This window comes from Miniopterus natalensis, chromosome X (genome assembly GCF_054644295.1).
Source record: "Miniopterus natalensis isolate mMinNat1 chromosome X, mMinNat1.hap1, whole genome shotgun sequence".
Lineage (NCBI taxonomy): Eukaryota > Metazoa > Chordata > Mammalia > Chiroptera > Miniopteridae > Miniopterus > Miniopterus natalensis.
The window spans coordinates 25,511,105-25,634,807 of record NC_142103.1 but is presented as its reverse complement, the minus strand read 5'-3'; the positions used below and the strand labels follow the sequence as shown (position 1 = coordinate 25,634,807).

At 40.1% G+C, this 123,703-nt stretch overlaps 3 protein-coding genes across 5 annotated transcripts; 1 reads left to right on the top strand and 2 right to left on the bottom strand.

Moving 5' to 3' along the window:
* Positions 1–16,724: 16,724 nt before the first annotated feature.
* On the bottom strand, positions 16,725–19,394 carry RIPPLY1 (ripply transcriptional repressor 1). Its single transcript, XM_016206383.2, has 4 exons — positions 19,240–19,394; positions 18,228–18,303; positions 17,557–17,621; positions 16,725–16,995 (listed from the first exon to the last, which is right to left on the bottom strand). The coding sequence occupies exons 1-4, from the start codon at positions 19,392–19,394 to the stop codon at positions 16,725–16,727; spliced, it is 567 nt and encodes a 188-aa protein (XP_016061869.1).
* Positions 19,395–45,806: 26,412 nt separating this feature from the next.
* On the top strand, positions 45,807–46,499 carry CLDN2 (claudin 2). The gene has a single exon (XM_016206382.2). It carries the CDS (start codon positions 45,807–45,809, stop codon positions 46,497–46,499), a length of 693 nt encoding a protein of 230 aa, XP_016061868.1.
* A 14,098-nt stretch (positions 46,500–60,597) lies between these two features.
* On the bottom strand, positions 60,598–120,739 carry MORC4 (MORC family CW-type zinc finger 4). Of its 3 annotated transcripts, XM_087813508.1 has the most exons (18): positions 120,616–120,739; positions 120,425–120,497; positions 114,602–114,734; positions 109,333–109,550; positions 108,462–108,609; positions 102,899–103,031; positions 102,447–102,575; positions 99,017–99,136; positions 97,309–97,409; positions 85,399–85,497; positions 84,348–84,414; positions 81,791–81,921; positions 79,411–79,479; positions 78,951–79,002; positions 77,399–77,574; positions 61,704–62,397; positions 61,132–61,415; positions 60,598–60,815 (listed from the first exon to the last, which is right to left on the bottom strand). In XM_087813508.1, the coding sequence occupies exons 1-18, from the start codon at positions 120,715–120,717 to the stop codon at positions 60,662–60,664; spliced, it is 2,883 nt and encodes a 960-aa protein (XP_087669634.1). In that variant the 5' UTR covers positions 120,718–120,739; the 3' UTR covers positions 60,598–60,661. The 3 variants fall into 3 exon arrangements, with proteins under 3 accessions (XP_087669634.1, XP_087669633.1, XP_087669635.1); XM_087813507.1 differs by lacking the exon at positions 84,348–84,414 and having other exon boundaries at positions 81,791–81,919; positions 120,616–120,735; XM_087813509.1 differs by lacking the exon at positions 84,348–84,414 and having other exon boundaries at positions 60,653–60,815; positions 61,170–61,415; positions 81,791–81,919; positions 120,616–120,732.
* Between the last annotated feature and the right edge of the window lie 2,964 nt (positions 120,740–123,703).

Genomic DNA, 123,703 nt, shown 5'->3' with positions numbered 1-123,703 from the left:
TCATTTAGTTTGTATATGGGCCGTTCTTACATACTCTTTTTGTGGAGTGTTAAAATCTTTCACTAATTGTTTAAAAAAATTTTCAGTTTTATTGAGAAATAATTTACATATGTAACTATCTGTTTAAAGTGTACAGCATGATGGTTTGATTTATACATATTGTGAAATGATTACCACAATAGTTTTAGGTAACTTCCATCATCTCATATATGGTACAACTGAAAGAAAAAAATGTTCCTTTGTGATAACTCTTAGGATCTATTCTCTTAACTTCCCTATATATCATACAGCAGTGTTAACTAATCATTCGGTACATTACATCCCTAGTATTTATCTTACAACTGAATGTTTGTACCTTCTGACCATTTTCCTTTGACTTCCCCTTCCCCCCACCTCTGATAACCACAAATCTGATCTCTTTTTCTGTTAGTTTGTTTTGTTTTGTTTAGTTTAGATTGCACATACAAAGATCAGACAGTATTTGTTCTTCTCTGACTTATTTCACTTAATGTTAATTCTTCAAGGTCTATGCAAATGGTAGGATTTTCCTCTTATGTTGAATAATATCCGTGCACACGCGCGCGCGTGTGTGTGTGTGTGTGTGTGTGTGTGTGTATCACAGCTTCTTTAAAACATGAGGGTGCAGATATCTTTTTGAATTGTTTTTGCTTCCTTTGGATATATTCCCAGAAGTGAAGTTGCTGGATCATACAGTAGTTCTATTTATTAATTTTTTGAGGAACCTTCATACTGTTTTCTATAGTAGTTATAACAATTTACATTCCCACCAACAGTGCACATCCACACCAGTATTTGTTACTTCTTGTCTTTTTTATGATGGCCATTCTAACGGGTGTGAGGTGATATCTCATTGTGTTTTTAATTTGCATTCCCCTGATGACTAGTGATGTTGAGCATTTTTTCATGTATGTGTTGGCTATTTGTTTATCTTTGGAGAAGTGTCCATTCAGGTCCTTTGTGCATTTTTAAAATTACTATTTTTGCTATTGATTTGTATCAGCTCTTTATATATTTTGGATATTGACTCCTTATCAGACATGGTTTTCAAATACTTTTTCCCCATTCTTTGGTTGTCTTTTCACTTTGTTGATGGTTTCTTTTGCTGCACAGAAGCTTTTGGTTGGTGTAATCTCACTGGTTTATTTTTTATTTTGTTGCTTGTGCTTTAGATGTGACTTCCAAAAAATCATAAGGAGATGTTTTCCTATGTTTTCTTCTAGAATTGCCATGGTTTTAGGTCTTACATTTAAGTTTTTACTCCATTTTGAGTTCATTTTTGTTGGGTGGTATAAGTTTTATTCTTTTACATGTGAATATCCAATTTTCTTTTACTGTCTATATCAGTTTATCTTTTCTGGTCATTTCATATAAATGGAGTCATACAATATTTGGTGTTTGGCATTTGCCTACCAGTGTTGTTGAGGTTCACTCATGTGGTAGCTATCAGTAGTTCCTTTTCATTGTTGAGTAGTATTCCATTGTATGGATATATCATAATCTACATAAATTCAACAATTGGTGTACATTTGGATGGTTTCCCCCTTTTGGCTATTATCAGTAATACTAGTATGAGTATTTGTGGTATAAGTTTTTGTGTGGTTATATGTTTTCATTTCTCTTAAGTATATACCTAAGAGTAGAATTGCAGGGTCATATAATAACTCTATCTTTAACATTTTGAGGAACTGCCAAATTGTTTTACAAAGTGGCTGCACCATTTTACACTTTCACCTGCAGTGTGTGAGGGTTCCAGTATATCCACATTCTCGCCAACACTTGTTATTGTCTGTCTTTTTTTATTGTAGCTACCCTAATGGGTATGAAGTGGTATCCCATTGTGGTTTTGATTTGTATTTCCCTGATGTATAATGATATTGACCATATTTCTATGTTCTTATTAGCTGTTATAGACTGAGTTGTGTCCCCCAAAATTTCATGAGGTGGGATCTTGTCCAACTGAGACACAGCAGTCACCACAGGAATGGGATCTGCATGGCTCTGTGGCCAGAAAAGGTGGCTGAGCTTGTGTCCTTGAAGACCCTTTTTGGGCCCTCACAGCCCTTAATGGCCTTCTGTGGTATTTAGGTAGCCACGATCCTTCTCACCTTGCCACATAAGACAGTGCCTATGGTGCCTTGGCAAGAGCTTCCCTAAGGCCTGGCAGAGTTGGGCCTGAAGACCCTGAGGCCAGCCAGTCTGGCTTGGAGTGGCCACTACCACTACCATCAGATCATGGAGGTGGGTGTGGTTCACTGTTACTTCTGAGTCTGGGCCTAGCCATTAACAGCTGTGGAGAGGGCTCTGGGGCTCTGCAAGACAGGAGTTGCAGCCTGCCCCTGACCTCTATCCCCAGTTCACCTGCCTCCACTTCTCACTGCCCATTCTTCATACTACATCTTTGAAACCCAGTGTGTATTTTACACTTACAGAAAATCTCAACTCAGACTAGCCACATTTCAGTTACTCAGTCGTCACTTGTGGACATCGGCTTCTGTGTTGGACAGCACAGTTCTATAGCTTTGTCTGATCTGTCATTTACAGAAAGAGGTATGATAGAATTGTCCTATGGGTATGGATATATCAACTTTTGTTTCTATGAAGTTTTGCGTTAACATTTTTGAGTCTAGGATATTGGATACCTTAATTTTTTAAAATTTTTTATATATATATTTTTATTGATTTCAGAGAGAGGAATGGAGAGGGAGAGAGAAATAGAAACATCAATATTGAGAGTCATTGATTGGCCACCTCCTTCACGCCCCCCACTGGGGATCAAGACTGCAACCTAGAATGGGCCCTGACCAGGAATCGAAACGTGACCTCCTGGTTCATAGGTCAATGCTCAACTACTGAACCATACCGGCCGGGCAATTTTTTTTTTAAATTTATCTCTTCCTGGTGGCTGGAATCTGTTGTCATTACGAAATGATCCTTGTTATCTTTAGTTTATACTTCTTACATGAACCCTTTAACCTCATTTTTTCTCATTATTTGCTATTGTCGCTGTGTAATTTAACTCTCTGTACATTGTTGACTTTACGTGACATTATTATTGATTAATTCAGTCAATATTTACTTTGATTTACCAACAGATTTACTATTTTTGTTCTTCATTACTTCTTGCATCACTAAGCTGACATCTTGGGTCATTTGTATTTAATGTTTCTTTTAGTGGGAGTCTGCTGGTAACAGATTTTCTGTTTTTGTTTGTGAAAATATCTTTAGCTCACCTTTCTCTAAAATTTTTCTTATAACTTTAGATTCACATGCAGTTGTAAGAAATAATATAGAGAGATCCCATATACCTTTTACCAAGTTCCACCCAATGCTAACATCTTGTGTAAATATAGTACAATATTACAACCAAGAAATTGTCATTGATTCAGTACACTGACTTGAGATTTCTCCAGTTTTAATGGTATTTGTATGTTTTCTTCTATATAATTTTGTGTGGTCACCACATCCAAGAAACAGAGCAGTTTTATATTTCAAGGTACTCTGCTGCTGCCCTTTTACAGCCATATCCATCTCCCACCCACCCTAACTCCTGGAAACTACTAACCTAGTCTTTTAAAAATTTTTATTCTTTTGCCCGGCCGGGCGTTGCTCAGCGTTTGAGTGTCGACCTGGGATCCAGGCGATCAGGGTTCGGTTCCCGGTCAGGGCACATGCCCGGGTTGTGGGCTGCAGCCGATCAATGACTCTCTCATCATTGATGTTTCTAGCTCTCTCTCCCTCTCCTTTCCTCTCTCTGAAATCAATAAAGATATATTTTTTTTTAAAAAAATTATTCTTTCAGACATTTTTATAAATGGAATCATATGCTGTCTGACCTCAGGAGATTGGCTTTTTTCATTCATCACAATTCCTTAGAGGTTTATCTAGGTTATCATGTGTATCTTTTCATTGTTGAGTAGTATTCCATGGTGTGGATATGCCCCAGTCTCTTTAGCTATTCACCAATTGCAGTGCATCTGAACTCTCCAGTTACTGGGTATTATGAATAAAGCTGCTCTAAACACAAGTTTTTGTGTGAACATAAGTTTTCATTTGTCTGGGATAAATGACCAAGAATGCAGTTGCTAGGTTGTATGGTATGTGCATGTTTGTTTTGTGAAAAACTATACACGTTTTCCAGGGTGGCTGTACCATTTTACACTCCAGTATATAAGTGATCTGGTTTTTCTGCAACCTCTCTTGCATTAGGTGTTATCACTATTTTTATTTTAGCCAATATGATAGACATGTCATGATAGCTCATTGTGATATTAATTTACATTTCCATGGAGGTTAATGTTATGGCTGGCTTGAATTGTGTCTCCCCAAAATTTGTATGTTGAAGTCCCAACCCACAATACCTCAGAATGTAACTGTATTTGGAGATAAGGTCTTAGAGCAATGATTAAGTTGAAATGAAGCTCTTAGGGTAAGAACCTAATCCAATATGCCTGATATCTTTATGAGACGAGAAAGACACCAGGGGCATGTGTGCATAGAGGGATGACCATGTGAAGAAGCTTTAAGAGCAGCCTTCAGCAAGCCACAAGTGAGGCCTCAAAAGAAACCAGCCCCGCCAACACCTTGATCTTGGATTTTCAGCTCCAGAAGTATGGGAAAATAAATTTCTGTAGTTTTAGCCAAGTATTTTTTTTATGGCAGCCCTAGCAAACTAATATAGGTAATGATGTTGAACATCTTTTCATGTGGTTATTTACTAGGTGTTATATATCCTTTCCAGTGAAATGTCTGTTCATGTATTTTATCATTTTCTTTTTTTAATTGGATTTTTTTTACTGTTGAGTTTTGAGACTTTTTTGATATTTTAAATATGAGTCTTTTGCCAGCTATGTGATTTGCAAATATTTTCTCCCAGTATGTAGCTTGAATCGTCATGTAATTCGCATGATTTTGATGAGGTTCAATTTATCACTTTTTCCTTATAGTACAGTGATTTTGGAGTCAAGTCTAATAATTATTTAACTGCTTGTAGATCCCAAAGATGTACTGCTGTGATCTTGTACTAAACCTTTTATAATTTCATGTTTCACATTTTTTTGTTATCCATTTGGAGTTGATTTTTGTATAAGATGTGAGGTTTAGGTCAAGTTTCGTTTTTTGCCTCTTCATGTCCAGTTGTTCTAGCACCATTTTCCGAAAAGGCTCTTTCTCCATTGAATTGCTTTGGTACCTTGTCAAAAATCAATTGGACATATTTGTATGGGTGTATGCACTCTCATTTTCTAAAGATATTTTTACTGGATATCAAATTGTAGATTGCTTTATCAGTTTTATTTTTCCAGCAGTTTGATGATATCATTGCATTGTCTTTTGACTTCTGTTGTTTCTGTTGTCACTTTTAGTGTTGCCTTTTTGAAGTTAACCATTCTTTATTTCTTTTTTTTTTTAATTTTTAAATTGAATATATTGGGGTGACATTGGTTAACAAAATTATATAGGTTTCAGATGTACAATTCTATAATATATCATCTGTATATTGTATTGTGTGTTCACCACCCCAAGTCAAGTCTCCTTCCATCACCATTTATTCCCCCTTTACAACATCTTCTACCTCTTTCACCCCCCTTTCCCCTCTGGAAATTTCTCTCTTTTAAATCATACTCTCTTCTATCTGGTTTCAGTGTGGTGTGTCCAGCTGCATGTAATATTCTTGTATTTACAAAAATAGATGTAAGGAAGCCTTGAAAGCATCTATATTTATAATCTTACCTTCTATGCAATAGTAAGAGAAACATTTTCCTTTCTACTAACTCCTCATGGACCTATTTATGGTTTTGTGTATGTTTAAGGGGGAAGGATGCACAAAGTGTATAATATATAAAGACTAGTATCCTCACCCTTTCTTTTAAAAGTAAAAAGGAACTTTTACTATTAATAATTTTATTTCTATTCCCACAACTCTGCCTTCATTTGACTGTTTCAGCAAACACTTTGGTCAGTTGGAATTTCTCCTAACATTTTGAGTGTTGTTCTTGTGCCTGTGGTAATGCTTTTATGGATTATTTGTAAATTTTCCACTATTATACAGAATTTTCTTTAATTTGAGAGGATGTTTTATTAAAGCTGGGGACAGTGAAACAAGGAAGGGCCTAGGATAACAGGAGAAGGACTAGGTGGGGAAATGAGCCCAGGCTGGGCTGCTTTGGCTCACTAAGAAGTCAGAGAAAAGGGGGCCTTGGAGACAGATTCAGGGGGTTTGCCCATTGCTGCCCTGGTTGCAAGTCTTATGGGGTCTCAGCGTTTAGGTGAGATTTTTTTTTTTTAATTTCAGTATCTTTTTGGAATTTAAATAGAGTAAATCCTTAAAGTGATTTCTAGGAAGGAAAATCCATTTTCCTATCAGGCTGAATACATTTAGTGCCATAGTATGTTCATTGTACTCAACTATGCAGGCATCTATCTTTGGAGAAATAGCATGAACTGAAGAGTTTATAAGCCATTGCCAGTGGCACCTACCAAAAATCACCATTCCCTACAATTCAAGCAAAGCCGTTGTTCCCATATTTACAGTTTTGTATATACAGAGCCTCGTGGGCAGCTTTCCTATGTTGATTAGGAAATGGAGTATCCAGGAAATGTGGGCAGGCAGAAAAATTGAAGTATTTCAGTTACCTCTAGGAGTAAAGCCATGAGTATTAGCATTTCTAGTAATTTACCTGAATGGCTTTTAAAAAAAATAGGTTTAATCTTCATTGTTGAAAGTATTACAGTTGCCCCCCCCCCCACCATTGGCTCCCTCCACCCAGCTCCCACTCCCACCCCAGGCCTTCCCCAACCCCAAGACTTCCCCACACTCTCTTTTGTCCATCGGTTATGCATATATGCATATAAGTTCTTTGGTTAATTTCTTCCCGCACTCCCTTCCTTCCCTCTAAGATAAATCCATCTGTGGTCTGTTTCAGTGTCTCTAGATCTATTTTGTTCATTAGATTCCACATATAAGTGAGATCATGTGATACTTGTTTTTTTCTGACTGGCTTATTTTGCTTAGCATAATACTCTCCAGGTCCATCTATGCTGTCCCAAAGGTAAGAGATCCCTCTCTCTCACAGCTGCATAGTATTCCATGGTGAAGATGTACCACAGCTTTTTTATTCACTCAACTACTGATGGGCTCTTGGGCTATTTCTAGATCTAGATCTAAGCTATTATAAATTGTGCTGCTGTGAACATAGGGGTACATATGTTCTGGGTGTTTTGGGTTTCTTTCTGATTGGTGTTTTGGGTTTCTTAGGATATATTCCAAGGAGTGGGATCACTGAGTGAAATGGCAGTTCCATTTTTAATTTTTTGAGGAAACTCCATACTGCTTTCCATAGTGGCTGCACCAGTCTGCATTCCCACCAGCAGTGTACTAGGGTTCCTTTTTCTCCACATCCTTGCCAGCACTTGTCATTTGTTGATCTGTTGATGGTAGACATTCTTGCAGGTGTGAGGTGGTACTTCATTGTCGTTTTAATTTACATCTCTCTGATGATTAGTGACCTTGAGCATTTTATTCCAGATCTCCAAGGGTTTCTCCCAAAATTTTCTGGGGCTTGTGCCTACATTTGAAAGGCAGACTGTTATACTGATGTTATTTTCTCAGTGCTTATTAAAATTCCACAACACTGCCCTGTCCGGATATCTCAGCTGGTTAGAGCGCCATCCCAATACACTAAGGTTGCATGTTTGATTCCTAGTCAGGGCACATACAAGAATCAACCAATGAATGCATTAATAAGTGGAACAACAAATTGATGTTTCTCTCTCTGCTTTCCTCTCTAAAATCAATATTTTAAAAAAAATTCCACAACACTGCTCCCACCTCAGAAAATATTAAACAGCCATTAATAAATTCTAATTGTGCAAAGGATAGATTTTTATGTATTTATTTTTTAATCCTCACCAGAGGATATTTTTCCATTGCTTTTCAGAGGGAGTGGAGGGGAGAGGGGAGGGGAGGGGAGGGGAGGGGAGAGGAGAGGGGAGGGGAGGGGAGAGGAGAGGAGAGAGGAGAGAGGAGAGGAGAGAAAAACATCGATGTGAAAAAGACACCTCGATTGGTTGTCTCCCGGATGTGCCTTGACCAGGGCCAGGATCAAGCCTGCAACCAAGGTACATGCCCTTGGCCGAAATCGAACCCCGGACCCTTCAGTCCACAGTCTGATGCTCTAACCACTGAGCCAAACCAGCTAGGATAACTTGTATTTTAAACTTTTCTTACCTATGGAAATTGTCATTAGTTTTCCAAAAGTGTTTTGACAGGTTTCCATGGATTTGTTTAACATTTTCACTGTTAGCCAAAGGCAAAGCCCCTTCTCCCAGTCTACCAATTTTACTACATAGTCATGTCACTTCTGGGTGTCCATGAAAAAGCTACACACAACTAGAAGCTCTCAGTATGGAATTTGAATTTTAAATAAATTTCCTCCCCAGGTTCTCAGAGATCAGTGCAAGGTAAGGAAATTAAACAAGTACACCCTCCGCCCAGTGTAGACATGGGCTGGAACAAGACTCTGGGCAAATCTCCCTAGGTGTTGTGTGTTCAAGGAGTTTTCATGCTTGTATCCTACCATTCACCCTTTTCAAGATTTTCCACTCAGAGTACTATGCACACAAGGACGAATTAGTAGAACAGCAAGCAAAGCGTCATTTGTTAATAAAAGCTTGATTCAAGAATTCAGCATATGCTTAGTAACCCCTCTTCTCTTTCTGTCGTTCTGTTTCAGGGTTCTCTGATTTAAAAATTGGATTGTAGGCCCAGGTAGCTCAGTTGGTTAGCATTGTCCTGATATGCTAAGGTTGCGGGTTCGATCCCCAGTCAGGGCATATACAAGAATCAACCAATGAGTGCATAAATAAGTGGAACAACAAATTGATGTTTCTCTAAAAATCAATAAAAAATGGACTATAAAATGAAGCTTAATCTGCTTCCTCCCGTCTGAATCTGAGGAGCAATGGTCTTGAGAAAAAAAATGTCCTGACCTAATCATGTAGAGGAGGTGGAGCCGGCTACTGTGTATAGTCACAAATGCGTATTGCTTTTCATTGTGATGACCCTGTTCACTGGTGAAATGTAGTCTAATAATTGACCTCAGACCAATCATATTAGTAGCTCTGATGGAGGAAGATCTAAGAAAGAGGTATATCAAGCGCCTGGAATTATAGGTGAACATATTTGCTCTCCACCATGGACCAAGACTGAAGCATGGAGAGAAGGTTAAAAATGTTCCCCTTCCCTAATATTAGCGAGACTACACTTACTATTCCACATATGTCTGTTGGGAGAAGTTGATTTCAATGCTGGCTCCCTCTCTTTGGTTGCCATGGTGATGAGAGAGTGAAGAACAATTGACAACAGAAAAAGAAATTTAGTGCTACCAGGAGGAAGTAACAAGATTTCCCTCTCAGCAGAACCAAGCTTGCCAGTGCTTCAGTGCCACACAGGGACTAAGGAGGGGGTCTTTGGGATGAATGATTTGTTATCTCAGCAGTCTTTATGCTGTTGCCATTGTGTTAGTGCTCTGGTACCAGCCTCTGGTACTGACAGTCTAGCCTGCATTTTGTATCCCAGAGTCATGTCAAGGGACATTGAGAGCTTTTATCTTACTGCTTCCCTCAGTGCCTGCAAACAGGTGTTGCCATCAGGACCCATGCTGATGACACACATCAACACCTTATAATCTGTACTAAGGACAGAGTTGCCCTTTTGAGCACCTGACGGTTATGTTCAACATGAGATGAGTGGCTAAATCAAGTTGGCTGTGCATACAGGATAGTGGCTAATTTCTCAGTGCATGCAGCTTGGCTGGGGAGATCATGTTCATCTCTCCTCTAACTTGCCATCCAACATTTAATTTTATTCTTGGCATATGCTGGAGATGTGACTATCTTGGGTTTCCAGTCCTGATAACTTGCTGCCATTTCTTTTAGAAGAATCTTTATTTAGTAGTTTACTGAGGATAAAACGTTGGCCTCAGTAGAAGCAGGAAACTTGTCAGAGTGCAGTAATGTGGCCTCCAAACCATAAGCCAAGTCGTAGGTTTTAGATGCTTTACATTTAGCCAGAACTCAGGGCCCTGGACAATTGCAAGTGTTAAAGAAAAGCACTAGAATCAATGCAAGATTCTGGGGTCCAGTCTTGACTCCTGCAGTGACTTGCTGTGTAACCTTCAGCAAGTTACTTCCCTTCCCATCATCTTCAATTTCCTCATTGAAAGGTGGGAATATATCATGGGGAATATTAAAAGATTCAAATGAGGTCATGAATATAAAGCTGCTCTAAAATGCAGAAAAAGCCTAGCACCTGTGTAAAGCAAGCTGATTAATATTCACAGGATAGTGAAGGACAAAGATGTACAGTCCAAGATTCTTGTAAGTATATATGGAGAAAAGCAAGTGTCTTAGCTCAGGCCTTACCATGAACCTTAGTGAGTGTGTTGACATTGCTTCCCTTGGGGCAAGACAGTGGGTTGAGGGACACCAGGGACCTAATAGAGCTAGATAGGGAGAGTCAAAGATGTAACTACTGAAATAATAGCATGTGTCATAATAATGATTATATGTATACACACACATACTATGCACACACACATATGTATCTCACATCTATAATGTGCCAAGTACTCTGCTAAGTCATTTATATATAAAATTTTATTTAATCCTTATAGCAATCCTCTGCAATTAGTATGATTATCATCCCTATTTTATAGATGAAGAAACTGAGGCTCAGAGACTAATTTGCTATTTTTTTTCATGGTCACTTAGCTAGCAAGGAGGAGAACTAGTATTTAAACCCAGGCCTAGTGTGATTCCAGAGCCTGTCCCCATAACCACCAGGCTGGCCATAGAATCCTCTGGGTGGATGAGCCTCTGGATCCCTTCCCTAGTGCTGTAAGTCCAGGCTCAGTCTAGAGCTCAGCCACTAGAGGGTGCTGCCTCTCCTGCTGGTAATGGACACTAGTTGAATTGTGAGGGATTTGCAGCTGGTTCTTCTCTCCCAGACATGGAAGACTTCTCTAAGAATCCAGAGCCTGGTTCCATCTTGTTCTTGGGCTCTCACTCAACCTCTTTTAATTCACACTTGGCCTCAGGCTCCAAGTGTTTCCAGTGTTGATGATAGAAATGCCTTAGCATGACAGTTTGTGTGCTTCTGTTTCATGTAGGCCACAGGACGTCAGGCAAACTGCCTGCCCTAAAAAGACTCTCAGTGCCTCTTTGGAAAAATGAGTAGAAGGGTAGGAGGGACTTAGTAGTTAAAAGCCAGAACTCTGTACCGACACTGTCTGGGCTCTCACCCCAGCCTCCCCACTTCACCTCTCTGAGCTTGTTTTCTATCTGTAAACATAAGAATAACACAGCCCACCCTGCTTGGGGCTGGTGAATCTTGTTTGGGATACAACATGCAGAGCTTCATGCCTGGAGCACCATGGGAGAGCTCAGCAATTGGTAGTTCCTCACGCTGGGTCCAGACTCCGCAGATAGAAGGAAGCACCACACTCAGCCAGGGCCCATTATACTTGGAGGCCACAGAGTGGAACAGGAGAAGTCCCTCATTGGCCCCTCTCCTCTGGTAACCCTATACTGCAGCCTAGGTTCTGTGAGAGCCTGTTACTGCCCTGCAGGAGGCCCCCAAACATCCCTCCCTTGGTGACACCCTTCAGTGGCCCTTCAGCCTTTCCTGGCCCAGAATTATTCCTAATCTCTGACTCGCTTCCCTCCAGCCAGAACTGCAACATTTTCTCTCCTGTCCTCCAAGATACTTACTTCTTCACTAAGCCTTGTAGATTCTACTTCCTGAAATGAGTTGAACCTGAATCCTGTCCTGCTTTTTATCATTGGTGTAACCTAGAGCAAATGCTGGCATCTCTCAAATCATGGCTCAGCCATTTATGCATTGTGTGACCTAGAGCAGATTCCTTAACCTCCCTGAATCTCAGTTTTCTCCTATAAAATGAGGATAATACTAGTTCTTATGTCTCAAGGATTGTTGTAAGGATTAAATGAATACAGGTAGCCCTGGCCAGTGAGGCTCAGTTGGTTGGAGCACCCTCCTGTACATCAAAAGGTTGAGGGTTTGATTCCCAGTTGGGGCAAGTATGGAAGGCAACCAATCAATGTTTCTCTCTCACATCAATGTTTCTCTCTCCCTTCCCCTCTCTCTAAAAATCATCAATAAAAAAAATGAGGACTACAGGTAAAGTGCCTCACACTTAGAAGGTGATAGAGATGATCAGCTCTGTGATTTTTGGCATGGTTTTTGAAAACCCTCAAAATCTCAGTCTCCCTAACTGTAGCTATACCTGAGTTGTTATAGTAAATGAGTTAATCCATTTAAGGTTCCTAGTCATGCACCCAAATCTATAGTAAGAATTCGACAATTATCAGTTGTTATAACTCTTATCCTCCTAGCCACCACACTGCCTAGTCTCCTCTGGACTGGGAAAACCCCTTCTTCCACCTCAGTGGGTGTTATCAACTCCTACCCACCCACCCCTAACTGTGCCTGTGTGGTTATCCAATAGGCAGTTTGTCTTCTGTCTTCCCCAGTCCTTTGTTGTAAAATGGTAGCCCAAGTTCACTGTTCTGTCCTGTCATAAGCCTGGGGTTAGTTACTGTGTTTTTTGGTTTACCCCGCAGCTGGAAAGGCTTGTAGCAACCTCCATGCAACCACACAAACCCATGTACAAAAACCTTGCTAACTCTTATTTTTCTCATTCATAAATGGGCTTATCTTCTAGGATTGTTGTGACTTAAGTACCATAGAAGATCATCACTGTAACATGAGTAGCAAGTGCCTGGCAAAGAGTATTGTAGCTACCACTTATTAAGCACTCACTCTATGCCAGGTTTTTGTGTCTGGGTTTGTGTGCTTGCATGGAGGTTGCCACAAGTCTTGCCAACTGGGAGTAAACCAAAAACACAGTAACCAACACCAGGCCCCTGACAGGTGAAGACAGTGAACTCAGGCCACCTAGCAACCGTGTTTGGGAAGAGAATTGGCAAACATTTTACAACAAGGGCCTGGGGTGGAAGGGAGAGAAACTGCCCACTAGAAAACCACACAGGCACAGTTGGGGGTGGGAATGAGAGGTGGGACTGGTAATACCCACTGGGGTAGGTGAGGGGGCTTTCCTTGCCCAGAGACAGAGGAGAATAGGAACATTTAATGAGTATGTGCAGTGTGTGTGTGTGTGTGTGATAAGGGACTGCAGAGCTGGTAGTGAGAAGGTTGAGAGCAGAGAGCTGACCTTGACACCTGACCTGAGAGGAGCAGGCCCATGGATACAGCCAGCATGTGGCAGATACGGGATTTGAAGCCAGGTACTTCTGCCTCCAAAGCCCATGGTCTTAATTATTACAATATTAATCCCTGGCACAGGGTAGGTGCCCAATAAATATTTGTTTAATTAGAGATTTCATATTGCTGCTTCTTTCTGGGAAGTTTTCTCCCTCCATCTCTAGCTGGGTCCAGCCTTCAAGATCCAGCTCAAATGCAGCCTCATGCTCAACTGATGTGCCCTCTCTCTGTTACTATGGGGTGGGGGAAACAGGAGGCATCAGTGCTGGGGTATGAAGTATTGGTCACTAGGATGAGCCAGCTAGGGTGGAGCTGAAAGAAGGACTCTGGGTTTTGCACAGAGATTTTCCTCCTGGGTTTGCACACTGGTTTTGAAGTTGTTATAAGTAACTCACACTGGGCTCTGATTAGTCAGAACAGTGAATTCCAATTACTTAGCAACCATGTGTACAGAGGAGGACTGGAGCAATTTTTGAGCTATGAAATACTGGGAGCTTAGAACGCAAAGCAAGAATTTTAAACGGAACACTGAACATGTTAAAATACTAATCCCCATTAGACTTCAGGTCAATCTTATTTTAACCCTTGGAACAGTGGATTCCAAATAGTCTTCCCCACAATCTAGGAATCCCTGGCAGGTGCCTCACAGAAGGGGATGGAGAGACTTCGTTTACAAGGGAGAGGACACCATGGTGGGAGTTCTGTGCCCTCCATTGTAGTTTCCACCAGGACAGCTCCTATTTGGTTTGTATATGGAGCTTCTACATTCAATTCAAAAGAAGAGTGTTTCTGCTAAAGCACAAAAAATAAGTTTTGAATCCTCTGTCCCAGGAACCCACATTTGGCCTCTGTTTTGTGTTATCTTTTTTAATGAGGGACAAACACTGCAAAGATGCTTTGAATGGTCAGCCATCAAGTGGTGCCAGGGAGAGCAGGTGGAAATGACTGACAAATCAGTCATTAGTTGAGTAAAGCAGTCATTAGCTGACTTGAGCCTGTAAGCTCATTTCGGTTATAAAATTAATAAAACCACTACTACAACTATGATTACTATGACTACAACCACTTGCTGAGTGCTTTTACTATGTGCTAGGGGTTGTGCTAAGTACCCTACATATATTATTTCACTGAATCCCCACACCAACCCTGAGAGGAAGTATCATTTCCCCCATTTTACAGATGAGACGGGCTCAGGGTGGATTAGTAACTTGCCCCAGATCATACAGCTAGCATACGGTAGGTTCCACTTTACTTACAAGCACAAACAGAATGGACTAAAGGGATTATAGCAGTCAAAGGTCAACTGCCTGGCAGTATTAAGGAAAAGGTTAAATTTCCACCAATAGATGGCACCAGTGTATGAATTTGGTTGCCTACTCAAGGCTAGGTCCAATTCAGGGAAGCCTCAGCAGGGCTCAGAACTGAAGCAGCCTGTCACAACTTGATTGAAGAAGGAAGGAAAGATGGCCAGCATTTTATTCTTGAATCAGGTGACAATACTCTGTCCTGTTTGCAGCTAAGCAAAGAAATGGGAAACCAGCAAGTGAGGGGACATAGGTGGTTCTGTCAAGAACTGCTTTAAAAAGACCTTAGAATCTTTTTTTTTCAACATTTCCTGAGTGCCTGCTTCATGCTAGGCAGTGTGCTGTGCAATGAAGTCACATAGATATCTTACTTCATAAGAAGAGGGCAAATGCTATGGTAAGGGAGGCACTGAATGAATGGGGGCAGCCAACCTAAACTTGGGGGTCTGGGAGGCTTCTCACAGGAGAGGTATCTGAGCTAGTCTTATTGGTTGAATGGGAGTTTATCAGACATGTAAAAGTGGAAGAGCATTCCACACAGAGACTTAAAGCTACAGAGGTGATAGAAAGCAGGATATATTCAAAGACAGGCAACATACGCTTCAAGTGTTGAGAGATGAGTCTGAAGAGACAGGCAACTAAAGGAGAATAAGAGATACAAACCTCCAGTTATAAAATAAGTCACAGGTTATAGTGTACAGCATAGGGAAAATAGTTGATAATATCATGATAACTTTGGTGACAAATGGGTACTAGACTTATTGTGGTGATCACATACTAAGGAATATAAATGTCAAATCACCATTTTGTACACCTGAAACTAATATAATATTGTATGGCAACTATATTTTAATAAAAATAAATTTTTAAGAAAGAGAGACTGTTAACAACCAAACAATTGGGCAGCTTGGAATATCAAGTTAAGGGCTTGACTTTTGAATATATGAGTAGAGAATCCATAGATTCTCAAGAGAATCTGTGATTTTTTTTTTTAAAAGGATACGTCTTCAACTGTTAGTGTGGCAGTGAAGAGCCATAGTAGGGCTTTAAGCAGCAGCACAACATGATCTGATCTGGTGGCCACTGTGGAGGATGAATTTCAGAGGAACATGCTCAAGGCATGAAAATTAGTTGACAAGTATTTGGGGCAGGGGTAAGGCATGAGAGCCTGAACTGTGAAAGTAAAATTGATAGGACTGAGTAGTCCCCCAAGCTCTCCTCCTCGTATGCACACACTCATCTACAAGGCTGAACTAAGGCTGTATCTCTCACCCACCCCCCACCCCAACCCATTGCCCTACTCCCTATTTTCAGGTTACACTTTGGAGGCCTTTTTGTTCCTTTTCCATCTATCTTTGAAGTTTAGTCTAGCCTGATTTCACACGTTGACAGAGAGGGCCTGGCCCTGGCCCTACATCCTCATCTGTAAACTGACCTCAGGTAGAGCAATGAATTGGCCTTGAGCTGGTCTCTGACCCTGTGCCCATGGCCTCACAACATGAACAGAGTTCAGTTAAGAAATCAGCACAGTTACAGGAAAAAGGCAAACATCATTTAGTTTATTTTTCTCCTGATTCATCTTATGCCAACAGAGACCCCAGTGGATAACAGCCAAAATGAGGAGAAGTCCCCAAAGCAAGCTGATTGTCTAGATGCACCCTCCTCTTGCTGCAAGGCCCATCAGAAAAGCATTACAACTCTTCTTGGATCTGGTGTTGGTATTCCTGGAGGTGAAGCCCGAAGTCAGTTTTTCCATGAGGAGACAGAACTATGTGGCCACCCAGAAGGCCAGGGAGTCAAAGAGCCCTGAAGAGTGGCTATTCCCCTCTACATGGGCATGCTGTGTCCTGATCTGCTTCCTGGGGGCTTCAGAAAGCAGATCTTCCTTCCCCTAGAGCTGCTAATACCCTCCCATTGTCAAAACTGCAGCAACCCAGACAATGAGATGCCAGAGGCCTGGGCTCACAGCACAGGTGGGTATAGCCAGCCTAAACTGGTGACTGAGGACCCAACTTTCAATCCAGAGAGTTGTGCCTAGAGATTCCTGGTAATTGACCTGAGGCCTTGCCAGGCATACTGAACCCTAATCAGACTCTGGCTTAGCTTGGACAGGTCAGGGATGGGGAAGGAGGATGACTTGTGACTCTGTGTGGTGCTGACCTTAGTATCCTCAAACACCCTTCTGGCCCCTTTTTATCTGCCTCCTTTTTCTCCTGCTCTTCGTCCCCATCCTCTTCCTCACAGTTGTCCTCCTCTTCGCTGTCTGAGTCTTCATACAGATTGATGGTTGCCTGGACAGGGAAGTTCTGCAGTAAAATCTCCCCATAACTGTATAGGTAGTCAAAGGAGCGGGATTTGGGCCAGAAGAGCCTGTGGACAGAGAAGAAATATGGCCCCTAACTTAAACAGGTCTCATATGTGTAGAGGGGTCAGCAGGACCATGGAAGAAGCCAGACGCTAAACTCCTTGTCCTACCTACAATAATGGTGTGAGAGAGAAAGGAAGAAAGAGAGCTTTGTAAAAGAATTTTCTGAATTGTTACAAAATAGCCGCAGACAGGAAGGTAATATATGGTGGGCCTATAACTGTGGGGAGCCTCAACCCCAATATCTATCAATTCTGACACTGATCCCACCCCCACCTCAGAAGCCCTCTAGCCAATAATTCTGTAGATTTCTCCTCTGTTCTCCATCTCCTACTAAGGCTTCTTTCACTGACCTGTCCATAAGGACTCATTCTTAGGTGTCATTGACAATGCCACCAGGGAAGGCAACTTTGGCAAAATCCCTAACCTCTCTGGGCTTCAGTTTTCTGGTCTATGAGATAGTGGTCATAGCAATGCCTCCCTCCTCCTGCTACACAGGGCTCTTGTGAGGATTTAAAGAGCTAATGAACTTATGTCAAGTTCTGAGTTTGGTGCCAGAAGCTTACCTGATGGGGTGATGGAACTTGGAGTCAGCTTTGGTGACCTCGGCACTTGTAGCCCCACCAGTGGCCTGTTCAAAGCAAAAGCTAGCATGGGGCTCAAAGTACATGGCCAGATAACTGCCTCTTCTGTACCAGGGATCAGAAACCTGCAGGTAAGATGATCTAGAAAGAGACTTTAGACATCTCTGGGGTCCAGCCCCTACCCCTGCTCCCAACAAAAGGGTCTATCCTGGTTCTGGTTGAAAAACAAGTGGACAGAGTCCTGGGGGTTGTTAACTTTCCTGCCCCTGTTTTAATACTTGTTTGGAGACTGTCCAGGGGACAGGGTTCTACTGAAACAGTAAAGATTTGGGGGCAAGGGTGGGGGAAGAGCATTGGGGTTAGGTGCCAGGAGACCAGGATTTTAGCAGCAGCTCTACCATAGCCTAGCTTTGGGGCCTGCTCATACCGTCCCCTCCTTTAGACCTCAGTCTCTTTATTTTTAAACTGCACAGAAACCTCAGGTCTGCCCTCCTCCTAGAGCTGTTGTGAGAATCAAATGTGAACAAGGCTCCAAAGATGGTTTCCCAGATCTGCAAACCTTGACTGAGGTCAGGGGCTCTTTGGAAAGAGACCTGGTCAGTGTGAACACATGTGGCTGCATGTGAACATGTGTAACAGGAGCTCAAACTCACCAAATCCACAAGTTTCCTCACCTGCCTTGGGGGATCACTTGTAGAGCACAGCCAGGGCCTCCAAAGACAAGCCCCTCTAGGACGTAGAGGAGAGATCCATCAGTGGAGGAAGGAGACTTGAATGTGGACTCTCTGAGATAACAAAGAGGCCTCCAAAAACACTTGGCTTGGATGCCCTCTACTTCAGGAAGCCTTTCCTAAGGATCCTGAGCCCAGGTCAGGACAGATGCCCCTCCTCTCTGCTTCAACAATGTTATCATTGCTCTTATCACAGTTTTGTAATTGTCTGTTGTTTACTTGCCTTTGAGCTTCTTAAGGCAGATTTATGTTTGATCATATCTGGATCCCCAACACCTACCACAATGCTGGTACACAGTAGGCATTTCAGTAAATATTTATTGAACTCCTTAAATATTTGGAGGAATGAATGAGGGCTGGGTGGAGAATATCTTACTCCCTACCTCCTGCTCCAAGAAGCAGAGGTCAGAGTCCTTCCATTTTTCTGGGCTGGGGAAAAGGGCCAGAAGTATTCCTGGGCCAACTGCTTCCCCACTAGACTTCCAGAAGTAGGGGAAAAGCAAATGGAAATCTTATAGTGTGGTCAGAAAAGAGCCCTCCCCCCCCCAGTCAAAAGTCTCTTGGGACTTTAGCCCTCGTTCCCCACCTCTGCAGCCTAGGTCATGCTAAACTGAGGTTTCATGGCATTCTCATGTGTGCCTCTCAGTGGGCTGAGCAACTTTGCCCATGAGGGCCTGGCTGCTCAGCTTTCAGCTTTGGCAATGCCCACTGTCCCCAAATCCCCTCCTGTCACCCAGAGGGATTAGTGAGGTGAAAAGTCAGTTGAGATATTCCATCCCCAGATATAGAGGAGACAGTTTCTGAGAGCTATGAGGCCTTTGCCTTTTTTTTTCCTTCACAGAAAACAAGGACATCTTGAACATCTCATTTTCCTTCCTTCCCCAGGAAACCCACTAAGGCAGAGTTCAGGTTGCCAAAGATCAAGTTCACTTACCTTTCACTCCCATCAACTTCTTGTCCAGGGAAAGGAAGGGGCGATGGGCTTAATAGGCCAGGGAGTTCCAGGGGTCCCTGTGCTAGGGCTGGAGCAATGCTTAGGGCCAGGGTTGGTTCAGGGTCAGCAGCAGCAGTGGGAACAGAAGGATCCATTCTTAGGGTGTCAAGACCAGGCAGGCTGTGAGGGCTCCTATTTCTCAGAACCTGCTACACTCTTGGCCTTTCCTGGGAGACCCTTTATAAGACCTGCCTGGACTCATAAATTATTCAGAGAAGTACAGATGTGGGGGACTTGAGGCGGGTGAAGATTTAAGAAAGGCACTCAAGGAGGGAGAACTGGGTTCCTTGGTGTGAAATCTCTCCCAGTTGAATAAACAGAGAGTCAGTGGGGGATGAGAGGTTATCTTTACCTCCAAGTCAGAAAGGAAAACACAGAAGGGGCAAATCACACACCATTTGTGAGAATACCTCAGGCAGTAGCAAAGCAGGAGGGGGGAAAGGTGGGAAGCTCATTAGTACCTGAAACCACAGAAAGTTGTCAGGTACAGAGATCTGGACAGACAGGCCGTTGGCACAGCTTGTTCCAAAAAAGAAGGACAGTTAACTTGGCTAAGGAGAGTGAGGAAGTCGCCCGTTATTTCAGCTCAAACCCCAAATATATTTGCCAGGGGCACCTGATATAGGGTGACTGCCATTAAGCATACAACCTGGGTTAGGAAAAAAGGAGTTTCTGGGTGAAGCAGGTATAGTTGCCTATGGGCTAAATAAACTTCAAGTCTTCTTTCCACGCCCTCCCCTTTACTGGTCAATTCTTTTGCAAAAGTGCCAGAATCCCCTTTCCAGCCTTAGCAGTAAGTGATTCTGTAAATGAATGCAGGCAAGTATTGTCAGGGTTTCCAGGTCAGATTCCAAATCTTAAAGCTCAGCTTCTAGTCCAGGAGCCAGGGTGCTCGGGGAGGCAGAGTTTTCCCAGCTGCTAAGCTGCTGAAGGACTATCGCTGGCTCCACGGCTTTCACTTTCTTCACATGTGAGAGGAGGGTGTGAGCCCAGTGGTCCCAAAAGGCCCTGCAGCCTGAACACTCTGTGACGGGGGGCTGGGTAAATGGGTACTGACCCTGGGCAAGCCCAGAGGCTTGAGCACAGTCATCCTTGGCCTTAGCCAGTCTTCTGGGCTTTAGACAAAAAGCTTCGAACTACAACTACTGGCAAGCTCCTTATGCTTTAGAAGTCCTGAAAATATCCTTCCTGACCTCAGTGTCCAGCACCAGCACAAATTTAGCTTCTTGGATATTCATTACAGTAGGGTTTATAATGGGAAAAATTAGAAACAACCTGAAATGTCCAATCACAGGAAACTGGTTATATTAATTAGGATAAATCCTTGCCGTGGAATACTAAGTAGACATTCACAACCATGTTTTAGGAAGTATAATTATCCACAAAGTGGAAAAAAAGTCATATGCTAAAATTGGATGAATAATTTGGTTAGAGGGCTCTTCTTTTCTCCATTCACCTACCCCCCCCCCCACCTCACTTCAAATTACAGCCCCACTGTGTTCTTTACAGCAAAGGAAAATTGGAAACAAACTAAATGTCTCTCATATTAGAAAGTTGGTTAAATAAATCATTGAACAGTTATACAATTTTGTATTAAAATTGGCTTGGTAGGAGACTGGGGAAAAGTTAATGAATTGAAGAAAGGAAAAAAGAAGCCTCTACAGTATAACTTAGAGGAAGATCTCATTTTGGTAAGAAAAAAGTATAGAATATACAGTGTGCAGGAAAAAACACTGGTTAAAAGAAAGGAGAATGTAACAGTGCTTGGTTCTGGGAGTAAGATTATGGTAGATCTTTACTTCCTTCTTTATACTTTTCTGAATTTTCTGAAAAGTTCCACAAGACCTAATATTATTTGGGCCATAATAAGTAATGACATAAAAAGAAAAAGAAAAATGCTTATCCACAGAGGAAAGAAAACTCTTGGGGAAATGGCAGCCATTTTCAAATATCTGAGGATTAGACTGCAGTGGGATTATACTTGTTCTGTGTGACTTCAAAGGACAGGGCAGAGGCCCAGGGGTGGAAGCTACAGGGAGAGACATTTTGGCTCAATCAAAGGAAAACTTTCTAACAGCCCAGTCACCACCTAACTCAAAGGCTTGGCACTGTGCCGGCCCTTAATAAACAGAGGTTTATTATATGTGGTGAAATGGGATAAGCTCTCTGTCCCTAAACTGTGTAAGTGTAGACCTGATACCAGATCTGGAGAGGAAAATCTTTGGGGAGAAAATGAGGGCTAGTGGGAATCCCAAATTTCTATCATTCTTTGAGGGTTCTTGCTAAATTTACCTCCAGAAGATGAGAATTTGCTTAAACTGCATCATTGACTCAAATGAGGAGGGAGGCTGAGAGGCAAAGCCAGGTTGAAGAGATTGGGCTGGAAGGAGATGACAAGTGAGGGAGTAAGAAACAAACTTCCTGTCATACCCTCAGAACTTCCTGATCTCTGGATGGCCATGGTCTCTGCAAACAGGCAAGTGGGAAGAGGGAACAGGGAAAGGGGTTAACATTACTCCTGATCCCAGGGCTCATTCTCAGCCAGACTTAGCCATGCCACCTACCACCTAGAACTTGTGTTCGTTCAGCCATAATCCTTCATGATTGGAATTGTCCAGGCTCTACTCTCCTGAGTAGCAGGCCTCAGGGTTCCCCTCAAACCAGCTCCCAACATGCTTTCCTGGAGTCCAGATTGCCTTCAGGCCTGTCTCCAGGGCTCTTTGTTCTCCTTCCACAACTGCTCTGTCTTGTTACTTTCTAAGAATTGCCTCAGCCACATTCAACTTGTGGGAGATGAAGCCACTGGCCTTTCTTTTTGGCTTCTCCCCAGCCTAAAGGATTTAAGGCCTGCATATGTTGCTGGACAAAAGTGGGAGCTTGGCTGTTCTCCTTTGCACTCAGCACAGAACAGGAGGAAGGTGGCCAGCAGGGTGACAGGAAAGGTCTGTAACAACCAAAGTGAAGAACTTCCTGTCAGGGCAATTATGATCCTACCTCTGTTTCCCCTAACAGGGTTTCATCAGTGATTGCTTTGCCAAATCCTTCTGAGAGGGCTGGGTGCCTCCTCTGGGCCAGATGCTGTTGGACATTGCCTGGTGGGGGAATGGACTAGAAAGAGGGAAGTGCTTTAGACACTGCCTCAAGGGGATTACAGCCCAGGGAGGGAGACAAGACCCACACAAGGAAAAACAGACTCAATCAACCTCCACTGGGCCCCAATACCCCTCAGTCACTTGAACATGTTCTTTTGTCAAGTCCGCAGCTCCAGCAGTCACATTTCCCTGGGCCACATTACAAACTTTCTCCAGCTCCCAACCAGGTTTCTGCCCCTCCCCTCTCCCTGCATGGAACAACCTCTCCTCCCACTTCCTTGAGAAAACAGAGGCCTTCAAGCATGAATTACCTCAGTGCTCTGCCCCACCCCCCCAAAATTGGCCTGCCTTTCCAACTTCCTTCCCCTCCAGGGGACAAGGTGCTCCTCTCATTAAAGGCTAATCCCTTCCCCTTTGGCCTTGCCTTATCCACCCTCTTTCTCTGGGCTCTTCCTTCAGACATGGCCCTTCTCTTCAGAAAAATTCAGCTTCTTTGTACTAGCTCTTTCTCTTCTCATTATAAAATGCCTGTTTCTCTTATCTCCCAGAGCAAGCCCCCTCCCCCCTTGAATGTGTTCTCTTTCTCTCTCTGAATCTCTTTCTTCCCTCCCTCTCTCTCCTTCTCTCTATCTTTTCTTTCCTTTACCTTCAAATTTGTTGAAAGTAGAATCTAAATTCTAAACTGCCACTTTTCCCAACTTCCCATTCGCAGTTTAACCAACTGCAATTTGGCCCAACCCCATCCTTCTAGTGAAAGGGCACTACCAAAGGTCACCAATGATCTCCTAATTGCCAAATTCAGTGATCTCTTTGAACTCTGGGTGGCAAAAGACACTGTTGGCCAAGTCCTGATTTCTGAAATTCTTCTCTTGGCCTCCATGATCATGCTCTCCTGGTTTTCCTCCTACTTCTAGAACCATTCCTCTCAATCTCTTTTGCTGACCTCTCTTCCTCTGCCCATTTCTCAAATCTGTGGTTCTCAATTATAGTTAACAAATCAGGATGATACACAGTGATGTTTTCAATAGGTCACAGCAAAACGGGAAAAACATCAAATGTAGAGTTTTTCAATAATCTAAATGTATGCAATTATAAAAGACTGGACTTCATTCTAAGATTATGTCCTCCCTATTTTTTTGGTGGAAAAATATTTTCTTTTTTGAAAGAATGGCAATGATGGATGTTACTTTATTTCTATTTCTTTAATGTCAAAATAAAATGTTAGTTTCTCTATGTCTGTCTCATTGACATGTATTGTATGAAAGATTGAGAATTATGTTTCGAGCCTGAAATTCTCCCAATACATATATGAAACTCACTCCAAAATGGAACTATATTTCTCCCCCCACAAACCCCCTCTGTACCTGCCTTGGTAACCAGCATATTGGCCAAGTCATTCGAGCTAAAAACCTCAGACACTAAGCCCTAATGGTTGTAGTCTTCACCATTTCTCACATCTGTCAACTTTGTGCTCCCCACTCTCCCAGTTGTTTCTTCAATTATGGCCTCATCTGTCCTCTCTCACCTGGATGCCTGAACTAGCTCCCAGATATGTTGCCCTGTTCTTGACTTGGCCTTACCAATCCATCCTCACAGCCACCACAGATCTTTCTAAAAACTAAGTAAGGTCAACGTGTACAGTACTTAAAATTTTCCAGTGAGTCCTAATTGCCTATAGAAAATGTCCAAACTCCTTTGTGTGACAATTGTAGCCTTTTGCTGCCTAAGCACAGCTTGCCTCTCCAGTTTTTTGCCTCCACATACCTTCCGCTGCAGCCCCCCTTGACTTGACCTGCACTCTGCAAAAAGGCCATGGCCTTTCACCTGTAATCTTTTCATGATTTAAGGCCTCTGAAGGTCTTAAGCCCACCCTGTACAGGGGCTTATCACAGAGAACAGTGCAGGTCATAACTAATGGCAAGGCTTAAAGTCAATTTAGTGGGTTGCAACCAGCATTTAACAAAATGAATAAACAGCAAATAGAAGAGTGAATCACATGCAGTAAGGACATATATTGTTCTGTGAAACTTTTGTTTTAGTCATATATCTAGATCTAGATTTAGATTTAAAGATACACAAATGCATGTACTAGGACATGCTGTAAAATATATTTCTTACTGTGGGTTCCAGTTGCAAAATTTGACTGCCTTAGGGGCACTAGATGTTATGTTTTTATTCATTTAGTCAGTGCTGTTCATGTCACAGTCCTTGCTCTCAAAATGGGACTAGTTTCACTGGGGAGTGTAACAGAGCTTAGGAGAACAGGTAATGCCAGGCAGACCTCAAGGAGGTGGGTGATTGAGCTGAGCTGGGCTTAAGTAGGCAGTGAGAAGGGGAAATGTAATCCTGGCAAGGGAGAACTGGCACAGAAGCAGAAAGTGAGAGGAGAGAACATTTGTTAAACATTTATGTACCAGGCACTGTTCTAAGCATTTTGCATGGATTAATTTAAGTCTCACAAACAACCTCTGAGGAAGATCCTATAACAAGTCTCATTTTATAGATGAAATTAAGGTACTTGCCCAAGGTTACAGAGGTAAAAAGTGACAAGGCTGGGATTTTAACTCAGGTAGTCTCTGTGCTCTCAATCAATACACTGCTTTTCACTGCCACTGGAGACCAGTGAGGAGAGAGGGCTGTCCAGGGAACAGTGAGAGTCTAGGCCAGCAGGAAATAGATGGAGAAGGCTTTAGAATGCCAGGTTGAAAGCCCCAGAACAGGTTCTGCTCTCACCTTGAGAAAGGAGGTCTTACTCTTTCCCTCCAGCCTCTACCTTTTGAGCCAGAGGCCCTGTGGTTGGGGGCAGGAGGACTAAAAGGCCACTGTAGGGGCCAGGCAGAAGCAAGGCAAGTCAGGATCTGGTCTGAGAAAGGAAGAAAGGGGAAGATTCTTTCCCTCACCCAAGCCTGTCCCCAAAACAAAAATAGCAAATGGTGCTGGGGACCTCTGCCCTCAAGTCCAAATGTCCCAAATGTGCCAAGTCTTGAGCCCAGCCCTTTGGGTTCCTGGGATGGGGGGGTCTCCTCTGGAGAACAGTTTGTTTCTGGGTCAGCTCACTGCCTGCACCCTCTGACTCTTGGCCCGCCATTTGAGCCAGGGCTGTGGCCCATGTGGTGCAGGACTCTCTTTGCAGAGCCCCTCACAACTCCCCATTTGCTCCTCATTTGGACTGCAGGGGCCTAGAAAAACAGAGCTCTGAGAAAGCAGGAGGGGTGGGAGGTAGGGTGCCTGGGAAGGTCACTCCTAGCCAGGCTCCTCCCCTACCCCCATTTAATCCAGTCAGCCTCATCCCTGGCTCCTATAAGCAGCCTCTCCAGCCCCTTGGCTCTGACTGGGCCTCCTTTCTCAGCCTGGCCTGAAGCCATGGGAAGATGAAGTGATGCTGAGTTTTTAGCATATTCTCTTCTCTTTTCTTAAATTTATTTTTATTTTTGTTTGTTTTTTTAAAATTGATGAGATAGAGAGAGAGAGAGAAAGAAACATCAATTGGTTGTCTCCCATATGTGCCCCGACTGGGATCAGACTCACAACCTAGGTATTTGCCCTGACCAGGAGTTGAACCACCACCTCTTTGGTGTACAGGACAACATTCCAACTAACTGAGCCACCTGGCCAGGGCTATTCTCTTCTCTTTTTAGTTTTGGCATCCTGCTGATCCTACCTAAGTAAAAAAACAAATACTGATAATTAGTGGCAGCCATCTTCCTGGGAGGTAGATATTAACTAATAAGGATAACCACTACCACAACAGAAATAAGTAACATTAATTGAGTGCTTATAATGTGCTAGTCACTGAGCACTTTCTTACTTTATTATCTCATTTATTCCTTATGAACATCCCACAAGATAGGTACTATTATTATTCCCAATTAAAAATGAGCAGAAAACAGAGAAATTAAGTGATTTACCAAATAGCTAGTGAGGAAAAGATCTGATATTGAAATTCAGTGTTTTATTTCAACACTCTATGAGATTTTAGAATTCAGCTGTGTGGAGGTTATGGTCCATTTGGCAATTGCTCCAGGTGCCCCACTTAGGGGCCCATGTGCTGCTCTGGAGTTAGGTAGATTGCAGAAGGGGCCAACGGAAGTGGGTGACTGGTGCCACAACCTGAGCACATCTCTACCATAGCCATCACCAGTGCTCTAGGGTTGGGCCTGATCTGTCAATGGCACCACCTCCCAACTACAAAATGGAGCCAGCTGAAATTTCCGTCAGTGCTTCCTTCCTTCATGACAGTTCTTGACTTAACCCTCACTAGCTATTGCTATAGAGTAGTTTGGCTACCACTCTACCTCAGGTCTTTCTCATCAAATGTCTGTATTTCTGCAGTAGACCTTAAAGTGAAAAGGCTTGGGCTCTAGAAATAAACTTTGGTATTTATTCCAGCTTCAACACTTATCTGTGTGGCCTGGGGCAAATGACTTAACCTCTCATTTCTTAGTTTTCCCATTTGTGAAATGAAGTAATAATGGTCCATACCTCACAGGTTTGTAGTGAAGATTTAACGAAAGAGTTTGATAAAAAGATTGTTCAGCCCGACACATATTTAATACTAATGTGGCTGTTATCATTATTATAATTATTCTTTTTCCCCACTCCATCACGAACTATTCAGAGCAGAGGCTTTGGAAACAGGCTTGGGTTGCAGTCTCTCCTGGGTAGTTTACCATCCAGGTGACCTTGGGTAAATTACTCAATCTTTCTGAGCCTCAATTTTTGGGGAATGAACACAGTAGTACCCATATCATAGGGCTGAAGTGAAGATGAAATGAAATACTGTAGGTAAATTGTTATTAGTTATTTTTGTCCGACATGCTTTCAGGTGTTTTCATTATATATGGCCAGATTCGGTTTCTTAAAACACAGCTTTGCCCAGCTGCATGGCTCAGTGGTTGAGCACTGACCTATGATCCAGGAGATCGAGGTTCGATTCCCTGTCAGGGTGCATGCCTGGGTTGCAGGCTCAATCCACAGCAGGGGGCAGGCAGGAGGCAGCCAATCAAAAACTCTCATCATTGATGTTTCTATCTCTCTCCCTTTCTCTTCCTCTCTCCGAAATCAATAAAGATATTTAAAAAAAACCACAAAAAACATATCATAGCTTCCATCCTGCTCATACACCTGCATTGGTAAACCATGACTGACGAAATAAGTCAGACATTCACAATTTTCCCTATATCTTCAACTTTACCTCCAACTCCACCCAGCTCTCTCACTTCCAGCAGGCTTGTGACTACACTGGCCTTTCACAAAATCATCTCCATCCCCTGCCTAGGTCTAGAATGCCTTCTCTCTCCCTCATGTTTAAAATTCTACCTCTACTTCCCAGGTCCTCGTTAAACCCACATTTACTCCAAGATGTACTAATATCTGCCTTCTTCCACAGCTCTTTCAGCAGCTTCCTTTTCAGATGTAAAGTAAGCTTCTCTATTGAAGTGAATAGGGAAAGGACTGTGCCTTTATCATTCCTCCTCTTTCCCAACAGCACCTGACACAGGACTGAGTACATAGTAGGTGCTCATTCCATCTAGATAGAATGCCATTTGACACAGGGTAGTTAGTTCAAGAAGACTAACAAGATTCAGTCCGGCAGAGCCTTGGGGCTTAGAGCGACAAAAGTTCATGGACCAGTATGGAATTCTCTGTTAGTGTTTTGGACTTACAGGATAGAGCATCCAAGATCCTAGGATGGGGGAGATTTGGAGGGTAGTTGTTGATTGGCTGAGATAGCTCAGGAGCAAGGCAAGTCAGAAATAGGAAGGGGCACAGCAGGGGTCCTTGGAGGAAGGGATGTAGAAATTCTCTCCTCCTCCTCATTCTCAGCTGCCTCCTCTATTGACAGGACATTTCTAAGCATGATTAAATTTTCATCTCCACCTTTCCACACTCCTCCCCTTTCGGCCTAGACCAGCAGCCTTAAAAGTATGCTCCAAAGACCCCTGGGAACCTCTAAGAGTCATTTAGAGGGTTCAGTCAAAACTACTTTTATGATAATGCTAAGACATTATATGCCATTTTCACTGTGTTAGTACTTGCACTGATGGAGCAAAAGCAATAATGGGTAAAAGTGCTGTCAACTTAGCATGGATCAAGACAGTGCCTCAAACTATATTCATGTTATTTCTTCATCAGCAATGTTTTCCCTGTAGAAAAAATGGTAGTTTTATTTAAGAATATCTTGATGAAATAGTACAGGTTATTAATTTATTTAAGATCAACTCTTTTAATACATGTCTTTTTATAGTCTATGTGATAAAATAGGAAGGATGTATAAAGCACTTCTGCATACCAAAGTACTGAATTGCAAGCTAAACTAACAATTTTTTTAATGGAATACTCTGTTTTTAATTGAAAGAACAAATAACAGACAAACTATTGTTATTCAGATTTGGGTATTTGGTTAGCAGTTTGTTGAAAATGAATAAAGTGATCCTGTTATCTCAAGGAAAATGACTGATAATATTGGTTGTCAATGATAAAATTTAAGCTTTCAAGTAAGAAAATAAAATTTTTGAAAACCTGCACCTGCCACTGTGAGCTTGAGAGTTTCTCAACACCCTAAAGACATTTCTGATAAGATTAGTAGTGATATTATTAATGAATGCAGTTTTTTATATTGTATAATCATGAAATGAGTCAACAACTGGAAGATCTATATAACTGGTTGTGCCAATATTTTCCAAATGACTAATGCATGATGTTACAAAATCATGCATGGATAATAGATCCATTCAAAGTGCAATATAGACCAATGGATTTCAGTGTCACAGAATACAAAAGGTTCATTGACATGGCTTCAGATTCAACATTGCAAATAAACATTAAGAAACTACCACTTCTGGAGTTTAGGTGTGGTACCGAAGAAGAATACCCACAATGTATTAGTTTTCTATTGCTGCCATAAAAAAAATTATCACAAACTTAACAACTTTAGCACAACACTCGTTTATTATTTCACAGTTCTGTAGGTCAGAAGTCCAGGTGGGTTCACCTGAGTTCTCTGCTTAGGGCCTCAAAAGGCTGAAGTCACATTTTTGGCTAGACTGGGCTTTTATCTGGAGACTCTGGAGGCAAAATCTGCTTCTAAGCTCAGTCAGAATGTTAAAAAAAATCCAAACCTTCAAGTTGTAGGTCTGAGGTCCCCATTGCCTTGCTGGCTGCCATCCAAAGGCCACCCTTTGCTCCTAGAGGCTACTCAAATTCTTTCTCATGTGGCCCCTTCTATTTTCAAACCATCAATGGCAAGTCAAGTACTTTTCACACTTCGAATCTCTCGGACTTCCTTTTCTGCCACTAGACAGAGAAAGTATTCTGCTTTGAAAGGGCTCACATAATTAGATTAGGCCCACCTAGATAATTTCTTTTAGTCAAGTAACTAATATAATCATGGGAATGATAAACATCATAAACTCTCACTCTCAAAGGAGAGAAAATTTATATCCAGGTCAGGGTCATTTGTGAGTCATTCTTAGATTTCTGCCTAAAAAGCTATAAAATAACCCCCTTCTTTAACTACACTTCTTTATGAGGCTGAATTATCTTCATATACTTTAACCAAAACAATGTATTGCAACAGATTGAATGCAAGAGGAGATATGAGAATCCAGCTGCCTTTATTCAGCCAGATATTAGAGATTTGCAAAAATGTAATACAATGCCACTTTTCTTGCTAATTTTATTTTGTTTTGGAAAATAGTTATTTTTTCAAAAATGTATTATTTATTTTAACATACAATGGGTTTTTATTGTGATTTTAAATAAAAATAGTTTTAAAATGTATCAGTTTTTATTTCTATGTTAAATATCAATAGATACAACCTGTAAAAATTAAAGCTCGTTGGAATATTCAATTATTTTATTTTTTTAAGTTTTTAATTAATACCTTTTATTGATTTTTAAGTATACATACATGTCATTTTAATATTCTGTGTGACAAAATGTGGAAGGACACAGAAAATTAATTCTTATACATAGTTATGTAACAACTATTACAGTTTCAACACCCAGAATAATTCCCTGTTTCATGCCATTGTACACAACCCCTTCCTCCATCCCCAAACCCTGGCAACCACTAAATTGTTCTCCATCCCTATAGTCTTGACATTTCAAGGATGTCATATAAATGGAATCATAGAGTAATCAGCCATTTGAATCTGGCTTCACTCAGCATAATACATTTGAGCTTTATCCATGTAGTTGTATCGATAGTACATTCCTTTTTTAATTTTTTAAAAATATACCTTTATTGATTTCAGAGAGAAGATGGGAGAGAGAGAGAGAGAAATATCAATGATGAGAGAGTCATTGATCTGCTGCCTCCTGCACGCCCCCTACTGGGGATCAAGCCCGAAACCTGAGCATGTGCCCTGACCGAAAATTGAACCTCGGTCTCCTGAATCATAGTCAATGCTCAACCACTGAGCCACGCTGGCCAGGGAGTACATTCCTTTTTATTGGTAAGTAGTATTCCATTGTAAAGATGTGCCACAGTTTGTTTATTCATCCACTAGTATAAAGACTTTGGGCTGTTTCCTAAATAATTTTTTTTCTTAGTAAGATACCCTTTTTATTCATTGAACACAAAATGAAAATGTGCAAACAAAGGGAAAAAAGAAGCCCTAAGTGTTATGCCACAGAAATCTACTTTTGTTATCCACAGGCAATTTTCACAGCTTTCTTGAACCTCAAACTTTTTACATTTGTACTTCTAAAATAATTTTATCCCCTATTGTAAGGCCAAGACTTTTTAAAAAAAATCTAAGATAAGAAATGTTATAATATTCTTGAGAACTCCCACCTTGGGCAAGCCACTTTGCCACACATGAATATAATGCCTAGATGTCTCTTTGTTAGTTAAACAAATTGTGGCCAGAACTGTGGAATGTGTGTGCTGGCCCAAGTGCACCTGTTTGCACACATGATCATCAACTAAATCAATCTTTTCACAGGCAATGTAAAGAAGGTGGAGGAAGGGTTCAGAATCCCAAGGATCTGAATCCTGACAAGGTCACTTCTTAGCTGGATGAACTTGGGCAAGTTATTTAACCTTTGTCTGTTTCCTCAAGTCCAAATAATTTTTAAAAGTGTAAAGTGTTCCTAAGACCACAAATTTTGAGAGATGATAGTAATGGAGGTATCATTTTTACATGGGAAACCACTACATGAATGAAAGAGCTATATTTTGGAGGTAGGATTGCAAGGATTTACACTTCAGATGAGATGGGGTGCAGAGGGTAAGAGAAAGAGAAAACAGTGACATTAAGTCTAACGCAGAGGTTTCTGGCTTTAACAACTGCTTTGGTAAATGGAAGATTTGCTTTAGTTCCAAGGAAACCAAGGACATAATTTTGGACATGTTGATTTTGAGATATTTTTGAACTATCCAAATGGAAATGTCAGTATATAGGGGTCTGAATTTCAGAGAAGTCTGGGCTGAAAATGATGATTTTGAAGTTATTAGAGTATACAGGGTAATTGAAACCATGAGAGGTAAATGAGACTTCCAAGAGTGGGAATGCAGAGTGAGAAAGGAAGAAGACCTAGATCAGGCTCCTGAGAAACACCTATATTTAAGGATTTGGCAGAGGAGGAGGAGTCAATGAAGAAATAGCAGGAGAAATAGGAGAAATACGACAAGAGAGTTGTATTACAGAGGCCAAAAGAAAACATTTCAAGAAGGGCAAAGTTAAGGACATTGAATGTTGCAATAGAGACCAAGGAAGTTAAGGACTGACAAGTGGCCATTGGATTTGGTGACATGGGGTCATTTTTTTAAAAACATATCTTTATTGATTTCAGAGAGAGGAAGGGAGAGTTGAAACATCAATGATGAGTCATTGATAGGCTGCCTCCTGCACGCCCCCTGCTGGGGATCAAGCCCGAAACCCCGGCGTGTGCCCTGACTGGGAATTGAACCTCCATCTCCTGGATCATAGGTTGGTGCTCAACCGCTGAGCCACGCCAGGCTGGGTGACATGGGGTCATTTTTAACCTTGACGAAAACTTCTTGGTTTGGTGGAATAGTGGGGATTGAATGTCACGAATCCTTTCTCTGCCTTAGATCCTAACTCTTTCTCCCATAGCCCTCTCACCCCTGCCTCTTTGCCCCTAGAATCTCTTATTTCTCCTTCTAGACTCCTCTTTTCATAGCACCATTTACTCCTTCTCTCTTAAGACCTTGCTTTATATACACTTCTCTTAGATTTTCTTCCTCAAAGACCCTTTTCCTACCTTTTCTCCTGCTCTCTTCCTTAACCTATTTCTACCCAGACCCCCATTCTCCTTCCTTTATTCTCTCACTGCTCACTCATCTCCTTAACCAGACACTGCTTCTCTTCTCTCAGACCCCTCTCCATTCCCTTATCTATCTAAGCTTTCGGGATCTCAGCAGGGGTCCCAGAAGATTACTAAGGAGCCTCCCAGGTTGAACACTGAAGAGTCAGTCTTTGGCATGATTCCACCAGGATCTGGCAGTGCCAACCCATAGGAAACACAGTGTTAGAACCTAGTTCTTGAATGATTGCCAGTCTGGTAGCCACATCCTGCCAACACAATACCCTCATCCGCCCTGGCATCTGCCCTTAAGATTCTGCCTTTTCCTATTCTCTTTTTATTTATTTATTTATTTATTTATTTATTTATTTATTTATTTATTTATTATTATTATCATTATTATTATCATTATTATTTTGCCTTTTCCTATTCTCAGTTGCACTGTCATGGTAAGCTGATAAGGCATCCTTCTACTACAAATTCTTTCTTGCACTCAACTAGCATTCTTTATTTGTCAAAATGCTTTCATATTCATTAGCCCAGTCTTTTGGAAGTCAGCTGGGTGAAGCCTAGAGAAAGAAGATATGAAGACTTGCTTCAGGTCACACAAATTGATTAGTGGATTAACCTACTATCCCTTTGGTCTTCTATCCCTTTGGGGTCTACTATCCTCATTTTCATGCCCCAAAAATCCCCAGGCCTGAGCTTGGGAATGGCTTCCTTTTGAGCTTGTCCCAGCCTGCCAAAGGGTAGCACCCTGGGAGTACAGCCAGGGGTCAGTACCCCATTTGTACTTGCAAGACAGTTACATGCCACCTTGGGAAGGACAATGATTTCTGATTTGCTTCACTGAATTTACACTAGGTAACAGATCTGACTGATTTCTTTGCTGTTACTTCAGAAACAGAGTAGAGAATAATTAAGAGCCAAGCTCCAGAGTTGGTCAGATTTGGTGCCCAGGCCTGATTCTGCAGTGGCTCAGTGAGACAATATATAGAAAGCCCTCATCACAGTGCCTGACACCTAGAAAGTGTCCAATGAATAGTGGCCATTAGTCTTCTCTGTTTTACATAGGAATACTTGGGAGGGAGTCAGTGTGGTACACTGGAAAGTTTATTGAACCAGACATTTAGAAACCTAGATCATAGGTGTAACTATTGCTGCTCAACAAGGGATGATGGGTAACTCATTCATTTCATCTCATGGGACCTAGGCTTTCTTATCTGGAAATAGTAATAGCTGCACTACTTTTGTATTATGTTGTTTTAGCCTTTAAAGCATGCATCCTCTTTGCCCTAGCTATTCTATTCCTAAGAATTTGTCAGTATTATGTGCAAAGATTCTAGGTTGTAATAGTGAAAATGGAAATAACAAAATGTCTAATAGTTAATTGTTAAATAAATTATATATCTATATAATAGAATGCAATGCAGCCATAAGAAAATGATCCAGATCCTATTTTTTAATTGACATAGAAATAGTGTGGTAGGCAGTTAGACAGACATGAGCAGAGCAAGGTCAGAAGGCCAGGGCTTTCTGCCCTGGATGCCTAACAAAGGACAATTGTACAGTGGGACCTTGCCCCCAGGGTGATCTTTCTTCCCCTAGCATATAGCTGGTCATGTGGTTTGGACCCTCTGACCTTTCCTCCTTAGAGGTAACATCTAGGCCTCAGTTGTATTTCAGCCCCAGGCCCAGAAAAGCAACAAAACCAGTCAAGGCTGACCCCAGGACCAGCTGCATTAAATAATGACTGCCCCCCACCCCACCCTGGCACTTACCAATTAATCAGTGGAGACGTAGATCCTGAAAGGACACACCTGGAAAGCTGCTGAATATACTATTGAGACCTTCCCCTGGGACCTCCCCTAAAATCTCCACCCTTAAAACCATTAGGACAAAGGACCCAGTGCTCTTCCTCCCAGGAGCATGCCTGTGCCTTTCCCTCCCCCCACCCCCTACAAGTGTGTTACCATTTCCTTCCTCACTCCCAAGCTCCAAGGGCCTTTCCTTTACCTTTATAAATTGTTTCCTACACTCATTTTTTTTCCTACAAATTACTTCTGCCTCTGTGATTTTCCAAATAAATATTCCCTTACAGTTTGAGTCTTGGCTCTGAATTCTTTCCTAGCCAGAACCCAAGCTGAAGCCAGATATGGCCTGACCCCACCTGTCTAACATGCAGTTCCGTTCCCACTGCCTACAACATTAGGACCATGTCAATGTCTTATCATTACATTATTTAGAAATGATAGGTTACAAAATTACAGTGTATAATGTGATTTAATATTGTAAAAAAATATTTCTATTCATGTCTTTTACAGTACATCAAAATGTTAACAATGATTAACATTATACCTATTGCTGGTGGTATTAACAAGACCTCTATTTTCTATTTCATACTTTATTTTCTGAATTCCTTGCAAAAGAATCTAGTATATTTTTTTTAATCAGAAAAAAACAGAAAAGCTTTTTTTCCCGTTTGGAGAGGAAACCCAGTCTCTGCACTCCACTCCACAGACTTTGTGGGAGACTGAAATGGTATAGAATATGGTACTCTTGTGTGTAGTATAAAGGGGAGGCCCGTGGTTATCATAGCCACCTCTGTCTTACCTTGTAAGGACCTGCTCTTTGAACCTACCTGCAGTACACGTGTTTGCTCTTGCACTTTGGGGTCAACCTTAAGAGTGGAGTAGGGCTGGTGGCTTCCTGTAGAACAGATCTGTGTGGAAAAGTCTGCGGGGCTATAGGCAGCACAGGGTTGCTTGGGCACTAGCTCACTGGACTGTGTTATGAGGCTTACTCCCTGCTGAGCTGTAAGGCCACTAGCCAGGAACACCTAATGGGCATAAAAGAACACCCTCCTCTCCTTACTCCCAAAGCTGAAATGTTCCGAATTCCTCCTTGGGTCAAACTGCTCTCCCCCAAAGCCTCTCCTGGGCTCAAAGAGGTCACCACACAAAAGCCCAGCTGGAGTTTTTGACAGGAAAAACACAAAACTCACCAAACTTTTTTTAAGTACCTCAATCTTCTACAGCCTCCAGGGGTTTAATTCTGATCTGAAATAAGTCTCTGGCCCAAGGCTGAGATTTGCAGATGGATTTTGCAAAGCTGCTGCTAACAATTAGAAATCCTTTATCACCTCAGCCTGGGGCCCCTTGCACCTTGCTCCTCTCCCTCAGGATCCCTTCAGGATTCTCTCCAGGGCCGTACGTCTCCTCCCAGGCTCTGCAAAAGAACTGCTTCGTAAGTGTCTCAATTCTGATTTATTTCCTGTCTTTTAAGCTCACTTAGGTGGTCTCTTGCTTCTTAGTTGCTACCAACTTGGCTCATAGTGATATCAGGCTGGGCCACCTTGGGTTTCTGAGGGAAGAGTGCAGGAGGGAAAATTCCATTGTACAGGAGTTGGTAGTGTTTGTTTCCTCAAGGCTACCACAAAGTTAGCAGTCTTTGAACCTACAGGGCTAGAGGAAGCACTCTGCAAATCAATAATTTCTGAATGCAGCTTTTGAAGGCAAAAGGACTGAGATAAGGCGATGGGGGGAAAGGAGCTACTGTTTGCATCTTCGTCTAACTTGAGGGGTGACTAAGGAGGATTGGAAAGGGTACTCCCTTACAGCCAGGACCAATGCCTTCCTCAGCATGAAAGTTCAGGGAGTCAGCAGAAGGTAGAATTTGAGCGAAGTCATAAAGTCTCCCCTCCAAGCCCTTAAATAACTCTCCCCCACTGGTCTGCAAGTCTGTCATTAGAAATTCCTTTTTTGAAGGAAATCTTGCCATTTGGGACAGTATGGATGGACCTTGAAGCATTATACCAACTGAAATAAGCCAGACAGAGATAAACACTGTATGATCTCACTTATATGTGAAATCTAAGAAAAAATAATAATCTGAGCTCATAGATACAGAGAATGGATTGGTGGTTGCCAGAGGCAGGGGTGGGTGGGAGTGTGTGGGTGATACAGGTGAAGGCGGTCAAAAGGTACAAACTTCCAGTTATAAGATAAATAAGTCCTGGGGATGTAATGTATAGCAATGGTGATTATAGTTGACAATACTGTATTGTATATTTGAAAGTTGCCAAGATAGTGGATCTTAAAAGTTCTCATCAGAAGAAAAAAGAAAAAAATATAACTATGTGGTGATGGATGCTAACTAAACTTACTGTGGTGATCGTTTTGCAATGTATACATATATTATATCATTATATTGTACGCTTAAAACTAATACAATGTTATATGTCAATTATATCTCAATAAAAACAAAAGAAATCCCTTCTTTGGATGGGGACATTATTCTCTTCAAGTATTCTCTTTGAAAACAGTTTCAACCAAAACATTAACAGCATTTTAGCTGTGGACATTTTAGGTGATGTCTGTTGTCTAAATTCTGCTTTCTGCACTTTCTACCTTTGTAAAATGAGAGTGCTTTACTTTAATGATCAGGACAAAGATAAACTTAATTTTAAAGTGTTTAGAAAATCTCTCAATCCACTTGTAGTTCCCTGAACTGTCATCAACCAATTGATACAGAAGGAAAGATGTACTGGTCCAAGGACAAACATTCCAGAAAGTAGGGCTTCAAAGGAATGGCTTTGCCACTTACTAGAGCCCTTGGCAGCTGGGGGTGAGGCACAGAGAGGAGAGCAAGTGTCTCAGATTCCTGTGAGGGGCTGTGAGATCAAGGGATGGAGAAATGAGGCTGATGGGAAGAAGAGGGTTGTGGTGGCCTCCATCACCCCCAAAATGCCACATGAGGTCCTTCCTTGAGTGTGAGAACCTTACCTGTCCCACTCAGTCTTTTGAGGGTGCTCCCAAAGAAGGGGTATCAGTCACAAAACTCTTGAGCAAGATATGCGGGGACTAGTGGAGCAAGTATCCAGGAAAGAAGTGGTTAATTCAGAAACTGCTGTCAGTCTTGATACCCCTAATCCTCTCCTGCACTTCCAGTCCTTCCCTTAAGGAAGATTAAGGTAAGGATCCTAAATGAAGCCTTCTTGTCCAGCCCTTGGGCCATGGAGTGTGTTGGTCCCATGCCCAGAAAACAAATTCAGCTGGCAAGGCCTAGAATTCTCTGGTATTCCAGAGTAACCAGGGCTTGACTTCTAGGAGGATCCCTCATAGAGAGGAGTTTCTTTTAGAGCTGCCTGCTTCTAATAACAGCCGTTTAGTCTTCTATATTTGTCAAAGTAGCTTCCTGTCCCTATTACCTTACTTGAGACTCAAAATCTTAGACACCAGAAAATTAGGGCCTGAAGAAGTTAGGGAACTTCCTGAACAGGTTCCAGGGAGAACCAAGACACAAACATTTTGGTGTGACTTTGACACTACCCTTTAGGTCACCAATATGCTTAGAATACAGTTAACTATTTGTTGAAGACCTACACTGAGAGGCAGGTGTCATTCCCATTTTACACATGAGGAAACTAAAGTGTAAAGAATTGAAGTGACTCTCCCAAGGCTACACAGCTAGAGAGTGCAGAGGCAAAACAAAATCCATGTCTGACTCCAAACCCCAGTTTCTTTTTTTTATAATGTTTTTAATATGTTTTCAGAGAGGGGAAGGGAGAGGGAGAGAGAGATAGAAACATCATTGAGAGAGAAACATGGATCAGCTGCCTCCTGCACACGCCCTACTGGGGACTGAGCCTGAAACCCAGGCATGTGACCAGGAATTGAAACACGAACCTCCTGGTGCATGGGACAATGCTCAACCAACTGAGCCATACTGGCCTGACCAAAGCCCAGTTTCTTTTCCTGCCACACCATACTGCCTATCTTGAAAATGCTTAGTCTCAACTTCTTTCTTTTGATAAGAAAATACTAAAGCCAGGTCGTACTAATAAGAATTTCCAAGGTCTTTTGATTCTCAGGCCAAGACTCTTTCTCTAAACCCTCTACTGCTCATCACAAAAAACAAAACCAGAATCTGGCCTGGACCACCACCCAACCACTTGCTATTTTGTCCACCCTTGACTTCCTGACCATGGCTGAAAGCTGACCCATATTGGACCATTTCTCCCATTTGCATAAGCTTCAACAACTTGTCCTTCCTCCTGCCAAGCTTTGCTAAGTCAGACTCTAGAGATTTCAAACCTCAGCGATGGCATTTTTGACTCTCCCTCCCCTTCCCCCGCCCACGCCAAACTACTTTCCTACTTACTCCTACTGAGTCAAGACTGAGTCTGGGGAGAGGATATCTTCTTGGGGACACTGTTGAATTCCATGGGAAACTCAAGTTGGGCTCTTCTGCCACCATCCCAGAAAGGCTAAAGCAGAAACTGGGAGGCAGGAGGTCTTTTCCCCCTCAAATTCAAGGTAGTTCACCAATGTTCAGTGAAAGCCCAGATATAGATAGAAAGTAAAAAGGAAAAGTATTTAACCCAGCCTGGGTAGAAAGAGGGGTCCAAGGAAGGTTTCAAGGAGAGGATAAGTTCTGAAGGATGGCTAGCAATTAGTCAGGCAAATGGTGGATATTAGAATAGTATGCTTAAGGGCTTGGAAACAGAGGAAATTCAGAGAAGTACATGAGTTCAGGTATGTCTGGAGCACGCACATGTGTGTGTGTGTGTGTGTGTGTGTGTGTGTGTGTGTGTGTGGTTTCAAGGTAGGGTGGCACTTATGATTTCATTTCCATTTTAGAAAGATCCTTGACTATGGGATGAATAATTGATTACAAGAGCAGGGCAGAAGTGGAACTAAAAAAAACAATTTGAGGTGTCTATGAGATTTCCAAGTGGACAAAAGATAATAGTTGCATCATTTCAACTGAAGTTTAGACTATGGAGATGGGGGAAAGTGGATTTATTCAGAATATATTTTGACAGTAGATCTGATAGGACTTCATAAATGTCTATATGTCAAAAAGAGGTGAGGGAGGAATCAAGGATGACTGGCTTGAGTTATTGAATGGGCGATGGTCCCATTGAAATAAATAACATTATGTAAAGGTTTGACGTAGAGAGAGAAGAGGACAGCTGATTTCAGCTTTGCAAATGCTGAGTTTAAGATGACATTAAAACATTCAGATGGGGTCATTCCAAATGCAGATCAATATACAAATCTTGAGTTCGGGAGAGAGATCTGCCCTAGAGGTCTAGACTTAGGAGTCATTACCAAAGGGACAGAGTGGATGATATCACTCACAGAGAATGTGGGAAGGGGATGGGTGGAGGTGGAAGAGGGCATAGAGGGGATACATGGTGATGGAAAAAATAAAAACAAAAAAAAGTAAGTTCAGAAAGTCAATCCATTAACAATTCCCCTTTCAAAAGGAGGCCCAATAAAAACATGGACTATTGTGAATAAATAAAAAAAAAGTCTAGAAGTCTATATAAAACCCTCAGTGGAATAGTCAGATTTATAGAGGGGCAGAAGAAGAAGAACTTATAAAGGAGACCTAGGAGAATAATTTTGAGGGGCAGGGAAAACTGGGAGTGGTGTTATACAAAACAAGGGAGAAGACAGTTTTATGAAGGCAAGGGACAAGGTGAGATGACAGAAATATGACCATTAAATTTTGAGACAAGGAAATAATTGCTAATCTTAGTGAGAATATTTTCAGTGGAGGGCTAATGGCAGAAGCAAGACTGCAGAAGGTTGAGCAGTGAGTGGGAAAGGAAAGAAGTAGAGACATCAATATTAAATGGCTTGTTTAAGAATCTTGGCTGCAAAGAGAATGCTGTGGATAGGCTAATAGCTGGAAAGAGTAGAAGGAGGGTGGCTCAAATAAAAAAAAAATTTAAAAGAAAAAAAAAAAAAAAAGGAGTGATAAGTATTTGAAGTAGTCACCTGGAGCTGTTCACCAGGGAAATGGAGAAAAACTTCGAAGCAGCACTGAAGGTCCAGTGGGATGCACAGTCATGATCAGGAATTGTGCCCCATTTAGCAATAAGAAGGCCAATGCCTGGAAAAGACTTGCACAGGGTCATGGCTGGAAAGTGACAGCTGAGATTCAAACTAGATTTACCTCCCCACCTCCTATCAAATGTTTATTGGTCCCTGCTTTGCATCAACATTGGAATTGTCATGACCATCATGGATGAATACTATTAACTATCAACCATGTGCCCAATGCAGCAGAGGCACAACAGAAGTTTAATATATGGTTTCCTCCCTCAAATTGTTTAGAGATTGGTTGAAGAGACAAGGTATTCAACAAATGTATATACATATAAAATGGTAAAGAAAATGTAGGGAGCAAAATATCAGACCTCTCACATAGCAGTATCTTCACAGATACATTGCCTAGGGTAAGAGGAACAAAGGGAAAAGATATGCAAATGGAACTACATCAAAATAAAAAGCTTCTGCACAGTGAAGGAAACCAGCATCAAAATAAAAAGGAAGCCCACTGTATGGGAGAACATATTTACCAATGATACATCTGATAAGGGGTTACTATACAAAATATATAAAGTATGTCTACAACTCAAGAAAAGGAAGACATACAATCCAATTAAAAAATGGAGCCCTACCTGGTTTGGCTCAGTGGTTAGAGTATCAGCCCACGGGCTGAAGGGCCCTGGGTTTGATTCCAGCCAAGGGCCCCTTCCGGGGTGTGTGTGGGAGGCAGCCAATCGGTGTCTCTCACATCGCTGTTTCTCTCTTTCTCTCTCTCCCTCTCTCTCTCCCAATCCCTTCCACTCTCTCTGAAAATTAATGGAAAAAATATCCTTGGGTGAGGATTAAAAAAAGGAGGGGGGCAGATACGCACGGAGAGGTTCAAATCTGGGTCAGGGCACATGCCCAGGTTGTGGGCTTGACCCCCAGTAGGGGGCCTGCAGGAGGCAGCGGATCGATGTGCTCTTATATCGATGTTTCTTCTCCCTTCCTCTATCTCTAAAAGCCAATAAATATTCTTTAAAAAAAATGGCAGAAGACCTGAATAGACACTTTTCCAAAAGAAGACATACAAATGGCCAAGAGACATATGAAAAAATGCTCAGCGTCACTAATCATCAGAGAGATGCAAATTAAAATGACAATGAAGTACCTGCTAGAATGGCTATCACCAATAAATCAACAAATGACAAGTGTTGGCAAGGATGTAGAGAAAAGGGAACCCTAGTACACTGCTGGTGGGAATGCAGACTGCTGTAGCCACTATGGAAAACAGTGTGGAGGTTCCTCAAAAAATTAAAAATAGATGCCCGACCGAGCATGGCTCAGCGGTTGAGCGTCAACCTAGGATCCAGGAGATTGCGGTTCGATTCCTGGTCAGGGCACATGCCCGGGTTGCGGGTTCGATCCCCAGTGGGGGACCTGCAAGAGGCAGCTGATCAATGGCTCTCATCATTATTTCTCTTTCTCTCTCCATCTCCCTTCCTCTCTCTGAAATCAATAAAGATATATTTTTTTAAAAAATTAAAAATAGAACTGTTGTTTGACCCAGTGATCCCCCTTCTAGGAATAGATCCTAAGAAGCCTGAAACACCAATCAAAAAGAATATATGCACCCTTATGTTCATAGCAGCACAATTTACAATAGCTAAGATCTGGAAACAGCCCAAGTGCCCATCAGTAGATGAGTGGATAAAAAAGCTGTGGTACATTCACACCATGGAATACTATGTAGCTATAAAAAATAAGGATCTCTTATCCTTTGGGACAGCATGGAGGGACCTGGAGAGTATTATGCTAAGTGAAATAAGCCAGTCAGAGAAAGACAAATATCACATGATCTCACTCCTATGTGGAATCTAATGAACGCAATAGACCCAGAGACATTGAAACATGCAACAGATGGACATATTTCAGAGGGAGGGGTGGAGGGGAAGAGTTTAACCAAAGAACTTATATGCATGTATGCATAACCCATGGACACAGACAATAGTGCAGTGAAGGCTGGGGAGGGGGCAAGAGGGGGTCATTGGGGGGAAAAGGAGGACATCTGTAAACTTTCAAAGGTAAATATAAATTTTAAAAATACACAAAAATAAAAAAATAAGTGGTGAGTCCGGCTGGTGTGGCTCAGTGTTTGAGTGTCAACCTATGAACCAGGAGGTGAGGGTTCGATTTCTGGTCAGGGCACACGCCTGGGGTTGTGGGCTTGATCTCCAGTAGGGGGCATGCAGGAGGCAGTGGATCAATGAATCTCATCATTGATGTTGCTATCTCTCTCTCCCTCTCCTTTCTTCTCTCTGAAATAAAAAAACCCAAAAACATAAAATGGTGAAACTTTGTTTTTCTCTGTCTCTCTTTTTCTCTGTACCTCTCTCTTTGTCTGTCTGTCACCACTCTGGGTGTTCAAATGCACTGAGTAAGGCACTTGAGATACAGAGATGAATAAGATACAGTCTTTGGCTTCAAATAGTTCACAGACTAGTGGGGAAGAATAAGGATTTCAACAGGAAATTTAAAGTTTCCTCATCTGTACAATAGGGATTTGGGTACCATAAAGCATTATTGTGATATTAAATGAGTTAACATTTTTGAAGTGCTTATAACGGTCACACAGGAAACACTACATAAGTGTTACTATTATTATTATTACTGTAATGGAGGTAAACACAAGATATTGTTAAGAACGTAGATGAGGGGCACATGATCCTGGCTAAAGTGAGAGATTCTTGAGTTCTGTCCTAAAGCATGAGAAGGTGCTAAACACAGGGAGAATAATGCAAGGCATTCTGCATAGAAGGAAAGCCTGTGTTCAGGTTTGTAAGCAAAAGACAACATGATCTGATTGAGGAACTGAAAGTTCAGCCAGACCATAGAGTGTATGGAGGGGAATGGCAAGAGATGAAGTTTGCGAGGTCATAGAATACAAACAAGTTTGGATTTTATTCTTTAGCTGGTGGGGAGCCACTGGAATGTTTTATGTAGAGCAGTGACTTGATCAGATTGTGTTGAAAGATCACCTTAGCAACAGCGTGCAGAATGAATTGGAGGAGGGAAGATTGGAAGTAAGACCAGTTAGGAAGTCATTACTATAGTCCAGGGGAGAGAGAGTGAAGAAGCCCTGAGCTAGGGAAGTAGCAGTGGGGATGGAGAGATGGGTACCATTAATTTGAGTTATAGTCAAGAGGTAGAATTGGTGAGACAGTGACCATAGAGAGTGAGGGATAAGTGCGAGAGAGATGTAAAGAATAGCTAAGATCTGGAAACAGCACAAGTGCCCATCAGTAGAAGAGTGGATAAAAAAGCTGTGGGACATTTACACCACGGAATACTATGCAGCTGTAAAGGAGAAGAATCTTGTACCCTTTGGGACAGTATGGATGGAGCTGGAGAAAGTTACGCTAAGTGAAATAAGCCAGGCAGCAAAAGACAAACATCACATGATCTCGCTTATACATGGAATCTAAAGAACTTAATAAACTGTTGAACAAATAGATTCAATGACATGGAAGCATAGATGAGACTGACAAATGTCAGAGGGATGGAGGAGGGCGGGTGGGTGGAGGGGGAGAGAGTAACCAAAGAATTTATATGCATATATGCACAACCCAAGGACACGGACAATAGTGAGGAGAGGGACTGGGGAGAGGGATGGGACGGGGTGGAAAGGGTCATTGGGGAGAAAAAGGGACATCTGTAATATTTTAAACAAAAATAAAATAAAAATAAAAAAGAATTACTCCCAGGATTTTGGTCTGGCACAAGAGGATGGATAGAGATATCATTCAGTGTCCATTAGGGAACCCAGGGAAGAACTGTTTGGGGGAGGAGTGTGGTGGGAAAAGTGACAATTTCTCTTTTAAACACATTGAATTTTAGCTGCCTATAAGATTTTCAAGTAGACATTTTAAATGGGTAATTGTTTTGGCAATCTTGAGGCTCCAGAGGAAGGTTTGTCCTGGAAATACAGATTTTGGAATGCCAGTGCATGGGTGTGAGATTAAATCATGAGGGTGCATAAGTGTGTTCAGGTACAGAGTGTTGATTGAGAAAAAGGATGGCCTTCTAAAGAAAACTCACATTTAAGAGATGGGTAGGGTAAGAGAAATTTTGAGGAAGGCTAAAATGGAATAGCCAGATTACGGTGGGTTGGAAAGTTAGTGAGCTGGAGGATCTTGTAGAGGATGGGAGGAAGGATGTGTCCTTGACCCTTAGTGTCTTGAACCTTGGCAAGATTAGGGGCTCCTTCAACACTGCAAAATCCTGGACAGCTCTGAGATTCCAAAGGATTGGCTTAGATGTTTTCCCTTACAAAGCCCTCTATTCAACTTCCCTTTCCTCTGTTCATCTTAACAGAGAGCCCAGGGAATTTCAGGGCTCCATCCGGGCCCTGAAATAACCTTTGCTCCAGAGTCCCCCCACATTATCTGAGAGGTCTGGGGCTGATGTGGCCATCTATTAGGAGAGCAGATGGAAAATGTCTGGGTGTATTACATATGCAGAAGGCTTTAGGCTAGCCTATGGAGGGGGATTTGGGCAGGTCCTGGAGGACCTGAACTCTCAGAGTATAGATGGAAGACTTTGTTTCCTGCCCCAACCTGCTCTGGAGTAGATTTTCACCATGGGCAGGAAGACCCAGAGCTAAACCACTGCTTTCTAGGCCCTTGAAGATTCAAGAGGCCTCTAATAACTTGGAGACCAAGGCTATATCTTAGGACCTGTTACTCCTGCCCAGTCTCCTGGAGTTTGGCCTCAGTCTGCATTTGAGGGGCTTTGTGTCACTGTTGCTGGGTACTGTGTTAAACAGAAGGCCTTGGAGATGGAATCATGCCAACCAACAGCTTAACGTGAAGTTAACACGGCTACCACAACTGCCATTGACATTGCCACCTTCTCTTAAAGCAGCTACCTGTCTGGCCCCTAATTTTGTCTGGCTGCCAACTTAAGGCATGTGCCTACGCAGGAGATGATGACATTTTGGCTCCACTTTCAAAGTTTTTTTTTTTCCTTTCTCATGTGTTATTTCTAAAGATAACAAAGGTCAAAAGGCACCAGCATTTTCTGGTTTCTCATAAGCTTCTGGTCAATATTTAATCTGGTTTATGGATTTTTTTTAGGTCTTCTAGATGCCTTCTTGAACCTGCTTGTGGCCACCCACAGACACTTGTAAGGAGGAGAGAAGTCAGCATAGCAGAGACACTCTGAAATGAGGAAATAGAGGCTGGGATCCAAGGATCAAGAGCTGCAGCCAGAACACAAGAAAGCAAGCCTTGAAGACACTTCTACTGAGAGGTCTGCCATGGCCTCTCTTGGCGTCCAACTTATAGGCTATATCCTGGGCCTTCTGGGGCTGCTGGGCACATTGGTGGCCATGCTGCTCCCCAGCTGGCGAACAAGTTCTTATGTTGGTGCTAGCATTGTGACAGCAGTCGGCTTCTCCAAGGGCCTCTGGATGGAGTGTGCCACACACAGCACAGGCATCACCCAATGTGACATCTACAGCACCCTTCTAGGCCTGCCTCCCGACATCCAGGCTGCCCAGGCTATGATGGTGACGTCCAGTGCAATCTCCTCGTTGGCCTGCATTATCTCTGTGGTGGGCATGAGATGCACAGTCTTCTGCCAGGATTCCCGAGCCAAGGACAGAGTGGCGATAGTGGGCGGAGTCTTCTTCATCCTTGGAGGCCTCCTGAGCTTCATCCCTGTTGCCTGGAATCTTCATGGGATCTTGCGGGACTTCTACTCCCCACTGGTGCCTGACAGCATGAAATTTGAAATCGGAGAGGCTCTTTACTTGGGCATTATTTCCTCCCTGTTCTCTCTGGTAGCTGGAGTCATCCTCTGTTTTTCCTGCTTACGCCAGGGAAATCACTCCAACTACTATGATGCCTACCAGGCCCAGCCCCTCGCCACTAGGAGTTCTCCAAGACCTGGTCAACCACCCAAAGTCAAGAATGAGTTTAACTCCTACAGCCTGACAGGGTATGTGTGAAGAACCAGGGTCCACAGCTAGGGGTGGTGGTGGCTGGGTCTGTAAAAACCAGTGGACAGCCCCCCCCCCCCCGGGCCATAGGTGAGGGACATTGCTACTGGATCATGTCAGAAGATGCTGCTGAGGATAGACTGACTTTGGCCATGGGACCAAGAGAAGGCAAAAATGGGTGCTGGTGTGACAGTATGCAAGTTGAACTGTCAATATGCTTACCAAGCCAGCCTTTCTGTTTCCTTCACCTTGGTTCCCAACCTCACACCCTGAGTCCCTCAACCCCCAACTCCAAACCCACCCTCTACTCTAGACCAGATTCCACAGGCTTCAATCTGCCCGTTGGTTTACCTGACAATCCATCCATAAACCCACTAATCCATCCCACGGACTGATCCTTTCTGTGATCAAAGACCCTCTCTCTGGCTGAGGTTGGCTCTCAGCTCATTGCCGGGGGTTGGGGGAAGGAGGAGTGGTGGCTTTTATGAATATGGCTCAAATCCTGCTTCTCAAGCTTCCCTCCAAATAAACTGATTGGCCACTAATGGGCCCTGGAGTGTCCATCCCACTCTTGTTATGATTCCACAGTGTTCAGACTGATTTGTGCATGAACAGAAATAGAGCCATCACACTGTACAGAGGGAACAGAGAGCAACTGGATGCAGGATGACAGGGAAGGAAGGTAGCTGAGGATCCAAAAAGACCGGAACCACTACCCAGAGAAATTCTCAGAATTTGCTCACACTTGTGGGTTAAGGATATAGTCCACAGCTAGAGGAAAGGACAAGGAAAGAAGATATGATGGAAAGCTCCACTCCAGGTAGCAGCAGACTCTTACTCCACTGAGGAACTGCCTCAGAACCTGCATCCCCAACTTTCACTGAAGTTCCTGCTTCCCTCTGAGGCACCTGACCTGGCCTCCTGCTAAACAACAAGGCTAAGGGCCCTACACAATAGTTTCCTTAGGAATGGGAAACTAGTTTTTCTAGAGATGGCCCTTGGCTGGGAGATGAGAGTGTGGGAGTTGTCGGGGACTTCGAAAGATATCACTCCTTGATGCTGGTGCCCAAGAAAGAATAAGAATTTTGGTATCTAAGAAGCTAGGTGGATATGTGTGGTGCTACAGTAGGTGTTTCTGTTGGGCCAGAGAGAGTCAGTCCCCCAAAGAGTCTTCAAGTCTAATAGAAAATCAGCTCAAAGGCTGAGAACAGGCTCCCAGGAGTCTACCCACAGAGCACACTACAGAGACTGAAAGACCACAGCACAAGGTGGGCCTCTTGTCACCCTTCATATTCCCCACTACCATCCTTCACCAGACATTCCAGAGTTGCTACAAGACATTCAAGGGCTTCAGCATGGAATAACCAAGGTGCTATGGCCCTGATCTGAGTGATAGCTGAGCTGCTGCCTGGAATTTCAGGTGAGGTGAGAAAGTAGAGAATGATTCCCAAGCAGACAGGTCCAGCTCCAAGACCTGAAAATGCTCCATTTCCCCTGGGGTAGGGGTGGAGGTGGGAATCATAAACAAACCAAGGGCATTTTTACTCACCAGCCTAAGTATGACCAACTTCTGAACTCCAGAACACCTCCCCAAACCTCAGTGCCAGCAAAAGGGGCCCACTCATTGTCTCTAGCATACCTTGCATGTTTTCCACTTCCTTGCCTATGTTTAAGCTGTTCTTCCAAACTGGAAAGTCCTATCCCTTTTCCCAAGTTTTCCTCATGCTTGAACAATTTGCTCAGCACCACCTCCTTTACTGAGCCTCCTCTGACCACTCCGTCCCTCTCCTACACCCCCCCAATGTACAAATTGCTTTTTGATGCTTATCATTCACAATTTTGATGCATAGTCATATTTTCATGTGTGTATATCTGACTTCACAAGTACATTGTAAAATTTGGAGGGTAGGGGCCATATCTTAGGCATCTATGTATCCTCCAGACTTACAGATAAAGAGTGCTTGTAAGAGTGCTTGGCAAATAGTAGATAATCAATAAACATGTGTTGATTGAATAACTGTTTTATTCTGTCAAAGTGGCCCATACAGGGCAGGTGTGATGGAGAGAATTGGGTTAAAGGGAGGGTAAGATGGAAAATGGCCTTTATTCCCACTGGGCGGATAGAAAATTCTAGACTTTTCTGAAGAAGTAAGACACTCCTCCTCTCCAGGAAAACTTTAATCTTTTCATCTTGCCCAGGGATCTTCCTTTTCACAATAATTGTTTCATTTTTATTTTCTAAATTTGCTATGTGTTTATTCCTTTCATTCTCTGAATCACCACTGTGAGGAAGGTTAAATAGATCGGATAATCTCCACTTGGCAGATGGGGAAACTAAGGCCCACATAAGAAAAGAGATTTCCCCAGGGTCACACAGATGGTGCTAGTGCCCTAGTTTCCTGACTCCCAAAATAGGATTCTGCAGATCCAACAACATTCACAGACAATAGGAAGAGCCTGACAGAGGTTCCCAAACTGCCCGAGGAAAACAGCTTATGGTCAGCAAAGTAATATTGGAGACACATAGGCTTTCCTAGTCTCCTGTGAGGAGGATCTGGGAGAGCAGGACAAATTCACTGAGTATACCACCTGGAATTGCCCCTCCTGCCATGCTGGCCAGCCAGCCAGCCTGGGCACAGCTAACTGTCCCATCAGGGGAAATGCCAGGCTTACATTTGAATAAGTCACAATACCTCAGTTCCAATTACCCTAACTCTGGAGGTGTGAGATTTGGGGAGGCCAATGATTTGTCCCTATTTCAACCTCTTTTGGAAGTAACAAAGCCTAATTCATGAAGATATTAACTGTGGCAACATTGGCCATAATGGGACCCTATAAGATTCAGCTTACCCAATCCCTGGACCTTGTAGGCCTCAGCACACAGAAGCCTGTTATAACAGGCACTACTATCATTGTACTCTTGAAGTGGGCCTTCTTTGGTGCAGAGGCTAGGACCCTAGCATCCAAGCCCATTTAGAAGGAATGGAGGCAGGCAGGAATAAGGGTGGAGAGAGAGGGCTTGATGAACAGAAGTTTAATAAGTGGTAATGTCTCTGGTCTGGTACCAGGAACCCAAGTGCCCTTGACTGGGGCCACTGGAGGTTGGAAGATGGGGTTGTCTTGCTGACTCTGCTATGCTAAGTGGGTACCAATCTGGTATGGGCTCTGATGCCCCACCACCTGGCAAACAAAACACTTTCAGATCCACCAATTTCATTGCATGCTCTAAATACCCCAACAAAACAGATCTTTTGCAGGAAACAAAATGGAGGCCGAGAGAGGTAAGTTCCCTAAAATCACAGAGTGTCAGAGTCTGAACATAAGCTTGGAAACCCTTCCCATAGGGTCTGAGATTGTGCTCAGAAGGTATAAGAGCACCTGTTGCTCTTTAGACTCCTGCCTTTGCTCTTGGAATCTAAGGGCCTTTGAAGGAAACTGAGCACGATCTTCCCTTCATCTTAGGATAAGGCTGACCTGGGAAGTCCTTCTTCCTTTTTTTTTTTTTAAATAAGAGTTTATTTGCTCTAAACTGATGACGTATGCTGGGGAATAAGATCTCAAGTGCTCTTCTTGCTTCCTTTTAATCTGGGAAGATTCTATGAAAGGAATTAGAAATTCATTCTCAACTAGAGAAATCAGGGAAGACCCAACAAAGAGCAATTTGTTGAGCAAGAAAAGCCTTTGACTGTTTTTTTCTTTGGCTTGTTGAGCAAGAAAAGCCTTGATCTAAATAATTTCCTAGAAATCTCCTTGAGTCTGGGTCCATGTTGAACAGCTTTCAGCTAACCCCATTGCTTTCCATCATAAAGTAATTTAGATTAGCCAAAGACCAAGGGGATAGTGAAGGCCATTGTGTTTATGCTTCAGCCTCATGGTGTTGACCCTTGCACAAGGAGAGCTGTTTCTGCCCTCCCTTATTCCTCTGATAATAGGATGACTCATGTTTTCCCCCCTTTGGGGCCCTGGTGACCCACTGCTATGTGATCATTAATGGGGAGGTGGAGGCTAAAACTAGCTTCTTGGTGAGACCTTTACCCAGTTAAACAACCATTCAACCAACTCTCCAGCCAGCCAGCCCACACTAACTGCACTCTTAGTCTGTGTCAGGCAATGTGTGCTTTGAGGGCTATAAGGGTGAATAAGGGTAGTCTGTGGCTTATAGGAGCTGACAGCTCATCTGGGGAAGATAAGATATGCACACCAAAATGTGGTCTAAGGCACAATATAGTCTGCCCTGTGGGAAGGGGAAAGTGCCATAAATTGGGATGTCAGGGGCTAGTTTAAAAGGTATGTAAGTCCCTTCAAATCCCAATTCATATGAAATGAGGCTCTGGCACTACTTGAGCTTCTGGGGGAAGGATGATCAAAAGAAACGGTTTCTCTAGCTGAAGGACCATGGGAAATAGAAAAATAAGGTGGAGAGCAGTACTAAGGAGGAAACAGGGAGACACCACTCAGCTAACCCAGGACATCTTTGAATTTACCTCACAAGACCCTCAAATGGCTCTAATGGAGAGAGTGACCCTGATGCTCATCCTCTTCTCCCTCATTTCCTTCTCTTGGGCAGGTCTATGGAAATTGCTGGGGGCAGCAGAGATGATGACCATCCAAGTAACCTGAGACCTTTGGCTCTGGACCAGAGGAGAAACATAGGTGTGGGAAAAGGGGCACAGTTATAAAGGAAGGCAAATGAGGCCTTGCAGAGTCAACAGTTCCCTTCTACTCAGCCCAGGGCCATGGACAGGTGATTCTTTTGTGCCTTCAGCTGCCCACTCTGGGACATAGAGGCCCTAGGCTGGGAAGTGCCTGTGCTCCTCCTCAGCTGGCTGAAGCTTGCCCTTCACCCAACCTTGTCTCCCTGCCCAGGCAGCTCCTAGCTTTGATGAGAAATTCTGCTATCTTAATAGGGGGCAGGGGAGCCTCAAACAGGAAGTCCAGCAAATTACCTCTCTCTTTTGCCCAAAATATTAACAGGCTGTTATCAGGCACAGCAATACAGAAGCTGTAATCTGACCACCCCCCTCCACCTCACACAACCTACCACTTTCCTGGAAATTGAAGCTCAGGAATTCCTTCTTAACTTTTGCCTATAATTTCCTGCTCTGGGCCTAATTTCTCCACAAAACAAGTCTTAGGGCTTCACAAAGCAGAAAGTCCCCACACCAGGGCAAATCATCAGGTTCTACTTTCCTGTCACCCATGAATTCCCATGGCACCCTTACTACTTCACAAGTCACTTCCTTGGAGGGCTTTGAAGAACTTCCTATTTGCAAACATGGTCTTGTGGAAATAACATTGAGAAAATTCACATGTTTTCAAACAGATATTAGAAAGTATAACGGGATGTGAGATTAGATGCCAAATGAGTATAAGCACTGTGCCAGGCAACCCAGCATTTCAGTGGTAACTCCTTTCCTCCAATAGCACTTTCATAGTCTGTGATATTTGACAAAGTTCTGTTGGGTTGCTCAGGAGAAAAACCAGTCACACCAAAAGTACAGAGAGAAGATGCTCCTTGCAGCCTTTCACTTGAATTTATTTCTGGAATTACCAAATGGAATGCAAGAGGGTGGATCAGCATCCCCCACAAAGGATATCTGATGATACTGTGAAGACTTCACTCCCTTAGGATAAAGGCACTGAATGCCTCAGTTAAAAAGCAAGTATATTTTATGGAAAGAGAAATGCATTCAGCCAAAGATTAGCCATCAACACCAGAATTTGCACTAGTTTCTCAGTTTAGCCTTAAAAGAAGCCAGAATGAGAAGATGAGACCAATGAGTTTAAGATATATAACAGTAATTCAGAGACAGTAGACACTGGAATAATTTGGGAGAGAGGGTAACATATGCACCCTTCAACTATATGATTCAACAGCTTCAGGAATGGAGACAAAGTAAAGCCCGGCCGGGAGTGGCTCAGTGGTTGAGCATCGACCTAGGATCCAGGTGATCGGGGTTCGATTCCCGGTCAGGGCACATGCCCGGGTTGCGGGGCTCCATCCCCAGTTGGGAGCGTGCAGGAGGCAGCCAATCAATGACTCTCTCATCATTGATGTTTCTATCTCCCTCCCTCTCCTTTCCTGTCTCTGAAATCAATAAAGATACATTAAAAAAAAAAAAAGGAATGGAGACAAAGTAAAAACTAAGAAATAGGCAGACAAGATGAGAAAGGTGGTTCCATCTCCCCCTTGGCAATTCCAGAGGCAGCTCATGTGGTTAATTTTACGCATCTGTGTGTAATAATAAACCAGTATGTTCTCAAGTGTCATTCCCCAAGAGACTTGCTCAACTCAGCACTCTTGGGGTGGGGGTGGTGGGGAAGGGTGGTGGTGCAAAGGAGCCAGTGAGAACACTAGAAGGCAGAGGCCAACAAGTCCAAGACCTCCTGGAGTGTAAGAATAGGGTCTTGATGGCTGTTTTGATATCAGGAAAGCTGCCAAGTGACAGCTCTGGGTGAAAAACCCAGTCAAGAGGAAATGAATTTCTATGTTGTTTGGAGGGATATTCGTTACATAAGTGAACAATTTCCTGATCATGAGGGCAGTTAAACATTGTGTGGGATTGTAGAACTTTCTTCCTTGGAAATTCTTATTAGTGTGAGCTGGCTTTAGCATTTTCTTATCAAAAGGAAGAAGTTGAGACTAATTTTCAAGATCGGCAGTATGGTGTGGCAGGAAAAGAAACTGGGTTTTGGCCAGGCCAGTATGGCTCAGTTGGTTGAGCATTGTCCCATGTACCAGGAAGGAGGTTGCTGGTTCGATTTCTGGTCAGGGCACATGCCCTGAGCTTCAGGCTCGATCCCCAGTAGAGGTGTGCATGTTTCTCTCTCAATGTTGTTTCTATCTCTCTCTCCCTCTCCCTTCCCCTCTCTGAAAACATATTAAAAACATTATAAAAAAAGAAACTGGGGTTTGGAGTCAGACAAGGATTTGGTTTCACCTCTGCACCCTCTAGCTGTGTGGCCTTGGGAGAGTCACTTCAATTCTTTACACTTTTTCTTTACACTTTAGTTTCCTCATGTGTGAAATGAGAATGACACCTGCCTCTCAGTGTGGTCATGGCAGATAGTAGGTCCTCAACAAATAGTTAACTGTATTCTAAGCATATTGGTGACCTAAAAGGCAGTGTCAAAGTCACACCAAAATGTGTGTGTGTTTGGGGAATGGGGGGCAGGTGACAAAGTATATTTTATACCATAGATCTGAATCTACATTAGCAAGGGGATAGTCTTAGGCCAAAATTTCTCAATATTGTTCCCAAAAGTCTGAATACTTTGAAGACCTTGAATAGGCTTCTGTTCATCAGATTCCAGGGGAAAGCCGACTCCAGAAGCTGGAGAGAAAAGGGGTGGGCATGGCTCTTTGACCTTCATCCAGATCTATGAAAATCTGAGGTGAAAAAGAACCATGATCAATCAGGTCCCACTATAGTAAACCCTCAGTTTTACAGCCTTGATTTAATGGACTAAATTTCTGGTCCATATGTCATATGTGAAAATTAACACCCTGTTAATTTAAAAATGCTTTTAGCCAAGATTTGCTTATAATTAACAAGTTATTTTTTGTTATTAATTCACTGTTATTTGGTGGTGGTTGTTATTAATCCTCACCTGAGGATATTTTTTCCATTGATTTTTAGAGAGTGGAAGGGGGGGAGAGAGAGATCGAGATCAATGTGAGAGAGACACATCGATTGGTTGCTTCCCATACATGCCTCAACTGGGGCTGGGGAATCGAACCTGCAACCCAGGTGCATGCCCTTGACTGGAAATTGAACCCACAACCCTTCTGTGCGTGGGCTGACACTCTAACCACTGACCCACAACGGCCAGGGCTAATTCACTGCTATTTTAAACAAATTTTAGTGAATAGGCCATATGTTGGAAAAAACACTGTAGTAATTTCGCCAACATAAATAAATATTACATATATACAACCATAGCCTATATATTTAAATCTAAGTCACTGCTCATAAACAATGTTCTGCAAATGATTAGCACGTGATCACACTGCATTGCACACGGTAATTGGTTCTCTTGTCGAGTGGCACGATTTTATTCAGTAGTTTTAACGCTTGCCTGGCGATGTTCCTACCTGTGCTCAGCCATGCCCCAGCCCCAGCTGTGGGCATTTGTTTACTCTTGGTGACTGGTGAACGAACGTATTTACTAGATCTATTCAGTATAAATTTAAAATTACAGTAATATATATATAGAAAACTTTTCTGTGAAATTAAACTTTTCTTAATTTTAATTACACAAACATGTCTACATAAGTAAAAACAGGTCAACTAATTTGTCAATTTTTTAACATACACAATTGGAAAACCTACTTTATTATATAATGGACTTTCGGCTTTACTGGACATGCCCTTACCCGAATTAGTCCATTATATCGAGGTTTTACTGTATTAGAGAAAAGCTTAGTCAAGGAAACTGCAAACTGGGGTTAGTTTCCCAAACTCTGGGACAACTGGAGAGTTTTCAACAGCCACTTCCTAATTCATAGTCTACACAGCAACCTTGGTGAGCAGATTTAGCATAGCCACCCTCTTGCTGGCATTCCCAAGTTCTTGGTCTGTTCTGTTCCTTTTGCTCCAAATTAAATTATTCACTATTCCTTATACCTCCTCCAACTAGTCTTGTGACTTTCCTTATATTATTGCCTACACTTGGAAAACTCTCCCCACATACCTTTACCTTTCCAGTCCTTACAAGTTTCCATAGCCCAACTGGAAGATCAGGCCTTTTGGAAACACTGACCCTCTGCCTAAAGTCATTTTGCCTGCCCCTGAGGACTCAATGGGCAGATGAATGTATCTTGGCACACAGAAGGCACCCAAAACATCTGAACTGTTCTTATATAAAAAGTGGGTTGGGGATTTCTGGTGATTCACATAAAAACTTTGGGCTTGGGGATGGAGGCAAGTAACAAAACACATTTCTTCTGCAGATTTTATTTTCCATCAGAATGTGAATGCTACTTATGTTTAATTAATGACTAAAAGATTAATATACCCCAAACTATTTAAGTCAGTTCAAATTATCTAATTTATTAACTAATCATGTGCCCTTTTTTATTTATTGATTTGAGAGAGATGAATGAGAGAGAGAGAGAGAAACATCGATTTGTTGTTCCACTTATTTATGCATTCATTGGTTGCTTCTTGTATGTGCCCTGACTGGGAATCAAACCCACAACCTTGGCTATCAGGATGATACTCTAACCAACTAAGCTACCAGGCAGGGCATGCCCTAACTTTTGATTAAGAAAGTATGGTTCCTGAATGTCCTCTCTGCCTAAGATAAGTCCTGAATTAGGAATGTCCTTGTCACCAAGCATAAGTTATTCTTTTGGGGAAATTACTATTGACTTAACCTGAGCTTACCCCCTGAAGCTTTCCTGAGCATACCTCCATACTTCACTCTTAACAGTGTACTAAAGAAAGAGGTTTTAATTCATAGCACAGAACTCTGAAACACATTCTATCTGGACATGGCCCTTGGAAACAGAGCCAGACAAGTCTCTGCCTCCAATTATTACCCCAATTATTTGCAATCACTGGACATAGGCAAGCAAATCTTCCTGTCCCCTGGGTCCACAAAGTCTCTGACCTAGTCTTCTGCTAGGTGCCAATTTGTTCATCCAACAAGCTTGTATTGCCTTCCTCACATGTGCCAGGAACTTACTTCCGTGAAGCTTGTTCTGTCCTTTGCTTATGGATAGTTCCTTTTCTTTTGAAACAAACTGTTGCTGCTCTTGGAAAAAGTGCACAAAAGACTCCCCAGAATTTTTTTTCCCTCTTTTTACTTCTTACTCTCAAGATCTGGTCTCAATAGACTTCTCCTGATTATATTCTGTAATTATCAGTATTTCAAAATTGCATGCTAAGGAGCTTCCTTTTGATAATATTCAGAATGCCTGTGAGAACATCCATATTCCCTTTCTCCTTTGGTAGCCTTTCTAATTATTCAAATTGAAGATCAGCTAAAGAGAAACACTAGGCCACTCCAGCTCACACTGACTGTCCCCAATAACTTGTACCATTTTTTGTCTCAGTCTTTCATTTTCAGAGTTTACTGTCCAGGATTGCAATCTACCTCACTGATACTGTATGTATCCAACCTCTTCGGTGAATGAGGCACTATTTAAGGCTCTTGAGAGAGAGGGAGATATGGACAAAAAACAGTCCCCACCACTACAATTATTTATTGATTACCTACTATATACCAGGTACTACGATAAGCTTGAGGATACAGTGATTGGCAAAAACAGGCATGACCCTTCCCTTCGTGGAACTTATTAGTGAAAGTGGCAGACAGAGACCAAGTGTGTTCTGTTCACCACTGAATATCAAACAGCACATAACATATACCCAATAAATATTTGTTGAATGAGTGAAAGTAAACAACCAAATATATAACTGCAAATTGTGAAAAGTGCTATGAACTAAACACAATAGAAAACAGTGATAGAATAGGGTAGAGAAAAATGGTTGCTAGGAAGACCTGTCTGAGAAAGTTGACACACTAAGACCTGAAGGGTGAGGAATAGCTAGCCATGCCAAGACTGGAGATATAAGCATTGAAGCAGAGGGAACAGTATGGATAAAGACTCTGACGTTAAGTCATAGACTGACATGTTTCAGTGGTAAGACCACAGTGAGCAGGGGAAAGTGAGATATGATCAAGAGTTGCAAGAGAAAAACTAGAAGCAGGGAGGGGGTCTTGTAGCACCTTGTAAAGAATATAGCTTTTATTCTAATACAATGAGAAGTCATTGAAGGGCTTTAAGCAGGGAGTTATGTGATTTGATTTGTGAGTGTGCATGTGCGTGTGTGTGTTTAAATCACTCTGGCTATAGTGATAGGACAATTGTGGGAACAAAAATGAAAGCAAGGACACCAGTTAGGAGTTTCAATTATCTATGGGAGATGATAGTAGTTTGGACTAAGGTAGCTGTAGTAAAAGTGAGTGAAGTCAAGCTAATACTTTGGAGTTAGAACTGACACACTTTCTGATAGACTGGATGTGGAAGACTAGAGAAAAGAAAAATTACAATGACTTCCAGGTTTCTAGCTGTGACTAGATGGGCGGAGGTACCAATTTTTAAATGAGGAAAACTGAGGGAAGGAACAGTCCTGGGGGAGGGTGTGTCACTGTTTATTTATAACATGTTTTATTTGAAGTACCTGTGAGACATGTAAATGTAAATGTCAAGTAGGCGGCTGAATATTTTAATCTGGAGTTCTCTAACAGGGAAGACAGGACAAGGAAGTCTGTGATAAGAGCCTTATTAGTGACACAAAACTTACATGTTTAAAGGAAATGTCATCTGGCTGGGTTAATCAGAGGAATTTTCAGGAAAAAAAGTTGACATTTGAGCCAAAGGAAAGCTGATAAGGGAGAACATTCCAGGCAAAGAGAATGGAATAGCAAAGGTAGAAATGGCAAAAATATTAAAGCAGGTTCAGAAGCCCAGAAATAGTTCATTTTGGATGGAATATGGTTTGTTTGAAATGTTGGAAGATGAGTCTAGAGAGCATGGTGTAAGCCAGATGGGAATTTGTATTGCAGTTGGTGGGCAGCTGGGAGCACTTGCAAGTCTTTGAGCAGAGGCATAACGTGATATCATTAAAAGCAATTTTGTGATAGTGAATATGGTGGATTGAAGGAGTGAGAACAGGAGGCAAGGGAGGCCAGTTAAGGATCTATTGTAATGATCAAGACGTGAGATAATAAGAACCTAACTGTTGACTATGGAAATGGAAAGTTAAGGGGCAAATGTGAGAGACGTTTGAAAGGAGAACTATGATTATGTTAACCTAATAAGATAGACAGGGGGCAGCACTCACTTTTTTCTCCTGAATGTCTTTTGCTTCCACACTGTTTCATAAGCTCTTGTAAGGCTGAGTGACACTTTTCGATCTCTCCACTGTGGCATTTAGTATTGGTTAAAGGGACCTTATCTGGTAGGATTTCATTGTAAATAGGAAAAAAAGAGGTAGCTCTGGTATTGTAGTAAATAGAATCACACAGTTAACTGTTGCTGGAAGAAGCAATATGGGGTTGGGACTAGGAAATGGGCTGAAAGTAAGCATAGTAAAGATGAGTTAAAATTTTCCATTTTTTTAAAAAGCCCAATGGCCTATACGCCTCCCTATTCTGTCCCTTCACTCACCCATACATCTCTTTTCTTTCTCTTTCACACACACACACTGAACCTTCAACTCAATTCTCTGATTGTTTTTTTTCCTACATCACCCTCTGATCCATGTTGTCTATATCTGTGCAAAGCCCCACCTTCTCACAGCCCCCATCTGAAGAACAAGTATCACTGATAGAATGGCTGAATGTGCTCTCCCCTTCTCTGAGTAATATTTAGACAACTGGGGCCCTCAACATCATAGTCCAAATGTCTGACATGAGAAATAATCACGTGGCAGGCTAGAGCTGCAGTGAGTTGAAGGTAAGGGGGAAGGGGATATTTTAAGTACTTATTCTAATGGTGAAGCCTGGCTCTGGCCTCCCCCTATTCCTTGCAGTCTCACTGGAATATCTATGATGGGCTTCCTTTCAAAGGAGATAAAATAAGTTTGGGAGAAACTTCTGAAGTAATTCTGCAGAGGAGAAACAACAGATATCCAAAACATTCCTCTGGACTAGTGAATCCATTTGTGATTGCTTGATTCCCACCTCCCTTTTATTATTTCTCCTTTATAGTTTTCACTGTTGCTATGTTTTTTATGTGTTCAATGTTCAACATCTTTTGAAGAGTACCTTGAACTCTTTGGAGAGCATGTACTATATAAATACAATAAAGCAAGGAATAAACAATATGTCTACTTTTACAAGAGTATAAGTTTTACTATTTCTGATAATATGAGATTTACCCTTCATTCAGCAGTAGCCTGAAGAGTAGGAAGGTGGTGTATTCTGAGGACTATCAAATAGATCTCCCTGCTCTAAAATAGCTCCCTCACTACCTGAATCCCACAGATTGATGATACATATTTTTTTAATTTGGACCTTGAAGATTTCTTTTCCAAGAATTCCTTATTAAAATGCAAACAACACAGAGGGAGGTGGGTAGATGGGTCACAATTTAACCTTAGTTCCCTTTACATTAACCCACCATTCCTACTAAACACATTTTTCACATTCTAGCTTTTTCCGTGCCTTTGTTCATGCTATTCTTCCAGAGGTAATGTGAGATACAACATAAATTATAAATATAAAATTAACTTATAGTTTCACAAGTCTCTCATTTGATATCTAAATCCAAGCCTACTCATTCTTTTAAAAAATGATTTATTTTTTCCAATGTAAGAATAACAGATTTATTATAGAAAATTTGAAAAAGGCAGGAAGATAGCAAGAAGAAAAAATTATCAATCATAGTCCTACCACCTAAAGAACAACAGTTGTTAAGTGTGATCATGCTTGTTCTTTAAACAAACCTTAGTTTATGTCCCATTTCTGATGCCTTCCTTGAACTTCCTCCTCCAGACTTTCCCTATCATGCTTGTACTACTATCTTGTACGTTAGTTAACTTGGTGTTTCTCTTGTGTTTCCAACTAGATTGTTAGATCTTTGAAGGCTGAATCCATGAGTTATACATCTTAATTTACTCCAAAACTCCTAGTACATTGGACCCAATATTTGTTGACTGATTTAACCTAAATGAATACAAACCATTTCAGAAAGGATATAAAATAGGTCAAGTACCTAAGTCATGAAAGTTAAAGCTTTCAGATCACTTGGTTTGGTGACTACTGCTTTTCTGTTCCTGGAACTCTTGAAAGACTATTGAACTAGCCTCTTTTCTCACACCAAACTGAATAAGAAGAAGACTGATTAAGAGCAAGGATTTACTCAAAGATTCTCTAAATAAGGCATAAAGGTGAGAGAATGAGAGAGAAGTGGGGAAGGGAGGGAGAAAAGGAGAGAGAAGATAAGGGAAAGGAAGAGGAGAGGAGAGGAGAGGAGAGGAGAGGAGAGGAGAGGAGAGGAGAGGAGAGGAGAGGAGAGGAGAGGAGAGGAGAGGAGAGGAGAGGAGAGGAGAGGAGAGGAGAGGAGAGGAGAGGAGAGGAGAGGAGAGGAGAGGAGAGGAGAGGAGAGGAGAGGAGAGGAGAGGAGAGGAGGGGAGATAGAGTGTATAGTCTAGTGTTCAATCCAGTATGTGATTTGCCTCCAGCACCGTATACAGGATCCCATCCACTTGTTCTGAGTCAAACCCGATCTCACGAAGCTCCAAGTGAGGGAGGACAGAAGTAAGGAGATAGCTGACGTGGATACGCAGCCGCGTAAGCTTTGCCAAAGCCCTGTATGATGGAGTGAGGGGGCAGGAGAAGAGATGACATGAAGTCATTAGCCAACAGAACAAAATGAAGCGCCTTAAAAATGGGCCTACATTTCTCAACAATTATGTTTCCATTAGCTACAAAGAAAGAAGAAAGCACAATGCCACCAAGCACAGGGAGACTGGCTGCAGCTCTCTAAGAAGTAATTCCTCAATCCTTGGTGGCCTTGGTATGAATTGATTCAGACTTCCTCCCTTATCTATGACCAGTAACTGGGGTCCTAAGGGATGCTTCCCATTAGCACTCACAAGCTGATAACTAAACCCTAGTAATTAACCTTTCTAGGTCATCTCCCTCTGGGGTCCGGTAGGAGACCTGAGCCTTCTGCAGCACTTCCAGGTGCATCTCTGTCTCCTTCAGTTTCTCTTTTAGTTCTTGCTTTTCCTCTTTGGTTCTTTCCAGCTCAGCTTTCAGAATCTGGAATTCAGCTTGGCGATAGCCCATGTGTTTCTTGCTCCAATACAAGCCTTCCGTTTCCTGGGTACTGTAGGTCACCAATTCATGTTGGACTTTCTTGAATTCAGAATGCCAGTGATTCCTCTCCTGTTCCAGCTCCTCCACCTGCAGTCCAAGAATAGAAATTCAATGACCCCACATGCTACGAGAGTATAAAAGTTGTCCCTAATATATTCACTCAGTGATTCCTCTGTACATATTCCTCTACTTATGGACCTTTTCAATCCCCAAATATAGGAGGGAAACCCATTAGGGTTCACCCAATCTGAGACATACCACAGAGCAATTCAATGACCTATTTTATTTAAAGGCCTCAGAACGTGAATTCATCAGACTCTCTGATCCCTTGGTTTCAGTGATCTCTTATTCCCAGTGGTAAGGCGCTGCCCTAACCTTTTGCTGGAACAAATTCCTTTCCGCCAGAACACGTTCCAATTTTTCTGTGGTTCTTTTCAGTTCTTCCAGCTCTCTTTGGTTCTTCATCTTTGGCATATTATGACTTCCACTCTCCTCATAGCCTCTCCCTTTCTCCCCAGTGGCTGCGGCAGGGATTGAAGCAGAGGCCACAGAAGAATAAGGCACTGGGTTCCAGGATTCAATTGCTTTTCTTCTCTCAGCAAGCTCCTCTCGGTTAAAAGGGATCAGCTGAATGGGAGCTCCTGAATCTCGAACACCTTTTGCAACACCAACAACAGCTACAAAAGGTCCCTTGTTTACTTCTTCCTTGTTTATGTTTGTGCTGCCTCTGTTAGATTCTTCTGCTACCAATCTTGGCATCTGATCTTCTAATTCTTCAGGGAGCAGGGACCCCTGATGTTGTTCTTGGGCCCCTGAATACAGAACTGAAACCTCCCTACTTTGACTGGTACTCTTGCTTGCTTCTGGGTATTCTGGGGAAAGGTATGGTGGTGTGCTTCTCTCAGAACTGGATTTATCATGGCTGTTTTCCCCTTCTGGGTAAGCAACAGCTGCCTCTACCCTCCTGTAAGAGTTAGGCATGGAATAATCTAGTGGAGGTGTTGTCATCTCATTCTGGAGCCTTCTTCGTTTCTCCACAGGTTCCTCACCCAGGATCCATTTGTATTTACTGTAAGAAGGAGAGGAAATGAAATTTTAATCTGTCAAAACATAGGCCAAATATTTCCTTATCCTATAGAGCCCCTCTTCAAATTTCCCATATTAAAACTGATTCTAGTTGTTATCCACAGCTCATTTCAGGTTAGGAATGCAGGTTACCTCCAACCCCCCACCTCTGCACTTATGCAGTTTGCTGATATAACAATTGGTCTTAAGAGAGATATGAAATCAAAAGGTATGAAGAGTCAGCATCTGGATACAACAGGACCAGGTTGACCTTGGTAAGAATTCTGAAAAAGGGATTAAAACCAGCCTGACTTAGAAGTTTCAGAAATGCAAGTCAAGGAAGGAAAACAAAAAATACACACACAAAATCCCCTAATACGAGAATGGAAAAAAAAAAAGGCCATAAAAAGCCTAGTGGAATATGTGGAGGAGAACTGAGCAAGCTCGTTAATTTTAAAGTGTCACAAAAACCTTCCAGTATCAAAGACTTATGCACAAAGACTAATGCTTTTTTTTTTTTTTTTTTTTTTTATTGTAACGAACACCATGCAATTCCTTTACCAGCCAACTGGATTGTGGCTATTGCCCATTATTCACTTGTAAAAGTTAATTAAAACACAGGGCCCTGGTCATAAACAAAGAAACTGAAACAAACAATTCAAGTCATTTCCCCCTATAGCAAAAGAATCCCCTCTGTTGGGGTAAACAGGCACTCCCAGGATGGTGACCTCAATCACCTTCCATTTCTGGCTGCTATATGCACTAAAGGTTGAAGGAACAAACAAAACAATTGGTGCCAGTGAAATCCATAGGCAATTTTATATCATATGGCAGGATGGGACCCTCATTTTTATCCTTATAACTATTCTGCCACTTCTGCAGAAAACCAAGACATTTCAAGGTAAAGATTGACTTTCAAATTTTCAATGAGAAAGAGTCAGGCATGTTCTTGGGCAAGTCATAGTATTTTGAGGCTGCTCATATTTCTCTGCAATTTCTGAGAATATCTATAAGACATCTCAAATCTTAGCTTATTATAACATCCTGAATTTTCTTCAAAACTAGTGTTCACTCAGAACTAAAACTGGTCTGCCATCTTAATAGATCTTGTTGTGTCAGCCTTAGTGGGAAAGCAAAAGGATTTAGGGGCTATGTAAGAACAAATGTATCCATTATTAAATGCGTGTAAGGGCCACTACAGATGGTCCATTTAGCTCTGGTACTGAGGAAGATAGTAAAACAATCAGTTTCCAAGTATAAAGAGAGGGTAAATGATACTAGATAGCAACAACAAAGTTTTGTGAAAGGAAATGAATGTCAAATTTTCTGCCTTCTCTTCATTTTCCAGTATAAGGGTTCTGCCCTTAATTGTATTCTCTACCTACAATTTTTTTCCTTTGGTAATCTCATACAACCTCTTGGTTATATAACCTCTGGGCAGTAACTTCCAAGTCATTCCCCCAGCCCCGATCTCCAGTACTGAATTTCCAACTGCCTGTTACACATTTCTTCCTGGAAGTCCCACTGATATCTCACTCAGTATTTATGAAATTGACCTTTCATTTTTACCTTCAAACCTAGCTCCCTCTCCTGTTTCCTATATGTGTTAAGACACCAATAAACTCTCAGTACTTTTACATAGTTCTACCACTATCAATACTCAAGTTCAAGCTCTCATTACCTCTCCTGGACTATCGCAGTGGCTTCCTCCAGTCTCTCTTCTCTCATCCCCAGATCACCCACTGCCAAGTTAATCTTCCTAAGTAAGGCACTACTCTAATTATGCCACTCCCCTATTTGAAATCTTTATTTATTGCTCCCATGTCTAAGTCCAGCTCAAATCTCACTTCTGAATTCCTAGAGCATGTCTAAGTCCAGCTCAAATGGTACTTATGAGTTACTATAGCACTTTAGCCTTGTCATATATGTATCACTTTCTACCATGTATGCATGTGTGTATGTGTGTATCGCAGGTTCCCTACTAAAGTATGAGCTCCTTGAGAGAAGGGCACTTAACTAACTGTGCTAGATGGGGATGAGGGAACAAAAACTTTGCACATAAGAGCCAATCAAAAAGAAATAATTATGTGGAGATAAAAGTAAATGAATTTTACTTATTGGTTCTATAAATACTTATTAGTTTTATAAGTAAAGTTCTGGTTCTTCCATCTAAGAATCAATTCTTATTCCAAACCTGTATTCACTCATTTAGTAAAGATTAATTTAGAGTTTACATACTAGGAATTATTTTCCAACTACATAGTTTCTTAGCATTTTCTCTCTTCTTTTTGTCACCTTCCTCCATTGCTTGTTTGCAGGGAAGCTAGCTGATATTTTGATAAGAGACTATATTCAATCTGTAGCTCAATTTGGGGAGTATTGCCATCTTAACAGCATTAAATCTTCTAATCCACAAACATGAAATGTCTCTCCATTTATTTAGGTCATCATTAACCTCATTCAACAATATTTTGTAGTTTTCAGTACACAAAATCTTGCTTGCACTTTTGTTACATTTATTCTTAAATATTTTATTTTTCAAACTACTGTAAATGAAACTGTTTTCTTAATTTCTGTTGTTCTTTTCAAAGCTCTGTTAGCTAGTTAGATTTTCACCCTTTACCACTAGATGTATGTGTGTCCTAGAGACTCTAGATGTATGTCCTAGAGACTGCTATCACAGTTAAATAAATTTATGTTTCTACCTCACATTCATCCAGGTAGTAGTTATTTCAATTTTCCCTCTCCAATCACTGCTGAGAAGGCACAGCCTTGAACTTGCACACAGTCTTTCAGACTACCAAGGGTATGTGTAATTTTACTTTTAGCCTGGCTTCCTAGGAGTTGCCCCTGGGTCAGAATACCTTATTGTTCAGTCAGTGGTTGGTTAGAGGTTGTGCTTAAGGCCTTAGTGTCATTGAGGCTTCTGCTCTTTATTGTTTGATCAGTGTGAGGCTTGGGGACTGCTTTCAAGTCCATTTTATGTCCTGGATTGCTCCTAAGATAGTGTAGCCTTGTGCTTATGCATAGCCTTCTTAACCCAGGATTGACTGTGACCCCCAAGAAAGCTCTTCCTGACTATCTTTTTTCCTTGGTTCTCTCTGTTAAAAAACATCTGATTGCTCAGCTATTTTGCTTGTTGTAACTTGTATTGTAGAGCTATGAGTACCATCTCAATTGTTCTCCACCATGATTTCCTTTATTTTTGACAATGCCCTTAAAAATGGAATTCTCCATAATTTGTTCCACATAAAGTCAGTTCTTTCAGGTAGAGTTAAGGAGCTCTTTATATTTAAGGCCTGTCTTTCTCCCTAAAGAAGAGGTGGTTTCACTCTTGGAGAGTGAAACTTTTTTTATTAATGGTGCTGGGATGGTTTTTTGTTTCCTTCTTCTGGCATAAACCTCTGTCCTACAAGCAAGCTGGAACTGGAGCAACAGGAGTCCAGTATTGTCATCATGCCTTCCCTAGGGCAGTGCTTTCACCATGAATTAGAGCTGGATAGGGGAAGAGAAAGCTAGCTAGGAGAAGAAAGACCCAGTCCTTCTTGGGTCTGTCTGGAATAGAGCTTCTGCAAGACAGAACTGGGGGAGATGAGAAATGTCAGAGGCCTGACCCTCTCAGGTGAAACCATAGCTCTAGACTAGGAGCTAGGAGAAGATAGAGACCCCAACTTCTTGACCACATCCACCTGGATTTGCACTCCCAGAGTAGTTTTCATAAAACACAGCTTGGAGGAGGATGGGAGCAGGGTAAATGACAAAGACTCTTGTTCTTTCTGAGATCTAATAAATTACCTGAATAAATGTTTCTCCATTTTCTGTATACCCCTAGGGCAATTTCCAGGAACTCAGAATGACTGTTTTGTTTTGGTTTAATAACTTTTTCCAGTTAAATGGTTATTTGTTGGTGAAAGTGCCCACTACACTCCTCATTTCTCCATTCTGTAAGTTTCTCACAAAGAATGTATTTTAAAATGTTAATACTGGCCTCTGAATCAACTTATTCATTAGAAAAATTGTTCTTTTATTTCTACCTCATATTTGTTGTTTCAAATATTCCTTTAAACATACTAGAATGTCTCTCCTTCCATCATTACAATGTAATTTGGATTTTTTTTGGTTATCTTCTTAAACATGAACTAATTTGTCTTTGACATATAACTTACTCATAGGCTTTATAAATATCTAAATAAATTACAGCCACTAATGCTCTCCTTTGTATCTATGTTTATGACTACTTTGGACCTTAATCTGTACCCCACATGAAATCTAGCATGTATTGGGAATACTTACATATAAAACTTTGATACCATAAGCTCCTTCGTCTTTGATTCAAGCACTGCCTTAGAACACTGTCTTTCATTCAGTAAGCACTCACATATATGTAGAATGAGTGAACAGAAAAGGCTCATTTCTATTAAAAGAAATAAGCTGTCTTTCTCTAAAAGGTTATGCCTGTCTCATACTGGCTGAACATATTTTCTATTTCAGGTGCTCCCCTGCTCTTGTTAGATTTGTGAGACTCATAAAACTGTTTCTGATGACAACTCAGGAGGTCTTAATAAGTCACATAACTTACCCAACTAGGAATTTTTAAAACTTTCTTTTATAGTGAAGGCTTTGTTTTATCTAGAGTTAGAGAGTTGTACTACCTGAACTAACGATCCTCATTACCTTAAGGTTTTGATAATTACAAAGGAGACCTTTGTAACTCTTGACTAAATCGATAATTCCATTAACATCATTTTATCAGAAAATCTTGTATATTTCACTGAACTCTTGAACACCTTCATTTTCCTTTATAAAAAGGCAGACCCCTTCCAATCAATCTGAATCCTCCTATACATATAGCTTGAAATGACATAGTCATCATTTACTGACCTTACATAAAACATATGACATCAGTAACACCATCAATTATCATGTATCTTTCCCTTGAAATAATATTATTCTCAAATTAAAACTACACATGAAGAATCAGAGTACTTTACCTGTCCTCTATAGCCAAAACCCAACTCTGGGAACAGCAGCTTCAGACTCATACAAAAATCTCAATAAAGACTGATAAAGTGTGCCACCTAATGGATGTACTGACATACTACATGCATAAAATACACATACATAGGTTAGCATTTGCAACCTCCTTCAGGTTACCAAAAGTCAATAGAGAGGAATGAAAGAAACACTGACAAAAAATAGAAACTGGTCACATCAGGGAAAGTATAGCCTTTAAGAGCAATGACATCTTAATACTCCAGTGGCAATTCTGATACATGACCATCTCAAGGAGACTGAGGTAGAGAGGTAATATCTTGCTTCAAAAACACACAGCAGTAGGAGGGAAGATGGCGGCACCCTGACAAGAAGCAGAACGCCCTTGCTTCTAGCCATGGACTGGATTTAGGGCTAAAATACTGCATAGTCAGCTTGGAAAAACAAGAGAAATATACCTGGGTGGACATATTTCGAGTAAGGAGCACTGAAGAAACACCATGGAGTCTAGTAAGGGGGGGGGGTATAGAAAGGGGAAGTCCTCCCTGAAGCCAGTGCTCGGCTGCGAGGCCGAAGGTTTAGAGGCTGCAAAGCTCCCTCCCCTTGGGAGTGTGGACTGGCATCCAAAAACCTGGGATCTCAAACACGGTGCAGAGGAGAAAGGAAGGAGAGCCAGTGCACGGTGGGCAGAGGGAGATGGGAATAGTGTGCCTGCAAGAAGGGGACCACACCTTCTACGTGAAACAAGGCACCTAGTGGCAGCAGCTGGGACAGGAGAATTTCACCCCAGGTGCTGACCATAGGAAAGGCTGTGGCTTACAAATAGAAAGGGGCCAGAGGACTGCACTCAGCAGGGACCTACAGGGACCCTCTGCTTTCCTGTAAGGCACTGTGTAGAACCCCAAAAAGCATTTGAACTGTGTGGCGCAGGGAAGGGGAAGAGAGCACTCCCACCACCAGCGAGAGGATCAAGCAGCGACAGGGAGGATCGGGACTCCAGCCACCAAAGCTGCTGGTGGGGCGGATTGGAGATTCTTGACCTGCCCTGAGGGGAGTTGGGATAGTGCCCAAGGAGCTGCCACAGCTTTGCTGAGATCAGCTGTGCAGGAGACCTAAGTGGGGCTCACTTTGTAACCCCTCATGCTTGGTTCCAAAGTATGGGGTCACTGGGACTTCAAAAGGCGGGTTCTCTGCCTGTTAGTTGCATTGTACGTTTTTGATTGCTCAATGGGCATCCACCTTCCTGGCTTGCATTGAGGAGACAGACATGCGAAAGCTGGGATTTGTACCTGCATTATGGAGTTTGAACTGAGCACACTGTGAGATCAGCCAACCAGATCTGGGAAAGTAGAGATGGAGCACGTCTACCTCTACCGCAGGCTAAGAGCACCACCCCCAACAGGAAAGGGGCTGGTTCAGCTCACTGAAGCCCTAAATATCACCCCGCAGGGCACAGTCCTGAGGGGGGGGTGGAGAACAGCTCATAGGGTGACAAAACAAGAGTAAGACTCTCAGGGACTATTGTTTGGGAACTGGAGGAAAAGCTTAAAACCCCTTCTGGGGGCTGGGTAGGCAACTTGCTCACAGGAGTCTTTTTTAATCAAACCAACTGAGCCGGGGCTGCTGAAACTGCCCATACAGAAAAGGCAACAAACTGAATTCAATCTGAACCTGCAGCAATCTACTGTATGGGGAACTAGAATTGTAGGATAGGGTAGAGACTGAGGAGTTGGCTTTGAAGCAGAGACTAACTTCCCCACAGTGAGTGCTTGACAGTGAAACCTCTAAGTAAGGGGAGCAATACCCCAAGCTACACTAGCCACCCTGCACCCTAAAGACTCTCTTCAGAAGACTCTGGTGTAAAACCAGGCAACCACAAGGGGGGGCACAATAGCTGAAAGGGGGAGGTGGTCCACAGAGAGCCTCAGACCAGCCACTACCTAAGGAAACCAGAGCCAAACTTAGACAGCTCCTGACATTGGCTGACACACAAGTGCCTCCCAGGAGACCTGAAATCGGCATACAAAACACTGAGGCTCAGACAACATAAGCTGCCCAGACAAAACTCACCTGATTGACTTTTCTTTTCTTCAAAGATTTTAAAAAAATATATCTTTATTGATTTCAGAGAGAGGAAAGGAGAGGGAGAGAGAGAGACAGAAACATCAATGATGAGAGAGTCACTGATCGAGCCCGCAACCCAGGCATGTGCCCTGACAGGGAATCGAACCCCGATTGCCTGGATCCCAGGTCGATGCTCAACCGCTGAGCCACACCCTGCCCGGCTTTTTTTTTTTTTTTTTTAGAAAAAAGAGGGAAAAGAGGAAAGAGGAAAAAACTTTTCCTTTTAAATTTTTAATTACTTTTTTTAAAAAAATTGTTTTATCTTGCTTTTTTTTTTTTTTTTTGCTTTATTTTGTTTTGTTTTTTGTTCTATTATCAAGATTTTCTTGATATTCTTGGTTTTATTGCTGGGATATTATCATTATAACCAATAAGTTTACTGCTTTTCTCTATTGTGTCCTACATATCTCTTATTGGCTTCCTTCCTTGCCCTTGCTTTACCTCTCTCTCTCTTCTTGTTTCATTGGCATAAATTTCTTTTTTTTTCTTCTTTTCTTTTCCCCCCGTTTTGTTCTCTGTCTTCCTGTATTTTTGTTTGTTTGTTTGGGTTTGTCTCTTTAGTTTATTTTTATTTTTTATTTTTCAACCACTTTCCTATTCCTACTCTCTACCTTTATTATTTTGCTAGCCTTTCTTTCCTTTCAGAATCTTTTCTCTGCCCATTTTATCAATCAGTAGCTTCTTTATTTTTAGTTTTTACTTTATCTTATTATTAAATTTATTTATTTTTTACCATTAGCAATAATATCCTTTTCTTTCTCTTGTTCGCTCTCTCCTTTTTTGCATTAGCATTTGTGTTCTCGCTTTGCTCTCCCAGTTCTACTTTCTCTTGGGTTGTTTTCATTGTGATTGTTAGGATATTTTGTAAGTTACTGTTTGTTTCCTGGTAGTTTGGTTGTGTTCTGTTTTGACCTGTCAGCACCTGTACGACAGCTCACACATCGTGGTTGTGGTTGAGCCTCACAGTTAGCCAACTGGAGAAGGGCATCCTCCCAAGAATGAGTCAACAACAATATAGACTCAATCACAACAGGAGGCCCCAAAGAACCCCCAAAAGGAGACCCACAAAAGAGACACACTTAGAACACATAGCTCAGAAGTATAAGGAAAACAAACCTTTGGGTCCCACTTGACATACACTATAAAATACCACCCCACAAGACTGGGAGAGAGCAAATATGTCTAATATATAGATACAAACACTAAGAGTCACTAAAATGGGGAGACAAAGAAACAATCCCCAAACTAAAGAAAAGAAAAAATCACCAGGAAAAGACCTTGATGAGATGGAATTAAGCAAGTTATCAGAAATAGAGTTCAGAGTAATGGTTATAAAGATGCTCAAGGAAATTAATGAGAACCACAAGGCATGTAATGGGAAGGTCCAGGAACTTCCTGAAAGCATGAAAAAACAACTAGATATGATAAGTAAGAACCAGGCAGAAATGAAGAATAGTATACCTGATATCAAGAATACACTGGAAGAAATTAAAAGCAGGCTCAATGAAGCAGAGGACAGAATAAGTGAATTAGAAGATAAGTTAGAAAAAAAAACACTCAATCAGAGCAACAGAAAGAAAAAACACTTAAAAAGCATGAGGACAGTTTAAGGGAATTTTGGGAGAACAGGAAGTGAAACATTTGCATAACAGGGGTGTCAGAGGGGGAGGAAAGTCAGCAAGGGATAGACAACTTGGTGGAGGAAATAATGATAGAAAACTTTCCTAAGCTGATGAGAGAGAAAGTCACACAAGTTCAGGAAGCACAGAGGGTTTCAAACAAGAGGAACTGAAAGAGACCCACTTCAAGGCACGTCATAATTAAAATGGCAAATGGTAAGGACAAAGAGAGAATATTAAGGGCTGCAAGAAAGAGACAGGCAGTGACCTACAAGGGAACCCCCATAAGGCTGACAGTATATTTCTCAACAGAAACACTTCAGGCCAGAAGGGATTAACATGAGTTTCTCAAAGCAATGAAAAGTAAGAAACTTCGACCAAGAATGCTTTATCCAGCAAAGCAATTATTTAAAATTGAAGATAAAATAAGGAGTTTCCCAGACAAAAGAAGGCTAAAGGAGTTCAGTTCCACCAAACCAGCATTGCAAGAAATGCTAAAAATCGGATTATTGAGAGAAAGGTACGTCAACAGAAAGGGAAAAATGGTATTAAATTAGTATATATAAATAATAACCTTAAATGTAAGGCTCCAATCAAAAGACATAGGGTAGCTGAATGGAAAAGAGGACCCATATATATGCTGTCTACAAGAGACCCAACTGAGAGCAAAAGATTCACACAGGATGAATGTGAAGGGATTGAAAAAACATTCCATACAACTGGAAATGAAAAAAACAGCTGGAGTAGAAATACTTATTTCTGACAAAATAGACATGAAAATAAAGACTATAACAAGAGGCAAAGAAGGTCACTACATAATAGTCAAGGGATCAATCCAACAGGAGGAAATAACCCTTATAAATATATATGCACCCAATATAGGAGCACCTAAATATATTTTTAAAAAAAATTTTGGTGGATTTTAAGGGGGAGATCGACAGCAACACAATCATAGTAGGGGACTTTAACATCCCACTGTCATCATTGGACAGATCATCAAGACAAAAAATCAACAGGGAAGCACAGACCTTAAATGACACACTAGATCTAGTGGATTTAATTGACATTTACAGAACATTTCATCCCAAAGCAGCAGAATCACATTCTTCTCAAGTGCACATGGAACATTCTCAAAAATAGACCACAAGTAAGTCTTTACAAGTTCAGGAAGATTGAAATCATATCTAGCATCTTCTCAGATCACAATGGCATGAAACTAGAAGTCAACTACTATTAAAAAAACCTAAAAAATATTCAAACACATGGAGGCTAAATAGCATGTTATTAAACAATGAATGGGTTACCAATGAGATCAAGGATGAAATAAAACACTTCCTGGAAAAAAAGGAAGATGACCAGACAACAACCCCATATCTATGGGACACAGCAAAAGCAGTCCTGAGAGAAAAGTTTATAGTATTACAGGCATACTTCAAGAAACAAGAAAAAGCTCTAATAAACCATCTAACACAATAACTAAAAGAATTAGAAATAGAACAGCAATAAAAGCCCCGAGGAAGTAGAAGTAAGGAAATAATAAAGATCAGAGTAGAAATTAATGACATAGAGACTAAAAAAACAACACAAAAGATTAACAAAACCAAGAGCTGGTTCTCTGAGAAGATAAACAAGATTGATGAACCTTTAGCCAGTCCCACCAAGGAACAAAGAAAGAGGACCCAAATAAATAAAATCAGAAATGAAAGAGGAGATATAACTGACCCAACAGAAATACAAAGGATTGTAAGAAAATACTATTAGCAACTATATGCCAACAAACGGTACAACCTGGGCCAAATGGATAAATTACTAGAAGCATACAATCTTCCAAAGCTGAATCAGGAAGAATTAGATAACCTGAATAAACTGATAACAACTAATGAAATTGAAGCAGTAATCAAAAAACTTCCAGCAAACGAAAGTCCTGGAACAGATGGATTTACAGGAAAGTTTTACCAAACATTTAAAGAATTAACATTTATCCTCCTCAAACTATTACAGAAAATTCAAGATGAGGGAAAACTCCCAAGCTCTACTTTTGAAGCTAGCATCATCGTAATCCCAAAACCAGATAAAGACACTACACAGAAAGAATTACAGGCCAATATCCCTGATGAACACAGAAACTAAAATCCTCAACAAAATACTAGCAAACCGGATCCAGCAATACATTAAAAAGATCATACACCATGACCAAGTGGGATTTATTCTAAGAATGCAAGGCTGGTATAATATCCACAAATCAATAAATGCGATACATCACATAAACAAAATGAAGGACAAAAATCATATGATCATATCAATAGATGCAGAAAAAGCATTCGACAAAATCCAGCACCCATTTTTGATAAAAACTCTCAGCAAAGTGGGAATAGAGGGAACATATGTTAACATGATAAAGGCCATATACGATAAACCTATAACCAATGACATACTAAATGGTCAAAAACTAAAACCATTTCCTTTAATAACAGTAGAAAGACAGGGTTGTTCGCTTTCACCACTCTTATTCAATATACTAATGGAAGTCCTTGCCATGGCCATCATACAGGAAGAAAACATAAAAGGTATACAAATTGGAAAGGAGGAAGTAAAACTGTCATTATTCTCAGATGACATGATACTGTACATAGAAAACCCTAAAGACTCCACCAAAGTACTACAAGATTTGATAAGTGAATTTGCAAGGTAGCTGCATACAAAATTAACATCTGGAAATCAACAGCATTTTTATACACCAACAATGAACTCTCAGAAAAAGAAACTAAAAAAACAATACATTTACCATTGCAACTAAAAAATAAGATATCTAGAAATAAACAATCAAGAATGTAAAAGACCTGTACTTGGAAAACTACAGGACACTGAAAAAAGAAGTAGAGGAAAATATAAACAAGTGGAAGAATATACCATGTTCATGGATTAGAAGAAATAGTATCATTAAAATGTCCATACTACCCAAAGCAGACTATAGATTCAATGCCATTCCTATTAAAATATCAACAGCGTATTTCACAGAGCTAGAACATGTATTCCAAAAATTTATATGGAACCAAGGAAGATCCCAAATAGCCACAGCCATCTTGAGAAAGAAGAACGAGTGGGAGGGATCACTTTACCGGATATCAAACTATACTACAAAGCCACTGTAATCAAAACAGCCTGGTATTGGAACAGACATATAGATCAATGGAACAGAAAAGAAATCCCAGAAATAGACCCAAGCCTATTGGGTCAGTTACTGTTTAACAAAGGAGGCTAGAGCATCCAGTGGAGTAAAGACAGTCTCTTCAATAAAAGGTGCTGGGAAAATTGGACAGATACATGCAAACAAATGAAACTAGATCACCAACTTACTCCATACACAAGAATAAATTCAAAATGGATAAAAGACTTAAATGTAAGTCACGAAATCATAAAAATCCTGGAAGAACACATAGGCAGTAAAAGCCACAGACATCTCATGCAGTGGAATTTTCACTGATACATGTCCTAAGGCAAGAGATACTAAAGAAAAAAATAAACAAATGGGACTATATCAAACTAAAAATCTTCTGCACAGCAAAAGAAATCATCCCCCAAATACAAAGGAACTCCACAGTATGGGAGAACATATTTCCCAAGTATGCATCTAATAAGGGGCTAATTTCCAAAAGGTACAAAGAACTCATACAACTCAACAAGAGGAAGACAAACAATCCAATTAAATAATTGGCAAAGGACCTGAATAGAGAATTCTCCAAAGAGGACATATAAATGGCCAAGAGACATATGAAAAAATGCTCAACATTGTTAATCATCAGAGAGATGCAAATTAAAACAACAATGAGATATCACCTCACACCTGTCAGAATGGCTACCATCAACAAATCAACAAATGACAGGTGCTGGTGAGGATGTGGAGAAAGGGGAGCCCTGGTACAATGCTGGTGGGAATGCAGACTGGTGCAGCCACTATGGAAAACAGTATGGAGGTTCCTCAAAATATTAAAAATGGAACTGCCTTTTGACCCAGTGATCCCACTTCTCAGAATATATCCTAAGAATCCCAAGACACTGATCAGAAAGAATATATGCACCCCTATGTTCAAAGCAGTGCAATTTACAATAGCTAAGATCTGGAAACAGCCCTAGAACTTATCAGTAGATGAGTGGATAAAAAAGCTGTGGGACATTTACACCATGGAATACTATGCAGCTGTAAAGAAGAAGGATCTCTTGCCCTTTGGGACAGTATGGATGGACCTGGAGAATATTATGCTAAGCAAAATAAGCCAGGCAGAGAAAGACAAATATCACATGGTCTCACTTTTATGTGGAATCTAAAGAACATAATAAACTGATGAACAAAATAGATCCAGTAGCATGGAAGCATGGACCAGACTGGTGAATCTCAGAGGGAACATGGGTGTGGGTGGGTAGCTGGGGAGAGATTAACCAAAGAATTTATAGGCATATATGCATAACCCATGGACACAGACAATAGCGTGGTGAAGGCCTGGGGAGGGGAGTGGGGGCACAGTGGAAAGGGTTGATGGGGAAAGAAGGGGACATCTGTAATATTTTGAACAATAAAAAAAAACCCAAAAAACAAAAAAACCCAAAACATACAGCACTTCACTGTACAACCTTCCCAACCTACAATGGAAGCTAGAAAACTACAGATGGGAACAGAGGAGAATTACACTCAAGCTTCTGGTATGGACTAGACTATATTTCTTACCCCTTTGCTCTATAGTTCAATCTTAGAAATTGCTCCTTTGATATTACTCAAATTTAATCATTAGTTATTGAGTACCTCTAAATTCTTTCATACAAGTTCTCACTTATTTCCTTTAGAGTTTTATTAGTTTTGTTCCTAATTGCTTACTTCCTCTTGAGACTTTTTGTTCATGTTCAGGGGGGTCATGAGGTTCTTCCAATATCTACAGGGCTTAATTGTGGAAGAATCACTGAATAGGGGACTTGCACACAGGTAGAGATGTTTGTCTAGATGAGAAGCTGAAAAGACCCACCTAAGAAGCAAGAAACAAGGAAAATATCAGTAACAATGGGGGAAAAACAGGAGTCACTTTTTTTTTAAAAAAATCATTACCTGAGGATATTTTTTCCATTGCTTTTCAGAGAGAGTGTGGGGGGGTGCATATCGACATGAGAGAGACCCATCTATTGGTTGTCTCCCGCACTTGCCTGGACCAGGGCCGGGGATGGAGCCTGCAACTGAGGTATGTGCCTGTGTCCAGAATCAAACCCAGGATCCTCAGAAACACAAGACCCTCAGTCTGGGGGTCAACACTCTAACCACTGAGCCAAACCAGATAGGACCAGGAGTCATTTTTACTGTATCATGTATTCCACTGCATCTATCCTAAGTTAAGAAGATATCCAAAGTAAAGAGGGTCAATTGAAAGTTCACAGCCCACTACATAATAGTCACATTATTGATGACTGTAGAAGTTTCTACTATTAGAGAACAACTCTACCTGCCCTATGGCTTGGCTCTGCCAGAAGTGAGAAGCATAACAGAGAGGAGAAAGCAAGTTTTAATCACAGTCCTGAGTTCCAGTCTCATGGCATTATAGGAGCAGTCATATCTTTCAGTGCTTCAAATACTCCTGATATTTAAGAAACAGAAAAGGTGTGCTCCTTCCTGTTATAAAGACTAACAAAATAATATTGATGAGGAGCTAGAAGATGAACAAGTAAAGCTGAAAACTAAACTTATACTAATAATTTACTCTAGGAAACAATGAACTAGAAGGCTTACCTAATGGTACAAACTTCTAATGGTTATTTTTATATGTGGCCAACATGTGCTAGGCCTATGGAGACCCATAGGACTAATATTAGTTTAATATTAATATTAATAAGCTTAATATTCCTAAACTTAAGGAAAGAAACAATGCTTATCTATGTAATTTTAGCTTACATTTGTATAGTACGCTATGCTTTTCAAAGAGTTTTCATGTCTATTATTTTACAAACACAATTCTCAACATAATGTGAATATACAATACATAAAAGAGCATTTGTCAGATGATCACCTCAAGAAATAAATAAAAGGATAGACAGGTTTAACATAACAGTTGTAATGTTTAATAAGTGGGGGTACATGCAACACAGAATTCTATCAACCCAAAATGATGTTTATCGTTCTGAATTCCATGTTAGGCCTAAGGGAAAACATAAATATGATAACCATACCAACTTACATTACAGGAAACAAACCCTGAGGCTTACTGTTGAAGAGAGACTATGTATTTTACCCACCTGGAAAACTGAAAAACACTGGAATCCAGAGGCTTAAGTTGAAGAGAAGGTGTTTTGCTTTCTTCTCCAACAGATGGAAGCCGGCTAGGGCTATCAATTTCCTCATATCCAAATGTTTTACTATTTAATTCATCCATATCTTGAATAGTAGGGATCTTCAATGGATTAGTGAATACCTAGCAAAGAAAACAAAAAGATGCATAAAAATCCCAATTTCAAACTAAATACCAAAGGATGAGTCAATCCTTCTGATGCTAGGAAAGAACACTTAGCCAAATAAAAAGAAACTGTTTCCTACAACAGAACAAACAGCGCACAGTAATGTACACTAGAACACTGAACCCAGGCACATTCACTTATAACCTAATCAGCTGGATGCCAACAGACCTCCCGACTCACTTATTGGCTCCTAGAATCATCCCACCCACAACATAAACCCAGGCCCCCTAGTCAGTGTCTAATTCTCTCTTTTGACCCAATTTAAGGCTGGACTTTCACTCCTCTGAGATCTGTGATGAGGGTAGGGACGGAGGGAATAAGCATTGCAGCATGTATTGGTGCTGGTCTTGGAGAAATGCATGCGAGACATTAACACGTATTCACAGTGCACACACACAGAGACATGCATCTGGGATCTTGTGGCAGAGCCAGCTTATGAAAATAGTATGAATGATGGTGAAGGAATATAAAGGGGAGGTAAACTGAATGAGGACAGGGCAGTCCCAGGAAATCTCCCAATCTCTAGATCAGCCTATTAAGCCAAGTCAGTAGGGCATGAAACCTGAATATTCATATAACTGGGTCTTGGTAGACTGTCAGAAGAAGAATTAGTATTAAATTGCCTCTATCCTCACCAGTCTGACCTACCCTGATTGAGTGGGTGAAAGGTGAATCTAACATGCGACTAGTAGATATCTCTGGGAAAGAGGATCAACAGGAAAATCATGCAGAAAGGCAAGGTTGGGGGGGGGGGATAGATGGGTGCTATGGTGGCTGTCAGGAAAAGAGTGTCCCTGAAAGGACGGCCAACCTTATTGCACCCTTCAGCGTCCGGAGCTGGGCAACCATGTCCGAGAGACAGTGCTCCTGAAAATCCAAAACAGCAGAGTCTTTATAAAGCCAGCCAGCCTGAAAGCAGGGATGGGAGAGGGGCACAAAGAACCACCCTTCTTCCCAAAAGGAAGGAGGAAGAATCACCCCTGAATCCTGGAAGAAAGGAGACAGGAAAACCAGACACTCAACAGGAGCAACCTGTATGAGGATGGAACATAACCCTGAAAATTCTGTGACACAGAAAGTGACATATACACTGTCTAGAATCAATGCTGAATCCAAATCTGGAAAATGAATGATTTGGCTCTTCTATTTTTGGTGATCTGAACATCAGTAACAGCAGATCAAAGCAAAATCAAAAGATCCAATGAATAAAAGACCACCAGAAGAAATGGCTCATTATTTCTATGCAGCTTTCAAGATTGCTGCTTCCTTCAACCTATGTCCTCTGTTGGGGAAAATTATGTTGAGAAAAGGAAGAGGGTGGACTGTCTCTCACCTGGTGGTTCTCATTTTCCAATGGTACCTTCTTCTTCTCAACAGTTTGATCTCTAGGAGAAGATAAAAGTGCTATTTAGTTCACTCATGAAATTTCTCAGTCTAAAATGGATTACCAATTGTAGATTTAGGTTTTAATGATCCTTCCAAGTTAGAAATAGTGTGGGCTTCATTGAGTTTCTAAGGATGTCTTCCTGAACTCTGCTACTGAAGAGAAATTTCAGATGCCCCATCATAAGAGTGAGGGGGAGGGGAGGGAGACTAAAGACAATCACTAGTTGAGAAACTCAGGAGATGATAAGAAGGAATAAAAAACTGGGAGAACAAAGAGGCGAGGAGGGAAATCATTAAAAACCAAAAAAGGGGGGAAAAAGCATCCCTCTTTTCAAAACTCTCATTTTATTAGGAAAGGTCAGCTTCCTCTACTGTATAATACAGATACTACCTTAGGTATACTCAACTGTTTCTTAGCTTTGCTCAAGTACAGGTCTTCATCAATGAGTTCTTGTTCCTCTGGAACAGAGCATCTCCTGCAGTATAGAGAAGAAATCATCTTTTGGAAACAAAATGTGTCCTTCACTTTTACCCTTTCCTTTCCTCACAATTATGACAAGGCAGCTTAAAACCCTCTAACCTTAGAAAGCTCAGGTTCCACCCACATTACAAAACCTGTGTGCAGGTTAATGTGTAGTAATTCTTATTTCAAGGCATATGATCATCTAATTACTTTTGGCACACATATCACCTTTCTCCCAATACATTCAAAGTACTTGACAGCTATAAAATACATATTATGATGGACAGCACAAAGTATAACCTCTATTCTTACACAGTGAAGTTCAAGCACATGAGAGACTTGCTTGAGGTTTCATACAAAGAGAATATTGCTGAAATTAGAACCTAGGTCTTTTGCCTCTCACTTACTAAGAAATTCCCAAGATGCAGTATAGAAGAAGCATGAGAATCCCTAAACTTGGTGATAAAGTCTGAAGAAGAAAATGAAGGGCTATGATAGAAAGCAGCAATAAGGAACTAGGAGCTTACATCATAAAAATAATAGAACAGAGACTACCAAAGAGAAGAAAAAGGAGGATTCTGTAAATGAAAAGATATACATTTATTTGCTATATGTAAAGCATGAGGAAGAGAATTTTAGAGGAGTAAAAACTGAAGACAGTACTAGAAAAAGCATTCAGTGGTCAAAAGTCATCCTAGAAACAAATAAAAATTAATAATAATTGGAAACCCTATGCTATATCCATTTTATAAGGGGGCAAAGTATCTTGGGAGGCTATATCTCCTGGACTACGTGTAAACTGACAGGAGATACAAGATTAAAAAATGAGAGTTCTATGCACTCAGTCCCATATTCCAATCATAATCTCAGTTACTCTTCATGGAGAGGTGCTTAGGCACAGCTGGAAACTATGAAAGAATGCTTACTCATTATAGACCTATACTTCATTTCTTTGATTTCCTCCCTTTTAAACATTTTTTTTTCTTTCTAAAAGGCATACCATTTTTCTTTCCTTTTTTTCTTTTTAATTTTGAGAGGATGTTTATTAAAGCTGGGGACAGTGAAACAAGGGCAGGCTTAGGATAGAAGCAGCAACAGGAGAGAGCTTAGGTGGGGTTGTTTTGGCTCACTGGGAAGTCAGAAAAAAGGAGGCCTTGGAGACAGGATAAGGGGGTTAGCCTGGAATGATCTGTTGCTGCCCATTGCTCCTCTGGTTGCAAGTCTCATGAGGACCTTTAGAGTTTAGGAGATGCACACCTGAGAGGGAAGAAAGGTATGGGCGTGCTCCAGGGAGGGATAGCGCCTAGTGCCTTTTTTTCTATCAGAATTTATCCTGAGGGGGGAAAATTACATTACAGCCTAAATGAAGCAAACTGACTTATTATCATACATCTATGTGACTACTGAATCAAATAAAAAATATTTGTTAAACTGAAATGAATGTGCATGGATATGCCAGGCACTATGTAGATGTTAGATGCTACATGGAACATACAGTGTATTAAAAAGACAAACATGTAAACAAAGAGCACTGAATGTACGGTAGGTACTACAACAGATTCAGGTACAGGAGGCATATGAAGAAAACCATCATCTCGAGCTGAAATGTAAAGCCCTTGTTCTCAAATAGCTTACAATCTCTTGAAGAAAAACATCCCAAAAATACAAAATGAGCCTGGCTGGCATGGCTCAGTCATTGAGCATCAACCTATGATCCCAGAGATTGCAGTTCAATTCCCGGTCAGGGCACCTGCTTGGGTTGCGGGCTCGGTCCCCAGTGAGGGGCATGCAGGAGGCAGCCGATCAATGACTCTCTTATCATTGATGTTTCTCTCTCTCTCTCTCCCTCTCCCTTCCTTTCTCTGAAATCAATAAAGACATATTTAAAAAAATTCCAAAAAATACAAAATGATATGTGAACAAATGTCAAGAATTAAATACCACAGGAAGCCAGAGTAAAATCACTGTAAACTATTGTCAACAGGAGAAGTATCACACAAAATACTTAAGCATCCCAGATATATATGATTTGAATAGGCAAATGGAATGCATAAAGTCACTATAAGCAAGTGGAATGGCACTTTCAAGTCATGGAGGAGAGAAATAAGCATGGCATGTGTGGGGAATAGTGAAGCCACAGGTCTAACTAACGCATAGGGTTTGTGTTCGGATACAATGAAAAATAAGGATGGATAGGTAAGGTGGGATCAGCTGGCACAGAGGCAGGAATGCCAGGCTGAAGAGTGTGGACTTGAGATGAAAAGTGTTTTAGAATATAGAAACAAATCAGGAGTTATCTCTGGCATATTGAGTCCTAAGCTTACCTGTATTTTGGATGAGAATTATAGTAACAAAACCATCTTGCAGGTAATGTAGATGGATCAACCTTGCCAGGAAGCTTCCTCCATTTAAGACATTCATCACACTGTACCCATGTCTGGTCAGGAATCTTCCTGAATGAAGGAAAACAGAAGTATAACTGTCTATATCCTAGCTCTGCACAGTGTCTTACATTAGAAAGGCACACCCTAAAAGTGAAACAACATAATTTTATATATGAAATGTGTTATAACTGTTATAGTCTAGGTGTCTAAAATATATATCTTGAACTTCACAGAAAAAAATGATAGAACTATGCCATATATGAATATGAAAAATAGTAACAAATATTAACATGGTGAGCTACCATTATTTATGGAGGTCAATATTATTTATCCTGGAATCTCTTGTTCTAAGCAAGCAAGAGGAAAATTTTAACTCCAAAATTAATTGATAGGAAAAATTTATATATATTTATAATATTACCAAGAAATAAAACCCACAGAATCATTTTATTTGGTTTTACCCAATCTTGTGACAAGTTAAAAATGGGGGAAGGGGAAGTGGGAACAGATTAACCAAAGAACTTATATGCATATATGCATAGTCCATGCAGTAGTGTGGAGAAGGCCTGGGGTGGGGTGGAAGCTGGGTGGAGGGGGGCAAAGAGGGTTGTGAAACGGGGTATATCTGTAATACCCTCAACAATACAAATAAATTTTTTAAAATGCATTTGTGGGAGTCACTGAAGAATCGTCACCAAAAACTCTCCATTTCCCTACAGACTTCCTACTCCTACTTTTTTCCTTTCAAAAACTGTCTTTGTTTATACTTTAATCAAAAATTTATTAGGTTGATATTCCCAAAGTTAATCTTAAAAAGTAATATAAATTTGATTAAATTTCATAACTAGAAATGGTGGCTCCAGTCCAACAATTGGGTTAAATTATTAAGATAAATTCTTCCAGAGTTCTACTCTTAATACACATACTCTCCTGTCCCCTTGCCCCCAGGAAACATATTCAGTCATCTTCACCTTAAAGTGAATTTGTTTCTCTGTGAAAGGAGGTGGTTCATATACAATAGAGACAGTCAGCACCTAAGGTGTGAAAGGAGTGGGAAGGGGGAAGGCTGGAGAAAAGACAGAAAGAGGATAGAGGGGCAGGTAGGACCAATTTGAAAAACACATAATTTAGCCTAGGGTGAGTTTTGTGTTATCCTTATATTGCTCTTATACTAGATATTTCAATAGAGTGATTTTTTTATGTCTTAGTTCAATATTTTTCTTATCTTTGTAAATAGTGTTTTCTAGTTATACTACCAGCTCATTATAGAAAAAACTTGAAATACAGAAAGATATAAAAAGAAAATAAAAGACACTCATAATTCCACCTCTCAAATACAATGTCCTCTTCTTGTTTTAAGTTTTGTTTTAAAAAGGAGAATTCATACAGATTTTTGGATATATAGCCTCCTATCTCCTAGCTCCAGGCTGCTCCAACCTTGCAACTTCTAAGCTCTGAGCTCAGGCCTGACCTCTTGTGTTTAGATATTTCCATACAGCCACTGTTCTATTTAGAGCCAGAGCAGCAAAAAGCAGTTTCAACAGTAGTGGGAGGGGAGAGGAAAGGTCATATTAGCTTTGGTTTTATGTGCACATGCACAGAAGAGTCTCTTGTAGAAGCATGTCAACATTATTCTCTTGGGGACAAGCATTAAAGACAGCAACTCCATGCCTAAGCTTACATGTGGACCATGGTAGATACTTCTATCCAGACAGACAGAAAAGGTTTTTAGCTTGTGCTTGCAATAAATAGGTAGTTGAAGGGGTTATACCACATTATCCTCGTTGCATCCTTCCAGAAGAGTGTCATGTTTAAGAACTTGTGTTTTGGAGCCCAAGGACCTATATTTGAACCTTAGATATACCATTTTCTACCTGTTTAATCTTGAGCAAGTTGCTTAAGTTCTCAGTGTATTAGTGTCTACGTTTGTAAAGAAGAAATAATATTATCTATCTCATAGGGTTGTTGTGATCAATAAATACACATAAATACAAGTGAAAATTTTAGACCAGTGCCTGGAATATAAGTAAGTACTCAATAAATAATCATTATTACAATTCTGCTTCCAGAAAGATTATGTCACACACACACACACACACACACACACTCCAGCAATATATGAATATTTGTTTCATTGCATTAATCATTGCTTATTTGAAAGACTGAAAATGGCATCTCATCTTAATTTTCATTTCTTTGAAAACCATGGAGGTTGGACATAGCAAGATATTTAGAATAAGATAGTGATATTTATATATCAATCAGGTTGCATTTGAAACAAAATTTTATATCATGTATTTTCATGATGATTCCCATTAAAAAAAACCACAGGTGGCTGCCTACCTCAAAATGAACTTTTAATACTCTAATCCTTGTCTTGATGGTGGTTTAACTGACTGTGTATGTGTTGTTACACATTCTATCATCTTTATTATGCTCCTCTCCTGGCCTATGGAAGTATTTCATCCTGATCCATAGTTCAATAAATTCTACCTTTTTTTTCTGATATGCTGGGTTCTCTACTTCTGTTGTCAAATTCCTTGGTACAGTTCCAACAATGTTCACTAGGAATAAAGAGAAGGAAAGTTTGCTAACATTTCTGAATATCTACTATATGTCAGGCACTGTGCTAAAAATGTTATATTATCTAATTTATTATATTCAGAGAGGTGAAGTGACTTACTTACACAAGCTCATCTAACTATTAAGAAGTAGATTCAGATTTTCAGTCCTGGAGTATCTGATTTAAATCTCCATCATCTCCCACTATATCATACTGCCTATGGGGTAAACTGAACATACTAAACTCTTCATATTTATGATCCAAACCACACAAGTGTTAAACCAGAATGAAGAGGTCTGGCTAATGATAAAATTAGTACTGGTGACTTCCCAGTTTTTTGTTTTGTTTTGTTTTGTTTTTTAAATATATCTTTATTGATTTCAGAGAGAGGAAAGGAGAAGGAGAGAGAGATAGAAACTCAATGATGAGAGAGTCATTGATCGGCTGCAGCCCGCAACCCGGGCATGTGCCCTGACCGGGAATTGAACCCTGATCGCCTGGATCCTAGGTCGACACTTAACCACTGAACCACGCCCAGCCGGGCGACTTCCCAGTTTTAGTTCATTAAACTTCCTTATGTGAAAAGCACCATCTTATTCTTGTTCCTTCCACTGCTCTACAGACATGAACCACAGTACTTTTATTTTTATTATTTTATTTTATTTTTTAAAATATATGATGGGGATTTTATTTCTTATTAATTTTTTTTTTAATCCTCACCGGAGGATATTTTTTCCATTGCTTTTCAGAGAGAGTGGAAGGGGGGGATAGAGAGAGAGAGTAACATTGATGTGAGAGAGACACATCGACTAGTTGCCTCCGGCACGTGCTCCAACTGGGGCTGGGGATTGAGCCTGTAACCGAGGTATGTGCCCTTGACTAGAATTGAACCCGGGACCCTTCAGTCCACAGGCTGATGCTCTAACCACTGAGAAAAACCGGCTAGGGCCCCCCAATACTTTTATATTCTATATTTACTACTCACGGTATTGTCCTGGCTATGGCTGAGGTTTCAAAATTCTCTTGGGAAGTCTTTTCCTTCCAATAAGCATTGAGCTTCTGTGCAAGGGCATTTATTGTCAACCTAAAAGAAGAAGCATGTCAATGTTGAGAATTTGTTGAATATCTTTGTGACCTATGAGATGCTCCCATCTAACAGAAGCCAACAATTTAGAATATTCAGCATAGGTTTGAACATCTACACTTACAGGAACTAGGATGGGAATTCACTACCTTGCAAATTACATGTCAAAATGACAGTTGGAATCCTGAATAGTCACTTTGACTGAAAGGTAAAATGGTTATAAGTCCTAAAAAGTACTGTGTTCTCCAAATTTTCAGGGATTTCAGATTCATGGGGGGTGGGGAATTGATATTAGAGAAATAACAGAGGACTAAATTTCAGAGCTAGGACAGACCCAAATATAATAACTTATTTGGTTGTCAGATGACTACAGGTAAACAATTCAGGACCAAGTTGAAAGTCAAAGGATCATAGGCTGTATCCTACTTATTACAAGTCAATCAAATACTAACTTTAAAATGTCCATACAGTTCCTCTTCATGCAAATGATGCTCAGAGCAGTTATAGCACCAATGGACAACAAAGTCCCTTTTGATCTACTACATAGCTGTTAGTGGAAGTTATATCCCAGTTCTGGCCTTTGTTCTTTCTCCTTTTTTTTTTTTTTTTAATTTTATTATTGTTTAAAATATTACAGATGTCCCTTTTTCTCCCCAATGACCTGTTCCACCCCGTTCCTTCCCCCTCCCCAGTCCCTCTCCCCACCATTGTCCATGTCCGTGGGTGTTCTTTCTCCTTTATCTCTCTTCCCAAATTAACAACAGTAGACCCAGGGTCAAAAAACGTAATGTGTATAAGTCAAAATGGGAATTTTACTTTTAAAAACCACCACTTTCTAACGGCTAATTCCTATTTAATTCTATAACCCAGGATTACAACTTCATGTACAACTGTACACACCTGAAGTGCTACAGAATTAGTATGTTTAAAATCCCTTGACTCCCTGGATCGTTCCCCAAGGGTTTTATAGACTTCTTCTCTCCTTAAGAGGAATTTTTCCTTACCTCCACCTTATTCATATTAAATTAGATCCTGAATACACAGAGAATATTAAAGTAATCATATATGAGGTCTCCTTCCCGCCTCCAAACCCACCAATGTTCCTACCTCTATGTTTATATCCTTCCCTCAAGTAACAGATGAAGAACTCTTCCTTGTTTTCTCTTAAAATTCTACTTTAAATCTACTTTAAAAAGAAGTAAATTAGACAGGATTCTGGGACGATGGTGAAGTAGAAAGCACCAAGAATCTTACTCCCCACCTAGACAACAATTGCACTGGCAGAATCTGTATGGTGAAACTTTTTGGAACTCTGGGGTCTATTGGAGACTTGCAACTTCCAAGGGAAGGCTTAGATGGTAAATTGGCAAATTTCAGCTCTTAGCACCATAGTAGCTACCATCCCCTACCCCAGCCCAGTGACAGGCAGATGTGCACACATCCTAAGAGTAGCTTGCAGGACCCAGGGTGGAAAAAAATAACTCTGTCCTTCAAGTATCAGGACTCTGAGCTCTGATAGCTTTTTGCTGCTCCTGATCACAGGATCATGTAATCCCCATGGTAACCACAAAGAAAACAACTATAAAATATGCACAAAAGAAAATGAGAAGATTTAAACGTTTCACTAGGAAAACTCAACTAAACATAAAAGAAGATAGTAATGCAGGAAACAAGAGTCACAAAATCTGTAAAGCATATAGAAAACAAATAGCAAAATGATAGAAGTCCCTCCTTATTGTTGATGTCCCCCTTTTGTCCCCCCATTGCCCCCTCCACCTGGATCCTGCCCTGCCCAGGCCTTCCCCACCCTATTGTCTATATCTATGGGTAATGCATATATGCATATAAGTTCTTTGGTTAATCTCTTCCTGCCTTCCCTTCCCCCTTCCCTCTAAGATTTGTCAGTCTATTACATGTTTCCATGCCTCTAGTTCTATTTTATTCATCTGTTTATTTACAGGGAATCAACAGTAGAGGACACTAAATATCAAATCAGCAATTTGGAATATGAGGAAGCAAAAAATACCCAATCAGAAGAGCAAGAAGAAAAAAGAATCCAGAAATATGAAGATAATATAAGGAGTCTCTGGGACAACTTCAAGTGGCTCAACATTCACATTATAGGGATGCCAGAAGGAGAAGAGAGCAAGAAATTGAAAACCTATTTGAAAAAATAATTACAGAAAACTTCCCTTACCTGGTGAAATAAATAGACTTACAAGTCCAGGAAGCACAGAGAGTCCCAAACAAGAGGAACTCAAAGAGGTACACACCAAGACACATCATAATTAAAATGCCAAAGGTTAAAGACAAAGAGAGAATCTTAAAAGCAGCAAGAAAAAGCAGTTAGTTACCTACAAGGGAGCACCCATACGACTGTCAGCTGATTTCTCAACAGAAACTTTACAGACCAGAAGAGAGTGGCAAGAAATATTCAAAATGATGAAAAACCAGGACCTACAACCAAGATTACTCTACCCAGCAAAGCTGTCGTTTAGAATTGAAGATCAGATAAAGAGCTTCACAGTTAAGAAAAAGCTAAAAGAGTTCATCACCACCAAACCAGTATTACGTGAAATGTTGAAGGGTCTTCTTTAAGAAGAAGCTAATGAACAAAAGAGACTAACAAACAAAATAGACCTAGAGACACTGAAGCATGCAACAGACTGTTGTATTTCAGAGGGAAGAGGGAAGGGGGGTGGGAGTGGAGGGGAAGGGATTAGCTAAAGAACTTATATGCGTATATGCATAACCCATAGACATAGACAATAATGGAGTGAAGGCCTGGGGAGGGCGTGGGAGTGGAGTGGAGGGGGTCAATGGGGGGAAAAATGGGACACCTGTAATACTTTAAAAAATAAAGATAAATTTAAAAAAATAGATTAAACCCCCAATCAAAAGGCAGAGATTGGTAGAATGGGTAAAAACAAAACAAAATCATGATCCAAATATATGCTGTCTACAAGGAGACTAAATTTAGACAGAAACACACAAGTAGGTAGAAAGTGAAAAGATGAAAAAGGATATTCCTTATAAATAGTAACCTAAAGAGAGCAAGAATGGCTATGCTAATTAGACAAAATAAAGTAGTCCTCCCTCCTTATCTGCAGTTTTATTTTTTGCAGTTTTAGTTACCCCCGGTAAACTATGGCCCAAAAATATTAAATGAAAAATTCCAGAAATAAACAATTCATAAGTTCTAAATTGCGCACTCTTCTAAGTAGCAGGATGAAATCTTTCACTGTCCTGCTCCATCTCACCCAGGATGGGAATCATCCCTTTGTCTAGCATATTCATACCATATATAGAGTACAAGAAAATATTTTGAGACCACATCCACATAACTTTTATTATAGTATAGTTATAATTTTTCTATTTTATCATTGTTGTTGTTAATCTCTTTCTGTGCCTAATTTATAATTAAACTTTACCAAAGGTATGTATGTATAGGAAAAAAGTAGTATATCTAGGGTTCAGTACTATCCATGGTTTTGGGCATGCACTGGGGGTCTTAGAACATATCCCTTGTGGATAAGGGGGGACCATTCTAGACTATAAGTCACAATTGCTAAAACATGGAAGCAACCCAAATGTCCATTAATGGTTGAATGGGAAAGCAAAATGTAGTATATACATACAGTGGAATATTATTTAGCCTTAAAAAGGGAAGGAAATTCTGATACATGCTATAACATGGATGAAGCTTGAGCACATTACGCTCAGTGAAATAAGCCAGTCACAAAAGGACAAATGTTGTATGATTTAACTTATGTGAGGTACTTAGATTAGTCAAAATCATACAGACAAAGTGGAGTGGTGGTTGCCAGGGGTTGGTGAGGGGTCATGGGGAATTATTGTTTAATGGGTATAGAGTTTCACTTTGCAAAATGAAAAGTTTTGGAGATGGATGGTGGTCATGGTCACTTAACAATATGAATGTACTCAATACCACTGAACTGTACATTTAAGAATGGTTAAGATGGTTATTATATATATTTTGCCACAATAAAAAATGTGAAAAATGGAAGTAGATATGTGGTTGACAGAGGTTGAAGACAAAGAGAAATGTGGAATGACTGCTAATGAACAAAGGGTTTCTTTTGGGGGTTATGAAAGTGTTTTGGAGCTAGACAGTAGATGATGGTTGCACAATTTTGTGAATATACTAAAAACCACTGAATTGTACAGTTTAAATTGGTGACCTTAAGGTATGTGAGTTTTATCTCAATTAAAAATAAAAATAAACATCTGTTCTCACGTGCTCAGTTAAAATTTATTGAGATAAAATTTACATAAAGGAAAATTCATCTTTTTAAGTGTGTAGTTCTATCACTTTTGACAATTGTATGCAGTCATGTAACTACCACTTCAATTAAGGTATTGTTCTCATGTATTTTGAAACCCCATTTCTTCTGACAAAAACCATGGCCTTACTATTCTATGAATTTCCTTCCTTTTACTTCCCTAATCCTGGGATATGTGGTTTATATCTACTACTTCTTTATTCTCCTGTCTTAATCCTGTGCAATCTAGTTTCTTCCATTGTCACTCTATGAAAATGTTCCTTTTCCGAACCTCATTCTATCAATGATCTTACTTACTAAATTTGAGAATTTGAAGTGATCTTTGATTCTTCCTTCTCCTTTATTTCCCATACCCCATTATCAATATATCACCAAATTCTTTTGATCTTATTTCTCTTTTCTTTTTCTTTTTAAATATGCTTTTTGCCCGGCTTGGTATGGCTCAGAGGTTGATGGTCAACCTATGAACCAGGAGGTCATGGTTCAGATTCCCGGCCAGGGCACATGACCAGGTTGGGGACTCGATCCCCAGTAGGGGGTATGCAGGAGGCAGCTGATCAATGACTCTCATCATTCATGTTTCTATCTCTCTCTCCCTCTCCCTTACTCTTTCTGAGATCAATAAAGATATATTTTAAAAAATAAAGAATAAAACATATTAAAATATGCTTTTTATTGATTTCAGAGAGAGAGGAAGGGAGAGGGAGAGAGAGAAACATCAATGATGAGAGAGTCTTCATTGATCGGCTCCCTCCTGCACGGCCCCTACTGGGGATTGAGCCCCCAGCCTGGGCATGTGCCCTGGCTGGGAATCTGAACCATGACCTCCTGGTTCATAGGTTGACAATCAACCACTGAGCCACACCAAGCCAGGCTGATCTTTTTTCATAGAATCTGTTATATACTTCCTTTTACACAGCTACTCTTATTTTAGCCCTTCACTTCATACGTATATTACTCCAATAGCCTTTAATCCTTCCTTTAATCCATCTTATACCCTGTTGCCAGATGTATCGACTGATATGATTCATGTAAAGTACCTTATAAACCATAAAGCTGTGTATAAGTATAATGTACAATTGACCCTTGAACAATGTGGGTTTTGTGTGGATCCACTTATAAACAGACATAAAAGAAATTTAATTTTGCCCTGGCCAGGTGGGTCAGTTGGTTGGAGCATTACCTCATATACCACAAGGTTTTGGGTTTGATTCCCCTCCATGGCACATACCTAGGTTGTGGGTTCGATCCTTGGTCAGGGCACTTATGGGAGGCAATCGATTGACGTGTCTCTCTCACATCAATGTTTCTCTCTCTCTCTTTCTCCCCTCTCTCTCTTTCCCTTCCTTCCTCCCTTCCACTCTCTAAAAATCAATGGAAAAAATATCCTGGAGTGAAGATTAACAAACAACAAAATTTTAAATCCACATATAAGTGGACTTGCGCAGTTCAGACCCACATTGTTCAAAATCCATACATAAGCAGACCTGCAAAGTTCAAACCTGCACTGTTCAAGGGTCAACGGTAATTTTGATTTGCAGTGGGGAGTTTGTATATCCAGAGAGCTGGCTTAAATTGTATATAGGTTTTTGACTGCATGGGTGGTCTGAGCCTCTAATCCTCTCATTGTTCAAGGGTCAACTTGCACTATATTCTTTTTTTTTTCTTTTTTAAATTTTTTTTCTTGTGCTATATTCTTAAGATAGTGTTTCAATTCACTTCCCTAATCAAGCACACACAATTAATTCTCATATCCTAAGCACAAGGGCAGAGAACCTTTTTTCTGCAAGGGGTCATTTGGATATTTATAAAATCATTCAAGGGTCATACAAAATTATCAACTTAAAAATTAGGCTGTTATATTTGGTCAAACATTTAATTAACTCACCCCTAATGTGATGGCTGGAACGGCTTCTCTTTGGTGGGGCTTTGGCAGGGCCAAACCAAATGATTTCGCGGGTATGGCTCCCGGGCAGGACATTCCCCACACCTGGCTAAGGCATCAACTCACTCTACCCAATATCCCTCTAAGACAGAAGTTCTCAAACCTTCCTGTTTATGGCACCCTTAGTATCTCAAATTTTTCATGGCACCCTTAAGTCAAAATAAATATGTACCAGTTCTACTTATTAAATAGTTAGGTATAAAGAACTTAGTAAGTACTTATGAACTAAAATTTAGAATCCATTTGAAAAAAATAATATATATAAGTTAAAAAAAAATTTCTATTTCATTCTTAAATAACCACAATTATTTACTAATGGGATGTATATGTCTACTGGGTACTGTACTTCTCGAACCGTGGAATCAAATTGGACACAGATTTCCTCATTTCTTAGTCAACACTGATTTTCATGTTTTACTTGTTTTGTATCACAGCAACCACTGAAAGCCCAGGTACACAAAGATATGCTGTAATCAAAAGGAATGCAGCAGGTTTTGGTACATGGAAGTGGGGTGCTGCTATAACAAATACTTAAAAATGTGGAGGTTGCTTTAGAATTGGGTACTGGGCAGAGGGTGGAAGAATTTGAGGAGGACAACAGAAATAGCCTAGATTGCCTTGAACAGACTGTCAGTACAAATATGGATGTTAAACACCCCACTGGTGAGGGCTCTGAAGGAAGTGAGGAGCATGGTAGAGAAAAAAAAACAAATTCCCTTATATAATACCAAAATTATCGTGAACAGACTGTTTGTTAGTAGAATTATGGATGTTAAAGGTGTTGCTTGTAAAGGCTCAGAAGGAAATGAGGACCATGTTATTGGAAAACTTGACAGAAGGTGATCCTTGTTATTCAGTGGCAGAAAGCTTAGCAGAATTGTGTCTTACAGTTATGTGGAAAGCAGAACTTGTAAGTGATAAGACATTTAGCTGAGATTTCCAAGCGAAGTGCTGAAAGTGTGGCCTGGTGTCTTCTTGCTGCTTATGTAAAATGTGAGAGGAAAGAGATAAACTGAGGGAAGAACTCTTCAACAAAAAGAAACAGGACTTAATGATTTTGGAAATCCTCAGCCTATCCAGATTGTGAAAGATAACTAAAATTTTGAGATTCGCTGTCAGGAAAGCATGCTTTAGAGAAAAAGCCAAGGTCGTGACTGGACAACCTTTTGCTAGTATCTCAGAAAGATCAAAAGGTCAGAGTGTTCAGTCACAAAAAGCTCTTTAAAAAGATTAAACATGTGACTCAGACCTCCACAGCCATTTCAGCAGAAGCTAATAATAGAAATAGAGTTATCTACGGAAGGCCTGTCTGGAGCCTCTTGTCTGATGGAGTGAATATCCACAACATACATGTGAGACCCACAACGTTTTTGAGAATGGTATACTAGCACAAAAACAGATTTGACTGAAAGGGATGAAGAGAGAATAAAATGAAAGAAGGCTGTTAGAACTCCAAAACTCTATAGTCAAGAAACAGGCTGATGAAAATCTCAGCTGCAAATACATGCTACCTTTCATGAAAAATGAAAGATGATGCTGAGGGTGGAGCCATGAGGCCAGAAAACAGCACCTTAAATCCAGGGGATGTAGCTGCAAGCCCCTGAAGATTATTCCCAGGCCTTGAATTTAGTGGAGTTAGCTTGGCTAGATTTTGAAATTGATTAGGACCAGAGACTCCTTGTTCCTTCAATTTTCTCCCCATTTGAACTGAAATATCTATAACTGGTATCCTATGCCTGTTCCACCATTGTATTTTCTGAGCAAAATATGAAAATAAAATAGACACATCTATAGATGGAAAAGAATTTTACCCCAAGATGCATCAGACTCAGAGAATCACCCATACCTGATTTAGATGATGAGATTTTGAGCTGATGACATTAAGATGAGAGTTTAGACTTTGAGTTGCTGTAATAGTTGATACTTTGAGGGATGTTGGTATGGGTTAGTTGTATCTTGCATGTGAGATGTAAGTGGATATCAGGGGGCCAGAGGGCATAATGTGATAGGCAGAATAATGGTCCTTCAAAGACATCTATGTCCTAGTCCCTGATACCTATGAATATATTAGGTTACATAGAAAGGGAGAATTAAGGTTGCTGATGAAATTAAGGTTTCATCAGCTGACCTTAAAATAGAGAGATTATCTTGGATTATCCAATGTAATCACAAGGGTCCTTAAAAGTGGAAGATGTAGCAAAATAGAATCAGAGATGTGATGATAGAAGCAAGGTACTGGAGTGATGTGATGTAAAAAGGACTCAACCTACCATCACTAGCTTTGAAGATGGAGGAAGAGAGCCACAGGCCAAGGAATGCTGGCAGCCTCAAGAAGCTGAAAAAGGCAAGGAAATACATTCTCCCCTAAAGCCTCCAGAAAGGAAAGCAGCCTTGCCAAAACCTTGATTTTAGCCCAATGAGATCCATGTTGGACTTCTAACCTACAGAACTCTAAGATAATAAATTAGTGTTGTCTTAAGCCATTAAGTTTGTGGTAATTTCTTATGACAGCAATAGAAAACAATTTCTATTGTTTATAAACAGAAGTCTAGTATCACTGCATTTCTCTCAAAAATTTAAAATATCTTATAGTTTCCCTGTGAGTTCATTATGTGCAACTAGGCACATAGTTTGGAAACTGTGGCTCTAAGACAGGGGTCGACAAACTACAGCCTGTGGGCCCAATCCAGGTCACTGACTGTTTTTGTTTATGGATGCTTTCATACTACAGCAGAATTGAGCAGTTGTGACCATATAGAGACCATATAGCCCACAAAGCCTAAAATATTTACCTCCTGGACCTTCACAGGAAGTTTGTCAACCCGTGCTCTAGAATATGGCCCTACTCTATCCATCTCACTCTATTTCCCTCACTCTAGTTACTTCCCTTTACCCTTACTCCCCATATTTTTACCATTCTGAGTTCCTGTCACTACCTTAGCTCATGCTATAATTTCCTTCCTGGAATTCCCTCCCTTCTCTTTTCTAAATCTTGTATCCTTCAAGGCAAATCTTTAAGTCATACTTTCTACCAAAAACCTTCCCTATCTGTTCTCTCAGGGCATTTTTCCTATACCATACCACTTAGGTTTTGATTGATCAAACAGCCATCTTATTAATCTCTAAATTGTTTTATGTATGTGACAACCTGATATTACAGACTATAAGCTCTTCAAAGACAGAAACCATATCTTGAATTTCTCTAGAAAATTCCACAAAGCCTAGCCACTGTACCATGCAATAGTGGGGTGCTCAGTTAGTATGTGTTGATTGCACTTCTTAAGCTGCAATTTACTCTAATAATGCTGTAAGTTTGAGCCCTGATAGTTGCAGCTGAAATCTGATATCTACAACTATTTAAAATGATATTACACATAATTTATTTGAAAACATTCCAGCAGTATGAAGGCTGTTATCTCTTTTATCATTTTCAGTTTTGATATCTATAATACTCTTAGGAGTTTGTGATAGCAAACAACTTTCTCTAATACCACTCTCTAATTCCCTTTTTTAAAAAATGGAACACTTTTTCATTTTATATAAAATAAATTGAGTAAAAATGAAAATGATGCCATAACTGGGACAAGAGTTTTGCAAATTTTTATCCTCAAAGGCTCTGTATGCAGGATAATATACTGGTTTTCTATTTTTAATAAGATGTGTAGCAGGTTATTAAGCAACTTAAGTCAGAAATCCTACATGTTTAACTGAATAAACCTACTGGTGATGGAATATATCTGGATCCCCTGCAGTTACCTCAAACTCATCATACTAAAACTAAAATCACAAACCAAGGATCTAATACCTCTAAAATTTAAAAGGTAGATGAGGATTTGGCAAAGATAATATAAGAAAGATGTTAAGTAATTTTTAATATCTAACATTTGGAGTTCACAAATCACAATTATTTGCTTAATCACCAGAAAGTCACTATTCCTTTTACTCAAGAGAAACAGAATGACTTGGCTTTGAGACTTCTGTCAAACTGATGTCATTTCGAAACTTTAACTCTTAAGAGTCAAGTCCTAGTCAAAGATCTCCATAATGAGCCTGACTCATATTTAAAAGACCGTTTTACTTAAAACTGAGGGCAGGTAGTTACCATAACCAATGAGTAGCCCTAGTGACCAAGAACCAATTACCCTGAAATTAATTTGGGGTTGCCATCCAAAAAGTTGTCTCTGTCAAGCCCTAATTGTAAAATTCTTATGGTTCCAGATAAATTAAGGTACAGCATTTAACTAATTTTTTTACATTTTGGGGCACACACATACACAAAGGAGATTTGGGAAATTACTTCCTGCACTCTAAAAAAATTACTACTGAGACTTCAAGGAAAATGAAAATGTCCTTATACCTTCTTTCTCCATCCTCCCAGAACACTACTTGCCCTTTTATGTCCTTGCATATACTTCCCTCTGAGTAGAATGCCCTTCCCCTATTTGTCCACTTAGCAAACTCCAATTTTCCCCTCAAGTTTTAGTTCAAATATAATCTGCTTTGTGAATCCTTCCTCTACTCCTTTAGGCATATTAAAGGTTCTTCCCATTTTGCATATGTCCCCCATTAAAGCAATTACATTATAGGTATTTAACGTATTTGCATATACCTCATCCTATTTGTTCATAGACATCAAGGATTCTTTCATTATTATGCCCCTAGTATGTGGTACATAGGAGATCTCTCATAATATTTGATGAAAGAAGAAAATGAGTGATTCATTCCTTCCCCAAAGTTTAAAAACAATCTATTACATACTGGCTTTAACAACTCCTTTCTTGGTCTCCTAAAAATATCCTTGCTGGTTTGGCCTCAATGCCCAGTTACTTTCTGATTCTTACTTGTGTTACTTATTAAATCTAGATATTTCCATCAAAACACACATGCCTTTCCTGCTGCTCCAATAGTTTCCTCTCGATCTGTTCACTGGCTTCAAGAAACTGTTTTGGAACAAGCTTCAAACTGCTGCTTTCCTCCCAAAATATTCAATAATTTCAGATCCACTCATCTCTTTTCATTAAAATCTAATGAACAAAATTAACAAACAAAATAGAGATAGACTCATAGGTACAAAGAACAGACTGACAGCTGTCAGAGAGGAAGGGGGTTAAAGGGCTGGGATTAAGCAAAAGAAAAAAAACCCCTCATAAACATAGACAACAGTATGGTGCTTACCAGAGGAAAGGGAGTGGGGGAGGTAAAAGAGGGTGATGGAAGGACAGTTGACTTTGGGTGGTCAACACACAATACAATATACAGATGATGTATTTTAAAAAAAGACAATTCGAAGGCTTTTTGTTTCACCAGAAGTATTTTGCTGAATGATTCCTATGCTCTTTACATAATTTTTAAATGTAAGGTTTATCTCAACTGAGCTTCATGTATCATGTATTAGTAAGCTTTTATTTAAAAATCAAATCATTTTTCATCTTAGAAAATAGATTTGAAGGAATTCTCAGTTAATTTATCTGCCTGGTTTTTAAAGATGCTTTTAGATGTTTCATAGAACAGAATCATATCTGAAGAAACTATCAGAAACACTTCAGGTTGGGAGTGACTCACCGGTACTCCTTGGTGTACTCAAAGTCTTGTTTGTTGTAGGCAGGTTTTAAGAAATTGCACTCAATGACTCCAATTACTCCCACTCCTTCTCCATGAGTTGGCTTAGAAAAAAAATTAATTTCAACATTCACATTACTGTTGACTGCCTGGAGGCATTTCCTTTTGATTCCAAACAATAATAGAAAGGTTACATAACGATCATGCGCAAGGAAAGGCCAGCGAGATCTAGAGAAACACTCAGAATATACTTCAGTAGACTGCAAATATTACATTGAATTGGAACCTCTAGCAAATACTAGGACAAAATTTCCAAACTATGATCTATAGATCTTCTAGGATTTTCCAAGGATTAATAACCATCTCTACTTCTCCCATACTACCTCCATTTTCAACTGTTTTATATTCTGAAATTGCCATAAGATTTCCTTTGAACAAAAAATGACACTGCTAAAAAAATCAAAGTTATATACTACTGTTTTAAGGAACTGAAACCAAACTTCATCTGAAAAAAATTTAAGAATGCTATGCAATCATCACACTCTGTTAAAATAAACAATTGGGCCACTAATCAACTACTAACGTGAGTCAGACTTGCAGTAGTTATTAATTACAAATTGATACAAGGTATTTTTGGATTGAAAATCTTTTTTTTTTCTTTTTAAAAAATATGTCTTTATTGATTTCAGAGAAAGGAAGGGAGAGGGAAAGAGAGAGATAGAAACATCAATGATGAGAGAGTCACTGATTGACTGACTCCTGCACACCTCACACGAGATCGAGTCTGCAACCCGGGCATGTGCCCTGACTGGGAATTGAACCGCAATCTCCTGGATCATAGGTCGATGCTCACCCACTTAGCCATGCAGCCGGGCTCTTTTTTATTGTTTAATGGAAGGAATTGAGTCAAGGTGTAGTTAGACTAGCACACAAACCTGAGTTGTATAAAGATGATATAACAAGGAAAATCAACATAGGCTGAAAACTAGCTATCCTGGGTCTAATATAAGTTTGCCCTACTGTGTAATATAAAGCAGTTTATCATTCTTTGTGCTTTAGCAATCTTATCTGTAAAATAGGAATGAATGGAATACTTGTGGATATTTGTACTTTAAATTGTCATTAAGACATTAAAGGTGATGGTAATATTTGTATAGTTTGGTTTATAAAGCATTTTCACATAATTTATCCCATTTAAATGTCTCAACCTTGTAAGCTATAAGGTAGGCAGAGCAGGTAAAATTATTGTGGTTCCCATTCTGCAGGTAAGAAACTGAGCCTCAGAGAAATTAAGTGACTAGGTTGCACAGCTTGTAAGTGGAAAAGCCAGTACTCAAATCCTGTCCATCAACCACTAAATTTTATGTACCTTCCATTATGCCTTATTGTCTCCCCAAGAATATATAAAAAGCTACCTCCAACTCTAGTAGGCTTATATACATGGCAGAGTTGCTGGTGTTCTGATTCTACCTCTTATTAATAGTTACCTAGAAATGCATTCAGTAGTTTCCATGTTAACATCTATGAAGATTGAGAAATAGAGTTTTTCAACACAAGATGGCTCACTGGCAACATAGAATTCCAGGATAAGATTTAACAATCATCATAAGATGGGAGTAAAAGCCATTAATGACTTAATTCCCTTTGCAAATTTTAAATCCTCTTCCTACTCTTTTTAGTCTTGTGTGACAAAGAAACATTAATCACTCACCTTCACCTGGCATCCCACCTTCTCAAAGGACTTTATGAGTCGGTTGTTGTGATACATCATTATTCCATACTGGTTATTATTCTTGCAAGAGAACCCAAAAGTTATTTTCACCTGCTTATTCTGAGGAGAAAATCATTAAGGAGACAAACACTCAGAACTTAGGCAGAAAAAAGTCTTGCACTCTATTATAGCAAACTTTGGATATAAATTGGTAAAACCTTTCTAAGAGGGCATTTAAAAAACCTGTATTAGTGGCTTTACAAATATTCTTTTTTTTTTAATCCTCATCTGAGGATATTTTTTTTTGTTGCTTTTCAGAAGGAGTGGAAGAGAGAGAGAGGGAGAGAGAGAGACATCAATTGGTTGCCTCCCGCATGCGCCCCAACTGGGGCCAGGGATCAAGCCTGCAACTGAGGTATGTGCCCTTGGCTGGAATCGAACCCGGGACCCTTCAGTCCACAGGCCTCTAACCACTGAGCCAAACTGGCTAGGGCTTTACAAATATTCTTTACCTTGACAGAGTAGTTCTTTTTCTAGGAATTTATCCTACAGAAAAGGAAGCCCATAAAGGTTTGTTACAGAGATTTATCAATTAGTGATAATGGCAGAAAAACATAAATAATTTAAATGTTTGACATTAAGAGAATAATTAAATAAATGTTGGTATATCCACATGGTCTATCATGTAGCTTTAAAATTATGTCCTTGAAAAATATTTCATAATATTAGGAAATATTCAGAACATAATAACAAGCATTATCTAAAAATAATTATATACAAATATATACATAGAATAGACTAAGGATATATACCAAAATGCCATAAGTGATTTAGAAAATTTATAAATAATCAAAATGTTTCTTAACCCACGATAGTTGCTCAATTTTCTGCTTGTTCTCCCAGGTTCTGATAAGAGCTGTAAACGGTACAATAAAAATCTACACAATTATAAGCAATAATATAAGTCCTGCTAATCATATGAGACAATGACAACAAAAATGTGAAAAACCAAATCACTTTTAAACGTAAAGGACATGAATAGTCCTGTTGTAACACATTTCATGGGACGAAGTTAAGAAGCTTGGATAGATGAAATAAAAAGAGCTAACTACTATACATAAAACATGAACAATGATGAGTTTTTAACAAGTCCGATTTGATTTAAAAACTAAGGTAAGAGAGTGAAAAAGATAAAGGGCAGAAAGAGTAACTGAGATTTTCATTAAAACAAATACTAAGAAATCTTCATGTCCAAATTAGTTAAGTAAAAATTTATTTTTGCTACTTATTTTAAAAATGATATCAATATCCCTCTCTAAATAACAAGCTATTGCATCAACTCAAGTGACAAATGGGCCAGGTATGATAGAACACAGTAATGTTTGGTTCAGAACATATAATGTTCTGGGCTCCAGAAGCTCCAATCAAATCACAAGTAAGGCCCTATTCAAATGCAAAACCAAAACAGGACAAAACTCGCCCAAAGAAACACACTAAAACTCTACACCATAAAATTAACATTTTAAAGATAAAGATTGTCAAATACATTCTTTCTATGGTATACTTTTAAAATTCCAAATTATGGGGAAGGAGTACACTGGGGTAGGAGGTTCCTCAAATTAGTATAAGGAGAGAGGACAAGAAGGAAGAGGCATGAGATAACTGAGGAATAAATAAATCAGCATCAGTGATCTTGCCCCTCAGTGACCTTGGAGGAAATATTATTAGGAGTTTCATTTTACTCATGTCTATAGTGAATTTGTTTAGCCAAAATCTATTAGAGAAGGTAACTAGTTTAATGAGAACAGTGGGTAAGAAGAGTTAAGGTACAAATAGAATGTATTCATAGGAGTCACCCTGATAAAAACCCATAAAAGACAGAAGCTGGTGCAGAAATGTGGCATATATTTAAAAAGTAGTTGAAAAACAATTCTTTATACTGGCTTTGTTAAACCGATGGCACCGATATCCTAGCCTACATACAGAGATATAGCTCATTTACCTACAGATGCTAACAGTGCTACCTCTGGCTTTGTTAAGTTGGGTTTGTTTAGGGCTTTAAAAAAACCACTTTCCTAATAAACAACATATTTCCAAAACAGAGAAAATCAATCTGCTTAGAGTAACAACTACACAGCTTTTAAAAAAGGAATCAATTTCTAATTTTTGGTCAGAGGAAGAAAGACAAAGCAAGATAAATAACACCTTTGATAAAGTAAACAGTGTGTGTTTCTTTGTCCAAGAGCTGTTCTTAGTTACTAGAAAACAAATCACAAGAGTAATCTTCATAATTTCTTATAAGTTCTCAACCTTTCAAAGACTTTTTTTTTTTTTGTGCCCCAAAAGCCATCAACAAAGATGGACCTAATTTCTATAATCTTAAGATTTTCTCAAGTGTCTGAAATCCATTCTTAGTGCAACGGGGGTGGTGGTAAGAAGTAAAAATGAGTAATTATTTCTCTGAGCGGCTGCCATTATCAGAAATACAAGGAAATCCAAGTCAAACATGTTGAAGATTTATCTTACCCCAGAAAATCAACCTTAAATTTCCACTCTCCTAACTTCCATCAACATAAGTCTGAACTTGTCATGACAAAAATCATGCTATGTCCAAAAGGTTAACAAGTTCTGGTCAACATTTTGCTTATTTCAATCAATGTAATACATAACAAAATTCCAATACAAACAAAATGGTGTGGACCTTAAAGCAGAGTTTCAAACCTGGCTACTTATTAGAATCAGCTGAGAATTTAAAAATAATATTTGTTAAAAAAAGAAATTTCAGAATCTACTGAACCATTCTAGTCTCAGGATTTTGTATTATAATCATTTTCAGGTGATTTCTAAAAAACAACAACAAACACATAAAAAAAACAAACCAGAAACTCAGAGGGAAGGCAGGGATGGGTGGGTGGGTGGGTAGAAATTAACCAAAGAATTTATATGCATAATCCCTGGACACATACAATGGTGTGGTGAAGGCCTGGGGTGGGGGTGGGTGCAAGATAAAAGGTAAAAAAGGTCAATGGGGAAAAAAGGGGACAACTGTAATACTTTCAACAATAAAGATAATTTTAAAAAATTTATCTTTATTGATTTCAGAGAGAGGAAAGGAGAGGGAGAGAGAGAGATAGAAGCATCAATGATGAGAGTCATTGATCAAGCCCACAACCCGGGCATGTGCCCTGACCGGGAATCAAACCCCGATAGACTGGATCCTAGGTTGATGCTCAACCACTGAGCCATGCCTGGTTGGGCAAGATAAATTTTTTAAAAAGTGTATAGATTGACATTTAAGAAACACAGAGTATACTGTAATAGGATTTGTACTATAACACATATTTTTGAATTAGAAAATGAAAGGATTTTGTTTTTCTATGAAATCTAATCCTGAAATGAAGAGATAAAATTCATGTAGTTGTAAGGATACTGTGAAGGTAGGTTTATATATATCGTATGCTACATTGCCAAGGCTCTTGGCAATCATCTGGGTAGTCACCTTCTTTTGACGCAGAAAAATTTTCATTCTTGGCTTCATATACAGAATACCACAAAATGCCTATGGAACAGTGAAGGGAAAGTTATTATATGATATTGCCAATTCTACTAAAACCCCCCTTAAAATACTGCTAGCAACTGAGGTCTATTCTGGGCAAAGATTTGGCTCAGTTTCCATACCATATTATACTATGTCAACTACCATACTAAAGTAATATTGAATCTATTCACTAAACTCTTTTGGTGGAGACAGTGAAAAGGAATCCTAACACAGGGCTAAAAGGCTGTCATCTTTATATAACTAAAGTGAGATATTGTTATATAGATTTTCGTGTTAGAGGAAATCTTACCTCTCGTTGTTGAAGAAAAACCATTCTTACTCACCCGTAATGAATACTCTGTTTCTGGCAGTTCAGAGGTAACCCCACCAGCCTCTTTTTCTTCTGTGCCAAAGTCTGATACCAGGATGTCATATTGATCTGTATCAAAGTCCAACTCAGACTTTCCATCTTTATTTCTGGGTAAAAGAGACAAGTACCAATCTAACAAAAACTGGTTCCAAAGGACAAAAATGCACTAGGAACCCAAGAGAAAAGAAACAATATGAGCCCAAACTCAGGTACCTATTTCTTTCCCTGACTACCAGTACCGAACTACAAATTACTCAGTTTGAAGACCACACAATATTTAGGGTATTTTCAGTCTGAACAAATCTACTATGTTTCATAAAGGTGGTAATGCCAAGTACAGAAGGAAAGAAAAAAAAAAAGGAAGGTGTGTACATATGTGATAAATCAATTGGATGTCAGTTATCCTCAAAGAAGGACCTTATAATAAGATCCCAACCTTCTGGGTATTGTTGCATAGGTGATTCAACATCATTTTCCCTAACTGAATAAATAGATGAATCAAAACCTATTTCTTCTAATTTCAGCAATTGTGTAAGGACTAATGAGATACTGAGATTTTCACAGATCTTATTTCTTAGAAGGTAAAAAAGGTTATTATAGAAACAGCATATATTCTCTAGAATATCATTTATGAAATTATCATTTAAATGTAATAGTACTCATATTCCTTTCATAAAGATCTTTCTTCTTCTCATAATCATTTTGGGTCACTTAGTTGTGATCCATTCCAAGACTCTGGCTTATATCACTAACAACTGCCAGGGAAAAAAGCCAAGACCCATCTTTGCTCCTGGTGGGTTATGGAGAAAACATATAAATCAGAACGGTAGTTTCAAAAATTTGTTCTGTGCAACAGTAGTACCCCAAAATTCTCTTAAATAGAAAGAGAGAGAGAGGGAAGGAAGGTAGGTTGGTCACATGAGTGAACAAATACAATTGAAAACAATTCCTGGCCCTCAGAGACATCCCTACATTCTAGCGATAACTCTCATACTTCAGGCTTTGCAAGCTCAGAGGTTCTGTGGTGAAAATGTAGCTCCTTCTTCAAGGCTGGACCAGGGCCATTATGGTATGTAGCTTTTATAAAGCCCATGTCACTATAATAGTATATTGTGGATTTTCCAGGGCAATCCTGATTCTTGCTACCCGACTCCACTTTAACACATACTCTGAGGAGGTTCCCTGGCCTTGCCCCTCACCATTCACCATCCAAAGAAAATAGGTCTGGAGAAACATTTTTTGAAATTGGGTAATGCTGCTTACTATATTACTCTTACATATTTTCAAAGCAAATTAAAATAACATTAGCATATTAAAGCCTCTGAGATGTCCTGCAATAAATCAGCATGGTAAACTTCAAGCCAGCTTTTCCTGAAGTTATGTGACCATGGAATCCTGTATTTACATAACACCTACTACTATATAATTGAGAAACGATGTACAAAGAAAAAAGTCTGCTTAATGTGTTTAAATCACTGGAAATACCTCAGGAAAATGATCCTTTATAATATAAATTATATTATTTGAGGTTTCCCCAGTAGGACAAAGGAAGATGTAATTTACCAATGTGTGAAAACATCCTTACTTTTTTCTTTTTAGTTGAAAGTACTTTCTATATAAACCAGCATGTTTTTAAATTTATTTTCTATTTATTGATTTTAGAGAGAGAGAGGAGGGGAGATGGAGAGAGAAAAACATCAATTTGTTGTTCCACTTATTTATGCATTCATTGGTTGCTTCTTGTATGTGCCCTGAGTGGGGATAGAACTCGCAGCCTTGGTGTATGATGATGCTCTAACAACTGAGCTACCTGGCCAGGGCAGCATAGTTTTAAATAAATTTAATCCAGCTAAGAAAGAAGGTGAAGCCGGGCCGGCTTGGCTTAGTGGTTGAGCATCGACCTTTGATCCAGGAGATCTGGGTTTGATTCCCAGTCAGGGCACATGCCTGGGTTATGGGCTCAATCCCTAGTAGGGGGCGTGCAGGAGGCAGCTGATCAATGACTCTCTCATCACTGATGTTTCTCTCTCTCCCTCTCCCTTCCTCTCTCTGAAATCAATAAAAATATATTTTAAAAAAAGGAAGGAGGTGAAATACCTGAATTTAGGAGAAAAGGAATAAACATACTTCATACTTTGTTCTATTAAACATAAAAATAACATCTCTATTTTATAATAAAGATTTTTAGGTTTTAGTGGACACTGTTAAATGTATTCCATTTGACATAACTAGATTAAACAAATGATATATTCTAGAGTATTTCTAGATTGTTTTATTAACTCTCAACACATAACCTGAAGCCAGCCTCATTAGAGTTCAAATTTATCTGTTTCAAAGTTTTTTCTACTTCTAATTCAGCTTCTCTAAAGCACTAATGCAGAGGTCTTTATTATTATTTTTTTAATATATCTTTATTGATTTCAGAGAGAGGAAGGGAGAGGGAGAGAAATAGAAACATCAATGATGAGAGAGTCATTGATCAGCTGCCTCCTGCACATCCCCCTCTGGGGATTGAGACCACAACTCGGGCATGTGCCCTGACTGGGAATCGAACCTCAACTTCCTGGATCATGGGTTGATGCTCAACTGCTGAGCCATGCCGGCCGGGAATGAGGTCCTTATTTTTAAAGAGTGTGTTGTACTTTGTTACCCTAATGTCTCTTTATCTTTTTTTCCCTTTTTACTGAATTTATTGGATTACACTGGTTAACAAAATTATACAGGTATCAGGTGCACAATTATACAACACATCATCTATACACTGTATTGTGTGTCCAGCACCATTTATCCCCCCTATACCCTCCTCCAACTCCCCCCTCCTCTAGCAATCACCACACTGTTGTCCATGTCCATGAGTTTTCTCTCTTTTTCTCTTTTTTGCTCAATCTCTTCATCCCCCAAACCAGCTTCCCAACCACCCTCACCGCCGGACAGCTGTCAGCGTGCTCCCTATCCATGAGTTTGTCTCTATTTTGCTTGTTAGTTCATTTTGTTCATTAGATTCCACATATGAGTGAAATCATATGGTACTTGTCTTTCTCTGACTGGCTTATTTAACTTAGCATAATGCTCTCCAGGTCCATCCATGCTGTCACAAAGGATAAGATTTCCTTCTTTTTACGGCTGAGCAGTATTCCATGGTGTAAATGTCCCACAGCTTTTTAATCTACTCATCTACTGATGGGCACTTGGGCTGCTTCCAAATCCTGGCTATTGTAAATTGGGATGCCATGAACATAGGAGTGAATATATTCTTTCCATTTGGTGTGTTGGATTTCTTGGGATAAAATCCCAAGAGTGGAATCGCTGGGTCATAAAGCAGTTCCATTTTTAATTTTTTGAGGTAACTTCATATTGCTTTTCACTGTGGCTGCATCAGTCTGCATTCCCACCAACAATCCACGAGGGTTCCCTTTTCACCACATCCTCGAGAACACTTGTGGTTTGATGATTTATTGGTGATAACCATTCTGACAGGTGTGAGGTTATATCTCATTGTGGTTTTAATTTGCATTTCTCTGATGATTAGTAACACTGAGCATCTTTTCATATGTCTATTGGTCATCTGTATGTTCTCTTTGGAAAAGTGTCTATTCAGGTTCCTGTGCCCATTTTTTAATTGGATTGTTTATTTTTTTGGTGTTGAGTTTTATAAGTTCTTCATAAATTTTGGATATTAACCCCTTATCAGATGTATATGTTCTCTTTCAGTGGGTTCTCTTTTCATTTTGTTGATGGTTTCCTTTGCTGTGCAAAAACTTTAGTTTGATGTAGTCACATTTGTTTATTTTTTCTTGTTTCCCTTTCCTGAGGAGATAACAGAAAAAATATTGCTACAAGAAATGTTTGAGATTTTACTGCCTATGCTTTCTTCTAGGATTTTTATGGTTTCACAATTTACATTTAAGTCTTTTATTCATTTTGCGTTTATTCTTTTTTTTTTAATCCTCACTTGAGGATATCTTTTCCATTGCTTTTCAGAGAGAGTGGGAGGAAGAGAGAGGGAGGGAGGGAGAGAGAAACATCGATGTGAGAGACACATTGATTGGTTGCCTCCCAAATGTACCCCGACTGGGGCTAGGGATTGAGCCTGAAACCAAGGTATGTGCCCTTGCCAGAATCGAACCCAGGACCCTTCAGTCCTCAGGCCAATGCTCTAGCCAGAATCGAACCTGGGACCCTTCAGTCCTCAGGCCAATGCTCTAACCACTGGGCAAAACTGGTTAGGGCGAGTTTATTCTTGTGTATGGTATAAAAAAGTGGTCTAGTTTCATTTTTTTTTTTTTCATATCTGTACAATTTTCCCAACACTATTTATTGAATAGACTATCTTTACACCATTGTAAGTTTTGCCTCCTTTGTCAAATATTAGTTGACTATAAAGATGTGGGTTTATTTCTGGGCTCTCTTTTTTGTTCCATTGATCTATATGTCTGTTTTTATGCTAGCATCATGTTGTTTTGATTATTATAGCCTTGTAGTATAGTTTGATATCAGGTAGCATGATTCCTCCAAATTTGTTCTTCTTTCTCAAGACTGCTGTGGATATTCAGGGTCTTTTGTGGTTCCATATACACTTTTGGAATATTTGTTCTAGATCTGTGAAATATGTCATTGGTATTTTAATAAGAATTTTGTTGAATCTAAAAAATTTCTCTGGGTATTATGGACATTTAATGATGTTAATTCTTCCAATCCATTAACATGATATACGCTTCCACTTATTTCTATCTTCTTCCATTTCTTTCTTCAGAGTCTTATAATTTTCTGAGTACAAGTCTTTTTACCTCCTTGGTTAAATTTATTCCTAGGTATTTTATTCTTCTGAAGTAGTTGTAAATGGGATTGTTTTCTTAGTTTCCCTTTCTTATAGTTCATTAATGGTGTATAAAAATGTAATTGATTTCTGGATATTTATTTTGTATCCTGCTACTTTACTGAATTCACTTATCAGTTCTAGTAGTTTTTTGGTGGAATCTTTAGGGTTCTTTCTATATACAGTGTCATATAATCTGCAAGTAAGGATAGTTTTACTTCTTCCTTTCCAATTTGGATGCCTTTTATTTGGATGTCTGATTGCTGTGGCTAGGAGTTCCAGGAGTATGTTGAATAAGCATGGTGAAGACATACATCCCTGTCTTGTTCCCGATCTTAAGGAAAATGCTTGTTAATGTCTCTTTTTCATTGTCAAATAAGTTATATAACTTTCATTTACCTGTCTCAAAACAGTGTCCATGAATATAAAATAGATATTTATAATGGATTCTAAATATTTTAGAATAACATTGAACTGTCTTGATTATTTGTGGCAATAGCCTCAGGATATGCATGTCTATATTATCAAGTTCCCCATTTTACTAATAAGAACCACTTTCTCTAACAGAACTGTGGTTGTAAAAAAACGTTAAGAAAAAGTATGCAATAAGATACAAATATCTATCAAAATTTATCTACTCTGCTTCTCTTGAAATTTGTTAGGATGTACTTCATCATACTACCTTTGCTTATTAGAATCTATCACCCTTGGTATACTATACCTGCGGATGTTCCAAATGAGAACACGAGTGCCTTTTTTGCCTGGGATGGCATCAAACTGGGACAGCAGATCATTTTCGCTGTTGAAAATTGAATAGTTCAAGATGGCTTCTAGGCTGGGCAAGGAATCCTCAGTAATAATCATTTTTTGTAAAACCAAATGCAGTCAAAGAAAAATTAGTATTTTAAGAGGATACTGTTAGTTAGGAAGATCTGCCTTTGAGTTGCATGTTTAGACAAAATATAGACATAGAGACATAAAGCATGGACATTAATGCTACAGAAGAAAAGAAAAGGCAAAATGAATAAAGGTTGTAGAGATGAACACAAAAATCAGTTACCCCTGCAGAATATAGCTTCAAGAATATAATGTAAATAAACACAGTTCTATATTTACAAAATAAATCAAAGGCTGAATTTTTAGACCCTTTGGAAGTCATGAGTTCAAACTTTACTGCTGTACTGCTTGGGTCAAGATGACCTGGTATCTAACAGAAATAATAGCTTGTCCAGGAATGGGAAAATGAGCGATTCTGCCATCAGATAAGCTGATGAATAGAATGTTTCTAGGAGTATAATACAAATGTAGCTACCCTTAGGGGAAAAATAAAGAGAGGGGGAACTTTACCAAGGTAATGGTGGTGTAGGAGAGATAGAGATCAAATAACAGTGAAATTTTCCATACAACAAAAGCATTTCTAGGCTTCTGTGAAAGGCCTACTTACTTTTAAAAAGCATTTAATAAGGGGAAATTCAAGTTAAATTTAGGACAGTTGAATTGATAGCTGGATTTGACCTGAAGAAAGAAATTTCTATCAAAATATCAGATTAGACTAATTTTTAACCAACATTCTCCATTTCCCAAAAGGATATTGTTTTGCTGGTTGAATGGAACAATTGGTACAATAACTGCCTGGGCCTGGACATATTCCAGGTAGGTCTGTGATAGGAGTCCAACAGTGAGAGTACCCCCATTCTTGGTGAAGACAAGAGCGTCCTTTCCTAGCCGCATGGAGCCTGACTTGAAACCATTACCAAAGACCCCGATGGGACACTGGCTCTTCTTTATTACTTTATCTGTAAAGCCAAAGCTGTAATTACACAAGAAAAAAGAAATCAGAAAAAAGAAACCAAAAAGATAAAAAGCATCGTAAGATGGGTGACAGGCAGAATGTTTAGGTTACAAATGAATAACACTTGTAAAATGTCATTCTTTTTTTTCCTTTTGATATTTCAGGGGAAACTATTAAGTTAAATGTAAAGGCAGCCTCTTTTCACTAACAAAGATAGCTGTAAAAGGTCATGGGTAGCTGCCTTTTAGTCTAGAGAAAATGGCTCTGATTGCTAATAGTAAGGTTAGGGTAGGGTAAAAAGGGTGGTTATCACAGAGTACACTGTATAGAGGGGTAACAAAAGTACCAGATAGTGGAAGTGGTCAGAAGTACCAGACTAGACATCCCTTAACCTAGTTACAGCACCTTCTAGAAATCTGAAAGTCAAAGGTTATATATCTTAACAATTTCAACTCTCCACCCAAAAGATAACCCTTCCAATTCTTACCCTCCGCTTCATCTGCTGGGACAGTTCATTGGAATGTGGCCAAGGGATAAAAATAGGTAGTTCTGCCTCTGAATATCAGCAAACAGCTGCAGTATAAAGTCTCTCTTGTTCTATTAAGGGCATTTCACTGAGTCACCTCAACAATCTCTGTAGCCCCTTATGATCAGTTTAATCTGGGAGTCATATCTTTTCCCTTTCATATATTCTCCATTCAAACATGCAACAAAATAATAGAAACCAAAAAAGTTAAACATATGAAATCTAGAAAATGATTATTACCTTCCTCATATATCTTCCCTCACTACAAATAAAACTAATTTAAGGGCTGTTTCTCTCCAGATTGACTAAGTTTACAATGTTGTACACTACCATTCATTCAATAAATATTTACTAATTACCTATTATGTGCCATACATTGTGCTAAATATTGGAGATAAAACTGTTAATTAAAGAGACATGATTCTTGCCCTTGTGGTTTACAGTCCAAGGAAAGATTTCATATATTACAGATTAGATGCTTCTCTAACATGAATAAAATAGACACTCTATATGCCATGTCTGAGCAGCATGGCCATGGCTCTTATACTTTTGAGCAAGGTTGAGTTGCCTGGTTTCTACTTCCTGAGGCTGTTGCTTGTGTTTATTCCCTAAGAAGGAATACCACCTTTCAATTTTCTATTTCAAAGTGTTATACAATAATACTATTAAGTCTTTCTAGAGTAGACAATTTACAAGAGCTTTGTGCACCCTACAAATAAATATAACTACAGAGAAAAGTAATTTCTAGGACAGTAGCTCCTTTGAAAATGCCAAAAGAGTGTTGTGTTTCTGCTGTCTATGGGCCTTAGTATTCCAGGAAATAAACATATAATAGTTGGTAAAATTAAGACATTCCTATTCTTTATGAAAAAAAAACTGGCTAGAAAAGATGTGGTCATTATGAGGATTAAGTTATATACTTCATGCACAATATATTATAAAGTACTACTCAAACTTGAATTTTAAACTAACTCTAGAAGTCACTCTGAGAATTGTCATGTGCTATCCTCTAGCTCTACTTCAGATCTAATATCATATATAAAAGTCACGGCTCTTCATAAATAGTAACCTACTACATGAAATGAATCTATATGGTTATCTGAACTTAAACCTCTAATGCTACAAAAGCTTCAATTAGGTGGTCAAGAGAAAGTAGTGAAAATAGAGAGACTATATTACTTTCTTAATTTCCTAGCTTTCTATCATCTCTTTTCCCCTTTGTGAATATAAACCTTGATTGTGTTACTTGGCTTGAGAAGACCAAATTACTGAACTATTGTTCTCAATATTTTGAGAAAGTAAGAAGTTGGGCAGGGCTAGAACGAGAAATGGAAAAGGACAAGAATAATGAGAAGAGAGAATCTGGAACTCTGGATATTGTTATGTTCCACTTAATTCTTCCCATGTATTCTTTTATTCTGCTTAACAGTCCCATGTTAGGTATTCTATTTAACTGAAAATTGCAGAATAGATGCCAGATACCAATCAAATTACTACCTAATATAAAAGCCCTCACAATAAGTGATAGAGTTGTAGGAATGAATTTTGTATAGTTCAGTGTAGCTCACTCATTTTCCACAGAGATAGCTTGGCTTAGATACGTGGTTTCTCTTCACTAAGTCCCACTCTATCCTCTTGTGTAAGAGACAACAGTATTTATACACTAAGGGGGCTTGGATACCAGCTCTTTGAGTGTTATTCAGGAAGACAGCAGCTTGTTCCTGAATTTATCAAAATGTCAAGATTCTAGAATCTAGAGAGGAGAATTTAAATTGGGATTCTGACCAATGAAACAAACCTTAGCAAATCCATGCACATACAAGGGTGGGCACTGCTGTTTCCTAGATATATTGGTGATGTAATATGCAATATAAAAGAATGAAAGACTAAGCACACTGCTATTCTCTTGCTGTTGTTTTAGAAATGACCTACTGGGAAATGCACTTCTAGGCAGAGGTAGCAAATATCTTCAATCCATGGATCTGTTGCTGCTTTTAATCCTTGACCTCTGAAAGAACAGGTTTTCCACCTTGCTGAAAAAGGCAGCTGAATATATAGACTAGCTGGTTCACACACTAACTGAAGAAGCTAAAGAGAATTGTGGACCTTAAAGAAATTTGATAGGCTTTTCCTATTTAATTTGATTTTCATGGGATTGTGTATTTATGGGAAAAACTGTTGCTGCAATTACATAACTATTTTACTAGCCTGAAAATAGAAAGATTAGCACAAAGAACTGGAAAATGTGGATAGGATTATAAGAAATGTTATAGATCAAATAGAATTTTTGCAGGCTTAATAATTTTGCATATCTACCTCTATTATTTTTTCTAAATATAAAAGCAATATGTGCCCAAACCAATATAAGAAAAATTAATATACCTAATAATAATTTTCAAAGCTACCTCTAAGGTTCAATTATTTAAAAGAGAAATTGTGGTAAGTGGAATCCTTGGCTACAAGTTAGGATCGGGTAAATGATCTCTTCTAAATAAATGGGACCTTCTAACAGATTCAAGTTTGTTTTAAGATATGATCAGAAATAAAATCTAGCACATATACCATATATAATCCAGGACACATTAAAAATTATTTAAAATTAATTTTTAAATATAAGGAACAATTTCCCAGCCCAAATTGGTGGGAAACATATTTGGCATGATAATGTCAAAAAATGCTAGGGCAAAAGAAGTTTCTGCCTGTTTACGTCTGTTTTGTTCCTCACGAAAGAAATGAAATTTTAAATGAATGATACACACCCTTCATATTTCAACTCAAATGCCATTTCTTCAGGGTAGCCATTTTGGATTCCATAGATTAGAGCAGATCCCTCCGTTAAATGCTCTCACAGAAACTGTACTCTTCCTTCATAGCAGTTATCACTAGGAGGGATAGCCTATTTAGTAGTATTACTTGTAATCTATACTTTTCTATAGTTCTTGTTAAACTGTCAGTCCCTTGAGAGCAAGGATCATGTCTGTCTGGCTCACCACTTTATCTCTAGTGACTTTTACATAGATGTTCAGTAAAAATTTATTTAATGAATCTCGAACAAAAATTGTTGCAATTATTTTAAAACCATCCTCCTTCTTCCTCCTGCCTTGTAACTATAACCACCAACTTTCACAGATGTAGTTTCCACAGATGAAATGTAAAGCGGTAAGATCTGGGCTCAGTATTTAACAACTTCGTCACTGGAATAAGGTGTGGTGAAGAGTCAGTAAGAAGATAAGTGATTTAGGAAAAAAACTACTACATACAGAATTAGACATACAAATATTTTGGTTTCATTCCCACCTAAAATTGTATTTATCTTAATATAAAATATTAACTTTAGCAGACAAAAGTGATGCTATAAGTTAAAAGATAGGGCCAGCTCCATAACTTTACCAACATACTGGCCACTTTCTTATGTCACTTCTAGACACTTTCCTCAAACATTTTTTATGAGGGTATGAGACACAAGGTACACAGACTGCCAAGTGGTAAAACATAACCAAATTTATAATTAGTTATGCCCAAGTTTCATTTATTTTCTTTCATGGATCAACAGGATTTCCCTACAAACAGGGTTACAGAATTAGAATACCTTCAAAGAGAACTACAACTAAATGAATGTTTTCCAGTTCTATAGTTTGAAGCCCCTTCCCCTCCATAGAACCCCTCCATTGTTACTCATGCTTCACACACGAGTTCAGGAACCCACGTGGAGAGTAATGAACCTCATCTGCTAAAAAAGGAAGAGAGAAGGAAGGAATTAAGAAAATACTCATCTTTCACTGAGTGATAAGTGAAGATAATCAAGTACAAACTTACATTCTCAACTACAAACCTTTTCAAGTAATTAGCTGAACTGGGAGTGGCAATAGAAATCTGTATCACCAGCTTCAGCAGCTAGAAAAGAGAATTTCCTGATTTTGAAATTCTATTGCAAAACCTTCAAAGATTATGTGTATAAATGCCTTCTATTTATCTTTCATGGGGCTTGATTATGTCCAGTTACATTCATAATTTTAGTCCAAAGATCATCCCAATTCCAATACTTCTGATTTAAGAGTAATTTAGGTTAATATAAATTGGAGAAGGTCCCAGACCAGTGATGGCCTCCATGTCGTTACATTTGCTCTTCTCTTTGCCTGAACTCTTATCCCTTTCCCCCTGTTCCTTTACCTTGTTAAATTCGACTACTCACACTTAGATCTCAGTTTAACTATCACTTCACCTATGGCACTTTTCCTGACCTCCTAGATCAGATTGTGTTCCCCTGCTGACTTGTCCCATGGCATCCTATACTTTCTTATCATTATACTTATCATTTTTTAAATTATAATTATTGCTTAACTATATGAATTGTCAGCTAGACAGTATGCTCTGTGAGGGCAAAACCAGTGTCTATTTCATAACTAGTGCCCTGGCACATAATATATGCTTAATAAATATTTGTTGAATGAATAAAGGGAAAGTAAAATATTAAAGAATATCATCAAGTCTTAACTATAGTTCATGAACTCAAGACAAGAGACAAAGAATGAAGACATTTTACCTGAGCATTCGGTGTAATTTATGGGGTGTCATTCCACATCCATCATCAGTAAAGGTCAAACAAGATTTATTCTTGACCTCCTCAACATCTATAAAGACCGTCCTGGCAGATACATCTGGATCTACAGCGTTATCTGTAAAAGGTAGAAATCTGAGATATTAGATCTCTTTTTCTAATATTCTATTAAAATCTCTAATTCAGTGCCCCTAAAACATTGAAAATGTCCTTTATTCCTTTCATGTGGATGTCCCAGAAGGTGAGCAGGAAGCATTAATGGTAGTGCACATACTATATTATAGAAAACAATAGATATGATAGCAGACGGGGGTATAAGCTGATTTTTTTTTTTTTTTCATATAAAGTCTGATCTGTGATCTCTTTTTTTCCTTCAATCTTCGGGGTCTGTGGGAAAAATAACTCTTCCTATATACAAAGCATTATGCTCTGTTTTCGTCTTATTACTTCTTGTCTTTTAGCCACTGCTCATGAACATACACAGTAAAGGGTGGCTATGGAGAAGAGCTAAATCACAATTTTGGTACAAATAGATGCATATTATACACAATACAGTTTACTTGTGAAAATTTTATTTTCTACTTTTTTACATCCACTCCTCTGTTAAAGAACATAGATATCATCACCATCCCTGTTTATAGCCTAAGAGGTGTTGAAAGAGTTAGAAGTTAAAATGAAAACATTAATTGACTGCCTAGATCCCAGTGATGGTAACAAGCTTGCTTAGGGAGAAAGTGCTTCTGCTTAGGTACTATGTAATAGTCTTAAAGGTGAGGCTGTCCAACCCTCATTAAATGGAGAACAAAGAGTTAAAGTAGAAAAAAATATAGAGAGAAAGTTTCACAATTCCTCCTGAGTTAGGTCTTCATAATAGGTTAATTATTTAAGACTCCAAAGACTTCAAATATAGCCATATTCTAACATATGCATCATGTCCAAAACACCGAAGTGCTTTTGTTTAGTGGCCATATCTTTTTGCCACAGGTGCCAGTTTACGTAATAGTCAGTCACTGACACATGTAGTGCAACTGTCTCATTAGGATTCACTGGACCAAGTGGGAGGGCAGTTTGTGCAATATGATGGATAGGTTTCTTAAGCACTCCTGTCTCTACTAGCTCTTTAATCAAGACTGAGACCTTCCCTTCCACCCTTTTCCCTTTCCCTGGCATCCTATACTGCTTTACTGATACCATGTGGCTCGGCTGAGAGATCCAGTGGGGGGCTGGCTGTATACTGGCCCCACTACCACTGTTCAAATTTGGCATTCCTCCACTGGGAACATGACTTACAAGAGAAGTATTACATATATAAAAAAATATCAATTTTTACAATGCAATTAACAATATTGGTTATAACCACTTGGATGTGTGGGATGTGCGGAATGTCCATCATATAAAATAAGACACAGATGAATTTCAAGGGCCACAATGATGTTGCCAGAATCAGTGATAAAACTGTCAGTGATTGTAACCTGAAAAAGTCGTAACAGTAGTTAAGGCATCACCAATAGTCCTAGAAGGGGGTTAAGAGGTCTGATGGAGTCAATCTTTAAGGACTAGGTGGGCCCAAAACTCTGTGTCATGTTGCAGATCAAGTGGGCCAACTTTTGGCAGGAATTATAAGTTTGACATGCAAAAGCGGCTTTATCAGAAATACAAGTTTTACTTTGTAAAAGAGGCAGCCGATTTTTTCTTTAACTGATAGAAGAATCCAGCATTCTGAAGCTGTCCACATTGTTTCAAGAAACTACTTGGCAAGCAGGCCTTGAATTGTTTTAAGACCTATCAGTCACTCCTGCTGGCAGAAAGCCAGGGCCATCGAGAATGATACCTTTAATTTGTCAACCAACAGGATATCACGTCTACTTTGAAAATTTTGCACGTAGAGAAATTTTTTCTAACATTTTGTAAACAAACATTCACAGTTCAAAAATGTAATGTATATCAATTCCAATTCCTTATTCATATAGCAGTGTATTCAATGAATCAGCTTGCAGGCCTCTCATAAAATCACTTTTACTTTTTTCCTCTTTAGTGCAAATTTTGCCCAAACTTTACTGCATGCTTCTTTACAGGAACATACCAAAGAGTTTTTAACACAGGCACTTCAGGAGTTACAAGGTAGTTGCCAGGAGCAGCTAGATATTTTATCTCCTTGGCTGGAAGCTGGTAGAGCACAGGGGGGAGGGGGTATGCAAGAGGCCAGGGTCAGTTGGAGCCGCAGGGAAGAAATCAGTGAGGCAGTCACAGCAGTAAATTCAGCTTTGCACTTACTTTCGGTTTTAAGTGGCCTTTCATTTAGCCTTAACAAATGAAATTATAATAATAACAAGATCAGCCTCAACAAATGAATTTGTAATAAAAGCACCAATCTGGTGGTTGATTTCAACCCTACCTCTTGTTGCTTAACCTTCCAAAAATTTATACTACCAGATCCCAGGGAATCTATTTTCTCCCATGGCCCAGCCCATCCAGCCTTATGAACAGGTAGGACAATGAGAGAATTCCTACTGTTCTCCCCTTATCCACTACTTAGGCAAGGGCTGCACTAGCAGATCCTGAGATGTCTTTATCCCCTAACCTGGCCCACACAATCGCATGTGCTACCAGATACCAAGGAGTCTTATCTCTTCTAACCTAGCCCATGCAACCCTTAGTTGGAGGACTCTATCTCTACCTCTCCTCACCCACCACTTAGGCAAGAGCATGAAAAACCAGATTGCAGGCAAGCTATCTCATTCCCTAACCTGGTCCATCTGATCCCTGATCTTCTAAAAAAAAAAAAAAAAAAGTATTGTAACTGAAGCCTCATTCCTCATCAGAACTGGGAAGGCATTAATGAAAAATTGTCCCATGACAGCCTCCCTGGAGAGACAGGCTGGGGAGTGGGGAGATGGCTTTTAAATTGATTTTATTGGGTGACATTGGTTAATAAAATTATATAGCTTTCAGGTGTACAATTTCAGGTATATAATACATCATCTGCATATTATATTGTGTGTTCACCACTGCAAGTCAAATCTCCTTCCATTACCATTTATCTCCTCTCAGGAGATGGCTTTCAGGTAGTGCCTCACAAGTCTCCCATCCTCTCCTGTCCCAGAAGGATGGCCTGCAAGTTCACCAGGATCAAGCTGTTGCCCTAGAGACATCCTCCAAGTATCTAAAAGTATTTTAGTCTAAAATTAAGGTCATCATCTTCTGACACAAGCTATTCTTCCTCTGTTCTACACACACACACACACACACACAAACACACACAGTGTCAGCATTCAAATGACCACAAGTTTGATATTCAAAAGTCATTTTTATCCCTCCCTCTCTCTTACCCTATACACATCCTTAGGCTCTCTCATATTCTGCTATCTCTATTCCCATTGTCACTTTCTTAGTTTACAGAATTTATTCCCTCTCATCTGGGTTATTGTGATAACCTCCTCACCAGTCTTTTAAAGCCAAGTCTCTCTCTTCTCCAATCCACCTTATACACTGCTGCAAGATTAACTTTCCTGAAGCACAGCTCTGACCACGACATTCCCTTGCTCAGAAAACTTCAGACTAAAAAGGCCAAATATCCAAGCCTCCCATCACATCCTGGTCCCAGTGGGCCTTTTTAACTTCATTCTTTACTTGGTACTTGGAGTCAAAAAGACCTGTGTTTGAGTCCTGGATCTGCCACTTACTAGATATGCAACCTTGGAAATGTAAATTAAATGCTCTGAGCCTCTGTATCCTCATCTGTGGGATGAGAATAATAATAATACCATTTACATCAAAGGGTAAAATTAAAAATGTATTTGTGAAAGCTCTTTATAAACTCCCTAAGGACCTAGGGTTTTGACTATTTGTGAACTTCATGCTCTAATTAAACTCAACTACTCAGTATTCTTTATGCCTTTGTTCATGCAGTTGTTACTTTTGCCTGGAATGCCCTCCCCTCCCCACACCCATATCCACATGTCCCAATCCTTCAAATCTCAGCTCAAATATCACGTCTACAAAGCTTTCCCTAACCCTCCTCTTCCTGGTAGGCTGGAAGTCATCCCTCTCTCCTCTAAACCCCCACAGCACTTGAATGTGTATATCTTTACTGATATATCACTTTTCATTTTGTTGTTATACAAAGCATAAACCTTCTGTACATATTTTATCTTTCTTACTAGAAGAGTGAATTTTTGTACCTACCATGGTGGCCTTGCCCACAGTGAGTACTCAATAAATATTTATCAAATGAATGATTCACTAGAAAATTAATGCACAAGTAGAGGAGAAAACTGTTGAAGGAAAACCTACACTGAAAGTTTTGGATTACCAGTTAACACTTTGTTCTCCCTTTTCCCTATTATTAATATGACCACAAATAGTTGTGATTTGGATTTAAAATATATGTTTGTATATATATACACACACACATACACATATATATGTAGGCATGCATGTGTGTGTATATATAAAATACTCATAAAAACTTGTATTCATATGGGACTGCTTAGGCCAGGCTTAGGTTAATGCTTAAGACAAAAATCATACTTACAAAGAATTAAAGATCATCCATAAAGTTCAGTACACAGTAGACACATATGGTTTTGCACAGTGTCACTGTGAGCTTAGCTGATCGAAAAGTACATTTGTCTCCTATTCCCCACTAAGTAAATTGTCACTTTTCCCTCTCTTTTTTTCTTTTATTAAGTTACATGCACATAGACCTCATTCCACTGTGCAGAGTTTCACTTAGGCATGGTACAAAACTTTAAAGATATAGTCCCTGTTCTCTAGGATTCAAAATATGTCAATGCCACTTTTTCCCCAGCACCTTCTAATGGACAGTCATACATATTGTAAGCATTCTGTTTTATGGTCAAACTCATCATCAAAGTTCCCTGTCACCCTTCCAAATAACTCTCCTGCTGCCCACTGACTTCTTGCCCAAGACAGCTCACACTGCATGGTCACAGCTTTTGCTTAAGTAGGAATTGGGGTTCACTTGGGGAGCTCTGAAACCATTTTCAAGATTTAGTTCTGTGCTACCTTGCCCCATAAATATTTCTCCCTCCTTTAAGTTTTTGAAACATTTATAATGTGCTTTGTATGCTGCTGCATCTTGTCCAGGAATGGTTTTCTTCTTTGCTTTCCACACAGTATTTAGCACACTGCTGCAAAAGCTGGTGTACTTGGTTGGCTTCAAGGGATGAACTGAAAATGCTTTAAAAGCAAACATTGGTGGAAGGGGAGGTTAAGTGCTCAGTATTCATTCCAGCGGTGTGAGGGCGCTCGTGGACCATGGACCTAGCCCTCAGCAGTAGCAGGGAGCCAAATGCACTCGTGTCATCTCTTAAGAAATGTCCCATCATTCCCAGATTCTTTGGTCCCCAAAGTTAAAGAACTCCGTTTTCCAGACCTTTCCTTATGATCCTACTGGGTGCACTACAATGCCTCTGTGCTAGCTCAGCGCCTTTCGGCCGGCCGTAGTCAGTCCCTGTGGAGCCCAGCTGCCTTAGGGCCCCATCTCCTTTCTATTATTTACTAAGCTATCCTAAAATGCCTGGAACATCACGAGCCAGAGAGAAAACCCACATAGGAGTCCTAACTCATTGGAAACACCTTGTTTCCTCAGCTTTATTCGCGGAAACTCGTCCCTGGTTAGAGAGCCCTCCTCCTCCACCGCTTGTGGAGCGGGGGCCAGTCCCGACGCCCCCACCCCAGCCCCGGCCCGCCCCGCGCGGCTCCTCACATTCCTCTTGCGTCCACGGCACCACGTTGGCACCACTGCCTTGGGCGATCGGGGCCAGGCCCGCCCTCACCACTCACCTAGCAGCTCCGCGATGGCACTGAAGGGTCGCGTGTGGCTGCTGGAGTTGCTCTGTAGATAGCGGGGGCTCATCTGGGGGCGAGAGAAGGTCCCGTCCCGCGTGAGGCCTCGGCCCGCCGGGCCCTCCCCGCGCGCCCCCCACAGCCCCGGGGCCCGCGCACGCGTCCGCCCCCTCGGGTCCCAGACCTACCGTGCTCAGGCGGATCCCAAATGCCTGCGGGCTGCTGCCTGGCCGGGCCAGCCCGCTGCCCGGCGCGCCAGGGCCCACGGGGGCCCCTCGGTACAGGAGCATTTTTTTGGCCGCCACGATACTCGGTTGCTGCCTCCAGACTACTTGCCCGGCCGTCCCGGGCTGGAGCTCACTCACTCGCACTCGCAGCTGGCCGCGGCTGTCCCGGGCCGGCCCTCTCTCGCTCCCACCCGCAGCTGGCGGGGGCGGGGCGCGCTCCAGCCACCTGTCCGGGGCGGGAGGGGTGAGGCGGGCAGAGCTGAGCGGTGGCCCCGCCCTGTTAGCACCTCTCCAGACCCACCGACTGCCTGTAGTCCTCCGGGCCGTACAGAAATATGGCGACCTCCTGACAGCCTCTCCTTGATCCCCGCCCCTAATTAATTCTTGGCGTTTGCCATAGGCCAGGCCGCCAAGCGGGAAAGCGCGGGGGGAGGGGGACGGGGGCGGGGGGCGGGGGCAGGGAAGCGGGGGGCGGGGGGCGGGGGACGGGGGGAGGGGCGGGAATGAGGCGAGGAGAGGGAGAGCGTGTAAGGATTTCTGGAACAGAGTCTCAGGCTGCATGACTAACGGGCAGGATAAGACAAGTCTTAGAAGTTCTAAAGACCACAGTTGTGCTGCTATCTGGGGAGATAGCAGACTTTCGCAATGGGAAAACATTCCGACTACTCTGGCTCAAACGTCCCCCCAAGCACCCAGAACTTTCTAGAAGACTATTGGCAAATCATCTTCAAAGCTTTGCAGGCCTGGGGGTAGACTGTTTATAAAAGGAGAAATTGGAATGCACTTAAGTACCCTAACATAGGGATTGGTTAAGTTACAGAGTGAATATTGATGTGGAAAATATTCATGAGGGAATGAAGGAAACAAGAGGTTACAACATACTGTGTAATGTGATACCTTTTTTTATTTGAAAAACAAGTATTGGAAAAACAAGTATACATACATATGCATGCGTACACACGCACACACACCCTGAGAAACACAAGGATATATTCCAAGATGATCTCTCCACATCTGGAATTATGAATTTTTTCCTTTTTTTCTTATTAGTACTTTCTAAACTTTATACTATTAAACATATATTGTTTGATCATAGAAAAAAATTTTAATTTTTAAAACTATATAACGTTCCCTGGTATTGATGAACCATAATTTGACCATTCCTCTATGATAATTCAGGTTGTTTGCAACTTTTTTTTGATAATACAAAAAATACTGTTTCAAACAACCTCATGTACAGATTATTAATTTCTGATACTGTTATTTCTACAGAATATTGCTGTGTCTAATATCATGTTTACTCTTAAAGAATATTTAATAGTATACTTAATAAATAGTGGGAGGTGATTTGCCCTCCCAGAAATGGTCAGAACTAGATAGTCCTAATCTGATCTGACCAATCTTTTTTTTTTTTGCCAATGTTTTGAATAAAAAATAGTGTCTCCTTATTGTTTTAATTTGCATTTCTCCAACCACCAGTAAAGCTGAATATCTTCTAACATGTTTATTATATATTTTCATCTTTTCTGTAAGTACATGTTTACATCCTTTCAGCATCATCACCTCCTTCTTGGGCCTTTTGAATTTCTTTTTGTATATCTATCTTTAATTTTTTTAATACATAAAATTACAGAGAATGATATAACAGATCCCCAAATACTGAATACTCAGATTCAAAAATTTATCAAGACTTTACCATACCTGCTTTATATATTATTTTCTTTTTTATTTCTGTAAACATTTTAGAGCAAATCTCAAATATCATGTCATTTTACCCTCTACACTTCAGTGTCCTCTGAAAACATGCAATTTTCTTAAAGACATAACCACATCGCCACTTTCACACTAAACAAAATACCAATTATTTGCTATCCTCTACTATCCAGTCCATATTCTGATTTCCTCAATTATCTCAAAAATATTTTTTTGCATTTAGTTTGTTTAAATCTAGATCCAAACAAGATGCACGCATTTCACTTGGTTATGTGTCTGCAATCTACTTTAATCTAAAACAGTCTCTTTCTTTTTTTTCCATGCTATTAAGTTGTTGAAGAAATCAAGTCACTTGTAATGTTGAATGCCTACATTCTCATTTGTCTGTTTGTGTCTTTTTGTTGTCACTTAGCTTGCTCTTCTTGTTAGAGGAGTAAGCATAACTTAACTATAAATCACAAATTGGCTCTAAAGTCTTCACTAGATTTCAGTACAATTCTTTTTAAGCAGGAATGCTCATAGATAGTGTTGTATACTTCCTATTGCATTGCATTATGAAGTATATACTGCTCAATACTTAGTGATGTTCAGATTGATCAGTTAGTTCCAGTGGAGGGAGCCTGAATGTTCCACCATAGGGATACCTCAGAGATATTTTGCGTTCAGTTTCAGACAACCCCAATAAAGTGAATATTACCATAAAGCGAGTCATGTGAATTTATTGGTTTCCCAGTGCATATAAAAGTTATATTTACACTATACTGTATGTAGCCTATTAAGTATGCAATAACATTATGTCCAAAACCACAATGTACATGCCTTAATTTAAAAATACTTTACTGCTAAAATATGCTAACCATCATCTGTCCCTTAATAATCTAACTCATAATCTTTTTACTGGTGAAGGGTCTTCCCTGGACATTGATGGCTACTGACTGATTAGGGTAGTAGTTGCTGAAGGTTGGGGTGGCTGTGGCAATTTCTTAAAATAAAACAATAATGAAGTTTGCCTCATCAATTGACTCTTCCTTTCAGGAATGATTTCTCTGTAGCATTAGATGCTCTTTGATAGCATTCTATCCACAGTAGAACTTCTTTCAAATTTGGAGTTAATCCTCTCAAAGCCTCTGCTTTGTCAAATAAATTTATGTAATATTCTAAATCCTATGCCATCATTTCTATGACGTTCACAGCATCTTCAACAGGAGTAGAGTCCATCTCAAGAAACCACTATCTTTGCTCATTCATAAGAAGCAACTCCTCATCTGTTAAAGTTTATCCTGAGGTTGAAGCAATTTAGTCATATCTTCAAGGCTCCACTTCTAATTCTAGTTTT

Bases quoted from the DNA above. Each gene is read 5' to 3' on its own strand.
- RIPPLY1 (XM_016206383.2), bottom strand. From the start codon at position 19,394: ATGGATCCTTCTGTTCCCACTGCTGCTGCTGACCCTGAACCAACCCTG. The intron at 18,304-19,239 runs GTAAGTGAACTT...TCTACGTCCTAG, and splicing joins GAAGTTGATGGGAGTGAAAG to AGGGGCTTGTCTTTGGAGGC. The intron at 17,622-18,227 runs GTGAGTTTGAGC...TGCTTTGAACAG, and splicing joins TGAGGAAACTTGTGGATTTG to GCCACTGGTGGGGCTACAAG.
- CLDN2 (XM_016206382.2), top strand. From the start codon at position 45,807: ATGGCCTCTCTTGGCGTCCAACTTATAGGCTATATCCTGGGCCTTCTG.
- MORC4 (XM_087813508.1), bottom strand. From the start codon at position 120,717: ATGCTCCTGTACCGAGGGGCCCCCGTGGGCCCTGGCGCGCCGGGCAGC. The intron at 108,610-109,332 runs ATATCCTTTTGG...ATTTGGTTTTAC, and splicing joins TCCATTCAACCAGCAAAACA to AAAAAATGATTATTACTGAG. The intron at 102,576-102,898 runs GTGAGTAAGAAT...ACTGTTCCATAG, and splicing joins AAACAGAGTATTCATTACGG to GCATTTTGTGGTATTCTGTA.